This window comes from Netta rufina (assembly GCF_964035555.1).
Source record: "Netta rufina genome assembly, chromosome: 16".
Lineage (NCBI taxonomy): Eukaryota > Metazoa > Chordata > Aves > Anseriformes > Anatidae > Netta > Netta rufina.
The window spans coordinates 6,952,458-7,090,000 of NC_140140.1; the positions used below are offsets into that span (position 1 = coordinate 6,952,458).

A 137,543-nucleotide genomic window follows, 5' to 3' on the forward strand; every position below is an offset into this window, starting at 1 on the left:
GGAAAATGAGCAGTATGTTTTCTTTCATGCTGTGAAATTCCCTACCTTTTACAATGATAAAGAGGACTTCTGCAAGTTTGCAGATAATGTACAGTTTTGAGGGGTGGTTGATACACCAAACGGTGATGACCTGGATGACCTTCTTTACTTGACCCTGCTTGAGTAGGGAGGTTGGACTAGACAATCTTCAGAGGTTCTTTCCAACCTTGACCATTCTATGAGTCTGTGCAGTTCTGTTTTCCAACTGTAGAGTGGGCTGGTATTTGTTTTGGGCAGAAACAAGTAAATGAAGGCTAATAAAACTGAATTTAAATAGTGTCAGATATTATGCTCCTGATAAAGCAGCAAGGGACTTAAGTAGATTTGTATGCAGACTTACAGTGAGGTAAGTTCTAGACGTGCTGTCACTACAAAGACTTTTTAGATACTTCAACAAGAGATAGAATGCCACCATTTTGATGAGGAGAGTGTCTAAGCACTTAACATGCACACAGCCCTCTTCTCATTAAAGTCAGCTCTCTGCAGAGTGACCTTTAGTTGGAATCCCCTGTGTGAATAGTTGTGGCAATGAAAATTATGTTTTCACAAGCATTTAAGTGATACAGATAACTAAGTCCTTTTATTGTCAATAGGACTTTGAGTCATTTAATCACTTTTGAACATTGGGTACATCTTCTAAACTTGAATATTTTTGAAAACTCATGAAGAATGATCAGTCCTCCAAACTTTACTATGAAACTACTTAATGAATTTTATAACTAAGGTGTTGGACATTTTATTGACTTGTTCTGCACACATCAAATTTTCCAGCAATGGATTACAAAAAGTAAGTCCCCATTAGGATTTTTAGAATACAGAAAGGCTGGTATTTTAAATACTTATATGGCTAGATTTTAGCCCACCTATTTTTTTGTATGTTTTTATTTGAACATTTATTTGAAATGTGTGTTTTAACATGGCAAATGCATATTCCTTCCAACTCAAATGTTCCGATGATTTAACCATTTTGGTGTGGTACGTATAACCAGATAAACACTATTTGCTACTTACTTTCGGTAAGATGTCTTGAGATTCTGGCAAAGTACCCTGCTGTGAAGATTCACAGGCCCCTGATTCAATGTTATCAGATTTTCTTGGATTACATGGAGCAAAAAGTGGAGATAGTTCTACGCTAATCACTGTTCTACTCTCCTGTCTGGGGAAAGTGGGACAACTCCTGTCTCAGGGACATCTCAGCCATGCACACAAATCTGAAGATTTTTGCCGCTCTGAGATAGGTGTGGTTTGAAGATGCATGAAATGGAGATGTGCAGTTTGGAGATGCTGCAAAGCAGCCACAGAGCTGCCACCACCGTGTTTTCCTGTGTCTGATTGCCAATGCTCTTGGTCTGTGCCTTGCAAAAACAAACAGACAAACAAACAAAAAAAAAAAAACAACAACAGAGAAGGTCAATTCAACAATTCAGGCAGGGGGAAAGGCTCAGGCATTTTATTGACAGGGAAGCTCTTATTGTTGGCTGTGTCTTCACCACCTCACACAGACATTGCTTGTGTCACCTCCCATGTCAAGATGCCCTCAGGACATCCAGGGACCACTCTAGATCAAGGAGATGGGTGGCCCATATCCATGGGGCTGAAGAGGAGTGTATGTCTGTAACAGAGAGCTTAAGGTACCCCAAATTCACCCTTCTACCAGATAGGGCTCCTCCACCTTTTCCTGTCAGGAACATGTTCCTTCTCTTCTCCGTTCTTCTCTCTCCTGCCTTTGAGATTCAACTGAGTGTCACCAGCATTTTCCTGTGTGGCTCTGCCAGTGCTCACCTGCTGCTGCTGACATGGCAGTGCCAGGAGTTTAGCAAAGCAAAGCACACTGAGAGAAGCCTGTGCTAGAGGAGATGGGGCTGTCCCTTGTACCACAAGTATGTGGTGGTGAGTGTTAGCTCTAGTCTTCTGTGTCCCGCCTCCTCCCTTCATCAGCCTGGCTGGTGCATTACAGATGTCCATTAGGATTTGGTGGTCCAGATCAGATCAGAGGACAGCACGGGAGGACCCAGAAGGGGTACCAGGCTCCCTTCCTGCCCTATGCCTTTGCTGATTAGCAGACTGGCAGTGCTCTCACCTTTCCTGGCAGCACTGGGATAAGGAAGCCATGGTATCTGAGCTGCCTATTTTATTGGCCCTTTTCTGTAAACTCTACAAAAGAGTCTACAGCCAGTATCCATACACTCCAGGCAGCTGCCTGTTTTAACTGCTCTGAAGGTGCTCCATGTGGCCATCGGTTAGGAGTCTCCTGCCCATTCTGTGATGATGACTGTTAAAGCCACACAGGCTTTCAGGACTGAAGCCATCTCCAGGAGTTGACACTGACACTGTGACTTGCTGTGCAATAGAATAGAAAAGCAGTTGCTTCTTATGTGATGAGCAAGCAGGGCTTGGGATTGTGTTGAGCTGTGGCTGCATACTAAACCAGGTGTGCCTTCCTTCCACAGGGAACGATCTCTTCCTGGTCGCAGTCCATGAGCTGGGACATGCACTGGGTCTGGAACACTCCAATGATCCCAGCGCTATCATGGCTCCTTTCTACCAGTACATGGAAACACACAACTTCAAACTGCCCCAGGATGACCTCCAAGGAATTCAGAAAATCTATGGTGAGCAACACTATCCACTCATCTATTTACACTGAGCCTGAGTGTAACATGTAGTTTATAGATGCAAACAGGTATCACTCAAAATCTTTCCAGTCTGGATGGATTTCCTACTATGGCTTAATGAGACCTGTTTAAAACCCTTAATCCACAGACAAATATCAGATGGTTGTTCCAATGGCAGTATCTTTGCACAGGCCAGGATAACCATGATCTCACTGCTGCTCCATCCACTCTGTCTGTAGTATCAAGGACCAGAAAAAAGGGAAATTATGCAAACTGCTGTACCCAAGGGTTTTCTGTTAGGAACAGCCAGCACAAATAGAGGGGAAGAATTTGAAGAACATGAAATATCAAGGAAAGCAAAAAGTATTTATGCCACCATTTTTTTCTCCGTATACAGAAGGCAGGGAAAAGTAGTTTGGACCCACTTAGGGAACACTTCTTTCAGTCTCCTGCTGAAATAGAAGAACATTATTGTATAACATGCCACAAAGTTGTGGGTCAAGGAAATGAGAGAGAAAAGGAGATGGAGGGATTATGGGAAAAAGCCAAGGAGTTGGGGATGATATGGCACCATGTGATACAATCATGGATATCAGGGTATGAGGACAGGGATTTCAGGGCGGGTTGGCTGGAGTAAACGGGGAGCAGGGGGAGATGCAGTTTGGAGGAGCCACTGTTGAGGGCAGGCTGAGCTGGAAGATGCTCGCTGTGAGGCTATGAATCTGACGTAGTCCATGGTCGTTTGTGGACAGTGCTTTGTCAAACATGCCTGATTTCTTTCTTTGAGGAAAGTACAAGTTTATCCTTACATTTACCCTACGTAGCTATGCAATATTCACAGCTGCATAACATCTGAAGTAAAATACTGTCTCCCAGTACCATTAGATATTATATGAATTAGACATAGGAAAAAGAAAACAAACAAACAAACAAACAAAACCTGTTAGATGGTTGTCAGTGGGAAATCATCACAGAAAGCTGGTGTCTCTAAGGGATTGCTGCTGGGGTCAGCAGCAGACCCAATACTAGTCAGCCTTTACATGAATAATCTACCAATGAATTTTAAATTGCTGCTAATAGAATTTGTGCCAAGACCTTTAAGACTCTAAAGAAGTGCAGAGAGACTTCAGAGATCTAAACTGTATGTCAGTTGTTTTAGTCTGTTTTTTTTGCTTGTTTGTTTGTTTGTTTGTTTGTGACTGGAATGAGATTCATTTGTCCAAATGTAGACATATGGCTATGTCTCTGTCTGGACTAGTTTCCCTGACTCCTGCCTAGGCAGTGGGAAAAAACAAGCATTTGTATGAGTGCAGTTCATCCCCCCTGTAAGGCAGATAGATGTTCAAGTAAAATCCAACATTTAAAATAAGATGGCTTGAAGTACACTCAGGGGGAGCTGCCTTTTTCCATTAGTGCAACTGAAGATTTCTCTTCAGTGTTCATTAACAGGATGAAGTTGTATGGCAATTGTCAAGTGGTATAATTTAATTATGCATACTTACACACACTATGTACACAGATACTCTGGATGACAGAGACTCTGCATGGTTTTGAAATAAAGTGCTGGGGTAGTAGGCATTAAAGCTTCATTAAATATTATACCTAAGCTTTCATTTCTGAAAGCTGCTATAATGTCACTACGCTGTTTCTATTTTGAAATACTGATTTACTTCCTGTGAATTAGAAAGGGGGGAAAAAAACTTTATATCTGACAATGAAAGTGCAATCAAGAAAATATGACTGGTTTCTCTATTTTCAGATACCTTTTTGGAAAGGAAACAGATGAGGAATTGACAGCGATATTTCTTCCACATTTGTGGTTCAAGCCAATATCAGTATAGCTCAGGCAGGGCCCCAGTGCCCAGGGCTGGGCTGCAATGGGGGTCCTGAGCCCATGGTTGGGGTGGGCCTGGAGATCATGGATGAGGCTGGTCAAGGACATTAAGGCCTAGTAGTGTCCTTTGGGGGCTGACAGTTTGTGAGAGCACTGCGTGACCTCTTGTGCATGGCTGTAATAGAGCAAAGAGCTCAGCACTCTACTCCCCATGGCTTAACACCACCACTAGACTTCAAATGAGTTTTCACTTACCTAGTGACGTTAAACTTTAGCCAACAACTATGTTTAAGATTCTCCTTATGCAACATAATATGTTTAAAATTCAAACTCATGTTGAAAAAAGCAGTATGAATGAATTACTATCTAGTTCAAGTGGTAATCAGGAATGAGTTTGTTGACTATCATGAAATCATGAAAGGCTTATCTCTGAGGTCTGTGAACTGAAGTGCATTGGGGTTGGTGTTGCTAGTTGTAGAAATACCTATTCCTGTAGGGAGAAGGAGCAGCTTCTGCATTAAGATCTTTGCTTCTCCAGCAAGAGATTTCATCCCTTAGCACAGAGTTCTGGACTGGAAACTACAGATTAGTTTACGTCTAGGTCTTACTCTTATGGGTCACAAAGAAAAGATGGAAGATGCAGGTTTATGTTTCTCCCTGGAACAGGAGATATGAGAACAAATCCTTTCATCGGAGCGCCTTAGAACTGAGAGGGGCCTGCTGAAATATCTTTCTTTGTAGCTTTAGCAGGAACATTCAACTAATGTGCTTTATTTCCACAATGCCAATCTGCCTCATCTTGCCTTGGGGATGTCAAAAGCTTGTCTACCAAGCACCTATCCAAAAACCAAAATGTCCTGCTTTGACATTTGACAATGTGATGCTTTGACATTATCTACAGAGCAGCAGCATGTGCTCAATACATATTATGTAGGAGCATGCTATGCAAAAGTCATAAGTCAAAAGTCAATAAGACATAGAGCTAATGCCTTGCATGTAGCATCCTTTTTTTTTTAAAAAAAAGAAATTCAACTAAAATCTCGGATTTGTCATTCTACTGAATTTGCTAGAAAAAAAAGAACAAGGCTGTACTGAAATTTAAGTTCACTTTGTCTTCTTTTGACAATGATGCACTTCAAATGTGTTTTTATGTTGTATCTCTATTTTCTATCCATTAGAAAAGTATATGTCTGAGTCTCTCATATAATGATTTGTCGCATGATTAAGTTATTTTCTGATGGATTTATTTCAAAACTCACCTGGAAAAACAGCAGGTGATAGGAAATCTGATTTGTGCTTTTCTCTGGTTGGTATAAGGTCGATGTTTAAAATGTTATTTCCATTTATGAGCTAATGATGAAAGGGGTAGCAGCTCACCATGCGTAACAGAGTGGACTGTAAAACAAGTCAGCAGGATTTCCATCTTCTAACAGGTGCTTTTTGAAGCTTGCGCCTTGACAAAAAGAGGGAAATACCATGACTGTCCTTTGTATGTCTTTTTCAGAAGGATATCTCCCACTGTACTTTTGTGCCTGTGTTATGAGCATCATGGCCAGGAAGGAATTAAACTGGAAGTAATACTAGTATGTAGGTCCTTTGGATATTCAGTTAAATTGACTGCCTCTTTTACTTGTTCTAGTGTTGAAGTCAGGGCTGCATGCAGATACCATGCAGATGGAGAGATGAGGCATACTCAGCCATAGCATTGTCACATAACCTGATTCGATCATCTTTCAACGTTGTTTCTTCTGTTCTTCATGTCCTGCTTTAAGCACTGTTTTGCAGTGGGCTTTGAAGCAGGCTCTTATATTAGGAGTGACCCTCCTAACACCATGCCTGGGGTACAGAGAGGTCAACATGAGGTGCAGAAAAAACTCCTATCTATATGGATACTTGAGCTGGTAAACCAGGCCATTACTTTCAAGGGCTTTTTGAAGCCTAAGGTCACAAATGAAAGGTCTGCTGTCCTCTCAAAGACAGACCAAAGCATTAAGCCTGGAGACAACCTCAAGGATCTCAATGCTCCCAAGCCCTGCTGAGGACATTAGCCTCACACATCTTTTCCACAGCCCAAGAGAAGATCTTGTAGTCAGTGCATGTGCTGCATCCCATGAGGGCTGAAGTCTAGGGTGGTAGTGAAAACCCTGCCAATGGCTGTCCAAGGAACAGATTAATCACCACTGGACAGTGCCACCTCTGACATCCAGGTATAGATGATCAGCAGGTCCTGAGCAAGTAGCACCTTCTTCTGGTCCTTTTACTCCTGTGCAGCAAGCATAGGTTTCACAGCTTAACTCACCTTTTTCCCAATGGCTTCCCATAGAGCAATCCTAGATCTATACAACCTACATTTATGTGACAGGTGGCTTGTGATGAAACAGCAGAAAGACCTGTTGCAAAAGGCTCTAAGCTCCATGTGACAACACTGCATTCTGAGCGGGACCATCTGAGCAAGCTTTGCTGTCATGCAGGATCTAGAAACATTCGTATTAGGACCATTTTCTGATAATGGCCTCTGAAGGTGGTAAAAGTATGGAGTAACACTGAAGACCCCTATGTATAGAAGGTGATTTTAGTGATTGTGAGATAGAGAAGCATGTTGTGCGTGATGAATTTGCATGCTTATAGTGTATCTCCCCATGCCAAAAGATCAGTAATGACAGTCCTCTACAGCATTGTGATGGATGTTCGTCTCCTGAAGGACAAGTGCCAGAAGACAGAATTTGGAAGGGTAATTTTCACATGCAGAAATGAAGTACCTACTCTGAGAGATCCCAGCTCTTGAGGACAGAGTGATTCTCCCTGTGACTGCTCATTCCATCTAGAGCTTCTGCTTTGCAGGGGCGAAGAAGGTGAGTTTCTGTGCTTGGTGAGCAGGTGGATGAGCAGTGGCAGGGACAAAGGTGGTAAGGTCCAGGTGAGTTGGAAGCAGACTGCACGCTATCTTACAGGTGAGCCCAAGGTCACACAGTTCCCAAAATCCAAAGGCACTGCGAGCCCTGGAGTCCCAGCAGTGTGGGCTTCAGAAACATCAAGGGCCACACAGATGCCACTACTGAGATCACTGTTCTGTTTGTACTAAGGTATCAGTCCTCAAGACAGTAGTACAGAGGTTTCCAAAAATGTTCATCTTAGTATTCCTTTCAAAACCTGTTACCATCTCTCCACTTCATTGGCAAACTGACAATACTATTTTCTTTCAAAGCAAAGAAGATGAACAGGTTTTTTTCACTGTGTCATAAAAGAACTAAGGCATGCAGCTGATCAGATAGTAGTATTATCTCTCCCTGTGTTATCTGTATTGGAAGACTGACTGGTAATGGTACAAATAATAGTGCTGCTTTTATTTTCTCCTTTTTTTTTTTTTTTTGGATGGTATAATTAATCCTGTGTCCTTGCACTCTTGCACTCTGCTGAGTGCAGAGAATAGAGACAAACTGTATCCTCATTCCCAGTGACCCTCCATCCTGTGTACTTATGCAGCATCAGCAGCTAGAAAAGCAATTGAAATGAGCATCTCTTTGAGGACTTAGGGGTTTCCTATACCACCATCAGCCTTTCTACAGCCTCACTTGTGTTCTTCCAGCATCCCCGAAATAACACAAAATGCTACAGGATGCTCCCAGATCTGGGACTTTTAGATCCATGCTCCACAGAGGGCAGGAGAAGGACAACATTCGTCAATAAGAGAACTGAAAAGATCTGCCATGATTACACATCTCTGGCATGCTACAGAAATACCAGATTCTCTCTCTCTGTTGCTTCCCTTCATGTTCAGCTTTCCTTCCTTCTAGCAACTCTGTAGGACCCAGAACAAAACATCGGATTCCACCTCTGGTGCATCCACTGAGTCTCACCTGCTATACACCAGATCTCCATTCCCATTCTTACAAAATGCAGGCAGGGAGTAACCACCTGGTCCCCTGTGGTATCCCTGAGGCCCACATGACCCATGAAGGTCTCAGCCATGATGCAGGGACTCACCTGCAACCATGCTGGCCCTGGAGCTGTACACCTTGGGCTTGAGAGAAGGGAGCTGGCCCACACTGACTAGCTGTCCCCTGGAAAAGCGGGGAGCCCCACCCTTCTTAGGCACTTTCTGAGCTAAAGGAGGAGCACTGCTTTATGGTATGGCTGGGCAGGAAAAACTTCTTTCATCCTACAGATTTTTTGGAGTACAAAAAAGTGCTTTGTTTTGAAGTGGAGTGAATGTCAGGCTTCTTAATGTTTGTTTTTTTTCCAGAGGGAAACTGGGCTGCAGGCACCACATCTGGAGCATCTTGCAGAGCCCTAAACTCTCATCCTTCTTCTGCCTAAGGTCAGCCCAGGAATTTTGGACCCACTTTTATTGACCCCAAAGCAGAGAACTCAAATGCAAGGTGAATCACCTTGTTACAGAGCCCAGGAAAGCATTTCTTTTTGTTTAGAGCAAGGATTTCAGCCATGGACTCCTGGAGTCCTTCCTGAGTGTTGAGCTGTTGTGGGTGGACCACCTCTCCTCCCTGAGATAGCTCATTGGCAACTAGCTCGTTTAATATGAGCAGGAACCTCTCTCTGTGGGGTCTGCAGAGCATCCCAGTGTGTTTCTGTCACTCTCCCATGCTCCTTTGGATTATACATTTTGATTTTCATCTGAAAAGCCTTTCCTTTGTACCTGCATAGATGGCAAAGTCCTGCAAAAACATGTACCTCACTGTTTTACAACCCTAAGTTCCCTGTATTTTATTCAAAAGCCTAACTTCCTGGCTGTAGTCCTGTTGGTAGTCTTATTCCTGGAGTGAATATTAAGAGAATAAAGAAACACCTTTGTTTGCAGGTGGATTTTTCTCTCCCCTGACCTGCAACAGAGGATGTCCTCTGCACTGGCAGGCTTGGAGAGCCGCTTGGCTCATGCAGAGCTGGCCCTGATGGATGCCAAGCCGTGCAGGATGCCTCCAGGCGGGTGTTGTGCAGTTGAGGGAACACTCTGTCAATAGCCGGGAGGACAGTACAATTATATTTTGTCCTCAACTATCGACACAGTGGCTCCTAAATGCCTCCTCTCTCTGTGTTATCTTCACAGGTCACCTTGGTATTCAGATGGTCTGCGACAGAGGAAGCATGAAGGGAGGAGGCTAAGTGCCAGTGGCGGAAGTCACACTCCGAAGGTGATCTGCTGTGACCCAAAAGCTTTCTGACATTTTTTTTTGCCTTGGTTGTAATAGAGAGGAAGAAAGTCTTCTTCTCCACACAGTGTCTGTAAAGTCCCAGCAAGGTGCCTCCCTATGGAGCAGAGTTTCTGGCTCCAGGGGGTTTCTTGCCTGCTTCTTATGTGGGAATGGCTGTAGGGTCAGCCCCAGGGGAGGGTTCGGCCCCGGTGCTGGAATCACACACAATAACTAGGTGCAGACCCAATGACAGGGTTCAGGCTCAATAGCAGACCCAAGCAACAGCCTGTCACTTAATTTTCTCTCAATGAGATTTGCTCTGACTGATTCTCTGAAGTTGTTTGGAAATGTAGTGATAGAGGCTGTGATTTGTGTGCAATACTGCCTAGTTAGTCATATCAGTGGGTGTAATTAGGTGGGTGTAATCAGTTTCCATAATAAATACCAGGGTGCCAGCATCTGTTACGTAACTCTTTGTTCATGGTCATCTCTGCTGCTCATAAAGCTGTTATATCCTGCCCTTAGCCATCTATTTTGAAAGCAGGTTACAGTCATGACACTAATTTAATAGCAATGATTGGCAAACTATATAGGGTCTGTTCATTCTGCTTTTGTGCCAGGTTGGGCTCCAAAAGTGGCTCATATCTTACAAGAGAGCATCTTTCTTCAGCAATGGGCAGGCTGTGCTACTGCTTTCCATCCCCCTAACTGTAGACCAAATTTCAGTGGCATCTCAGGATTAATGAAAGCCTTTAAGAGTTGCAGGGGCTATTTTAACTTTCTTCTTCACTACAGAAGACTGTGACTTTGGGGACATAAGCCTTAAGAGAGTTGAATGTGACTGCTGTTGTGCAGCATGGGTAGGGTAGCTGTAGGCTGGTGTACGAGTGGTCCTTGCTTGTGAATCTGAGCCCTTGGTGTAACAGAAAAAGCACCCCATGTAAACCTTCATCCCCATGGGAAGGCCCTCAAGCCATCCTTTTGCACAGCAACATTCTGTACTCCAGAGACCTGCCTTTAAAGCATCTAAGTAGGGCATCACACTTGTCTTATCCCTTGCTTAGGGAGAAGAGAACCAAAGCCCAGGGATGCCACCCCTGGGCCTGGCACCTTGAAGTTAGGTGTGGCAACAGTCAGTGCTGACATCTGTGTATTTGATTGTGGATCAAGGCCAAGCACCTGCTCCGAAAACCAAACTACAAGAATGGCCTCTCACGTTCCTTGGGAAAGATGAACAAATTCAAGTTCTCCAAACCCCAGCTGTAAATGAAAGGCAGTACTTTTAATTCCTGGGGTACCTTTTGGCTGGAACAGTTTTACTAAAGATTGCAGTGAGCTTTTCATTTCCGGCTTTCCCTCTTTTTAATATTAAATATGTTTAAAACTAGCATGGTTTGAACAGGAATGAAGTATGGATACATGCTACACAGCAGACAACACAAGATGGTTTCTTAGTCTTGCCTGGTGCTGCAAATCTGTGAAACAAGAAAGGGATTGTTTTTACCAGCTGCAGTCACAAATACAGCTACCGGGTGTTCAGCAGCAGGTATACCCTGCAAATCTTTGCGACTGCTGAAGCTGGAGTCCACAGCTTCTCTGCTCACAGCACATCCCCTTGTCCCCTCTCATTGTGCACATTGCTATTTCATTCTTACACAGCTCTCTTTACCCTGGGAAATGAAGCAGTTTTATTTCCTCTGTCACTTACACTGTTGGTCTTTTTCATAGCGGTATAGAAAGCATTTGGGCTGGAAGGGTTCTCCTATGTCTGTAGTTGGAACTTCCACCTGTAGCAGACTTGCCAACACTACTTGGCCCCATTCATGGCTTTCTCTAGTGAGCCCTGAAAGCCTCCAGGCTGGAGAGTCCACAAACATCTTGGGACAATTTTTCCCAGTGCTGCTCCACCATCCTGTCTTGCTGCCTTTCTGCCCGTCCCAGTACCTATCGCTAGTCCATATGATGAACCAGAATAGCCCATTCCCAAATTGCCTGAATTTGCAGAGTTGCCTGTACTCCTATAGTTTTAACCCATTTCATTAATGCTCTGTTTTGTTATGGTTTTGATTCTTTCCATGACAATTCAGCTGTTCTAACAATTTAGAGATACTCATCTAAAAAAGACTGTTTTGTTTTGCGTTTTTTTTTTTTTTAATTATCTCTGTAAAAAGGATTTACATGCCAGAAACAAAAAAAACAAAAAACAACAACAACAAAAAAAAAACAAACTCTAATTCATTGAATCTTGAATACCTCCAATGATTGATGAAACATTAAATTATAGCATATGATTACAAAACTATAGTCTGTATTCTGCACAATATATCAGCTTATGTCTTTTTGACCGGTCAGACACATTTAACATTAGTGTCTTTAGATACTATTCCTGTCTCAGCCTTTTTTGCTTTGAAAGAGAGTTTTAAAATATTTTCATCTCCTTATCTTATTACAGTCATCTCTATAAGACTGTATTCTTGCTCTCTTCTCTCAAAGTGTAGATTTTTTGGCTTATTATTTCTGGAAATCCAAAATGGCTGTTGGTTTCAGCATTTCTGTCCATTTGCTGTGTCTGAGAAGCAGAACAGCCCTGACTTGGCATTCACTCCCTTTCTCGCTAGGGGTCTTTCCATCAAACAGTTTGAATACAGCACACACATACATAACACAGCGACTTCTTGGGTCCCTCCCAGACAGTTCCCTCTGGCAGCAGGTGTTCCTCTCTGCATTGCAGACTGCTGCCCATCTCACCCTGTTTAAAGGCAACAGTAGTCCTTGGAGCCCTCCCTACAGTCATGTGGGTTTACTTCTAACTGCTTCTTAAAATACAGGGATCTTTCCAGGTGTAGACTTTGTGCTGAAACAGTTGGTGGTCCTTCACAAACTACCAAATAGGTGTCTTATGAAGATGCTCCACCATATCAATTAAACTGGCAACCAAAGAAGCTTTTCTGATCCATAAATGGCAACAGAAATGCATCTTTGATTTGGTCAGCACGTTAGCCTCTTGCAGAGCGGGGAACAAATAACTACACCTCGGTTGCACTGCTGTAGCAACATGCTGCAATCTCGTTTAGAAAGGTGAACTTTTCAGTAGTCTGCTAGCACAGGAATCCAAATGAGATTTTGCAACATATTCGGGTAGACAAAACAGGTCTCCAGTTTCTTGGCCCATTTAATTTGTCAAAGCAAGAGCTGAGGACCATGTTCCCATGTCACAGCTGAACAAACCAGAACTCTGGCCTTCAGTGTATAGGATCAGCCTGGGACCTTTCCACATTCCCATCCCTTCCTCTGGCATCATGTCCCACTGTACCAACTCAGTCCTACTTCCATGAGCTTTCCAGCCTAAATCAGAAGTGCCAGCTAGTGTGTAGCTCATTGCAGGAGTTGCTTTTGCACATACTTCCCATGACAATATGTTACCTATGGCTATATTAGCAAACAACATCTATGGCTGTTAGCAAGAATAATACTAGCACATCTGTAGATGCAGCAGTTATTTAGGGATGGTGTTATAGAGTGCTGAGGACTTGACACTTACTCTGACAGCATCTGGGGGAATGGGGTTACTGCAGATTATCTCTAGTCTTTCCCTGTGATGCCCATTTGCAGCTGCAGTATCCTAGATGTGCTCCTGAAATGCATTTTTCAAACTTAGCTTCATCCAAAAATAGTTTAATGTGTTTTGATGTGAACCAAGGCACAGATATTGAAAATAATTGAGAAATTCTCTTCAAAAGCACACACCTGAGCTCACTGGAAACACTAGTGTAGATGCACCCATACTGACATATCCAACAAGAGGGGGACGCTAATCCTGTTGGCTCCTATGACAGGCAGTACCTGGAAATATTTACTGCATACCAGTAGGGGAAGAAAATCACAGATCATCAGTAATAGCAGTATCACAGTTTGGGAACTTGATTTAAGAGAAATTTATGGCCTGCTAAGATACAGGGCACTAACCAGCTAAGATTGGAGGAGAATGAGAAATACAAGGTAACAGAGTAGTATTTTTATTCATTTAATGTAGGCAAATTATCTGACAGCTTTCCAAGAATAATTTTACACTGTGAATCCTCATCTAAAGCGTTTCCATGAACAATATTCAATGTCTTTTATCATAGTTCTGGAGTAAATAAAAACAATTGTTATTAAAAATTAAAGATGGCACAAAATACAACATGGTAAGGACAAGTCATCATATAGAAATACTGTTATCCATTTGCAACACTTTGCAAAACAGCTGTAAGACAAGTTTCAAGATCTCAAAACCAAAAGACATTGTAGGAACAGGTGGAATTGGGCCATTTAGCTGATTAAGGGAACTTTAAAGTTCATCCTTATCAAGATCTATAAACACTTAAATGTTGAGAGACTAGAGATAGAAAAGGAAAAAAAAAAAAAAAAACAAAAAAAAACAAACAAACAAACAAACAAAAAAAAAACAACAAAAAAAAACGAATCTAAACCTGCACAAATTCAGACAGTAAGTCAGACAGATTTCAGAAATGACAGGGGCTTAATGACTGGAACAATTTGTGCATTACATATTTTATGTAATGTCTTGAAGTTTGTGAAGTTTGAAGACTTGAAGCCCAAACGAGATGTCTCTTCCTGGAAAATATCCTGTATCTGCACAAAAAACACTAGATTTGTCACAGGATTAGCAGCTGGAGGTTTCTGGCCTAATTATACAGGAAGTTGGACTATACTATCGGAGTGGCACTTTCTGAACATAACATCCATGAAACCTATGGACATAATTCTTGTTAGAATCTCAATAACAGTTAAATGTGATGACTTTCTCTGATGACTTCTTTGTCACTATCTGTAATGATTTTCACTGACCCTGTCACCCTTCTAGGCCATGTTAAGCACTTGATCATTATAGGAACCTTTTGAAAATGTAACATTTAAGATCTAAGTTGATATGTGAGCTTGGACACCCAACTATCATTTTAGGCATCATAGTTCAGAATGTTCATCTGCAAAACTGTTCTGATCCCACAGGTGCGTAGCCTCCATGAGTATCTATATCCTTACTAGTAGATGCCTTCTCTGGGTTTGAGCAAGACAATCATACACAACAGGATAGCTCTTCTTGCAGTGGCCTGTGAGGACAAGCTTCACCCAGTAATACAGCTGATGTGAAGCACGTCAGTGCTTGAACCCCTAAGACAGTGAGACTGATAGCAGTCAGCCCCTGTTCTGCCTGGTGATGAAAGTTTTTTTCCTGCAATCTCTTTACATAGCTGCTTAAAAATCACTTTTCAGAAAGAGATGGAAACCATGATCTATAAACAATCAAATCAAATCCTATTTAATTACATCAAATGTAAAACTTGCCAAATCTCTTGCTTCTTGTAGCCTTTTGTTTATTTTCATGCTAACTTGGGGCTGTCTCTGAGAAACAACAAGAAATCTTACCATGATTTTCTTAATTAGGTATGGACCAGATTTTATCACTGTTAATGAAATTTTCCTGTGGGACAGTCATTTCAAAAGCAGACCTTTGCTCCAAGTCTCAGCTGCTTATATTTATTATAGTTCTTTACATTCTTGCAGCCCTGTAAGATCCCCAGAATAATCTGGGTAAGGATCGAAGGGAAGAGCTGTGCTTGTAGGGGGGAGGGCATCATCTGAATGATGGAATGAGAGCAAAGGCCCTTATCACAGTTGTTTGTTGGAGTTCCTATGGTGTTCTGAAGAGGAAGATTAGTGACTAATCTGCAATAAAGTAATTGCCTTCTAATTTCTAAATTCCTCTGCAGTTTCCCTTAGTTTGCAGCAGTATCTTCAATATAACTTTGTTCTGGTTGTTGTTGTTGTTATGGACTAATAAACATTTCTGTTCAATGGCTATTACCTTTAATCTCATTTGGGAATGTGATTGGTATGCATCCTCCTTTTATCTACAGCCTCCTTGGAAAGACCTACACAAACACACTGTCTCTTCTTCAGTTCGTATCCCTTGTTTGTTCTGGGACCTCTTTCATGTGTGTATACATTTTGTTCTGCTTCCCATTTCTAGGGAATGATCTCTTCTGTGTACATAGTTCATAAAGAATATATACATTCCTCACAACACACTTCATCCAGCCTGTTGCCTTTTAAAACCTGAGGAAAGTACAGAAAATCCAAAATTGCCCACTTCACTAAACATTTTTCTTTTCAATTCTAGGTCCTCCTGTTGAGCCCTTGGAGCCAACCAGGCCTTTACCGACTCTTCCTGTTCGCAGAATTCACTCCACTTCGGAAAGGAAACACGAGAGACAGCCACGACCTCCTAGTCCTCCTCTAGGTGACAGGCCATCTCCTCCTGGCATGAAACCCAACATCTGCGATGGCAACTTTAACACTGTGGCTCTCTTTAGAGGAGAAATGTTTGTTTTCAAGGTACTAAAAATTCTTGCTTATCTCATGGATGGTTTTCTTTAGTTTCATTACTGGAAAAGATGAATAAAAGTATAAGGTAGTTACCGTTACATTTGAAGTGTCTCTAAAGGTAGCTCTGTTCCTCTGAGGCTGCTAAATGAGTAATGTTAGAGGGAACTGTAAGCAGACTGGCTTTGTAATATTTTGAAACAGTGCCTAATGGGATTTACAGACTAAACAGAATTTTGGTGTCTGTGCACCAAAAAGTGAACTCATCAGTCTCACATCAGTGCCTGGTAAAATTATGGAGAAGATGGTCTTTGAAGTTATTGAAGTGCACCTGGGGGACAATGCATTCATTGGTCCCAGCCAACATTGGTTCACGAGGGGTAGGTCCTGTTTAACAAATTTGATTTCCTTTTATGATAAGATCACCCATCTAGTCGATCAAGAGAAACCAGCTGATGTGATCCTTTTGGATTTCAGTAAAGCTTTTGATGCAGTTTCCTATAGGATCCTACTGGACAGAATGTCCAGCATACAGCTAAACAAAAACATCATACAATGGGTGAGCAATTGTCTTACGGAAGAGCTCAAAGGGTTACGCTAAATGGGTCCACATCTGGCTGGCGGATGGTCACCAGTGGGTTCCCCCAAGGTTCCAGTTTAGGGCCAGTCCTCTTCTATGTTTTTATAAACGATTTGGACGTAGGACTAGAAGGTGTTTTGAGCAAATTTGCCAATGACACTAAACTTGGAGGAGTTGTGGACTTGGATGAGGGTGGAAAGGCCTTGCAGAGAGATCTGGACAGACTGGAGAGCTGGGCAATCGCCAACCACATGAAGTTTAATAAGAGCAAGTGCCGGCTCCTGCACCTGGGAAGGGGCAACCCTGGCTACATGTGCAGACTGGGCAATGAGGTGCTGGGGAGCAGCCCCACAGAGAGGGATCTGGGGGTTGTGGTTGACATCAAGTTGAATTTGAGCCATGTACGTTAGATCACCTTGCATCTGAAAAACCATGGTCCTACTCCCAAAATACCCAAGGCTTTCACTCTGCCCACTGGGTATGAATGTGGAGTGGGAAATATGGAAGGTTATTAAATGTACAGAACACATCAGCCACAGAAAATGTCTGAATTGAAAATTGTTGAAGGTATTTGGAGAAGTATCAGAGACTCTGTCCTCCTCTTACTCTTCCCTGAGCATCCACTATGTCTTTAACTAATGATCTTATATCTAAAGGGATATTTAATAACTCCTTCGGGCCTATGGATGTTGTGTGTTTCACACAGTCACCATATGTGGTGGTATACATAGTGGTATACACTGTATGGCTGTCCTAAGGTCAGATAGTTGAGCACCAGCTCTCCTGGGAGGTCATATAACTGTAAACTTGCTTCCCCCTGCTTCTTTTTCTTCTCCTTCTGTCCACCGTTTTTCACAGTACCAATAATCATCTTGTTACCCTTTTGGCTGCCATCTTCCCCATGAAGTGCTTCCCTCACTGGGATTGGTGTTGGGCAGCATTGGAGCTCTCATCCAGACCAGGACTTCTTCCTTTAATGGCTACAGGCTTAGGCATGGATTAGTAGTGCTTGATGCCAGACTGCAAGATGAAAGTACTCAGTCTGAAGAGCTTTCTGATTTTCTCAGGATCGCTGGTTCTGGCGTCTGCGCAACAACCGGGTGCAGGAAGGATATCCCATGCAAATTGAGCAGTTCTGGAAAGGTCTTCCTGCAAAGATTGATGCAGCCTACGAGAGGTCTGATGGAAAGTTTGTTTTCTTCAAAGGTACAGTATATTTCAGTATGAGCCTGCTACACCTGCCTCACATCACACAATTAAAGCATTAAGATGATGAAAATGGGTTCACTGAATCCCTGTCCTTTTCCAAGGGGGCACTTCCAGCAACTAAAGTTTCCTGTTCCACTGACCAGCTTAACAGCTTTGATTTCAAATCAAAGAGTCAGAAAAGATGTGTCATTGCACAGCAGAACCAGCGCCTCTCCTTGCTCATTTGCCAAGTGCAAACTGCTGCAGAACAGTGCAAATCACTGGTGCTGCGCAGCCTCCTGAGGCTTTACTGCTGGCCTATATACCATCATGTTCAGGGACAGATCTGCTCTCCTGGGTCAAAGTCTGCTACAAAGGGAGTTCAGTGAGTCAGTCAGTTGCAACTTGGGTTGAAAGTTCAGCTACAGGACCTCCTGCAGTCTTGAAAAAAATCTCTATCCCTGTGTAGAAGTGCTTGGTTGACTATTTGCCATGCAGCTGAGTCACAGAGGGCTCATCTTCTCTGCCCTAGAGGCACTAGCAAAGGTAGTTGCTGTGACAACACCCCTAAAACATTTTAGTCCAGTAAGCAATGTGGGCTGTACAAGAATAAATGGAACAGGGAGGCTGTTAGCACAGACCTGTCTTTTTCTTACATATTTTTGCTAGATTTTTACTAATGGTTGTTAGTCCTTCTAACAACTGAGCCATACATAAAAGTTCTCCTTTGATTTTCACCTTCCAATGTGATAGCCAAGCCTTAACATATTCCTTAGTGTGGGTTGGCCTTGCCAGTACAATCTCTGTATAAAGCTAATATAGTTCAGTAGGTATTGGCTTCCATGTAATTCCAGGTAATGAGAAACAGTTCCTGTTCCTCAGGGAGTGTGAGGCTCCTGCCTGTCTCCTTGAACATGTTGTGGCATCATCTTGGAGCTTCTCCAGATACAGGGCAACCCCAAACCACACTTCTAGACAATTATGAAGGTTTTGACACCTTGATCAGAAGAGTCTGGGGAAATATTAGGAAGAATGTAGTCAGTATCCTTGAAGAAGACCTTTAATTGTGGCCACTGCCCATTAATCAAAGGCTTCCATTAAACATCTGTAACAAGAGGTTGTTCATAATGAGATCAGTGAGGCATCAATATGGCTAGTTGACTTAAAGCATGTTGGTGGCTTTTATGGAAGGTACATGGCACTTGATTTATAGTCCCGGTCCTTGTTCTAGTCTAAGAGGGGCACACTACTGTTTCCTACATATTGTTTCCTGTCAGTGCAATGTGAGCTTCTGTGTCATGATCTGCTCACATCTTTTCGAGGTGCTGGAAAAATGTGTTATGGGTGTTTTCTCTGAAGAGTCCATATGGCCATCTCTATGTGAGGCCCATATCATCTCCTTGCGCTGTGACAGTTTCTGAGCATGATCAAATTGTAAGCAAGGAAGAGTAGTTGGAAATCATCACCATGCCCCCATACAGATGCAAAGTACATGTGGTCTTCTAATATACTGCATGCGGCTTCAGTCCCTCAGCTCAGTAAAATGTATTAAAACTAGAGAAGGCTCTAAGAAAGGCAATGGAAATTAGCAAAAAGTATGGACTGGCCTTCTACAAGGAACAATTAAATATCCTAGAACTCCTCAGCCTCAATGAGAGCTGACGAAGACAGGATGTGAGAGAAGCCTTTCAAATCAAGACTGGCCTAGAGTATGTGAATGGGAAAGCATTGTTTAACATTTCCAAAACAAGAGCTAGAGTGTCAAATAAAATCAAGAGGCTACAGGTTTAAAATGCCAAGGAGGAACTTTTCACATAATACATTTAAGCCCAGAAGTCACCACCATGCTGTGGTTCAGTGTAGGTGTTTTGCATTTGTATCACTTTAACTACTAATTAGGCATACTCATATGTTGCTTGTATCCCTGTTCGTCTCCAGGAGATAAATACTGGGTTTTTAAAGAAGTGACAGCAGAGCCTGGATACCCACACAGTTTGGTGGAGCTGGGTAACTGTCTGCCCCGGGAAGGCATTGACACGGCTTTGCGCTGGGAGCCTGTAGGCAAAACCTACTTCTTCAAAGGAGACAGGTATTGGAGATACAACGAGGACAAGAGAGCAACGGACCCAGGATACCCAAAGCCCATCACTGTGTGGAGAGGAATCCCTCAGGCGCCACAGGGAGCTTTTATCAGCAAAGAAGGCTGTATGTATCTGTAATCATTATACAAGTTAGACCAATAGTATCTTACCAAGCTTAGGAGTTGCGTTGTTGGGTTTGGGGTGTTTTAAATTTTTCCACTGAGGTAGGACTCACATCTCAGGCTGCCCAAGGCCACAGTGACACCTGCAAGCACAGGCAGTCTACAATTCTTCCTGCCCCTCATCCCAGCCCAGGTACCTCCAAGCCACTAAACCACATTACTCTAATACTAGCCATTTGGGATGGGAAAAGGACTTTTTCTGGTTTTGCTTCCACAAGAGTCCCTAACCAAGCATTCCCAGGCTGTGACTGTGGGGATGCCATACCTTATTGTTTTTTTTCTCCTGTTCTCTTAGCTGTAGCTAGCTCAGTTGCTCTCTTCCTATTACAGGCTCCAACCTTCTGGATGTACTTTGAAGTTAGACATACCCTGAGCATGGGTTTGGACCTCTAGAGGCTCCTTCTAGAGCATTTCTTTCTCTGACTTGAAGATTTCTTTCTTTTCCGCCAACTAGGGAAGAACTAACAGAAGGGGTTTGTCCATTGAGCCCTTGTTTAACTTGAGGGCTGTGGTGTGGGACAAGGGCTCTGGGGTTGGGCTTTCCAATACATCTGGAATACTGCAGTGACAGCCAGCTAAGCAGGAGGCTAGATAAAGGAGAGTCACTTTCACTGGTGTTCCTTTCCCTTTCCTTTTCCCCCCCAAAAAAAATAATCACTTAAGAGTGATTAAAAAAGGAAGCTTGGAGTCCTCTGTAGAGATGAAGGATACTTCAGACAACATGTAGCATAAACCATCTGCCTGTTACTAGCAGCAGGACAAGACCGTTTCTTAACGAAGTCCAAATCTTTCAGATTCTGTCATCAAAAGGACTTATTTTATTCAGTATTTGCTTTCTCAGGTGGGGTAAAGAGAAACACCTGTGTATCCATCCAAATACTATCACACCAAGACAAACACTGTCAATATTCAGACTGTTAACAGCTTGGTAATGATGAGTAAATATTACAGATGCTTTAGTAAAAAACAAATCACTGCAGAACACTTACGTTAAAATTTAGGTGGAGAGAAGTGAGCTCAGTATTTTTGTTATTCACAGCTTAAATCCTGCCATCAGCTTGTCTTGGCCAAGGGGAATGGTGTTCTGTGAGCAACATTGCCCCCACAAGCCAAACAAGAAGTTAGGGCTTCTCAAATCATAGAATCGTAGAAAAAATCAGGATTGTTTGGGTTGAAAGTGGTCCTTAAGGATCATTTAGTTCCAACCCCCTGCCATGGGCAGGGACCCCTCCCACCAGCCCACGCTGCACAAAGCCCCATCCAGCCTGGCCTTGGGCACTGCCAGGGGTGGAGCATCCACAGCTTCTCTGGGCAGCCTGGGCTAGGGTCTCGCTATCCTTAAAGAATTCCTTCCTTACATCTAATCTAAATCTACCCTCTTGTAGTTTAAAGCCATTACCCCGTCTCCTTACTACAGCCCCTGACAGAGCCCTTCCCCAGCTTTCCTGTAGGCCCCCTTAAGGTATCAGAAGGCCACTGTAAGGTCTCCCCAGAACCATCTCTCCCCCAGGCTGAACAACCCCAACTCTTTCAGCCTGTCTCCATAGGACAGGTGCTCCAGCCCTCTGATGATCCTCACAGCCCTCCTCTGGACGCACTCCAACAGGTCCACATCCTCTTTATGTGGTGGGAACCAGAGCTGAACACAGCACTCCACATGGGGTCTTGCAAGAGCAGAGCTGAGGTGGGCAATCCCCTCCTTTGCCCTACTGGCCCCACTTCTTTTGATGCAGCCCAGGATATGGTTGGCTTTCTGGGATGCAAGCACACATGTTGAGCATCCCATCAACCAACACCCCCAGGTTCCTCTCCTCGGAGCTGCTCTCAATTCATTCTTCACCCAGGCTGCATTTGTGCTTGGGATTGCCCCATCCCAGGTGCAGGACCTTGCACTTGGCCTTGTTGAGCCTCATAAGATTTGCACAGGCCCACATCTCAAGCCTTTCCAGGTCCATCTGGATGGTATCCCTTCTCTGTTTCTGCTTTTAATCAAGCTCTAAAAATGTCATCTTACTTCCATGGCTTTAGAATGCCCTAGATGAATGCACTATTGACCTAGACAGCTACCACCCTCCAGCCTTTCAGGCTCTCTGTACACCCTCACATGTGCACAATTTAAGCTGTTGGAAATGGTGTGATGAGAAATATTCTCTGTTTTGTCTCCTAGTTTATACCTACTTCTACAAAGGGAAGGAGTATTGGAAGTTTGATAACCAGAGGCTGAGTGTGGAGCCAGGCTATCCCCGGTCAATCCTCAAAGACTGGATGGGCTGTAATCAGAAGGATGTTGAAAGAAGCAAAGACAGGCGCCTCCCTCACGATGATGTGGATATTATGGTGACAATAAACGATGTGCCTAGCACTGTAAATGCAATTGCAGTTGTGATCCCTTGCATTTTGTCTCTGTGTATCCTTGTCTTGGTGTACACAATCTTCCAGTTTAAAAACAAAGAGGTGCAGCAAAACGTTGTGTATTACAAAAGACCTGTCCAGGAATGGGTATGACACAGTCAGCTGCACATTTCAACTCATTGATCTGATGAGGATATGGACAAAAAAAATAAAAGCATTAAAAAAGCCTACCAAACAAAACTACTTCAGTGACTTACAAGTTTTGGACATCCTGGGACCGAAAGAAGCAGAAAAACTGGAAAAAATGCAGGCAACCTTGCAATGTGGAGCCTCATTCCTTCTAACTGCCTCAGTCGTGTCAGTCTTGGCGTGCCATTCTCCACAGGCTCACTGCAAACATCAGAGACTTGAGACTTCAAGACAGATTTTCTTCAGACGTTTCAACTGACCTGGGAAACTTCCTTCAGTTCCCTGCATCAGTGCTCCCTGTTAAACCCAGCATTCTCCAGTGTAGCTAAACCACCTCTGAACAGAACCATTTTTTTTAATAGCTGTCTCATAAATGAATTAAGATCATGGAATCTATGAACAGGAACAATTCAGTACTGTAAGAAGACATTCTGATGCTGAGCCATTCTAAAAGATCTTCTTTGTTTATTACAAAAAAACAGGGAATTACCTGGAAACAATTTTCCAATACCTGCTGGTCAGATGTTTTGTACATTCATAACTAATCGATGCTGCCACTCAGCACAGTGCATGAGGAACCATTAAGTACTCCGAGAGGTAAACGAGTGCAGAGCAGAAGCTCAAGAAGCACCAAAACAGACACCGTAATGTTACTTGGTGATATCAAGTCCTAGATTGGGACAATCTAAAGACAAAAAGTAATTGAGTCTTAAAAAAAAAGGGGGGGGAGGGGGGAAGAGAATACGCTTTTGTTTTGGGAGCCATTAATGAAATATTTAGATGTCATATGATGCTGTTTTAAGCTCCCATCAGCCAGAAACAATGAACCAATAATTACCAGTATAACAAAAAATGTACAGACGTAGACTGCACTCTGCCCCTGTAAAGATGCTGGGAAAAGATGAATTGTTGTTATGTGGCATGTGTAACTAGACTGTAGAATTTGTATGTTGGGTTTCAGGAAAATGGAAATGTTTTTTTTTTTGGAGTGAGATCGTCAGTATATTTTGCTGAAATAGTCAAGATACAGTAAGGATTAGGCCTGTTTATAAAACTAAAACCAATCCCTGTAGATGTTACAAACATCGTATGCCTTTGAAATTTGTTGTTTGTTTGTTTTTGCTCACTTCTTCACGTGCAAGAATTTGGCGAGGACCAAAGGAAGCATGCTACACAGTAGAATGAGTTCATCACTAGCCACATTTGACAGAGCCATAAAAATCAGGTAAACACTAAATAAAAACCTGAACTTTCAGTTAGTAACTTTTAATGACTCTCTTCCCACAACAGTAGCTTCTGCTTATCCCTGTTACAATTGTAAATGGTTTAGGATTTTGTGTCCTAACCACAAACTTAGTCCATTTTCTTATTGATGCCGATACTTCTACCATGTTAACTAGAAGAAGAGTCTCCTGCAATGCAATCTAATGGTGAAGTCCTGCCCAGTACAAAAGTGCCATTCATGTAAGCATATGAACTGCTTTGCACGCTCACTATAGGGAATAGGTGATTAGTGTAAGCCCTCTGCCTATAACTGAATTTTATTCAGTGCAATAGAAGTTCAATGCACAGAATGTCCAACTAGTATAGAAAAATACAGCTCCATGTCAGCTATGGAAAAAAAATCCAAGGATTTTTATTTTCTTGACAAACATGCTATAAATATTTGTAATTACAATGATGAGGAATGAAGCAGCAGAAAGATTGTTAGCATTCTGAATTTCTAACTAGGATTCAACTATTGCTATGATGAAGCCAGATAGACAAATAGATACTTCTTAGTGAAGCCCACTAGGACTGCATAACATGTGGTCTCAAACTGTATTTTGTCTTTCATAATTAATTTCCATAGCCACGCTGTTTATTGTGTTTAAAAAGTATTACAAACATATTATGAAATAAGTGAGAAGCTAGTAGATGCAAAACTGAATTTTAGTGAAAAAATGTGGTTATGTCTCATGATGGATGAAGGAGTGCAAAGGACCAAATGAAATCAGAGCAATTAATTAGACACTCCCCCCTACATGCTACTCTGTATGTTGCTATGTGTACTATATATGTGGTAGAATGCACACTATGAATGCCACAGCCACATGGCACATCAAACTCATCTGTACGCTGCCATCTCTTCTGGGACTGTGACAGCCCAAACCTTTGAGCAACTACCAACAGCCATCATTAAAAAAAAAACAAAACCAACAACCAAGAGAAATGTCTGTTTTTGGGGTATGAGGGAGGGGTGTTTTTTTTTTTTTTCCTAGTGCCCAGCTGTAGATATTTTTCTTCAAAATCTTATACTTAGTGCCAAGTTGTACAAGCAGCATGCGCATGATGCTGGTCTGAAGCAAGCTCAGCTGTTTCCTCAGACAGCTACATATTGCCCTGTAAAATCAGGCACCCTGCTGCAATAAGGTAAGCCTTCTGCCCTATAGTGCCAAAGTCCAGTGTTCCATGAAGAACTGATGCTATAAAGAACTGGAGAAATAGTTTGGTGCCTTTTATCACCACCTCGTAACTGGCTGCTGATGCACACTGAACTGCTTGTTCAGTGCACCTCTGGGTGCAGGTAAATGTTATAAATTTGACTGTGATTTCCAGGGGCATAAGATGTTTCTGTAAGCATTTTAGTTGCTGAGAAACAGCCCTCAACAGCTACAAGCGTTGGCACTTGGGGGGGCTGAGGCAGGTAGATGAGCAGTTGGCCCATTTACTCTGCAAGTACAACCCAGTTCACTCCGTTGTCATCTCACTTTTAGTTAGATTAACACCTGCACAATCCTGGAGTGACCTGGATCCAGACACAAATGTTAATATTCACATAGGGAACAGTTCCTTATATTCCCATGTCTGAGCTTTTTGCTGAGATCCTGTCCAATGCAAAACAAGCACATCACCTGAGTACTGACTCAGCACGCCTTCCATCAGCACCTCCAGGGACAGGTGGCCACATTCCAGTTTTTGTCTGGACACACAGAACCAGGACACATTGCCACCACAGGGGAGCAGGGAACATCAGTGCTTACTCAACTGATACACACTGCCCTGCAGTATGTGCCATCTGTACAGAAGACAGTCCTGGCATGCTTACCTTGAGCGCAGCAGTTTCAGCTCCTCCAAGGTGCAGCCCATTTTTTGCATTCTTTTTTTCCTCCACATTTTGACTGGGAATAATTTGATCACCAGTAAAGTACATTCATTTTTCCAGATAAATATGCAGGGAAATACAATCAGCAATTAATCACTAGTCATACAATCGCTACAGTCTTAACAGAGGTGGACCTCCACTCTAAGAGGGATCAGCTTCTGCCTTGTAATTGGTCATTACACCTCAACACAAGCTCCCATCACCACATCAGGTAGTCCTCATCCCTATTAGTCAGAATGAATCATTTTGAGTAAACTTTGCTCCACTAATCCACTGCCTGTCCTAAACAGGACACAACAAGCTGAACATCATGGCTTCCAGCTGAGCTCCCTATAAAAATGCAGTGAAAAATTCAGCCTTTTGCTCTATTTCCCCCCCATCCTGTAACATACGAAAGAGCCTCCCTCTCATTCCATAGGATTATCCAGGGTCTTTAAAAGCCTTTGGCACAATACCTTGCAAATACCTTTTGGAAGTTCAGATAGATTACAAAGAAACTTCATATTTAAATAACTCCATAGGCTTTGTTGGACTTGCCATTAAAGCACCAGGTTTACGCTCTCTCATGCTATCATGTATCTACATTTCTACTACTTTCACTCTTCACTGGTTTCTGATAGTTTTCTTTGTACACAGGTCCACCTTACTAGTTCAGAAATCCCACAAACCCTTTGTTTAGAAGTGATAACATGTTTGCCACCTTCCAGTTCCCAGGTTTCAATGCAATACTCATAGGAGGTCATACATCACAGTTAGTAATACCTTATTCTTCTGTCTGTCTCTCACTCTTTGGCATATTTCTATCACCAACATTGTCCTAGTATCTTTCTTATTCAAGGATTTGGATTTCACAGAAACTGGATTAATGTATCTTATATATAAGCAATTTTTAACACGTGTCAAGTTCATTAATACAAACTAGGATTTCTGCATAATGACCGTAATTAAAAGTAGAGACAAAAAATGCAGTTTTACTCATTTCACGCTTGATGAATATACGCTAACACCCACAGCGATGGTCAGACTACCATTTATTCCTTATCAGAGCCCTGTGAGGTGACCAAAGAAAAACAGTGTCTAACTCTAAATACTGAGACTTGCTAAGAGGAAGAAACCTGAAATGAGTGACAAAAAAGGTTGTCCACTGCATTAAAGGGGCCACAGACACCAGAAATTGTTAGCCAAATTATATGAAGAGCTGTAACCTGCTTATAGGCTTCCCCAGTGGCAGAGAACAGGTGAGCTGTCTGGAAATGGCAGCCCCTGCCTGTCACTGTTCTAGACAAGCTAGATAACAGGGCTTGCTATTACCAGAGACAATCCTATGGCAATCCTCACTTAAAACTCTGAGGAACAACCTTTAATCAACCCAAAACTTATAAATTGTTCCCCAAACATCCAGACAGTCCAACATATGCGGAGGTTTATTTAATATTCTACAGAGCCTGAACCACCAGGGCCAAAAAAAGAGTTCTGCCCTAACTGCCTTCAGGACTTAACTCCTCAAGAGAATCCAGCTGAGAATAATACAGCTACACGGAAGCAAGCAGGCAGCTTCCATATACCCTTTGGATAGGAAGTAGAGACATTTGTATGCGTTCAGCATACCTGTACGAAGCAAGCACAAGAAAAGCAACTGAAATGAGAGGTCAAGGAGCAACAGCTCTGTTTAGAAGTAAATTACTATCTTCTACCTGAAAGCAGCATTTATGTCACTGTCACTGCTAGACAAAGGCAGAACTCTTCATTAGCAAGCTCCCGAACCCAAAACATATTACTGAATGCAGTAACTGTTTACAACTGCGTTACTTAACCTTTGTCACCAAGGTAACTCAAGATGACATTCTTCAACCCTTTTTGATGTGCTGACTTTTAAGAGCTTTCCAGTGTAGGTGGCCAACTCCCGTACAGCACATTTAAGCCTACTGGCAACTCTATGTTTTTCCAGGCTCTTTTGCAGATGCCTCTGAAGTAGCATATATGTCACCAGACATCTGCAGACAACAGATCAAATACCACTGCTTTGGAAGCAGTTACACTTGGCTGTTAAGTCCCTGTATTGACTTCTTGGAGAAACTCCATTTCTAATCTGAGCTAATCACTTCAGAATCACCAGCCCTATGAGAATAGCTGCAAGTCAGGTCACAAGAACAGGTGATGCTGTCCGAATTATTTTTTGGCAAGTAAACTACTATATTTTTGGTATACAAAATGCAAAGGGCTCTTAAGTTCACTTACAGCAGAAATATTACTGTTTAGCAAGACTGTGAAAAGAGAAGGCAGTGCCATATACGTGCTTAAACAGTCTGCTGCGCAGCAGAACTCTGATCTGCTATTTAAGGCAAAACAATCTCTAGTGATCAATATCCAAAAGGCAAAAGTAAATGTGGGCTAAATTGAGGACCTCGGTCAGCATCACAAAGAAAGCACAACTGAAGAAAAACTGGAGAACATTAGCAAAGGGTTAGAAAGCATTCCATATTTGCAACTTATATATGTTATTTGTCACGTTTTGCAACAATACTTAGTTTACAAAACACTACATTTTTTTTTGTAGCCTCTTCCTGGTGCTGGGCCTGCAGAAACAACAGAAGATCTAGATGTCTGTAATCCAAACTGCTGCTTGACACTTCACTCCTTAGGAGCTTCCTGAACCAACACTGCTCATGTCAAGCTAAAAAGACAAAACAGAAATGAGATTTAGAAAATGAGTGCCACAGTGCAGAAGACATTTCCAAACACCAGTATAGTCAGTTGTCAACCTCCAGCTACAAAGGACCAGTAGCAAATTTCCCTTCATAGAACATATGAGTTTGTGAAAAGAGTGAAGGAGACCTGGTGACTGCTAACAGCTAGCTCTAAGAACACATTTGTCAAGTTGGCAAAGGCAAGAAAATCAGTCTTGTCTAAGCAGTTATTAAAAGCTTAGCACAGGTTTAATTATGGTTTTACGCTGTGCTCAGAAGCACAAGGCCTTTACATAGGAACTGTGAAGGTAAGAATAACTCTTTCAAACAGTTCTTCATTGGAAGGAATTAAGGAATTCCTTATTCTTTCTCTATGCCATAAACCATTCCCATACATTTTTATGAGAACTGAGAAACTCTGTAAGTAAATTACAGTGGCCTAAGCAGCTCAAAAGCACACCTCTAGCATTACTGCAATGATAAGAGTTACAATCAATTGAAAGTCCAAATGAAGTTCGCACTGGACATTCACCTATAGCCATGCCTAACCCTGTAAAAGTTTTTGTATATATCAACAAGTGAGGAAGGTCCTCTATCACTACCAGTCCAGGCAGAAAAAAAAAGATAACCTGCATTCCACTTGGACAAAACCTTTGACATAAAGGCTTAAAAAAAAAAAAAAAAAAAAAAAGCCAAGATGTTAAAATGCCAGTAACTTCGCTTGAGTTTTAAAACAAGATTTGTTTTCCATTAATAAATAAATAAGTAAAAAAAATCATAGGTGTCATAAACTTAGTACTGGCATTTAGAACAAAAGTATCTGAAAGTTGAAGTGGCTACTTTTATGTTTCCTCAGAAAAAAAAATCTTGCAATTCTAAATGCAACAAGAACTGTTATGCAGTCATGATTCATGACTAAGAATGCTTATCAACCACATAAACCAAACCTTTCTGCAACAAGGTAATTCTCGTCAGTAACCCAATAAAAGCAAAGAGGAAGCAAAGAGAGAAATCAACTTTGAGAAACAGCTAGTGTTATAGCTTCCTTATCGTAAGATCTTGACTGTTTTCATTATGATTATAGATGAAGCTGTATCCTCCTTACCTGTCAATCAAGGAATCTCTCATATTGGTAGCAATGGTACTTGGCTGAGCTTCGTTCAACCTGAAGATACTCTCAATGACGGAGAGCTCTGTGCTAGTTGTGTCCAGTCCACAGAAGGCACACCAGTCATTTACAACCATTCCTGCTGCAATGACCTCACTGCCACGATTCACTGTTCCAGCCTAGGGAAGAAAAAATAAAAATAAAATAATCAGCAGTAGTTTGCAGAGCACACTGACATCACCACATTTTGTTACATTTCCTTATTACTAGGTCTTAAGTAGAGGGCCTCAACTCACACCCCTGAAAAGATTAAAGCTTCTGGCATCAACAAAGATTTTACTTAAACACTTAAAAGTCAACAGATAGCCTGCATTAGCTGGAAAGAACATTTTGTGACATTCAGTTTAAAATAACAAATCTAGCAAACAAGCATAAAGGCATAGCAATCTTGAAATTAACAAATCCAACTGAGCCAGCACAGGATTTTATTACTAGATTTTTTTGAAATGTGCCTTTAGCCAAACCAGACTATTTCGTATTCCATATGAATGAATCAGCAAATCTTGCATAACCTCAGCAGAGCAATGTTTCAGAAGCAAACTAAAGCCTCTATGCAGCTTATTCAAACTCAGAAAAGGTGGAGAAAACATCTCAGAAGACTGGCCTCCTTCAGGACTTCGCCTCATCTCCCTTTTGGAACAGCCCTGCAGTGAAAACAGTACCTAGGAGACCATGAGACTGCAGAAACTTTAAAACCATAAAATAGAAATGGAACGGAGCAGCAAGAAAAAACACAAATGCCTTACCACAAGTGGAACCTGAAGCAATGAAGACAGTTCATCCTGATCATCAATTGATGTTTTGGGGTGCACAATTCCTCCTTGGTTACTAAAAACACAGTAACTTCCTACCAGGACCTGATCTGCTACAGTCTGCCTGAATACTTCAACCTTTAGTACATCTGCCAAGATCTCTTCAGTCTCCTGCAAACAGAGAAAGAGAACAAAATCCTCAGCAAAATGGTATTCTAGAATTTGAAGTCAAGCTATTCTTGCAAAGAACTAGCTGGGATCCTTTCACCACGCATTGCAATCAAATCATCATAAAATACTCTCACTCTTCTTGATCAACCTCTGTACTCCAGAGGTGTTTCCACTTACTTGTGCACACTTGAGCTGGAAGCAAGGCTCCTATAACTAAACACACCACCACTGAGAAATGCTCTTCCTCCCCTTTTTCTCAAAGATGTTGGCAGTACACGAACTGTGTCAACACCTGTTGTGTAGGTATTCCCCTGTGAATCAGTCCTTTTTTGTCCCAGACCTGAGTACTGTCTTAACCTTCTGCATAACTCTAAGAACTTCCTTCCCTTCCAGATAAAGCTCAGCAGGTTTTCATTGTAACTGGTTTTGATTTCTCCCTTTCTGGAGAAATCTGACCATACTTTTTACACTTAAAACATAGTATGCTGCAAAGACTATTGCCTGCGAAGGCTTTTACCTTGACCTCTTTTTTGTCTTTGCACTCCTTACACCATTTCCGTCACCTTTAGCATAAACTGAAAGAAAACATCAGGACCTTCAGTAGCTGTAGCCACACAACTCACCTCTCTAGTGCTATTGAAGTATCAGCTCTCAAACATAAATTGGCAGTAACTTCATGTCCCCTGCCCTTGTTTTTAACTTTCATACAGGAGCTTCCATTTTTCTTTTACCTCACTGTAAACACACACACTGCATCATCTATGATCTCTTCCAACTCTATTAGAAATTTCAATGTGATCAGCAGCATTTTGTAACTACTGCTACAGTCCTGATCAAATTTGTTATGCTCTTTGTTACACACATAGATGCTCTTTTTTCGGTCCATTTTATATACACATAGCAAACTGCACTTGACAATTAACTTCCACATCCCACGGCTTCCCACCATTAACTACAGTATGCCAAACAAGAGCACACACTGAATTTACAGCAGGCTCCACATTAACAAATAAGGAAAATTATAGGAGAAGACGAAAATCAACTGAAACAGAGTCAAAAGTCTCAAATTCAGTTCTGTGATTTCTCTCCCAAAAAGAAAGGAAATGTGAGGCAGCACAGCTTCCTACATGATATTAGCTTAACTGTTAGCATAACTCTTCTGAAATTCATGCTACTTATAGTATGCCTCAATAGCTACAAACTCCAATTGCAGCTTCAGAATAATTTCAGATGCAACCATAAGGAACGTAAAAGCGTAACAGCCGTATACCCTGTCAAGATCTGGATGAACAAGAGCTACGTAGTCATTGCAGGTAGTGACGTTGCCTAGTGCTGAGAGACGCTCTTCTACTCGCTGAATTCGTACAGAATCTGGAAGGCTATTGCGGATATGTTGAAGCTCTTGGTCTGTTGTACTGCTTGGGACCAACAGCCCGTGCCTGTTCCCTAAAATGACCAAAAAAAGGAAAGTAATACATAAAAAAGAAAAACAATTCCACATTACAGTAATTTTAAAAGCAACTATTTCCATTGTGCTTATTACTTTACTGCAGTTCAGAAAAAGGCTGGAACTGCCCCGCCCCATCTGTTCATTTCAAGCCCACAAATCAGCCCAAACAAAATAACATGGCACCACAGGTGAGGGAAAGCCATGATGAAGCACAAACTTAAAGAATGTAAATGGGTAAATGACACTACTTTTATTCACTATTCTTTTTTAACAGAACTGAAGGAAACACAAGGTTCTCAATGAAACACTATGTTATGAAATTTCCCCCAGTAGATGCTGGTTGTCCTCACAAAGCCTACGAATTCCACTTGATTTTGTTACTCTCCTTTAGCAAATTGGTAACATAGGACAAATATATTTTTATTTTTTCAGGAACAAAAAGAAAGCACAAAGCATGCTCTTCTGAATAGTACACCACTAGCTGGAGACAAGTGAAAGAATTTTCTTTGACCTTCACATCTGTAATGCCTCCCTTGCCCTCACCCCTCCAGTCCTGGCCCTGAACCATTAACCTTCAGAAAAAAAATGGAATGGCTTCTCCCAGTTTACCAGAAAGCAGATTTATGTGCATCAATAACCTGTCTTCAGGCCTTGAGAAGAAGATGCTTTTTATTACCCTGGCTGTCTTTTTTTGTTTGTTTGTTTGCTTTTTAGCAAAGGAGGAAATCCTTCACTGTAAGGGTGGTGAGGCACCGGCACAATCTGCCCAGAGGAGCTGTGGGTGCCCCACCCGTGAAGGTGCTCAAGGCCAGGCTGGATGGGGCCGTGGCCAGCCTCACCTAGTGGGTGGCATCCCTGCGTGTGGCAGGGGGGGGGTTGAAACTCGGTGATCTTTAAGGTCCCTTCCAACCCGAGCCATTCTATGATTTTTAACCGGGTGAGCTTCATTTCCTACAGCTTTGCTGTAATCCCGGATGAGGGGAGCCACGCGTCGGCCTCCCCAGCCCTGCCCGCCCACCTGCGGGCCCCGAGGCCGGGTGCCCCCCGCCACCTACCCACACACATCCTGCCGATGATGCGGCAGCCGGCGATGGAGGCGTGCACCACCGGGATGGTCCCGAACAGCTCCCCCTCGAACACGCTGCAAGGAGAAGGAGCCGTTAGGGGTCAGCCGCGGGGGGGTCCCGCCGGGCCGAGCCGAGCCGAGCCGAGTCGAGCCGGGCCCTCGCGGCTCCCTCACCTGTAGAAGTTCTCGGAGCCGCCGATCGCCACCAGGCAGTAGGCGTTGGTGAGCTTGGCGAAGCAGCCCAGCTCGTTGTTGTTCTCGAAGCTGGCGCGGACGGCCATGGCAGCGGCCCCTCGCCGAACGCACGCGGGCTCCGCCGCTCCTGACCCCGGCGGAAGGCAGCGGGCGGGGCGGCCCCGGCAGCGCCCCGCGGAACAGCGCCGCCCGCCCGCCGGGAGGAGCGGGCGCTCTGCCGGCCCCTCCCCGCCCTGTCGCCATTTTCCGGGGCTGTGGCACAGCGCCTCAGGGCTCCGCAGCCAGCTCAGGGCTCCGGCATTGCGCTGGGGGAGTTGCACAGCGCCGCGGGCCTGGCCCTCGCAGGCCACCGTGTACACAAAGATGGCACCGTGGGTCCAGGCACGCCGCTGTGGGCTCAGACACAGCGTTGGCATCCGCGTAGTTGGATGCTGCACCGTCCCTGTGCCTGGACCTGTCACCTCATGCCATCACCATCTGTGATGGACCTGTGCCTGGACCTGTCTCCTCATGCCATCGCCATCTGTGTTCTCAGACACGCTGCTGTGTGCTGGCACCGCCTGCGTGCCCAGGCGCACCACCACGTGTCATCGCTATCCCCGGACACAGACATATGCTGTGGACTCAAATGTGCCACTGTGTGCCATCACTGTCTGCGTGCCTGGACGTACCACCATGGTCTGGACCATCACCGTGGGCCAACACTGCCCATGTGCTGGAAAAAAACATGTCCAGATGCCACCGATGTGCGGGCATAGCTTCCCCATCCAGGCATGACTGAATACCACCTTTGTTCTGCCACCACCAGTGTCCCAACAGCCCAATGAGCAGACATGTCACCTGTGTGCAAGCATACACCCAGCGATCCAGACACCATCCATGTGCCTGGGCATGCCACCCATGTCCAGGCACAACCCATGTCAGCTGCAATCTGTGTTCAGATACAATCTGTGTGCAAATACTGCCCGTGTGCTGGCATCGCCCATGTGCAGACACCACCTACCTGCCATCACCACACATTCGCAGGTGTCACCCATGTCCCCAGACATGCCACCCACGTGCAGCTACCATCCGTATCTTCCTGGCATGGCACAGATCAGCACTGCTGGGGCCTGGCCCCAGGACAGGGTCGCAAGAGGCCCTGGCCAAGCTCAAGATGCTCACCACCTTAGGAGGGACCCAACACAGCTCTTTCCAGTAGAACAGTGCCTTTATTTTTTAACATCACCCTGCATTTGACCATTTCATTTTCAGCAAATGGCTACAGGGAGAGGAATTGCTCCATACAAAGAGAACCTGGGTTCATCCTGAAAACCTCAGTAGCCAAACAGTTTCCAGTTATAGCAGTGGTTTTTCTGTAAGTTTGGGGGGAAATAGTTCTTTTCCAAATGAGTAAAAAGTATATAGAAGTGTGCGTTCTGTTTATGTCATTTTTTTCTCCCTTGCTATCAACTCGTAATTGAAGAATTGAATTGTACTTGCTAATCTCATCTTAATCAGTCATTTATGTATATTAGAAATTGTAGCACAACACAAACACCTTTTGATAGGAACAGGACTAATTTGCCACCTGTACTTTGATTTCAAGCCCCAGATATGTTGATTGGTAGGGAAAAGCAACCACTTGAAAATAAGACCAAAGGACACACCAAGGCCCAGGAGAACCAGGTCAGAGTTCAAACCGACTGTGTATGTGTTTAGATTTTAACTTGTTGTATTTGGTGATCAGATCCAGCTTACTGTGCCCAAGAGTCATTCTTTTCTCAGCCCCGTATGCGCTGCTCTTTTCCGTCAACATGTCCTCAGTAAGTTTATCATAGGAAGGAACTGCAGGCTTTTTTGTGCGTTTGAGCTGGTTGTATGGTAATAACAGGTCCAATTTTCCTTGTCCAAGATTCTGTCTTTTTTCTGTCCCATAAAAGTTATCATTTTCTACTGTTGGTTCCCTGGAGGTAGCAGCAGCTTCCTTCTGCTTTATGCCTGTCCCAGTGCAATTGGCATCCTCTGAAGGGAACTGTGGTGTCTGCTCCTGTGTCACCGGGGAGCAGTGGCCGCTGTTTGTTTTGTCATCCCCTTGATAATTAGGTTTGTTGGAGCTGAGGACAGGGGATGGCTCCGGCTGCAAAAATGTCCTTGCTGTCATGAGATTTGATTTATGATACAAGGTGGACTTATTTGAAGGACTGTTAGGTGAGTCTGGTGGTTCCCCTTGCTGCACAGGGCAAGTGGACTTCAGAGATGTGTCTTCCTTCCCCTTCTTATCACCAGAATCAAGGCTCACATCATGCTTCTCCTGGTGAGCACTGCAGCTGGGGTTTTTCATAAAGGGAGACATTTTTATGCTTCTGATGCTTACATTGGAGAGGCTGCTGGAGGCACTCAGGGTTTCAGCATCGTTCTGGATGGGCTTCAAAAAGGATTCAGTACCTTTTGAGGTGTTCTGACACACGGGATCCAACACAGAGAAGCTGGTCACTGCTTTGGACTCTGCATACAAGTACCGAAATTCCTTGTCAAATTCTGCAACTATTTGACCACGGAAGTGGGTCACCAGGCTGGTGTGGACTTGGCTGCAAAGCCAGGTGAAACTACAAAAAAGGAAGAAAAAAAATCACGTGTAACTTTTGTTCACAGAGTACTGAGACAGCTGGCATTGATTTTTACATGAGTGATTTATCACTACCCAATTTATGTTATTAAATTAACACTTCCTCTGAAGTATGTAAATTGAGATTACTTGTAGTAATGGCTGTACTCATTACATATTTGTTTTTTTAATGGTCATTTAATTTTGGCTCGGTGATATAATGACCTGTATGAAAATACAAACAACAGACAAGAATTACACTGTACAGTCAGTGTAGAAACCATTAATACAGTAACACCAGGTTTTCTTAGCCTTATGAAAAGCGCAGAACAGCAAATGGTTCCCGTGCTAAAAAGCACAGCACTGTGTTTCAGGCCTTTTCTTCTCCAGCTTCTTACTGCCAGCACTCTGCCCACAGACAAGGAAGCATCATTTCCAACTCCCATTCGAGTGTTGGAGAGTACTAGCCTTACATCTGTCAGCAGGTTTGTCAGTCTGCCCAGGGGCACTGCAGCATGCATGGTTTGTCTGAAGACGGAGAAGCTATGGGTCATTGCAAGTGCAAGTGGCTTCCACAGAATATTCCAAACTGGAAGGGACCCACAAAGATCATTGAGTCCAACTTCTGGCTCCACACATGACCACCCAAAAATCAAACCACGTGTCTAAGAGCTTGACCAAACACTTGAACTCAGTATTGAAAGGCTCTTTCTGTCCAACTTGTATGGCAGATCTCCTAGCACAGCATTTGGCCAGTACAGGACACTGCAACATCACCTTTCATAGAGGACAGGGAGAGTGTTTTGGGGGGATATCAACACATGCCTGGACTTCTCCTCTCATCCCTTGTATTGGCAGGTCCTTTGTTCTCCATAAGAGCTGCAGCATGGTGGACTCAAGGGCACTACACAGACATGCAGTAGGGTGAGGAATGGAGATTTCAGGCACTATCTTGAGGTGCAGAAGATGTTTCTAGAGCTCCACATGGATACCACAGGACAGGAAGCGCAATGATGTTTTCCATAAGTATTGGTGCGAGATTCCCCAGAATCTTTCTGTATGCACTATGTTTTGGGACCTCATCAACGTTAATGTCACAAGATGGGTATTTGGGAACTCAGAACAGGAAAAGCATCTTTTGGCTTAGTCCTGAGCAGTACACAGTTGTTATGGTTCATAATGTTATTTTGAAAAAAAGTAGTATAGCTACATTCAGCACACACACTCCCCGAAGAGTATGAAGGTTATTCAAAAATACTATACTGGAGGATGAAAGCAAATGCCTACACTTTACAGGAAGAGGGAAGGGAAGAGAAGGGGAGGGAAGAGGAAAAAGAAAATATCTGGGATGGTTAAATTACAGAAGAGAAGCTATTAAAAGCAGAAAAGGCATCCTTCAAAAAGGTTGGGTCACACACTGCAAAAGCTGTAAGAAATAATACTCATCTCTCTGTGGGGCTAATGCATGGCCCATGCGCAATAGGCATGTTCAGAGAATTCCTTTGGATTGGTGTTTAACTGTGAAGGGGCTTGGAATGATCCCTGCCCTGAACACACCTTTATACAGAATATGAGAAGATCAGTCTCATATTGAAACCTTTGTAGAAGAGATTAGAAAATGTATCATCAAAGCAGAGAGTAACAAATTGGCAGGACTTCTTAACATTAGTTCAAGATTGTCAAAGGAATGCAAGGATGAAGTATCTTAACAACTTGGTGATCAGGTGCTGGAACGTCTGCCCAGGGAGGTGGTGGAGTCACTGTCCCTCACGGTGTTCAAGAAGCACCTGAACAGTTGCTACGAAATATGATTTAGTAGCTTAGTGGGTAGTATTGGTGATAGGAGCATGGTTGGACTAGATGATCTTGTAGGTCCTTTCCAACCTTGTGTTTCTATGATTCTACGAACTAACCGGGATGTATAATCTCTCACTTGAAAGTGTCTTCTTTATCAGAAGGATGGAAGGTTGCTAAGGAGATAGAATTCTTTTTAATGTTCCAGACCAATAAGCCTTGTGACTGCACAGCACTAATTAGCAGAAACTCTTCTAAAGAATACAATTAATGGCCATATAGGTAAATATGATATAATAGGAAAGGTGGCTTTTGCAAAGGAAAGTCATCTCTCACAAAGCTGTACAAGTTCTTTAAAGAAATCTGAGAGCCCAGACAGTGGAGATTTCATGTATCCCATGTCTACATCCGGGGGGGGGGGAGGGGGGGGGGTGATAATTACCCCAAGGGGATGATAATTGCCCCAGGGAAGGGGTTAATTACCCCAGGGAGGGGGTTAATTGCCCCAGGTGGGGATAAAACTACCCCATTTGGAGTCGAGTACTCAGCAGTCTATCAGCTCCTGCCTATGTGCTCTGACCACAGGCCATGAGGATGGTTCAGGACAGCCACAGGATGCTCACTCAAACACTTGTGTTCACTTGGACTCCTCAGAACCTCAAGTCTACTTAAGGGGCTGAGCACCCACTTCTCTGGAGGGGCAGGCTTGCATCTCTCTCACTGTGAGCATCATCCCATGAATATGGAGAGGTCCCAGCCAGCTCTCTTGCTGAATAAAGCCTGACATCCCTGTTCATCTAGCCTGGAACTGCTATTGCCAGCAGAGCTGGAAACAGAGCTGGACAAGAGGCCATGTCTGCCCACCTTGCTCTAGCTAGGAGGTTTCATGTCTCATAGTCTCACATGGTCCAGCAAGAATATCACAACAGATAACCATCGGGGACTCTGGCCTCACCTTAGCAGCAGGCAAACAGCAGGTCTTGCTTAGGTTTTCCTTCCATCTGTGGACCCAGTGGCTTCCACCTTCTGCTTCTGTCTTTTCAAGCACCCTTTGGCCCAGGTTCTGCCTCCCTTGATACACCCAGCTTTCTGCTCTCAACCATGTGAACTTGGCTTTCCCCCACAGAGAGCAACCTCAGATCCAGCAATGAGCTCCCCTGGCCTTATGACTGTCCCCACCACTGGTGCCTCCTGTGGCTCTTCCCCCAGTCCAGCTGGGGTGCTGCAATTTCCCATGCTGTCCCAGTGGGACCCTGCCCAGTCCACGTCACAACAGGACCTAGAAGGAGGCATCCAAGTACCCAAGACACGATGTAGCAGCTCTGGATTTGTGCTGAGCACAGCTCTCCTCCTAGCCATGATGCAGGTTTCCATGGCAAGATGACATGGCCTTGTCAGCCATGGATGTACCACCATGACAGCTTCCTCCCAGCCCTGTGCCAAAAAACACGCTCTTCAGGCTGTGGTGGGATGTGAGCTGAGCTCTAGTGTCTCCATATGAAACAGGAACACTGGGAATATGACAGCCATTGACAATACCTGGCCAGACACTGCCCTGCTGCCCAAAGCCATCCTCCTAGAGACGACTGCATGCCAAGGACACGTGGAGGAAATAGCTAGGGAATGATCATTCCTGGTCTCTTCTGGTATAAAAATGAGGCACTGAATGAAGTTAATGGGTTACATATTCAGTACAGGCAAGAAGAGGCATTTCCCCATGCAACACAATACACGGGCTAGCTCAGGAGCTCTTTGCTGCAGAGCACTGTGGATGGTAAAAGTTCATGTGGGTTCAAAAAACATAGGATTGTCCTTCCATTTTTTCCATAAGGGACTGTTGCATACAGAGATGCCATCTCCAGTTTCCTATCACTCTGGGGCACAAATTGCAGGAGTCTGTGTAAGGCTCTCTGTAGGATAGGCCCTTCCCTTCCCTTCCCTTCCCTTCCCTTCCCTTCCCTTCCCTTCCCTTCCCTTCCCTTCCCTTCCCTTCCCTTCCCTTCCCTTCCCTTCCCTTCCCTTCCCTTCCCTTCCCTTCCCTTCCCTTCCCTTCCCTTCCCTTCCCTTCCCTTCCCTTCCCTTCCCTTCCCTTCCCTTCCCTTCCCTTCCCTTCCCTTCTTTCCCGTCTGACGCCCATGCAGCTGCTCCTTTGGCCAGGAGGTGGAGGTGCAGCACCAGCTCTCAGGCTGGAGTCCTGCGGCCACGCCGGCCTGGCCTGGGCCGAGCAGTGACAGGAGCACCCCCAGGTACTGGGGACTAGGTCTCAGTGTGCCCCTCTGGAAAAGGGGGGGGCGGCAGTTCATGGCTGCATTGTGCAGGTGGCTTGCAGTTCCTCACACTCAGCTCCTCTGCTTCAGCTGTCTCCAGCTGATGACATGCCAGTTTGCAGCAGATTTTTTTCTCCTCAGTAATTTCTGTTACTCATTTTTATTGTTTTATTGTTTGACTCTGGCTGTCAGGGCATTCTGATCTTTCTGCATTCCAAAGCAAACCTTTGTGTATCATTTTACTCGTTAAATGCAGATATTACACAGAATGCAGTACTAGACTGTTAATTTCATGTTACATTTTCTTTCTAATATCTGAGGAGATAATCTGATTTTATTGTTTAAGCTCTTTAAGCTTGCTTCCAGTGCATTTGTAGTAATTTCCATTCCTCTTTTTTCATCTTCTTTTTCATTACAAACAGTGCAATGCATTCAGTTAATTTGGGCATGCCATCTCAGTTATCACTTATTTCTTACTCATCCTTACAGCATTATGCCTTGTCTCTTCCTTCTGGATTCAGTTTTTATTTATACACCTGAGAATTCCTCCTCTTTGTTGTGCTCTGCAAAGTGTTATATAACTTATTGTTTGGCAGTGCTCACTTTATTGCTATACATTTCATCCAGGGGTTTCTTGGCTGATACAGTGGTCTTTCCTTTCCTTGTATGTTCGCTTCCTGCTTCATTATGATTTCTTTCTTAAGGTAACTGTACATTGGGTTAGATCTGGAACTCCCTCTTAGAAGCTCCTTTTTGTTGCGTGGGGCACGGACACCTGAAAGTATGTGTTTTCTTCTGAAGAAATCCAAAGCTTTCTCCAGCTTCCCTCCCTCCCTCACCCCAGTTTTACCTGTCCTTTCCCAAACACTTTTGTACTTAGTTTCTTCCTTTGTGCTGAAGCCAGATGTAGAGTGTTTGTGACCATCTCTTAGCTTTCTCCCCTCATTTTTCAGTTTCATTTGTCAAGTCAGCTTCAACACCAAAAACTGAGTTCCTTTCAGTACAATGCAGCAAACAATGAGCTCCTTCCTTTCTATGTCAGTGGCAGGATGTATATCCGTACTTTGACTGCCTCCCTTTTTGAGCTGAGTTGCTCTAAGGCAACTCAGACACACAAAAAATGCCTTTCAGGCTGGCAATAACACACCTTTTTTTTCTGCTCCTAGTCTGGCAAACATTTACTCAAGTTTTCCAATTCAAGATCCTGTTTAGCTCTAGTCCCATTTGCCCTTAGGCTCCTCTCTCATCTGCATTAGTAAATGTCTTCATATCCTTCCCTCTGTTATTTTTATATGCTCAAGGAAACATATTAATTCTTCTGGTGCTCAGAATAATACTAAGTAACTAGATTTTCTAAACTAAAGAAACAGATAGATGTTGTGGAATACCTGAGCTGAAATGATGGCTAACACAGGAGGCATCTCAGACACTTACTGGGTAGAAGAAAATCAAGGAACAATTGCAAGGGCAGAAACTATACAGAAAGAATAAATAAGGGATATGTTGCTGGGACAATAGCACAACACATTAAAGAAAAATAAGTCAATGTAAATGATATATCATCAAATGAAATATATTCCTGTTGGATTAAAATTCCAATCCCAAATATGGAAACCATAATACCGGGACTTGCCTGTGAACTTTCTGAGCAGAGTGCTGATGGTAAATATGGCATGCTAAGGAGCTATGAAGGCAGAAAGCAGAGGAATAAAGAGACACTCAGTTATATCCATGTTGAATAGGGGCCATGACTAGGAGAGTTGCAGAAAAGGCATTTTGCACACTGTAAATGACTGCTTTGGGGAAGAAACTAACCAGAAAACCAAAAAAAGGAGAAATAACATTTCAGTTCAGAAAGTTCCTTTGGAAAGGCCAGTCGGCAAAAATAACGATGATGCACAAGTATCAAATATTCCTTCAGGAGCAAAATAATCCACAACAGTAACATTCAATTTATAAGAGAAAGTGAGGGATGCTATTAAAAAGAAATTCAAAAGAGTAACTGAAAAGGTTAAATGCTTGAGGCAGCACAGATTGTTTGAAGATGCTATATTAGAGGCTCAGAGCAAACATACCTAACAAAATAAAGACATTTAAAAACATCCCAAAAGTCACCATAGTTAAAAGGCACAGTAAAGGAAAATATTAAAATAAAGAGCCTTCAAAAAGTGGAAGTCAGCAATTTTCCAATTATTAACCAATGAATACCCTATAATTTAAAATTGAACATGGTAGCAGAGGAATGGAAATTAGTAAATGTGAACCTTTTAAAGAGCTCCTGGAAAATACAAACCAGCCACTCTTATTTCCATACTGAACAAACTGGTAGAAGCAAATAGAGAGTAAAATGATTAGATGCATAAAGAACTTTACTCATAATGCTGAAGACTCAGCATATTTTTGTGGAAGGAAGCCATGCCTCAAAAGCCTGTTGCAGTTCTTTGAAGGAGGCAGCAAGCACACAGATGCATACAAACTGCTTGATGTAAGATGCTTGGATTTACAAAGAGATTTTGACAGAGTCTTTCACCAAGGACTCAGCTTAAGTGATGAGTATAAAAGAAAGTCTTCCCAACGAGTAACAGTTGATTATAGATGGGGAAAAATGCTAGCAATAGTTTTAATTTACCCACTGGAATCCCACAGATTTTGTGCTGAGATATGTGCAGTTCAACACATTCAGAAAAGTTCTGAAAAGTAGTGGAAAAAGTCATGACAGGGCTCATAGGAAACAAAATTGTCCTGAGTGGTCAAAGGAAAACTGGATAATAAGAAACTATGAGAGTATTTTATGGTACGGGGTGAATAAGTGACAAAATGATAGACAAAATCCAGCATCAATAAATGCAAACTGTTGTAAAAATCCTGATGATCTCTGAATATTTACTAGTTCTTAGATATTAACACTTAGGAAGGAGGTCAGAGTTCCCTTGAACAATTCAAAACAAGAATCATTTCAGTATTTAGCACTAGTCAAAAGAGCAAACAGCAGACTAGGAACTGCCAGAATGGAGACAAAGGAAAAGACAGAAGTCACGCTTACACCACTACATGTATGCTGAAGGATATAGTGAGTGGGGATATGTTGACCACTTCGTGCAGTTCTAATTAATTCATATCATGAGAGATAGACATTATGGCTAAAGGTCTGGAAGTTCTGCATGAGAAATGACTGAACAACTGAGGATACTTCAGTTGAGAAGAGCTTGTATTTGATTGGACTAGATGATCTTTCAAGGTGCCTTCCAATCCCTAATATTCTGTGATTCTGAGAAGAGATGATTCACATGAGGGATTATAATGGAGGAGGATGAAATCATGGAAGCAGTCAAGAAAATAAATAGGAAACTGTGATTTACTGTTCCCAGGTTATGGAAATTTGGGGGCATCAAATATAATTGTACAGCAGCAGGCTTAATGTAAATAAATTGGATCACTTCTTCACACAAATCATAAATTAAACTGCATAACCCATTGCCAGAAGGTATCGTGGAAGCCAAAGACAGAACAACCAAGGTGGGAAAAATTCTCCTATGGGAAACCAAACGCAAAGAAACACACAACATACAACCCCAGAGGTCCTGAAACCTCTGATTCTTACACACAAGGCTGCTGAACTATGTAAGAATGCTCTTACCCACTTCTCTGTATCATCCCAAGATACAGGCATATATGGATCTTTGGCTTTACTTGGTAATTATACTCTTCTTTTGAATCTAGCTTTCCCAACTGCAGGGAGACTAACCTAAATATCTGCTATACTACATATAGTACCAGGCTGCAGTATACCTGACTTTCTCCTGTGGAAATTTTTCTGTTCACTGTTAAACAAATTCCACAGAGAGAAACTGGTTCCTGTAGTCCAGAACATCACATGGATAGTGGGACAGCAGAGAACCAGATACGAGGCCCCTATTCAACTGAATTATTATCTTCCAGAACTTGAGAAATTACAGCTACGGATATCTAGAGAGAGCAAGCATATCACAGACCCAAATCCCTGCTCCAAAACAGCAGAGGGAAGAATTGACACAGAGAACTGAATGTGTGTTTCGAGCAGTAACCTGACTCAGGGCTATTCCTGACCCTCTGATCTGAACGTGATGGTGATCATACAATGTTAAGTGAGATTACAAAAACTGCAAAATTAGGAGAGGTAGTAATAGTGAAAGAATTCTTCATCCAGTCATATACAGAGAAGGTTAGTGCTTCACTGGAATAAGCAGTGGAGAAAAACTTTTTGGAAGCAATAAATTATTACTTTCCAGAATTAACTAGTCTAAATTTTTTGACCCACAAGAAAAGGTGCTATTCAGGATGTGGTCTGGAATGATGCATGAGACTCAGTTCAAGAGGCAGCAGTGGAAGAGCCATTTTGTAATAATGCTCACAACCAAATTTTAACCCTGTAGTGGGAGAGAGCATCTAAATAAATGTGGCACATGGATATTCAATGTCAGGAAAGGTAAATATTTAAACTGTCCAATGTGCAATAGCAGAAAAAATCAATCAATCAATCAATGCTAGTCACTGTCAGCAAGGCTACAAAGCAGAAAGCATCATTTTGACAGTCTGTAACACCTTGGTGCCCTGCCTTGGGGGCTGCATACAGTTGAGGTGTCTGCATCTCAAGAAGGGCATAGTGATATTTGAGAGGATGCAGAGAAAGACTACTAAAATTACCAAGAGATTGTGCATCTGCTTTAAGAGGAGAGACTGAAAAGGCCAAAGTCTTCGATTTGGACAGGAAAAGGGGTGGGGAAGGGGCTAAGATGAAGGCTTGGAAAGCTGTGAACACAGTGACTTCGGTGAAGGTAGGACATAAATTCTACCTATGTACAGCACTAGAACTAGGGGTACTCATGAAATTAGTACGAGATTGTTTTAAAATAGACAATGAGTTTGGACACATTCATGTACAGTACATTCAAAACTGATAGGGAAGGGAAGAAGTAGAGAAGTACTCTCTTAACATCCCTAATTGTTTGTTCTGTGGGAGGACAAGGGAAATGCCCTACAGATAGCAGTTTGGGCTGCTCTCCCTAAAAAGCATCTTCTACTACTGGAGACAAAATCTAGGCTAGGTGGAGCATCATCTGATCTGGTAGGGCATTTTTTACATTTTCAAGAATTTCAGTGATACTTGTAGACAGATGTGTCCAGGAAGCATCGGTGTTGGCAGGCAGGCAGTTAATGCTATCTGAATGTTGAACAGCAAAGTAAAGGCAAGAGGATGGGGTGGAAGGTAAACCACTAAATTGAAAAAGGATGTTTATAAGGGTGAAATGAAGAGGAACAGCAGTGCATCTTTATCGTGCAGAAAAGAAACTTGGAGTTACTCAGTTATTTGGAAACGCGTGTTTTTGCAGTGTCACCAATCTTTGTATTGGTAGTCACTGTTTTTTCTCACCTGTATGTACCAGCTAGAACTTGGTCGCAATCTATCAGGATAAACTTCTCCAGAACCTGGCCTGCAAATTTCTTGCCTGCTTTGCTGTAATATGTGTCTCCACTCAGACATCTTATGCGCATGTTCTGAAACCAAAGAAAGTAGAGATGGTAAGGGGATGTGTGTTGGACAAAACTGAAATATTTCCCTATGCATCAATGATTAGACAGTCTCAAGCAGAAGCTCTGGTTCTAGAGGTAGAATGCAGCAAGGCATAGCACTATTTTCTCTATTTTCTGACTTCTACATATGAAGTATTTTGGAATAATGCCTGTTTATATAGAATAAAAATTCCAGCAAATATTAAAAAGCTGCACTCAGGTACAAATGCTGTTTCAAAAAAAAAAAAAAAAAAAAAGAATTCTATGATCCTACAGATCATCTCTGAAGTATGCAAGACTATAGAGTTTCTTCCAGGTTATTGCTAATATTTTTAATCAAATTAAATATGTTCTTCTGTTTTTATACAGTGACAGGCTTCCTAAAGCCAAAGTATTGCTCAATATAAAAGACTTACAGAACAGTATGCCTACATTTTAAGAACGACCTTTTACCAGTATTTTTTCAAATGGTATTAAGTTTCTGCTGCTGTACTCAGGTGAAACCAACCTGATCCTCACCTCTTTTAAAGACTGCAAAGAACTTCTCTGATCCAACTTCAGCCTGTAGAACTGATTGCCCTGTTCAAAATAGGAAACAAGGCTCCCAGTGTCCAACAGGAGTCTCTTTCATAAGGTGAAATTTTTGCCCATAGTAAAAGTTATTTGCACCTCAGCTGGGGCAAGCAGAAGAGGAGAACAGTCACTGGAAACAGTTACTGGGCTGGTCTATATAATACAGTGCCAACAAAACATCTCAAGCGTAAAGAAAGATTTCCAAGGCTGCACCTACAGGGGCCTGCCAGATCATCCCTTCTGCCCTTCCATGCCAGCTCGTGGCCACCTGTAGTGGCCTTGGCACACCAGGAGCTGTCACAAACTGTCCCCACCTGCATTTGAACAGGTCAATTCCTTCATGGGCAGCTCATCCCTGCTTGGCATCAGTACCCCAAAAGGTGAAGACCCGTGGCAGCAGAGGTAGGTATGGGTGGCACAAATTGATGGGGCTGTTTTGCCCCTCCACAGAGGTGGGTACCATTCTCCACCATGCTGTGGATTTCAGTCTGGCCAAACACGGCAGTTTTTAACAGCCACTGCCAGGATGAAACAAAAGACACAAATAGTTTTCATTTGCCTGCAGACATTCTTCGCAGGTCACAGATTCGTGTCCTTTCCCTGTTGCTCCCCAGGAGCTGCTCATGAAAACAGCTGTGCTCCCTTCTCCTTCCCTCTTCCCTGGCAGGATGACCATGAATGGGCTCATGGGGCTGCCTGTATGCAGCCAGGGACTGGCTTGCCCAGTGTCTGGCCTCACGTGTAGCTCACAGCACAGAAGTTGTGCCTCGGGGATGAGGAGCTAGAGGCAACCACCCTGCGGGAGGCCCAGCTCAGCACTGCTCCTGCCAGCCTTCCTCTTCCATCAGAGCCCCTGGAGGCAGGAGGTTGGCTTCACAGAAACATCTTCTGGGGAGCTCAGTGCAGCAGGTCAGGAAAGTCTTGACTCATACATCATAGTGAGGAAGTCTCACCACCCATGCAATGTCCACCATTGCCTTCAGGGTTCCTCTACGCAGGTGTCCATCTAACCCAACACTATCTCTTGCTGCAGGCCATGGCAGCTCTGGCAATCATTTATGACACTTTCTCCTAATATCGCTGAAGCCTCTGTTTTCTGCTAAGGGAAATTCTTGAGCCTCTTGTGGCTTGTCTCAGTGGGCACCCCACCTGGCCCTATTCTCTTCTCATATTTGTTGAGTCTTCTCTTGAGCTCATGGAAAATTTTAGCAGGGACAGAGCTGAAGTTTCATAGTCTTTGCACTTTGCACTTGGCTCTCATTCATTATCTTGCAACCCAGAACATGTTCTGATTTGTCACCCATTAGAAGGGATGAAATCTTTCCCCATGAAGACAGTTAAGCATTAGAACAAGTTAACTGGGCAGATTGTGCTGTCTCCATGCCTGGAAATTTTCAAGACCAGACCTCCCAGGTGACTCTGCTTTGAGCAGGAGGTTGGACCTAATGACTTCCTGAGGTTTCTTCCAACATGGATTATTCCATGATACTATGAAAAGCCACAACAAATTGCTGAAATAGAGAAAGATACACTGGATGCTTGGGGAGGTGTTCACCTAATCCTGTTGCCATTCAACACAGGTATTTTTTTCTTCCAATGCTAAAATTCTAGTAATAGTAATTCTCAATGGAAAGAGCCCACCCTTCCCCTGTGGAAGTTAAAACCACTCCAAGTAAGGGTTATCGTGTACATTTATTTTCATAGCATATCTTTACTCCCTCTCTCCTTTCCAAGGCTGGGTGAGTTTCTGATACCTATCTCATTTTTTCCATCTTCTTCTTCTTCATGACAATCCAGGCCCTGAATTGTCCAGGCAAGATGAGAATACTGCAGTCTTGAAGGAAAGCCAGGACAATGTGTATCATTCTCACTCAGCTTAGTAGTCTTAAGTTTAATAGAAGGTCATTTGAAAAAAAAAAATCCAAAAATCTTCTGCTGTGACCACTGGCAATTCCTGATGAACTACTGCAGGATTTGTTGATGCTCAGCAGTAAGATATGACACAATTAAGCTCACAGAATGTTCTCAGAAGTAAGAAGCTACAGGAGAAATTGTCCCATAATCCTCATTAAACTCCATATCATCACCAATTTTTTACAAATGGAGATTTACCATCATATCCAGTCTCAACTCAGAACCAGGAATAAAATATGTACATTCATTGAAGTGACTATCAATCATGTATGTTAATGTACTGCTTAAGATGCAGAAGCCTAAGAGGGACTTGACATTGAAACCTGAGGATGAGTCACTGGATGAGTGAGGCAAGTGTTAATTAGCCATTAAAGCACAAGACGTCACATCAGGTCTAACAAAGAGACATAGACATTTCCATGGATGTAAACCAATGTTAATATTAAAAACAATGGCCATACTTTTGGATAAGAAGCAAACAAAATACATTTTGGAGAGGTTGAATTTATCTGGATCCACTAGGTGACTTCAATGATGCTGTTAAATGTTTATGAAACCAAACACACATGAAGCATATTTTCTCTAACACTTGCCATCTCAACAGGCAGGATGAAATGGGGTTGGCTTGTGATTAGCAAGAAAGGACAGTGCATCACCAACATGAGGAGAAAAGGATGCATGTCTAAATTAATCTTTGTGTAGACAGATTAAACATTATCAGAATTTCAGACATTTGCAACTGTATCTATTCTGAATGCTGTAAAATATTATTTTTGCATTTTCCCTATATGAGGGGAAAATTTATGAAATGGATGGCTGGAAGTCTATCAGCTTCATGATTCTAGGGAAGGCACACAATGCAGAGCATAGCCCCTAGGTGTTGGCCTTGCAGAACTAACAAATGATATCAAAAATCATCCTCCATTGGTAGGTGTTAACCAGAAAGATTATATGAGGGACAGCATGCCACTGGGGTAAATTTCTGAGTCTGGGAGTTCCCAAGAGAGCTTGTCTCACTGTCACATTAATTTTCAGTGTTTGCCTTGCTCGGGGTACCTCACAGCATTGATGATGGACACCCCAATGAGTGGGGAATCAGGCTCTTCACAAATCCTTCATGAACCCAGGTGCCAAACTGATTCACAAGCACAGAAGCAAATCCTACATTCACCAGTGCAGCAAAGCTTCCAGTAATGCATTGCATCTTACTGGCTTGACTTCACACCTCTTGAGTGTAAATCTGAAATGAGGACCACAAGTCATCAAGACATGGGACTAGAAGGGCTTTTCCACTCTAACCCCCATGTTTCCACAAAGATCTCAATTTACCAGACCTCAGTCCCTTAGCCTGGGGCAATGGGAAAACAGGTCCTAGAGATCAGTCGAAGAGAACAGAACAAAGAGTTCATGTTTTTTATCAATTCCAAGACTCAGTTGTTACATTCAAAGTGTGATTAAAAACTTACTGGAAAGCTGTCCTGAGTAAGAGACATTTTATTGCACATTTCCACAAAATGCTTCAAGTATTCTTCATCCAGGATCAGGTAAACGGGGACATGCCGTCTGCTTGAGGCCTCCAGTAGGTCACACAGTATTTCCATGTCTGTAAACAGATCCATCACAATTGCTATCACCTAGCCAGGAGAAGGGGGTGGGGGGACGGGAGAGAGGAGGGAAAAAAAAAAAAAAAAAAAAAAAAAAAGACGAGTATTGAAACTTCATGCCCAAGTGAATTGTACTTCAAACCATGAATTAAGTAGTCAAACTTCCAGACTTACAGAGTGTCAATGGCCATGAGTGGAGATAGCTTCTGGACCTTTGTATTTAATAGTCCTTACCCCACCATGGCAGATAAAATCACTCTTAATGACTCTGAAGACATTCCCTGTCCTGCTACCTCCTGCCTCATCCATCTGTCATTCACAGAAAGAAATAGCTGAAAGGGTAATGTGTGTGCAGAAGCTCTCAATGTCATTGGTGCAACAATTACATATTGCCTTAAGCAAATGCATCAGAAACATAGCATACAAACAGGAAGAACTGAGACTGACCAAAATCATGACTCAATTTAAAGAGTGATTCCATAGATGACTAGCACATTAATCTCAAGAAGTATAATTTCTTCATGAAGTACACACTGACAGGTAAGGGAGAAGGTATGTTGCTCAAGTATGTACATGTCCTTGATCACATCCTATGGGCAACTAGACAGAATCATAGAATAAAGAACCCTTCTGCTTCCCTGCTGGTGCCAGTCCTGCTAACACAGCCCAGGATGTAGTCAGCTTTCTTCGGCACAAGGCAAGGCACATTGGTGACCTCTTCCCAGGACCCCAGAGCTTTCTTCCAGAAAGCTGCTTTCTAGGCTGTTGTCCCCAGTGCGTCCTGCTGTATGCAGTTATTCCCTCTTACATGCAGGACTGTGCATTTGTCTTTCTTTTCTGGGGTTTCCATCAGCCAAATTCTCTAGACTGCTAGCATCCCTCTGAACAGAAACCCCACCTTCCAGCACATTAACTGCTCTTATTTTGGTATTGCTTGCAAGCCTCCTCAGGTTGCACTCTATCCCATCATTCAGATCATTAATAAAGAGGTTAAGCAGTACTGGCTCCAGTACTGACCCCCTCGGGCCATTAGCTAGGCTTTGGACCACCTGAGTGCAGTGATAAAACCAATTTTTTTTCACCTATCTTGTGGTCCAACTATCCAAACCACGTCTCACCAGTTTGGCTATAAGTAGACTATGAGACACCATGTCAAAGTCTTTGCTAAAGTTAAGGTACCCAGTGTCCACTGCTCCTCCCCCATCTACATGGCCTATCATTGACTCACAGAAGGGAATCAGGTTGGACAGGCACACTATGGCTTTCATATTCATATTTTATTCTTCATTTACCTGGATTTACTTTCCAGGAGGACTTGCTCCACACTTTTTTCCTAGGGAGTAGGGTGAGGCTAACAGACCTGTAATTCCCTGGACTTTCCTTCTTGCACTTTTTGAAGATGGATGTGATGTTTGCCCTTTTCCATTCATGAAACTTCCCCCAAATGCAATAACATTTCAGACGTGTTCAGAGAGTGGCCTTAATGATGACATCAACAGGCTGAAAGAATCTGTCTCATAAATAATGTGGAAAAAAACATACACATCATTATACCAGGGATTGCCCTCACTGGGTCAGAAAGATCAAGTGGATAGTCTTTTTACAGGCAATTGGCAGTTGCCCAGATCTCAGGCTTTTGTGACAAAGATGAATTATTAACTGTCCAGTCATTTTTTGGCAAAGAAACATAGCAGGGCAGATATTGTCTATGAAGACCTTGGAATGCACTACTGATTTGTTTTCATAGAAAATGAAAAATTTCTATTTCAACACAGAGAAAACTGACCAATTGGAGAGCTCTTCTGAATTTGACTTTCTGATAAGCAAATAGATATTTTAAAGCATGTTAGTAAGAGTCACCATAAAGAGACAGTTGAGAATTCTAAGGGTAGAAAGAAGGTATAACACTAAAATTAAACAAACAAACAGAACAGATTTTTTAAAAAGATTTGCAAGGGATGTGGTTTTAAAATTGAAAATAAAAAAAAAAAAAAGAGAGAGAGAGAGAGAATAAAGAATACAATGGCAACCCATCCAATGGATGAATGCATTCTTGAAAAAAGTAGAAGGAAACCACAGAAAGTAGAAGGTACATCTTTACAAGAACCTAGTACAAGTGAGTTATCCCAGAACTAGAAAATTCATATTACAGTATGACCTGCAACAAGGACAATGGATCAAGGGAAATCAACCATAAGTAGACTAAAATGTAACTGGAAAAGCTGTTCCACTCTTCCTCAGAGTGACATTGCCTGCAGACACCATCAAGAAGGCTATTATTTGGATCAGGAGGGGACTGCTGGGATCCATCCATTGGCCATCACTATAGGGTGATATCTTGGAGACAAAAGGATAGCACTTGCTGAGCTGAATGATTAGCACCAGGCCTGATGCACTTCACCCAAGAGTGCTTGCAGAGCTATCTCATGACTTAGACCAGTAACAGTCAACACTGAGAACACAGGGAAGTTGACATCACACTGAAGAAAGTAAAGTAGCGAAAGATATACAGACAGGCCAGCTTCATTTCAAAAGCTGAAAAAATACTGGAATTAGTGATCAATAACTTTAGTTTTGGTCCTTACCATACCTTAGCATTAAATAAGATAACTGTTACTTGTAAGTTGCATGCTTAAGGAGAATCTTGAGTTTCTCCACCTACTAGAGAATCAGAGAATGGCTGAGGTTGGAAGGGACCTCTGAAGATCATCTATTCCAACCACCCTGCCAGGCAGGATCACCTACAGCACATTGCACAGGATGGCATCCAGGCGAGGTTTGATTATCTCCAGAGAAGGAGACTCCACAACCTCTCTGGACAACCTGTCCCAGTGCTCCGTCACCCTCACAGTAAAGAAGTGCCCCCTCATACTCAGCCGGAACCTCCTGTGCTTTGGTTTGTGCCCATTACCTCTCGTTCTATCACTGGGCACAATTGAAAAGAGACTGGCTCCATGCTCTCAACACCCTCCCCTCAGATATTTATACACATTGATGAGGTCTCCCCTCAGTCTTCTCTTTTCCAGACTAAATAGGCCCTGTTCTCTCAGCCTGTCCTTGCACAACAGGTGTTCCAGTCCTCTGATCATAAGGATGCCCAAATATATACATCCCAAAAGCTCTGAGGTTTGGAGTGACTCTCCCATGGCCTTCTTTTCCCTGCTACTCAATGTTTGTGCCCTGCACTACACTTTGCACACAAAATCCACAACATAGCATATTCCTGATGCTAATCATACACCCTGGGAGAGTGGGAAGCCTGTTTCCAAACACTTCTTCTGCCCCTGTTAGAGCATGGCCATGAATACAGTTCTCAATAGCCCAAACCACCCTATGGAGCAGACCATATAGGCTGAGCGTCTCTCTGCTGCTTCTGCTCAGCTGCTCCTCTTTAAATAAAGAGTTATACGCAGAAGACAGCAGTGAAGCTGACTTTCATGTGTGCAGTGGTTCAAACTTTAAAACAGGAGCAGGCTGAATCATGTTCACAGCTTAGACAAAGAAAAGAGTTGAGGAGCTCTATTGCTGTCCTTGGATGTGAGGACATGCCCATGTCTCTGCCTTATAGACTCATAGAATGGTCAAGGTTGGAAGGAACCTCTGAGGATTGTCTAGTCCAACCTCCCTACTTAAGCAGGGTCAAGTAAAGATGGTTGTCCAGGACTGTATCCAGTTGGGTTTTGAGTTTCTTGTACTGTGAAGCCCAGAACAGGCAAACTGTTCCAGATCGTCTGCCACCCAGTAGCTCTCCTGTGTGTTTTCATGACCAAACGGCCTCTTTCCAAGCCCACACTCATGGTTCAGGTGCTGGTTGGAGGCAGCTGCCGTAGACAGAACAGGGCCTTGCTGGCCTCCCCATGCCCTCATGCCCAGTACTTTGTCAGACTGGTTCCTCTCAGCCCTGCTGTGTCCTTACAAGCCACTGGACCGTCTGCACCAGGACCACAGCAGAGGTGGGCAGCAATGCCAAAAGGTTGCTATCTGAGTTCTTGGGGATTTAACACTTTTGTGGATGGACAAGGTTTCTGGCTCTATCTGAATTGTCCCCAAAGACCATCTTGGTGACATACCTCACAATGGCTTTGGTCCTCTCTGTCTTGCAGGAGACCTCAGGCCCAGCCCACCACAGAAGGATTTGGGGGAGTACCTTCCTGGAGGGTGTGATCCCAGGCATCCACATGGGACACAAGACAACTGTCAGAAAATGACAGGTGCTTTCAACAAGCTCCTCAACACGCACTAAAAAACATTCCTACTGCCCAGGCCAAAATTATGTCTCCTCCACCCTCTCGCCCTGGCAGATATGGGCTTCAGAGCCTGACTCCAAAAAGTACTTTTCATGGCCTTTGTTGCTAATGTCTTTTAGAAGCCTTATGATGTTCTGGCAAACTATTCTCCCTTCCTGAAATCCCATCATCCAGCAGAGTCAGTCCTGAGAGCACCCTGAAGTTAGCAAGAAGCATTTTCAACTTTCCAAATCAAAATTACTGCTGGGTTGTCAGCATTAGGTACTACTGAGACCTACGCAAAAGAGCAGGACTTCACCCTGTCTTTCCACAGTAGCCTTCAGCCAAAGACCAAGGGTTACAAGACCAGGCAATTTAGCCAAATGACTTTCATAGGCCACTCATTCTTTAACGAGGAAGAACCAGGAAAAAAATCTATAGCCCAAACCTTGTGTAGAGCCCCAGGCAAGTCCCTCTGAGCCACACTTGCTTCTTGATAGCCCAGCTCATCTCAGACATAGTTCCTGGGGCAGGCTTCTCTCCGGAGACAATCTAAACATGCCTTGAAAAGTCAATATGATGGAGTCAAGAGAGACTGATGCTCCTTTGGCTCCAGACCCTCCAAGCTCAGGGGCACCACATGCGCCTGAAGGGCACAGAAGGCCACACCAGTTTGCATTTCCCTACCACTGCTCACAGGCTTTGGCAGAGCTTGGGGTTGTTGACTGCCCCAAACCAGTACAGCCAGTCTATAGTACTCACTGTAAGAGGGATATAGCTGAGCAGGTGCTATTACAGCTTTGTATGGCAGCATGGGGACACCGTGGTGCTCTGGGCTGGGGTGCAGCCAGCTGCCAAGCAGATCTGCATCTCCTGGCAGCGTTGTGGCAGGGCTCTGATGTAGCTGTGGGAGCAGGCACCCCAGGCAGTGGGACATCAGCTTGTGCAAGCTGGGTGGAGCCCCATGTGATAGTCAGACTCATGTTTTCTGACGTGGGTCTTCACTTGGCATCAGGAGGTAGAATGGGTGCTGGCTCTGTTCATGGCCTCCTCACATGCAGTCCCTTCACTGGAGGGATTTGGGTAGAGTTGTTCCTGGTGGCGCTGGTGTGCACCCACAGCTGATGTCAGGGGAGAAAGCTGGCAGCCCCTCACACACTGTGCATTGCAGTTGGGAGAGGGGAGGTTGTGCCCTACTACAGCCTCATGCAGTGGAGGAACAGGTACCTGCGGAGGGGCTGCTTGTACCAAGTGTGGGTGCCACAGGACAACTGTAAGGGCCACTCAGATTGATGTATCCTCCTGATAAACAAAACAGGCAGCTTAAATAATAACATCAGTTAAAACCCAAAGACAAGATATCTTGGGGGATGAAGACACTGGAAGTCTTCCCTTTGAAACATCCTAAGAATGTATTGTCACAAAAGTGAGGTCCAAACCCTCAAAGATAATTTCCAGCAGCTCTCTGCAGCAGTGGAAGTTAGGTACCTAAAAACCATCTCCAATTCACACTCCTGACAACTCATATCTCAAGTTTAAAAACATTTAAGTCACTCTGGGGTAATAATGGACCCTGCGTGTCCAGGGCCCAGCTCCTTGGCCTCAGTGGTTGTTAGCTGCAAAGCTGGAGCTGGCTCAGAACCTCCTTGTTCCTCACCAAGACACCGCAAAGACACAGCTGTCCTAAAGGCTCTAGAAAAGTCACACCTTGTCATTGTAGGGTTAAAGAAAGATGTTTCTGGATCTGCTTCTGGAAACTCACAATTCAACAATTACTGCAGTCATCACTTTGGGAATTACAGCATTTAACAGCACCCCACTGGGGTTGCCATCTGTCTGGTTTCTAACCAGCACAGCTGGTTTTACTGGTATTTGCCAATAGCAGTGTGGTTTTGGTTATTACTATAGTGTTGCCATTTGCAGCAATACATTGCTTCTCTGGGGGACCACCAAGGACCCTTCTACCATCACTTGCAAATGCAAACACACAGCCAGTGTCAGAGCTGTACAAGAGGGGCAAAAGAAGAAGTATGGACCCTACCCCTACAGTTGGATAGCTTGGAGCTCATCCAACAAAAGTATAATTATAATAGTATTATCAAGTGAAGGCTAAGGTGTGGCTGCACTGCAACTTCTTATGTCTGCAAAGGGAAAAGCTCAAATCTGAAAATACATCTTCAAAGACAGCTGGTTAAATACAGTAAAGTAGAAAAACAAACCACACCAGGAAAAGGTACCAATAAAACAAATGCCTATTTTGATAATTTGTCAGTACAAATACGCTGTTGCAAAATATGTCAGCTGATGTTGTTCACTATGACTGTACAGGAGAAAACAGCAAACAACATTTCAACACATGCATTCCGGTCTATAGGACCAATGAAAAGCATTCAGAGATCTCAGCATCTTTCCTACATCTCACTGGCACTGTTTCCCTCTTTTATGTTACCTGTAAGCACGTAGGAGAACAAACACTCTGAAGGAGGAATATGAGGAGAATTTATGTCTAGTGGAGAAAATATTTGCTAACTATTGCAAAATAGGAAGCTGCTCTCTGTGCAGTTGCTACTGGCACTTCAGGCAAAAGATGTTTCTTACCTTTGGTTGCCCTTTTGGTATTAGAAAACGTACAAATAACATCCTTTTGGATGGTTTGAAGGGCAAAATGACTAGTTTGCAGAGCAAAATGACTCAGTAACTACTTAAAGATGTGTAACTGGGGTTGTGGATGAGCTGGAACTGCTGTCAATCACAGAGTTAATCATGGGAAGCACTGGCCAGAGCTCCTAACACAGAAGCCAATAAAACACCAGTAGGGAACCAATAAGATGATTGAAAACTCATTATCACATTTCACACAAAAGTCAAAAACACTATGAGAAAATCCCCGGTTTGAAAATAAAGGGCTGAAGATCATCAGTGCTTTTTCAAGCCAAGCAAAAATAAAAAGCTCAAAAAGTACTCAGAGCACAATAAAGCACCTGATATCCAAGCAGCCTCTCTGCAGCAACAAGGAAGTTCCTCTGAACTGAAAAAGCAGCAGGATATTTTTCACATGGTTTAAAGGATCAAAATGTCATCAGAGATCTGGGGCGTGCTAAGAAACAAGGGGACATTTCTTGGTAGTCATTTACTTTGTGCATTCAGCCATGACTGTCTTAATCCCCACTGCTGGAGTGTCACAGGATTTATCAGATTATTTAAAATGTTATAAACTGGCTGCCTGCAAAGACAAACAAAGCTTTTTGTTTGTTACTTCCTGGAAAAAACTTCCCATATTTGCCTAAAAAGCCCAATAGAAATTCAGGTATTAAGCAACAGCTGCTTACGACTGAGCCAAAATGGCCTACTATTGGATAAAAATTGAAGACGTTCATTTTCTTCATGTCATGCCTAAATTTCAATTATATGTGGTTGTTCAACAATGTTACAAAGCTACACAGCAATGTGAGCTGCTGCATGGCCCCAGTTTCATCTACTGAGGACAACATAACTATGTTTGCTCAATTCTGTGGGTGGTGGTATAAGACAGCACTTTCCTTCAGTCTGCCTGGAAATGACTCGTGTTCTTGACAAAGCTAAAGTCCAATTCTACCAATTCTCTAGTTCCTACTTTATGTACTAGGCAGTGATGGATTTAAGGAGTGACTATTGAGTTAAATATAAAATGACTAGAGCAATAAGAGAAACTACCTACGAGCTGACCGATTAAAAGAGAAATATTTGCACTGAAAGTTAACTCAATATCACTACACTACTGGAACGAAATTGTATGAAAAAAATAAAAATAAAGGATGTGAAGGATGTGGAAAAATTGAAAAGAACCACGAAGAGGACAAAGCTAATAAAAGCTAAAAATGTGTCTGAGTTGCTCGTTTAGTACACAGTATAATGGCAAAGTAAAAAGAAGCAACAAGTGAGAAGCATAGGTCAGTGAGTATATCCAAGCCAGGATTATGCTTCATATACCAGTATGGTAGTTGTCCAGTTATGATTACATCCACGGGCTGGCAATCACCACTCAGCAGAGGCTGTGTGATGGGGCAAAGAGAGCTAATCTTACTCATCCTCAGAGAGACACAGACATCAAGTCTAGAAGACACAATGATGTATTCTGAACTATTTCAAACCACAGGCAGGGATTTTCAGTCCCACAAGTTTACTCAGGTCCTGTTCTCCCACAGCAACTCACCAGTGCCATCCTCTTGCTCTGCCTGACATGGTATCCAGGGGTCAAGGCCAGCCCTGGCCATGTAGACTCCCTAGTGCAGGGCAGAAGGGCCAGCAGGTGCATGACTGCTGCTTGAGGACAGCGAAGCTTTAACACTGTACACCCTGCCACTTGCTCCAGGCTTTGGTACCGTGCTCTGCATACCCACAAATACAGATGTGAATGCCTTAAAGCATATTGCCTGGATGACATGAAATCTGAGGTGGAAAGAAATTACAGGAAAGGAAAGAAGCAGAACAGTTACAGATGTGCTAGAGAAAGAGCAACCACATCATGCCAGACATCTAGACAGCAGCACCAGCTTGGAGCATGTGCTGTACAGCTGTAGGACCAGCCACCAGGACTTGGGGGCTGGAGCAGAAGACCCCGCTGGAGGGACACAGTTCTATACATACCGTCCGTGCCCGGCTGATCAGAGACCGGAACAAATCCTTAATGCTGTTAGCTTTGTTTCTTTGGAAAATCACAGTGGCTTGAGTCTGGCCAGACACTGTGAGGAGTGGGATTCCTGGCCACCCCAGCTCCAGCTCAGGAGGGTGCACATCAGACATGAGTGGGAAGTAGGTGCCAGATGTTAGTTCGGAGCAGAGGGAGGACCTGTCTCCAGTATCTGCATCACCGGGGTCACCCTCTTTGTCTTTGATTGTATCGAGTTCTGGATAGCTTAGGTTTCTCTGGTGGCTCATATATTCCATGTCCAGGGTGGAAAGGAAAGGCAGCTCCCGTTCCTCAGTGATGGCACTCAGGTAGCCACGTTCCCCCTGCTCAAGAAAGGCGTCAACGGCAAGCCTGGCTGTTTCACTGTGCTGGAGCACCAGGGGGGTGGGCTCCCTCCACCACGGCTTCTTCAGCTGCTCCAGGCGGTTCCTTAGTGGCCCAGACATCCCTTGCTGGCTCCCATAGCTGCGGTGGAACTGGGGTCTCACCTCTACTGCCAGGTAGTTGAACATGACCAGAGCTATTGTTGCTAAGAAGAGCCTCTCCAGCCGTGTCAGTCCTCCGGCTGATTCCAGGTATTTTCTGTCCCTTTCCTGCACTCCTGTGTTCCTCCCAACAGGTTCCTTCAGGACTCAGCATGAGCTCCACTCCTCTGGTTGGAAGTGAATCACGAGGTACAGCCTCCCACCCTATGGGAGGAGCAGGCTCTCAGCTCCCTCTCGCAGCTCCGCCAACTGCACACTTGGTAACTGGGACTTAGAGTATCCCTTTTGCAAGGGGAGGAAGATCATCTCTTCAAGCTGCTCCTTCCCTTTCCCTGTAACTGATTCATGCACTGCCCTCCCTTTCTCTCCTGACAGGTCCCCACCCTTGGCCAAGCATGCTCTAACCTGTTTTGTCTCTCATTGTGCTCTCAGTGGAAATGCAGATGTTGAAACTTGTTCCTGCTTGAATTTTGTTCCAAATCAAACATGCTTCTCAGTGGCAGCTATAATGAAATACATATATCCCAAGTGGGTAACGAGACTTGGCCAAGTAACTAATTAATCCTTGAAACATAGCTCCTGTTTAGCATTTCCTGGGAGCCTGGGCTCTGCTACACTGGCATCCAGCAGGGAATCCAAACCACCATCTTTTTGTTATCACAGGACCATGGTATTTGTCTGAAACTCAGCAGGAATCTTAGCACGGTTCACATCATTAGATACCACAAGAGCAATAGCTCATATGGTCTTTTAGCATCTCCCTGTAAATTCCTCACGGAAGGGACAGTGCAAATCAAGTCTGAGTCTGGTGCAGTGTGAACAAAGATACTGTCCACATGCCACGTAGTTGGGGAGTTGTTAATTCCAGTTTTCCCAGAAGTATCATTAAGTTACTTTTGGAAAATAACAATACAGACAAACATTAATATGGGATTTAAAACACTGTGTTAAAAATGCACCCAGACCACAGAAAAATCGTCCACAGGAGGAGCACAGAAGTCCCCAGACTACAAGCCAGACCTCCCCCACCTCACTCATCCCACTTACCCTGGAGATACTGAACTCCACAGAGGCTAACCAGAGAATGATGTTAAAGCACAGGATGAAGAACTGGCTACATAGCTGATCTCATCAGTTTGTCTTTTATCTGCAAGTCACAAAAACCCAGTAGATTAAACTAATCCAGGCTAAATTAAGTCATCAAAACACTAAATGTCTACTCTCAAATAATCAGCAGGCTACAGTCAATGGAGATAGACAGCTGTGCCTAAGTGTGAACCAGCACATTAAGACACTGGGTTCTAAGTCATCTGGGATGAATCACGTCCCAAAGGACTATCACTCCCTATCGACTGCAGCTAGAGTGAGATGACTAGTTTGGATGAGCTGTCTGGTCCTTAGACTGCTGAAATCAGAACAAACTCTTACTGGGACTGCACAAACTGCAAGAACAGAAGAAAAAAACACATTTGATTAGAAAATTTGAGTTGCCTGTCAAGAGCTGTGCTGCAATGTAGCCAGCAGCAAGCAGGAGCAGAGTTTGCCGCTGCAGATAATGGATCTAGGACAAAATTGTAACAAAGCTGCTGAAAGGAAGTTTATAGGTGTGAATAAGCGTTAGAGCAGTTTAAAGAATGATATTAACTTAAAATGGTGAGGTGAATAGTTAAATTAAATGTAAAGAAATTTAGGGGGAAAAGGAAGGAAGTAAAGAAGGAAAGAAGGAAGTAAAACATTTGATGGTTCTTCTCAAGGTGCTCTGTCAGGGTGATAACATTGCCCTAGTGATAACATAAAAAAGGGCAAAATCACCCTTATTTTTGCCTTTCTAAAGAGCTAAAATGAGCATAAACTTTTGAAAGAATCAGAGAATGGCTGAGGTTGGAAGGGACCTCTGAAGATCATCTATTCCAACCACCCTGCCAGGCAGGATCACTTACAGCACATTGCGCAGGATAGCATCCAGGTGGGGTTTGAATATCTCCACAGCCTCACTGGGCAACCTGCCCCAGTGCTCTGTCACCCTCCCAGTAAAGAAGTGCCCCCTCATATTCAGCTGGAACCTCCTGTGCTTTGGTTTGTGCCCATTGCCTCTCGTTCTGTCGCTGGGCACAACTGAAAAGAGACTCCATCCTCTCAACACCCTCTCCTCTGATATTTATATACATTAAAAGGTCATCAGGTGTGTGTTTTCTGCTAGATAAGCAACTGCTTCTGGTTCTAGAAGGAGATTTCCACTGTCTCCAGCTAGTGTTTGGTTGCGACCTGCTCTCCCTCCAGTAATTTCTCATGGACATCAGCACATGAAAGCAACTATGGTGTAAATCTCTCCATCCAAGCTTGTCAGCTTGGGCTTCTTCAGTGTTGGTCAGTGGAAAGAGGCAAAGCTTTCCTGGGAGTCAGCTCACGCTGCAGCAGACATCTGAAGCAGGTAAGATGAAATGTACCATGAAGGTATTTCTCTGCTGAAGAGGAGAGCTCAGGTTGTCCAGGTAAGTGACAGAGGTTTACCATGCAGACATCTAAAATTAGATGAGATATATCCTGTTCCTGTCTGGGAAACAGGTGTCTATAATTGGTACTCCTCAGTCTGATCAGCCAACACAGGATGTGGGAATCACATCAGATAATTTCTGCCAGCTAAAAGGATCTTATCTGGAAGTGTTGTCTACACACTTTCTGCAATCAGAAAGGGGAAAACTCCCCTCTGGCTAAACATGCATACTGATTCCCACTTCCAAGTGAATGTCTCTAGACAGCTGTACCTGGGCTCAGTCAGGATCCGAGCACTAGGCAATACCTCATGCTCTACTACAGATGTTCTTGGAGCTCACCAAACATAAACACCTTGCCAGGACTTTCCATAAAATGTACCTGCCACTTCCTCTTCAAGCACAAGTGGAAGGGAGCCTGCCTCCTCACTCCCTAATAGCACAGGTCTTGGAGACCATGCACCCAGGAACATAGGAAGTCCAACATCCTTCTTTCACCTCTGTTTCAGCACTGAAATTCACACCCTCCACCACAAAACATCATGGTGTTCAAACACACTTATCTATAGGCATTTCTGGAAATTCATAAAACCCAGAAATGTTCCACTGAGGAGGATTCAGTGGCCAGATATATTACAGCTAGATGGGAAAAGCCTGAGTTTTGGTCACTGCTGCTCTGTGCTGAAAACAGCAAAAAGCACATTCAGATGTCTTTTCCTTTTCTCCTTCCAAAGGAAATACATAGAAATGGAATTGGGCACTGTAATGTCAGTGGGCCTAGTTATCAGCAGGAAGAGGATATGAAGGTAAGGATGTGAGACAATGACCAAATCCACACAGGATGCCCCACTTTGACAGGATGTGGAGCAGCCCAGGATACAGGCAGGTGGGATGAGGTATGAATATGAGCCCAGCTCACTCCTTTTGCCAGTGACGTAACCATTAATGAAAGCTTTGCATTTGCAAGACTCCTTGCTTCCTAAATATGCATGGAGGTGGCTCTTACCTCCTTGAAGAGCTGCAGTAGCATGCCAACACCAACAGGATCCAGCCTCAGCAACATGTTGCAGGGTCCTCTTACATGAAACACCTGCACAAGAACAGGGCTGTAGATATTTCTGTTTACACCAGTCCATCCCAGGTCCCTCAGGCAGGTCTGCTGCCACATCCCCTAAAGATGCTGGGTGCAGCCACTGAAATGCACTAGAAAACATGGGATTGTGCCTATGTGAGCTCCTGCTCTGCATTCCCAGTGGAAAGATGAGGCCCAAACTTTTCTTCTGCCCCACAAATGAGCAGAGCAAGCTGCTGAGCAGGTTTAATGACTGTAAGCAAAACAAGTACTCCCTCAACATGTTCAGCAACTTCAAGAACCTATGTAGGATGTGCAGGATGGTTAAATACACCTGAAGAAGGGAAGCAGGAAAGAAAATCTCACCAGAGGAGCCTGGGAAGGATTGTCATGCAACTGGCCCAACACAACACAGAAGGTCCACCAGCACCAGTGGGCAAAACTCCTTTGCAGGCACAGAAGAGAGGTGGACACTTCACAAGCACAGCACAATTGTCTAAAGCAGTAGAGCCTAGCACTCTCGTGTTGAGCGTCAGGGTCTTTCCCATGTCCTTGCCAATTTTCTCAGGCTCCTGTGCAAGCTTGTGACCTCTCCTCAGCCTCTCGGACCTTCATGAAAAGACAGACAGTGCTGAAGCCAGGCTGTGCAGATGCAATATGCCCAAAGGTGGAGATATTGCTCCCCAAGGCATGCTGCAGTGGTAGTACTGTCATCCAGGCTGCTAGAAGAGGTGTTAAGTCTGCCCTTAGATCACCAAAGGCCCAATCAAGCCTGACGCAGCACTGCTGTGTCAGCTGAGAAACAGACACAGAAGTTTTGATTGAAGTTCAATGTATGAGAGACTATACGAGAGATGAAACAAAGAGCGGCAAACGTGAAGAGGCAGATGGGGAGGGCAGAATCCTATACATTTGTGGCACAACTGTACTAAGCAGAAGAGTTAGAAACACACTCGGTAATTTCTAGGTATTATTATAAACATTTACCACTTCCAACATTGTTATTTTCACCTTCCTGGAAGAAGCCACACACAGTTCAGTTTCAGAGCTCAAGATGGGTGATGAATTGCTCAGCATACCTGTGCAGTGGATCAGGAAACTTCTCCACTCACAGCAGTACTTCAGCACATCTCTGGGATGTACAGAACCTGTTACACGCTCAGGATTAAACTTGTCCTGGAGAACGCTACAAGTAAACTGCACCAGGTCTACGCTGATAAGAATTTCTGAATGAAGACCTCCTTTGTAAGGCTCAAAGTATCAAAGAATATGGGTGTGGGTCACCAGGGTAAGTCTGTACTGGTATGGCTCCTGCTGCTTCTCAAAGTGGTGTCATGCAGAGGTGCATACCTCAGGGACCACGCTTGCAGAACTAGTCACCATCCTCTCCCAGCTGATGGTTCTCCTCCCATGGCTATTCTTCATCTACTCTACATTCATCCAATATAAAGCTCGAGTGGAAAAATTTGCTCTTTGTCTCCAGTTTCTGCTTACCTTATTTGCCAAACCAAAGGCAGTATAAATGAGACAGGTCAGTGGTTAAGTCCCGCTGCTATGTCAGGAGCCACAGTTCTGCCCTGAGGGTTTGGTGTGGCAGGAACATGACTAAAAACTACACTTTGTGGAAGGTGAGGACAGGTCTCAGAAATCTGGGAAGTGGTAACTACATTTCAACAGGGCTGAGACACCTGGACATCATCAAGGATGTTTGTGCTCTTAGTGTATTTAACTTTAACTGTATTGAGAAGCAAGAGAAAACTATTAGACAGGAATACAACAAAGGGGTGTGAACACAGAGACACAGGTAATGACATGAGCTGCAGAAAAACATGTAACCACAAAAAAAAAAAATTAGGCATCCAATGGTATCAGATGATTGCTCTGCACCCCAAAATGTCTCCAAATATTACTCTGGAGTAAGGGACTTCCCAAGTTTGACCCTGCAGGCAAAAACATGAACTTACATTACTACTGGTGCACAGGAGCAGAGAGGGAAAGGAGGACACCAAGGGTTGGCCTTCATTTTCTGCTTGCAGTAACAAGGAAGCCACAATAACCTAGCTGAAATGAGTGCTTCTGAGAGTTTGCGTCTCAGGATTTTTAGCCACAGCTGGGAGAGCAATTCCTTTGAAATAACCAGCAACATCCGAATTCTGTATATGATTCAGGATATCACAGGTTGGATGATAAAATGCTCAACATAGCTCCTTTCAGAGGAAGTGGATTTCCACATATATAAACCTAAACCTCAGTAAGTGTCCCCATGCTGAAGCAAAAAAGAATTGTCCATAAGCAAAATACCATTGATGATTCCCTTTGCAAAACCCGGAAAACTGGAAAAGATGGCCTTTGCAATATTTTTTTAAAAGAACTGTGTTTTGCTGCACTTGGAGCAGTTGTGTACACAGGAATCACTTAACTGCTACCCACTGCTCCTGTAATGCTTGCAAGGTGCAGATTTTGCTACTGGAAATGTACACTCTCTCAAGGACTCTCAAGTCTGGTTGTAAAGATGTCATAAGATGTAGGCAATGGCATATTTCTAGCCTACTGGCATGCATCAAGAGTAAGAGGAGTCATTTTACATCCAAATGCTGTCTCCAGATCATTAATGTCTGGGAAGGAAAGTCCTGTGTAGTCTTCCATGTATTTTTCCTCTCTAACAAAGATCACTCGTTTCATACATTTTCTATCTTCTAGGTCTGTAACAATCTTCTAATGTCTTAATGTGCCCCACATGGTTCTGTCCAAAACACACTGTGACTGCTGGCTCAGCTCTGTAACAGAGGGGTGGTTGAAGGTATTTTCTGGAGCAAGCAAAGAACCATGATCATAGGTCTTTCTATTCTCATATTAATAAGCACAAAAACAGATGCCAACAACCACAGTCTGGCACCATATTTCTGAAGCCTCCTGCCCATAAACTTAGGAAAGCTTTAGTTTTGACCATTTGGCTGTTCATTACCCATGCTCCTAATGGCACTGCCATCCACAGACTAGCAGTCCCACGACTACTACTGATTTGCTGGCTCTGTAGCATCAGTGCCACAGACACTGCACAATCTCTGACCTGTGTGCAGCACCATGTCCTTTGGGTTGGGTGGTGTACACCCAGTCCTGTGTTCCCATGGCATGAATAACATGAGTCCAGGTTTAAATTACATAGCAGGAAAGGGGTTAAAGTTTAAATGACTGTTTTGTATATGAATTAATGTATGTAGCTTTGAGCCAAAATATCTACCATTAATTTTTCCACCTATTTCAGGAGCAGTAAGATACACAAAGTAAAGTTTATTTTGGTACTTGGTATACTTCACTCCCATTAAAAATAAATTAATCAGCAAATTCCTACACAGCTCAGCCTTCTTTTATGTAAATACAACCCAGCTGTAATGAATTACAAGGTGTTATTATCTCACATACACTGTATAATACTTCACACATAAGAGGTTTCTCTGCTTAGCTCAGCTTTCAACAAAAGCATCTTAAATAAACTGCAAGCAAGTTGTTTGGTCTGTAATGTTTTCACAGAGAAGGGATACACCTCACACATAGAGGGTTTCTTTACATGACTCATTTTATAACAAGTTAAACTGAGGAAGTTCGGCTTGGAAAAAAAATAACAAAATGCCTTTTTTGTATAGAGAAGGTTCCTTAAGTGAAGGCTAAAAAAAATGCAGACCAGTGTTTGAGAGCCTATTTTCAACATCCCACTGCTCTTCACACAGAGGAGGGATGTCAACTATTCAACAAAACGTACAATACGAAGAATACAATGTCATAAAGAACAGTCACAGCCAGGCACAGTCACTCTTTCAGCAGAAATAACATTTCATCAACTAAGAATCATCCTCCTCCACTTTTGCTTAATAGTGTTATTAGGAATACACCCTAATATCATAGGGCTTATTCTTATCAAAGTCACGTATGGCCCAGAAAACACATACACATCATTTTTACCCAGACTGGCATTTATTACAGACTACAATTTTAGACATGAGAGAAATGAAAACTGTTTTTGTCACTGACCTGGAAATAGCCTGGTGAACCATCCACCTACGCAGTACACCTCAGCCTCTGCTGATTTAATCAGTGGAGCTATTGCTCCCGTAATTACTGTGTTGGGGTAATTTGCTTGCACAGCCATATAAACTTTTAATTGGGGTTGACAGCTCTTGTTGAAAAACCCTGGACCACTGCATTGGGAGTGGAGGGCAGCACAGTACTATCCCATTAAGAGCCATGGACAGAAACATAGATGCTATTTTCATGAAGAAATTCTTATACCACAGCTCTCAAAAGAATATGGAAATATCAGCATGGCAGAGCTCCTCTGAAATACCAAGTGCTCTGAGGTAGCTTTTAGCAACAGCCCAGCCATGTTTCAGACTTTTTTTCCTCATTAAGATGGCTAGAGTTAGAGGATTACTGGGGACCATGCATTATTCTTTGCACCTCCTATTCCTGTGCAAAGAGTTCCTAAAAAGGATTTTCATGGAAAATCCTTCAGAACCTGATAAAGCAATTCTTAACTCTATCAAAGCAAAAATGGACCATGCCATCTTGATATCAGGCTTTTAGAATATATTAACATCTAATATGCAAAGCTCAGATTTGTATTAACAACCATTCAGTAAGCAAAGGAACACCGTACAGTCTGTATGTAGCAGCTCTCTAAATGAGGCAAAGGACAGAAATGGCTTCTGGAGATAATTATAAGTCATGGTAAAACATCTGTTTTCCCAAAGATGGAAGGCAGGTCTTGCAATTTGTCTGCAAGGACCAGGCAGTGCCATAAAAAGAACACAGGTTCCCAAACCAACTAGCTTTATTCACAGGTGAATATTCAGAAGAGTAAGGCTGTCCAATTTGCTATTCAGCTACCACAGATAAGATATCTATTTAAATACGCTCTTTTTCAACAGCAGTTTTCACTTCCTGACCTCACAGCCTCTGCCTAGTTCAATTTCAGGCATGTTTCCCAAGCTGGTTTGAGAGATGCTCTCAGAGTCCTTCGTCATTGTAAACAGGGGAAAGGGGCTTGAGGATGCTGCGGGCGTTGTCCTCCACAAGAGGCCTCCAGCTCACCTCACCCGTCAACAGCAGGTCCTCCCCGCTCAGTGCATCCAGGTGCTGCACCTGCAAGAGACAGGGTGTTAGTGCAAGGCATCCTGACACTCATTAAAGGCCCTCAAGAGCTACGCAAACACGCTACTTTCTGGTATACTTTGCCATTTGTGAGAGGTACACTGAAAAAGATTTATGACTGCTTAAGCATTACAGGCAGGCTAGGAGATAAGTATCTGCAGATCAACTGGAGTTAACTGCGCAAGGTTGTCTAATTCCTTAGCTAATGCTTCCTCTGAAAGTTTGGCAACAGGACAAAGATGCAAAATAACATGATTCATTTCATCTTCCAAGCAGTTAATTCAAATGACACACTGCTAGTACCATTATCTGCAAGGAGTGCTCTCATAAAAGTGGTTTCACATAGACCAGGGCTTTTCACTGTAGGAAAAAACCTGACCAGCAGGGAACTTTCGAGATTTACAAAAACGCACAGGCTGATGAAGGAGATGAACAGGGAATGAACTCACATTCTTACACTACAAGAAATAATTGGCATCAAATGAAATTTCAAGGTGCAACGCAAACAAAACATTTAAGCAAAGTACTATTGTCACATAACATAGCGTTAACACATTGTAAATGCCATGCTTGCTGCCATAAGACACTGCAAGCACTGGGGTGAGGGAAAGAAACTAAAAAGCCCATCAAGAGGCATTAAAAATTAGAAACACCACCTCTGGCTCAGGAAGCCTGAGCATAGATTGCTAAGAATCAACCAGGGAAGTAGCACACACACTTGCCCTGTTGTTACATTCTTCTCTGCGCATCCAATAATAGCCACTGTTAAAGACAGGATCAGCAAGAACACATGTGAAAGACATCTTACATAAGGGATTTCCAATGTTTACTAGCAATAAAAGATAATCTGAGAAGGAATTTCTCAACAGAGGAAATACATCCACGGCAACAAGGATCAGACTGAAGAGCCACCTAAGCACAACATCCTGTTTCTGACAGTCCATAGCAGATTCTCCAGCAGGAGTTGAATACAATGCATGAATGCAATGTTATTTTCCTTATTTTCCCTCCCTCACAAAATTTGTTAGTACAGAGATTTTGAGCTTCAGGTTGTTGCTCTGCATTTATTAACCCTAGACAAATTTCTCTTCAATAAGACTTGCCAGTGACATTAAAACCCATGTACAATTTCGGCATCCCGAGCAATCTGTGGCAACCTGCATTCAGCCTTTTCTTGCTCTATTGGGCTTATGTAGCAAGGTTTTGATAGTGTGGGGGGCTGCATGGGCAGTCCCTGTGAGAAGAGCCCAGGAGCTACCTCATATTAGAAAAGAGCCAACTCCAGCCAGGGGACCCAAAAGGGCCCACTGGTGGCTAAAGTGAGCAATGCTGTTTACACCCCCAGAGAGCACAATGATGAAGGGAGAAAACAAAACAAAACAAAACAAACAAACAAAAAACAACCCTGCTGCACAGCAGCAGCTGTGAGAAAGGTGTGAGGAAACGTAGAGAGAACCCGTAGCCACCAAGACCAGTGCAGAAGGAGGGCAGGAGGCGCTCCAGGTATGGAGCTGAAGCTCACCTGTGGAGAGACCCATGGTAGAGCAGGCTGTCCCCCCGCAGCCGATGGGTATGACAGCAGAGCAAATCTCCATGCTGCAGCCCACGGAGGAGCCCCATGCAGGAGCAGGGGATCTGGGGTGAGCTGCTGCCTGAGGGGGACCCACGCTGGAGCAGTTTGCTCCTGACACATGGACCCCATGGTACGGAGCCATGTGGGAGCAGTTCTTGAAGAGCTGCTGCCTGTGGGAAGCCCATGCAGGATCAATTTGGGAAGGACGGCATCCCGTGGGACAGATCCCATGCTGGAGCAGGGGCGGGGAGTGACCATGAAGGAGCATTGGAGACCAAGCATTAGGGACTGACCACAGCCTCCATTCCCCATTCCCCTGTGCCATTCAGGGGAGGTGGTAAAAGGGGGTGAATGGGAGAGAGGTGTTTTTATAGTTTGCTTTTAGTACTCACTGCTCTAGTCTGTTAGTTGCAGGCAATAAATTACATTAAGTTCCCTACTTTGAGTCTGTTTTTACCCTTTATGAAAATTGGCAAGTGGTCTCCCTGTCCTTATCTCAACCTGTGAACTTTTCTTCTATCATATTTTCTCCCCCTGTTCTTTTGAGGAAGGAGAGTGAGAGTGCAGCATGGCAGAGTTTAGGTATGTGTTGGCGTGAAACCATCACACCCATTCACCTTCCATACACCTTCCAGATTTCAAAAATCTATTCTTTCACCCTATTTTTCAGGCAAGTGATTATAGTGATTATGTGTTTTGTTCAGTCCCTTAAGTTCAGTATCAGAAGATAACATGGGCCCAGAAAAAAGGAATACAGGTTTGCTTTCAATCCTCTGTGAATTTCTCTGTATTTATTTTTCATCAAACCACAATGAATATCAGTCAGTTTTTATGGTTTTACTTTTTCTCTAAAAAATAATCAACATTAAAAAAGTGATATTGATAAGGAGAAATGAGCTACATATTATGCAAGCAAAAATAAACATTCAATATACAAACCAAGAGAATGAAGAGAATTCACGTTATGAGCTGTAGCATACCTGTTTGCGCACATACTCTACGAGTAACTCCAGATGCCGAGGGTCCTCGCAGTTCCTGTTAAAAAGGTTTCTCCAAAGAGCTGCTGCCAGAACGTGATCATCAGACAGAATTCCCTAAAGTATAGAGGTGGGTTAAAAATTACTTGCCAACTGACAATATTAGATGCCTCAAAGCCCACAGCAACATATAAAAAGGCATCAACATCACTCCTTTTACAGAACGGAGAACAGGCCTGGCCTTAAATTAAGTAACTTGCAGAGCAGTCTGTAACAAATATTCTGGCAAATTAATCTGGAAAAAAAGCTAGGTTAGGATATTCCTAAATGCAGGAGCTAATCACTGCATTTCTGTTATGAAAACTTTACCACAAAGATTTTGGCTTTACAAAGAAGACAACACCACCTTACAAAATTTTGTGAAGACCACGACAATTGGAGGACGTATAATTCTCCAATTACGTACTGGAGGAAAAGGATGCATAATATGATGTCACAGAGAAGTAACGAGGACTTTGCTATTTTGCTTTGCTTTTATGTTTTTCATACTAAATGAGAAAAAGAGAACTCTTCATCAAGAACTATCTAGATATTCCATTAAATCTAATATTAAATTTGGCTTATAGGAGAATCACATCCATTAACACCTTTTCTATAAATTCTCTCCAACTTTTGTTGTCTTTTTAGATTACATGGTGTTCTCATCATAGTAGATAGTATCATAATTCCTGCCTCTGCTGACAACATTTGCCAAAGGAAAGAGTGGATAAGAGGTCAATATTTGTCGTTAATTTAATTAGACATCTTGTTTCCAAAAAGACTGTCAACAAAAAGAGAAAAAAAAAAAAAACAGACACAGACACATCGTGGCAACACTTAAAACTAGATTAAAGACTCACATTCATAACACTGTCCAAAACTCTGAAGTTTAAATTTAAGAGACATTAATAATGTATTAATAATGCAAAATAACCACATGAATGCAAATACCACCCCGTGAATAAGAGCATATGAAGAACAATATCCACTGAAGGGAAAAAAATAACTACTAAAAGAGCTGATGCAATTGGATTTTCTCCTTGGAAATCCCACAGATGCTTATGCACAGTGATACTGTTGCCTCCCTATATTGATCAGATACTTCCTATAAATACTTCCACATTTACACGCTCTTTATAAATGCTCTATTTACTCTCGAAGGATAGCTGAATACAATGGGACTCAAAGGAAGAAAATTATTTATTGACAGCAGGGACATTGAAACAGAACAAAGAATATTCCTTCTTCTATGTCCAATGGTTTAAATCAGTATGTCAGGTGCTTTCTTTTTTCTTAAAAAGGCATAAGATTATCACCAAGAAGTCTGCTTACAGTGTAACATTTCTCCAACAATACATATAGCAAATGCTTTACCCATCTGCAATATTCTGTGTTCAGTGACTTAGTTGGGTCTATTTGTTCTTGCACATTTCTCTGAAAACATCCTTCTTACCTCATCATATCCAAATAGAGCTGCATAGAAATTTTCTACCATACTTCTCAAATCTTCCTTTAGAACAACAGAATTAATCTGAAAAATAAAGCAGAAAACCTTCTGTAGGGGATCTAAAGAGGTGATGAAAAAATTATTATCAGTGGGAAAAGAAGAAAAAGCGCCTTGACCAATGTAAGTTAGAATTTGTCTGTAAGAAATGATATTCCTATAGTTAAAGATTTTAGAACAACGTGTAACGCAGCTCAGTTAAGTCTGTACACAAAAGAAAGACAAAGTCAAGGTTATGGCTATAAAGTCAAGGAATGGCAGAAAAATCCTCAGCCACCAGTGCTGACACAGAGCTACATGAACAGAGGAAAAGATACAACTGGGTGAAGAGTGAAGGCAAGGCTGTTCTCTTTCAGTAGCACTACAGAATAAGATAATGAAGACTCCTCTGCATTTTAACTATTAAGCTGCATTGTCTGCATTGTCCTTTTTTTTTTTTTTTTTTTTTTCTTTTTCTAAAGCATGGGCCTCAGAGCTGGGCATCCTGTCACAGTAGAAATACCATAATACTAAAGATAGCATCCCTACCACTTCTTACTATTACTTCTCAATATTGACTTGTACATTTGGGAATCACATGAATTCTGTTCTTACAGCATCTCAGTAGAAACTCAGATGCACTAGTTATTCACTATGACTGAATTTCTTTCAGTTTGTGATGACACAGGTACTTCCCCTCATGCTGTGTGACTCAGTCTAAGTTCCACACTGACTTTTAACTAAATTTAACAATTGCTTAAATATTTGCTGGTTATAGCCTAAGCCACTCATTGGCTTGCAGAACTAACCCCTACATGAGATTAAGACAGAACAAAAGGAGATCAGTAGAGAGAAGGTTGAAATAACTCTGTGCACCTCCCTCAGGCAAACCATCTACTTCTTTTGCCTGTATTTTTTTATTTCTATCAACAGAGTGGTTTAATAAGCAGTTCTTTTCCTGAGGGTTGAGCTATGCTTCCATTGGTTTTTGTTTGTTTGCTTGTTCTTGTTTTAAACAGACCTCACAAGCAAAGATAATTATCTTAATACCTGCATACTAGCAGAATACTCATCTATGAGACTGCATCTTGGAGGCAGGTTTTATAAAAAACTGTCAACAGGAATACAGGGTAGTCAATTCTACAATGGACTGAGCATTACTGCTTTTTGATGTACAGCTTATCACAAGGCTAAAGAAAAGCTGTGAAAACTTTGCATATTTAGTATCTTAATACTTATGAAAATATGAGCCATGTCCTAAATTCTTAGCATCCTTAAGGGTACTCAACTTGGTGCTTATGCAACAGCTTTTCTATCGAAATGTGAATTAGTTTTTGCCACACTAGCAAATCTCCAGTTAAATATTCTTCCATTAAACCACTATCTTTTTTCATCAGTCGATTTTTATAGAAATGCATATAGGGCAAACACAAGGAAAATTCCTTTTATGTCAGTTACTCATATTTTCCCATTAATTTAAGCTATTAAAATTCATGCAGATATTTTATAGGCTATCAAGATTTGGTGACTGGTTATTATTGAATGTTTAAAAAAAAGAACTAACCATAAGAAATCAGAGGGTTAAATGATGACTGCAACTTCTGTAATGACTTAATTAAATTTTTATTGAGTACATAAACTATGATGTCATTTCTACCCAACCATGCTCAAACTTTCTGTGTATGTCAGAGATCGTGGTTTTTCTCAATAGAACATACTTCTAAATAAGCTGCACTTCTACAGCTCTAATAAGGGGGAGCAGGTCTCATGTAACACACTCAATAAATTATCCTTCCATTTTTAAACAAACAAATTCCATGAGTTATTATATATTTGCCACGCACTTTTTATGACATAATAAAAATGTTACCTCAAGGATTACTTAACACATACTACAAATGTTACAGCAGGCAACTGCAAGGGGCAAAGAAAACAAATAGTCCCATTACAGAGACAAGTCCTGGACTATACTTCCCCAGGGAAGCAGCCCTCTATACTAAAAACAAAGAGCAACAGCTTTAAGTTAGCAAGAAACAGATTGATGAAGGAGATAACCAAGTTAAACAAACATGGCAATAAATACATCTTAAAAGACAAACAGTTTAAAATATAAAATGTGACTTTGGGGATGAAGCAGTATCTTAGCAATAAAATTATGTTTAAAGGAATACTGCAGCTTCTGAAGAATACAACAGCAGAGGTTAAGTACAAACACTGTAGGAAAAAAAAAAAACACACCTTTATAAAGTATGAAAAATGAGAAAATCTAAATCACGGTTTGTTGGAAATGCTTCCTCTTTTCAAACTTCTACATATTCTTACCACTACCAAGTTTCATGATCTGGCTGGTCATGATTCTGCTGACTCTTCCACAGTTCATTATTAAGAACAAAAAATGCTAGACAACTCCAAGCGAGTAATTGCTAATAACAAGAAAAAAAATCCGTAACATCTGGAGCTCTTCTAGGGACTTCAGCCCTTTGCCTTCTTTGCAACAATCCATTGTAGAACTGTCACCAGAATAAATGAATGTACCATCATCTAAATTAACATACAGAACTACCTTAGTTCATATATATTTTATATATATGTGTATATATGTATTTTTTGTACATCTTTCTACTACATTGAAACTTTTCATTAAAGCACTCTGTGATCCCACATTCCGCCTGCCAAACTACAGCGTGCACACTGCATTTTCGTTACTATATTGCAATGAGAAATCTTATCTTCAGCCTCAAGTTCAATATGCATCATTTAACAGCCAGATGCTGAGTATTACTGCTACATCAGGCAGTTTACTATATCAAATCCCAGTTAAGGGTTCGTATTCTAACAAAATTTCTAGGAAAGTAAGAGCAGACTGTTTCATTGTGTACACTATACGTGTATGGAACTATCATACATATAGGTGTACAGTTAAAAAGAAAGGTGCTTTAGGATAAGCCTATACTAATCTCTGGTTGGATGGAGAATCTTCTTTCATAATCAATCTCCTCTCCATCCCTCCCTACCAGCTTTGGTTTACACTGCAGAGAAGTCTGTCTCAAAGAGCACTAGCTGGAAAATGTGCTGGGATGTGCTCTGCCTGCTAAGAGATATCCAGGTCATAGGATCAGCCCAACACCAGCACCACATAAGGATTCAGCCCATGCATCAGGGATGCTGGATCATTAACTGCTTCCCTCAACATGCATGTTCCTGCTAGGCCACAGTACACACTAGTGTGGGCATAGCTGCCATCTCCACAGGCTATGCTACTTGAAAGCATTTTAACAGGAGTATCTTTCTGTTATGGTTTTTGCTCGCATGTATTGTGACATTAAGCTACTTTAACACATTAATCCAACCATAAAGTCAGAAGGGACACTTCCAACTCACCTTGTGCAAGCACTAGTCATTGAATTTCATGCAGCAATTACTCTCTTTAGGCCATAAGTTATGGTTGAACTAGATTTTTTTATGAAGAGATTTCAGCCAGAAGAAATGATTAGATCATAGAACCTGACCCTCTGCATATCACAGGCCATTACATTTCACTGAGTTCCCTCTGTACTAAGCTCAGTAAGTTGTGTTTGGCTAAAGTGTATCACACTCACAGCTGAACATGTGTATCTCATTTCATATTTGAATTTTCTGGCTTTAGCTTCCACCTCCTCATTCTCATTATACCATTCCTTCTAGAATAAAATGTTTCTCCTGTAGAATGTATTTGCTCTTTTGTGTGTACACAGTAAATGTGTCACCACAGTCCTCTTTTCAAACTAAGACAAGGTTGTTAAGGTAATGTTTACACTAGGTACACTGATGTACTGCATCATCAGAGCACTCCCAGAGTAGTCACACTTGTAGTAGCAAAGTAGTGTTTTATGCTGATACAGTAAAATCAGTCCATCTCTTGCGCAAAACTAGTCACACAGCTCTGAGTATCCTTCTGTTGTTATGAAGGAGTCTACTCTGAGGACTTCTGTGAATTCTGTGATTCTATGACTTCTGTTAGCCATGCTGCCACAAACATGAATCACTTCTGTTTACACTTCTGATTACTAGAGCAGTCAGTGTCGGCAGGAGTTCCTGAAGGACATAAAGACTAATCATTCACAATTATTTTTTTGTCAATCCTCAAACATTCAGACTTTTTTTTCCCCCAGACCTTCTCCAAATCTGCATTTGGAAAGAATGACTTATTGTATGTGTTTACATTAGTTATAAATATTATAACCACATACAGTTATATATGGGCTTTTAAGTTTTTGTTGACCTTTTAATAAATGCACATGGCATAAAATGGAAAAGACTGCATACAACCCTTTTACTTCTTCTAATAACATAACTATTACTTGTAGGACAGCAATTTTGAAAGGGACTGAGACTGCAGCTAAGATCAAGAAGATTAAACTAATAAAACAGATTAAAAATACCTCCATAGCAAGGGGACGAAAACGCTAGCTCCTTCAGGCAATCTCGCATAGTTGTGAAATGACAAAGATATTACAGAAAGTATTTTTCCAATCTTTTTTTTTTTTTTTTTTGAGTCTTTTATTAACCATCCTGTTTCTTTGTCTTCAAACAAGGTCAAGCATATTGGCTTGTAATTAGCTGCAGCTGTGATTCCCCATACACTTTAAAATAGTAACTTTTTAAAATAATCTAATTTTCTAATTAAGAGACATTAATTTTGTAATGTACCACAGAAGATAATTAACTCAGAGAACAGTCTTTAAAGCCACCTTAAATGTTCGACATCGTATTAACCTAAAAAAAAAGCTAAATTTATTTAGATTGTATCACAACCAGTTCCTGCCAAAACCTTCAATCTATAAAAACATGTTAATGGAAAAAGACTTTTGCATGCTCTGTTACCTTCATAACAACTGTACAATCATCAATAACACACCTTAGAGCATATCTGTTTTTTAAGCAGACATAGAAAAGCAAGTTATACTACATTATCTACAGATTTCAGGAAAACCTGATGGCCACCCCTACTAGACAGCCAGTATTAAGAAAATGAGGTATGTTTCTATACTGCAGTCTATTAATTTGGAAACTTTGCCATGGTAACAAGTGAAAATGCAGAGTAGGTCACAATACAATCCTAATTATATTAAATATATGGCGGCTTGTTCTGAATTCTTCTTTTCTCTGTAGTATGTGGCTGGCAGAGCTCATTGACAACCTTTCAAGAGAAAGATCATGGAAGAGAGGTCAAATTGCTGTGCTCTCTGTCTAGTTGGGCTGATTCTGTAAGGGTGAGCAGCTGTAGAGAGTTTTTGCTGTAACGCTTCTTTAAAAGACCTACTTGCTAAAAGCCTAAAACCGATCATTAAAATGTTTCTGAATGAACCAGAAGCAAGAATTCTGTCTGAGAAACTGAAAGGAAGCTAAACAAAGAAGCTTCAAAGAGGCACTTGGAGAAGACAGTAGTAAAGCTAAGTAAATTTTTAGGGTAGATATTCAACATGAGCAGGTAACAGAGAACCTGCAAAAGTTGGTCTCATTACTGAGACAAACTTGAATAACTATGAGGAAGTCACACACAATCCTTAGTAGGAAAAAAAATGTAGTGGATCAGACCAAGGATCCACCCAACACACAACAGCAGTCAGATACAGCAAGAGAAGTAAAGAGTGCAAGGTTATCTGTGCTTCCTCAAAGCATTCTCCCAATCACTTTCAGCTCAGGGCATTTCTCAGCCCTTGAGATCTGTTTATATACTAACCTTCAGAAGGTGTTTATTTCAAGCAACTTATCCAGTGAACTCTCTGCATCTACAAGATGTTTCAGCAAAAAGTTCCCTTGTCTACTAACCGTGAGGAGAACCACTGTCTCCTGCTTGTTTCTCTTTAAATTAACACCTACTAGCTTCATCTGATGGCCAAGATGTTTCACTGGATGAGGCAGTGAATAAACAAAGCTCTGTCACCACCTCACTACCACCCAGCATTCTGAGTCCCTCGTATTCCATGTGGTATGATCTGCCCATAGAAAAAGATTTAAAACAACTTGACAAAAATATGGAGCAACAAAATCCCTGTGCTCCTCAAGTTCTAAACTACATGAAAAATATTAGGTAGCTTTTAATATGATTGCAGAGCCACAAAAGGTAGAGTCAATTGTGAGAAGTATTTTAGGAGACCCAAGGAAGTACAGACTGATAAATCCTGACTTCCATTAGTACGAAGTAGTAAAAAAACCACAATAATAAATTTATTAACAATCACAGATAATTATGAATAAATTTCAGCACTGATAAATGTACTAATAGTAGATGTTAAGAAAAAGTAATAATTTATAGAAAAAAAATTACAGAACAATGTACCCTTGCTTAACAGCCACAATTCAAGAAATTAGAGTTTTTAATGGAGCTATCTCAAAAATTTCACCTCAACATTCAATAGTGGAGAAAGACGAATAAGTTTCATAAATTATTATGAACATAATACAGTATTATGAATGTAGTACAAGAGGAACCTCTTCCACCACAAATCCATAGCGTGCCCATACATAAAACGCTGCACATAATACTTTTTCATCTCAGAAAATATATAAAAAAATAAAAAACACAAAATACCAAGAGGATTAGACACATGAGAGGACACATTAGTAGTATTCATGAATGAATGAGAAAGAAGATGGAGAAGGTAAAACCATGAGTGGTATAGAGCAGGTAAACAAGGAATTACTCCTCTCATGAAACCAGATGTAGAAAGAAGCTGATGAAATGTCCAACCAATACATAAAAAATAAACAGGAGTATTTTCTCATGTAGAGAAAAAAATCTCATTAATTTGTAGAAGTCATTGTCACAGTACATTAATACACAAAAAATATGAAAGGGGTCAAAAAAGGACTACATGTTCATAGATGACTGCTCTGCTAGTAGACACTAAATATGACAGTCCTTATGCAACTTTCATATTACACATCAGTGAATGCTGAGAGGACATACCAGAAGTCATGCTACACATTTGTTCTCTTTCTCATACTTTTTCCCAAATATCTCTGGTCATTGTTAGAAATTGTATACTGGATCTTCACCTGACATTAGAAGATGACTACTTAACATGTTCCATTTCATTCATTTTTTGCTGATATTTGCAGAGAGATTGGCATCTCTGTCTATATATCTGTTCCTGTCCTAACTTGCAGCAAGACAGCCACAGACCATTAGATGATCCTGGATTCCAATCATCAGGTTGCTGACCTCATAGAAATTCATCTGAAATAAGCTAGTGTGATTAGAAAAACAAAAGCTATCTTTAGCATAGCTTTTAGTAATCTTACTGGAAGAGGCTACATTTTATGCACAAATACAAGAATGATCTTGTTCATACCAAATAGCATGTTTTCCTTAATTATTTTCTTCCCCAGGGGAAAATACTCTTTCTCCAAGAAGTTTCCAAGTTTCTGTTGAGTTGGAACAAGTATGTCCCCCAAAGCAGTTGCCATCTCCTCTCCAAGAAAACCCTCCACACACAAAAAAGAGTTCATTTTATTTCATTTCAAAATTGAGGAATAATTGCTAGATTCCATGCAATTAGTAAACCTAATCCTTGATGCTAACACCTAGTACTGTACAGCCTTTATCCAGTGACTGAGGTCAGGACAAATGCAAACACTCACTCTCACTATCTAACTTTGAAATTCATTTCTGTAGTGTCCAGCAGCCTGGCTTATTTGTGTTTGCCCCATCAGACTTCACAGTATTTCCTATCACAGCCCTGCTCATACATGGCCTGCCTGGCATTCTCCCATCAGTTCTACATTCGAATAAAATTGAAATTTGAAGTCACAATACTCTCACCTTCTACCAATATTCTGCACCTTCTGGTTTCAATCATAAGCTGAGAAAAACCCAATTTCCCCAAGCACTCCTCCTCCCCAGGGCTTCAAACACACGCATGCCACAGAATAGTTAACAGTTAAATATTTTCTTGCCAATATTTTAAGAGTGCAGAAGGTTCCAAATTGCTGGTAAAATAAACAATGCCAGACTGTGAAAACTCCTGCCTGCCATATACTCTGATGTTAACAAGAGTTTCTTTATTACTGTAACCTTTCAGAAGCGAACAAAAATTATTTCTGTACCCTAGTTCTGCCCTCAAGTAAAAGGCAAAGGAGAAAAGTGAACCATGAAAAAGCCGCATGGTAAGATAACTGTGAGTTTTCCCAATTCTGTATTTCATTCAGACTTGATGCTGCCATGGATAAATAAACTTTCAGAAGATCCTAAAAGAGCAATCAAGGATTTTAAAAAGGCAAAAATTTCCTTTTGCAGTTTCCTAAATAACAGAGATGAAACCTAGATATGCAGTATCTTCTCCCCTGCAAGTACAGAATTAAACAGGAAACACAAAAGGGGAAAATTAGGATACTCTCAGACTTTATTTTCAATCTTCTTGTACACAGCTCTGTCCTCTTGGGCTATCACCACAAACTTCCATCAACTAAATGTGTCTCTATAATTTCCTCAGCTTCAAAAACCAAAGTCTTCATTTAACAGCTACAAATAGAAGAAAACGTTAGTACCTTCAGCATGAACTAGACAAGTGAATATATAGTTCAGGTGATATTCCCAGAACAACTGGTCATTCACAGGAATGCTGCTTTCTGTTACCCTCCACATACATTTGGAGTTATGACATCTATGCCCAAGCCATACAAAAATGAACTCAGATCAGTGTTGCTCATTTTCCATACACCAAGACCTTAGTGACACAGTCTTCCATCCACATTACTCCTTACCATGAGCTGAATCTCCCTTTTTATGTTCAGTCATTCTCATGACCACAAGGCCATGTGATTAATTTGAAAATCAATATGATGCTAGCAACATAGATCTCTTTCTAAGATCAGATATGCTGGTGTTTTGGTTAAATTGTTTTAACCTTTTGCATTATTTCCTACCCTTTGAATATGGAGACAAAAACATTCAAGTTCTAACAGAAATGTAACAATAATTATCTAGTTAATACCAACAGAGAAAGAGTAAGTGCTATGCGTGATCTGAAACAGAAGAAGATAAAACAACTGAGGACAGACAAGGGAATAGAAAGAATTGAATCTACTGAGATTCCCAAAACAGCATGGAAAACAGAAAAGTTTGCTTAGATGTGTACAAAAAAATTGCTTATATTAAAGGAATAAAAGCAAAGGAAAAAACATGAAAGACAGCACTGCAATTATTGAATGCATTGTATTTGCACCATTTATTTTACTGTGGGAGTTGTTAGCAAAAGCAGTCAAAAATAAGGACTTCATAGAACTGGCAGTTTTATGAACAGATAAAACAGGCTGGAGAAGTCAGAAAATGAAGTAACAAAATAAACTGAGCTCTAAGAAAAACATAAACATTTGCAATCCACTTACCTAGCCAGACTACTAGGCACTGCAGTAGGTACATTATAAACATGAAGACATTGCTTCTGCAGCAGAATTTAAGACTGTACTTTGAAGAGTTGTACAACTGAAGTGGCACAGAGCTGCATTCAGGAGAAGAGAGTGTACCCTCAATAAGATTGAGGACAAAACCAAGTTAGGTGGAACTGTGAATCTGCATGAGGGTAGGAGGGCTCTGCAGAGGGATCTGGGCAGGCTGGGTTGATGGGCCAAGGTCAACTGCATGACATTCAACAGGACCAAGTGCCAGGCCCTGAACCTGGGGCACAACAACCCCAGGCAGCAGTGCAGGCCTGGGGAAGAGTGGCTGGAAAGCTGCCTAGCAGAAAGAGACCTGGGGGTGCTGGTCAATAGCCAGCTGCACAGGAGCCAGTAGTGTGCCTAAGTGGCCAAGAAGGCCAAGGGCCTTCTGGCCTGCATCAGAAATAGTGTGGCCAGCAGGACCAGGCAGATGTCAGTCTCTTTTCTCAGGTGACAAGGGATAGAACACAAGGAAATGGTCTCTAATTGCACCAGGGGAGATTTAGATTGGATACTAGGAAGAACTTCTTCACAGAGGTGGTGGTGAAGCATTGAACTGCCTGCTCATGGAAGTGGTAGAGTCCCTGTCCCTGGATGTATTTAGGAGGTGTGTGGATGTGGCAGTGAGGGACATGCTTTAGTGATGGGACTTGGTAGGTCAGGTTGATGGTAGTACTTGGTGATCTTAAAGGTCTTTCCCAATCAAGATAATTTGTTGATTCTAAGACTACCAGCCATCTTCCTCCGTAAACCACTAGAGGCAATTGAAACACAAAAACTAGGGGAGATGGTCTGGAGATTTAACACCATAGTGAGTGACAAGCAGACAAATATGATCATAGCAGTAGTCTTCAGAAGACACATGAATCAAGTCTAGGTCAGAGAAAGAAAAAGATGAGGCACAAGGACAGAAACGGCGGAAAATGCTGAAGATGGCAAATATGCAACTAGTATTTAGCATGGGAAAGCATGTGTTCAGATAAAAAAAAAGGAACTAAAAGAAAGATCTGGGATTGAAAGAATCAAAGTCATGAAGATGCTTCAACTTTCAAGAGTAGGTTTAGCAGAGAAGACAGATCATGAGGTTTATTTGTGGACCTTTGCAATATGAGGCTGCTAGAAGAGTATGACAAACAGAGTCAGCACATGCCTGTGTAAGCAGTGAAGCAGCATGGCAGGAACGGAGAGCAGGCGCAGCTGGCACCATGACTGTAACAGGATTATGATCATCAAAGAAAACAAGAGAATGGAGAGAGGTGGTGGTGCCAGTCTGACATACAGAAAGGAATTCTGCAAGGAAACAAAGAATTAACAGGTAAAAGGAACGGGTAGAGAAATAGACTAATTCTCTAAAAGATAGTTAGGAAGGGAGAAGTATGAGACATACTGACACAGCAATTGTGAAAGCAGGTGAAAAACCTAAAAAGGGAGAAAAGATACAAGCTCAAGTGAATTCAGGCATCAGGGCAATGCAAAAGTTATCAAGAACAATGAGAGGAAGGAAAAACAAAAACCATGCAGAATGGGTGAGGTAAGTTAAGACCTTAAGTAATTACCTACATACTACAAGTAAATGCCAAAATGAGGCATATCAGGAAACAATAATATGGCCAATGCATTATTACAAAAAGTCATCAATGCAGAAGTAAACTAACAAAACCAAAGAGTCAAGCAAAAAAGGCAATGAAAATAGCAGCACCCTGTTCTTATAACAGGAGAGAGTGGTATAGGCTCATCACCACAATTGCACAAATATTGTGGAAGGATGACAAAGATCCTATTAGAGTCGTTGTACTGGCTGACACAGAGACAACAGTCTTGCAGTTCCTTCCGCACAGCGCCCCTTCTTCCACATACACAGCACCATACCAGTTACTAGGAGGAAAATTAACTCTATCCTAGCTGAAACCAGGACATCCTGTAAACAGAGTAGTCTGCAAAGCTGCACACACATTTTCCCTCAGACACAAATGAAGAAAACATAGTTGCTTCAAAATAAAGACAAGAGAAGAGATCCCAAAACCACTTTATCTGTGCCTTGTGGAGACAAGGCCAGAATTTGTGCCAAATGTAGGACTTCAACCACTATTTGTTTGGACAGAATTAGCATTTGGAAACATTCAATGGAAGCTGAATATGTACAGAAAACGACTGGCATGATGTACTCCCATAAAGTCATCAAGCTGCTATGTTTCATAAGAGTTACCATGTTTCTTTTGGGGTCAAATGCTCATGCTCAGTTAATACTACCTGACATGGCATTATTCACAGATAGACGTGCCATGATAGGGTGGCCTAACAGCATCTGCAGAAGAACCAGAGCAGGATTTTCAGCCCTTTCATGTCAGCCCCTCTGCAGCATCCCTGCACCACACTGGAACCCTAACTAATGCTTATGTTATTGTCTTTTCATACAGACATGTACCACAAACATAAAGAAAGCTTAAGTTATACAGATTTTGAAGAGGAAACAAAAGATACCAGTGACATTCGACTGGCAGTGAAAAGCACAAGCAACAATATGATCAAAGTACATGGGGAACCTCTCAATGGTTTGATTTAGAAGAGACATTGGTCTGGGTATTTTTAGTAGAAAGGGAGATTAAAAGTGTATATATATTTTCACTGCAACAGCTTGGTGTTAATAAAGAATTACATCCACATGAGATGCCTGTCTTCGAAGAGACTCCAAAGACTTAGCCAAGCTGATCAGTTGATCTCCGTTGTGGAATTTTGGGACAAACTCCAAAAGAATAGAAAGCTGATAACAGTTTCCTAAACACCTAGCATAACACATTATTCCACCCTGTATTGACCACAGGCAAAGCATAAGATACAGTAAGTGATACACAGAGCAATGACAGGAACCAGGAACACTGAAAACCTAACTGCTAACAGTTCTGCTGAGCCTGGAAATTGAGACAGGTTCACTACCGATCACTTCCCTGTTTCTGCTGTCATCTCTACACTGTGAAAATAAAGATAGTGCAGTTGTGGTGAGAAGCAATTCCATTGCTCAACATTTGAATTCTGGGAATTACATTATGTTCTGGAGAATTTGAGGAACATGAGGCAGCAGTTAACATCTACAACCACAGCACAGTAAAATCAATTTTGGCAAGTGAGTCACACAGGTATATGCGGGGAATAATGAAAAGTATTTCTAGAAAAGTCACACGGCAGCTTCCAGTGTAGTTTTTGCAGGCACCAGAGGAAGGCACAAAACAGATGACAAACACTACCTTAGGGCAACAGAAGCAAATACATCTGGGAAATTTGATTTATTTACTTTTTTTAATACCAGACTTTACAGCAAACTGTGGGCAGGTCAACTGCAAAGAACCCAAGCATATATTATACCTTGATTTCAGTATCAGGTATCCCTGGCAAATCTAGAACTACAATAAAAAGTGAACACGAGAAAGACCCCATTAAGCTCTCATCACCATGCTTACTATTTGTTCCAGACCTCATCATGGTCCAGGTATTTTCAAGGTATTATTACACACACATGCATCTGCCTGCACACTTAAGTTAATAAGATTTCCATAATCACATAATACTAAATTTACTCTGAAAGCAGTACCTGCTGCTCTTTTGCATTTATGAAGTGAGGACTACTGGAAACTCACTAAGAACTTTGGAGCTCTTTGAGAAAGGACCAAGAGTTGATGCTTCTATTCCTTTTTTTTTGCTTGTATTTCTGTTTCTATTATGTGCAGATAGACTTCATACAATAAGAATTGGATTCTAATTTTGAATATGGTGTACATTCTTGGTGACATTCAGAAGGTGAATTTAGGCAAATCAATCAAAATCCACATCCTACTGATGAAGGAAAAGCAATACTTCAACCACATACAAAGCCTCAAAGAACAAGACAAAGCTAACTTTAAAACCAGTTTCTTAATTTCCATCATATTGAACTTGACCTTAAACATGCATTTCTGACTTACCTATTAAACCTTCAACGACACTAGCCAATAAATTGGCATTTTCTGGCCACTATATTCAAGACATCAGAGTACCTCTTGGTGGAAAATATCTCCAAAAGGTTGTTGTTTTTTTAAAAAAAATATCTACTCTGCTGCATAGATGATAATCATTCTGAAATTTTATTCATGCACACTCAGCATGCAATAAATAAAATATGTTTCATTATCCCCTCTGAATCACACAGCTCCTAGCATATGGTGTGACCCCATCATGCTTTCCTACTCAAAATATAGTATTGATAGCTATATGTAAATTTTTTTACTAAAAGCTTTATAGGCTGTTAGCTATCTTGCTAAAACAGCAACTATAATCCCATTTTCTACAGGACTTGTTTTCTGTCTATTATGTTAATCTCAAAACCCTACTCTCATACTGCTAGAGAAACAGACACTACACTTGTGATTTCAAAAACAGTTCAACCACCCAAAGTGAATATTTTTAATTCACTGTGTATGACCATAAGTAACACGTTTCCTTTATGCCCAGGAACACATGTATCCTTGGCACAAAGGATCTTCGGGTCCACAGTATTTTATGTTCTAAACACAAGTGTGTTATACATACATGGCTTCTCTACCTAGAGAATCAGTATTGTGCTTAAGTTTCTACATGTGGATTAGTTTCTTAATAGAGAGAAGAGCCATCATTGTCTTAAATGGGATTGAAGAACTGTCAATAACTGTATAATCCATGATTCTAACCCTGACAAACAGGGGATGGAGAACCCCTGTAACAAAGAAAATCAAGTGAACACTGGCATTATTGGACCCACAAGTGGTGCACAGAACTGATGCAACTTGGCTTTCATGCTCTGAGGAAAAGATCATGGTTTTTTGTTTGTTTGTTTGTTTGTTTTTTAATTAGCAAACACTGAGGAAGTAGAAGTGCCTATGTGATATTGCTTTGATTTTAAAGAACTGTATTGGACCTAATCTCACACGGCTTTTGCATCCACAGCCCAGTTAATCTTCAGATTAGATTAACTACCTGTGGATAATTCAAACATCATTTTTAATGATGTTCTTAATACACTAAATTTAATTAAAACATGTCATACAAAGCTTGCTATCCTATTGAACAAAAAAGCACAAAAATGTATACGGCGATTTTGAATCTCAATACTTTGAGAAGTTGTTTTTTTTTTCTTAAAATAATCATCAATATCTTAACATTTTCCTCCTTAAAATGTCATAGTGAAGTTGCACATTTTAAAATGTACAGACCATTTGAAACTAAAATCTTTCCTCTTTGGCCTTAGATTTTTATTTTAACTTTTTCGACTGTACTAAAAGCTCTCTTCTTTCTTCTATCTCAGAGTTTTTCTGAAAAAAGATTACTACCTTCTCTACATCTTTTGCTTCAGTATACTTTCCTCATCTCAACTACCGCATCTGCTATGCTGCCAGAATACTACATACGCTTTCCTTCTGCCCCAGATCTCCCCTGTTCTCCCATGATAACGTAGTTTCTGTTCTGTGCATCCCAAATTGACTCCATGACTTTCCACGAGATTTTAAAGACCAGCCTGAAAGGGACCCCCCTGATTCTTTAAGTGTAGTAGCTTCTCACTGTAGGTCAATCAACTGCAGTAGTTCAATTCACACAAAGACTGCATTCAATCTTGAAAATTTTATCAATTTTACACTATGTCCTCTCATCTCTGAAAGCCATTCTAGAACCTTACTGGTCTGACTCTGACTGTGATTTCTGAGTCCTTAGGTAAGCGTCAGACTTAATTCTCCACAAAAATAACAACTTTAATTGAACTGTATCAAGTTTAGGAAAGTCCAATAATGTAGGATGTAAACCTAAATTCTGGCTCTGCTTTTCTTTTTTTTTTTTTTTTTTTTTTTTTTTTGCTAGTGTACAGCAAATGGCATTTTAATCTTCTAAAGTCTTTTAATTGTACGAAGAGTATTAAGCCAAAATTGTGTTCAAATTTACAGAGCTAAATTCTGCTCTCAGCTACATTGATGTGAACCATGTTATTGATTCTGATGGTGTTACTTAAGATGTACACCAATGTAACTGAGAACAAATTATGGTCACTGTATATAAACAGCTCTAGCTAAAAGTATAACAAAGACTGTATTGTGCTATGAGCAGCAGAGCCAATAAATGAATTCAAAAGACACCTAGATGTGTTCCTGGAAAAAAAAGGGGGGCAGGGGAGCAGGGGTCTGAGTGGTCTGGTGGGAAAACAGGAAAGTGGGATTAAGATAAATTAAAACATGTTTGGGCATGCTGGGCTTGACAGCCCCTCCTATTCTCATCTCTTTTGCAGCTTTTAGAACACATACAGTTTAAAAATGAATTGTTCTTCTGCAATGAAAAAAACTTATTTCAGAAGCACAATGCTACCACAACACACAAGATTATCACTGCTAAAATGAGCTTACAACAATATACTTGCATTTGAGTGAAGAGTTATGCCCCTTTCCAAAGCTGCATGCAATCTGCATCCAGAAGTAGTAGGGGGGGTTGCCTTTTATTGTGTTTGTTGTTCTTGTTTTTGTTTTAAGAATCACATCTCTATTGTCAGATTACCATCTGAAATTCCATTCCAGGGAACTCCAGCATCCACAAATCCTTCTGATCAGGTCTGTGGCTTCATCTAAGCATATTAAAATACATTCAAACTTGCAACAACTGCTTTTATACACACCCAGTTAGTGAAACAATAAGTTCAGTAAGGTTAATATTCAGGTTGCTGAAGAACTCTGATTGGAAGACAAATAGCAGCAATTTCTAGTAAATTTCTGATTGAATTACCCTTATAAAACGATAAAGCAGCTGCCAGTTTGGACAGTATAAGTCTATTCACTGCAAGCCACAAGGTGGAGATCTCTGGCAAAGCAGGATCGAAAGAAGTCTTTTACCCAGCCTAACGTTACTATTAACACTTTGAGCCATTGCATCAAGCCAATTTTTCTGTTTGTTTTTAAAGTTTGATAGAAATGTCACTAGTGGAAAAATTAAGTAAAGAGCACTGGTTAGCCACAGAACTGGACACACCTGGCTGCAAATCCACCAAAAGAAACTGACTTCATTAGTACAAGGGACAGCAGAGTAAAATTTATATCTGAAATATGCCTGCACCAGTAGAATTTGCTGAGGCCACAGGCTCTCTGTGTGTTTTTACAGCTGTGTCAAGTTTTGGTTTCTGACTCTTGCCGACATTCAGGAGTGCTGAAGGAGCTCAGGCTAACAGGTCCCAAAACTTTGTAGCTGAGATTTAGATTTCAGCAATTTTAACAACCAGTTTTTGAAATAATACAAACTCCATTTGGAGTTGGAGCTGATGTAAATTAGCAGTTAAAATGCCTTGCATTCTATCACTTTCAGCTCCAATGAACTTATATACTTAAGAGCAGACGGAGTATTTCAATAAACTATCCATATCAATTCAGGAATATAATATCAATTTTCTGTATCAAATGTTGTAATTCTTGCTAGATATGAAAACAAGGTGAAGAACTGCAGCTTTGTCTGTCACCAAGTTAATCTAACTGCATCCAACCTGCAAATTTCATACAGGTCCTCTGTCACTTGTACCACAATACAGGAATGTACCAATTGGGGGTTAATATTGACCACTGATACCCTGTATGACAGAAAATCAGGGTATAGAATTTCCATTGCTCCTTTAGGGAGCTCTGCAGTTGATATCTTAGTGCCATAAAATAATTCAGGAAAAGTTTCTTTTCATTTGACTTACTTCTGAGAAAGTCTAAGATTATGAAATCTGAAAGCACCAGCAGTGAAACATTAAAGTCATAATCTTTTCCCTTTATCTACTATTCTTCTCTTGACATATTTAACTATCTTCTTTTGAAGGTTCAATATATACTGACTGCAGGACTAAACTGCTTTAAAATAAAGAGCTTTTATACATATTTCTCAACTGGCTCACAGATTCTTTGTCAGATTGTAAGAGAGAAGGTAAAGAATTACCTCAACTTCTTTTAAGATGAAAGGCTAGAAATACATACATCAAGATTAATAATTAGAACCTAACATCCAGTGTAAGTGTCCTTTATTTATCACTTACCACTCCTAAAGCTGAGATGTGAGAAGTTCAGTGAGCGTACATGAATGTGAAGCGGAAAAAAAGTGAGGAAGGATGAGAAAGCATGGGTGAAAGGAGAATTACCTGTGCAGAGGGATGGGCAAAATGGGACAGTAGGCTAAGATCACTAGCACAGAGGGGAAAAAAAAAGTGAGGATAAGGAGAAAGGGAACAGCTAACCTCTACAAACATCAATGCATAAACTGTTTTTATGCAACAGACAATAAATACTACCAGAAGAGTAAAGACTATTAAATACTAAAAATAAAAACTTGACAAACTAATGACTGAAAGATAAGGAATAATTAAAGGATGAAAGAAAAAACTCTGAACAATTATGAAAGCTATGTTCCTTCACAAATAGGATGGGGCAGAGCACTGTCCTGATTTCCAAGTCTACAAACTAGTACAGCTCACTAGGCTTTCTTAGTGCCTATTCTAGTTAGTTGTTACCTCAAGAGTCCACCTTCTCTCACTTCTCTCATTAAAATCTATGGACTTCTGTGCAGCTAAATTGTACTAAATATACACACAGATGTAGCTGTTTGTGGGATCAAGCCTTTAAATGTGTACATGCTTTCTTTAAGCATCAGCTATTGCTACATAAAAGCTATGTTAAGAGTAGGTTACAGCCAAAAGCATATCTTGATAATGTAAAACATATTGTAGGCATCTTATTATTGCAGTATAAGCATATTTATTATTACATTGCATGATCATCATTACAAAGATTGTGAAATTTTAATTCAAGGACAAACTGAAAAGATGCCTAGCTTGCCAAAGCAAGGAATGAATGGCATTTAAACAACATATGATCTCTTTATAGTTGCATCATACAGCAAACATACAATTAAAAAAGCATATATTAACATCTGAGGCTCCAGATTAGATAAAAACATATACGGAAGCTTTCAATTTTCATCATCTGAGGGGAATTTTGAGAGCAGATGAATAACTCAGTTTGCAGAAATGGAAGCCCTGTGCTTCCCTTCACAAAGAAAGGACAATAAGCCCTATCTTTTTTTTTTTTTTTTTTTTTTCTTCTCAGAGACTACTTAAAAGCATCGATACAGCTCTAACTTACACTATGCCTCGCTTTTGCATTCAACATACTTGTAAGGGTAGCAAACAGCTTTGCTTCTCTTTGCTGTTTGCTGCTGCTTCAAATCACAGAATCACACAGAATCACAGAATTGTAGGGGTTGGTAGGGACCTCAAGGTATCATTGGGTCCAAGCCCCAAATCCTGTAAGGAAAACTAAATGATGACATTTGAGTTTAGTTCATATAAATAAAAACAGCATCATCAAAAAGGAACAGAGAAATAGCTTTCTGTCCAAAAGCAGTATTCTCTCTGTGCCCTGATGGAGTTCAAAGAACCCTGAAGAGATGAGAGGAGGAAGGGGGGGGCAGCTGAGGAGGGGCAATGTGGTTCTGTTTGTTGTTAAAGAGGAGCAACCTTAAATTTACACCTAGGACAAGGCTCTGAACCGTCTCCAGTTTATAAAGAAACATGAAACAGCTGCTATGACATGGAAGACATGGGAAAAGGCCAAAAATGTATAAGCTATTTCATTCAGTCTTTTTCTCTGGTGCTTTTCTTAGACAAGACTATGATAAACAGGAAGTCAAGGCTGAAAGCACAGGACAATGAAAAACTGAAAACATAATACTTGAGAAATACAATCAAATACAGAGAGTTTAGAATAGTTTGTTAATAATTTACAGTGTTTGAAATAAGTAGAGATTTTAGAACAGCTACTTAATAATGTGAGATGTTTGCTATCTGGCCTTCAAAACTTTTTCGTAATGGCATTCAGATCCTCTTTTCAGTGAAATGCTCATGCCCAATCTGCACGCCACAAAATCAACAGTCTGAAACCTGTTATGTCATTATTTACATCATTCTCTGTCTCCTAGAATGAAAAAACACTGGAAGATGTCAAGAACAAACTCTACCTTATACTAGCTATCATCTGATTTGCCCAGGCTCACTCACACTATGGCAGCTGACCACGACATTAGAGATTCCTATATTGGAGGTTTTGTCTTGCCCATTAATGTAGCAAAAAATCCAAGATGCGTAAATTTAGACCTGTCTTAAAAAGCAACCTGCAACATAGTAAAGATAAGAAGTTCCCAACAAATAGAAAAAAATTGCCAATAAATAACCCAAATCAACACTTTCCAAGACCATATGCAAAATGAAAGATCATCAGAAAGAAACTTCTTGAATTACTGTTGGGGGTCTCATACCAAATCCTAACTCACTGGTTAAGTTGCTTGTTCGTCACAAAGAGGTACACTCCTGTCTCTCCCTTGGGTATTTGGCTGAGAACTAAACTTGACAATATGACATTATTGCTATATGAAAACTGTCACTTCTTGAATAGTTTATTTTCATCACAGACAAACCTGTATTTATTTATTTAACCGTACTTTACTTCTTTTTCCACAGCACAGATCTTTCCTAGTCCTGTTCTCTCACTAGAAGCACCATGAAGATAGGCATCCTCAACACCCTCAGGTCTACTGTCACCACTGTCAAATTGGAGTTGAGTTGTCCTTTGTTGGACAACATAGGTGTCCTATGTCCACTGCTTGTGTGTTGTCCTATGTCCACTGCTTCTGCAGTGCCTTGTCTGAAGACCATCACTGACACAAGGATGAAGAAAAGCATTTTAAGGCCAGAAATGACCATTACAACTAGCATAACTTTACTCGTGGCACAGGCAAAAAGACTCAACCCTGTTCTTCCTTCAAACTTAGAAATCAACTATCATTAGAACTACACTTAGAATGTTTCTTTTGTGTTGAAGACTACATACACCAAGAATCCAGAATGAAAAGTAAACTAATGACTATTTAATAGTCATGTGCAGTTAACAAAAACCTTGTTCTTTAGCCTTCCTTTTACTCAGCATCCTGGATACAGAGAAAACTCAAAGCTCTTCTGGAATGACTTATAGCTGCAACTTAAGTTTGACATCAGGTTTCTCCCTACCCCAGCTGCTTAATTCCTGTCCACAAACGCTCATCCTATTACAGCAGCATCCCTGTTTCTGCAATCAGGTAGCAAACTACGTGGAAAATTAATTATTTACAGACAAATCAGTATCTTCATCCAGGCCATGATATGGTTTCAAAAATAAAGTCACGGGCTCGGTACAATAGACAGTGCAGCTGCAGGAACAAGTGACCAAGATTAAGGCTATGTGTACCAGCTTAAGGTAATAAAGAACTACATACGTGGCTATAAATTTATTCTTAAAAATTATTTCAAGTCATGTGAAGTTACAAAAGCATTGGAAGAGATGAATCATCAAAAAAATCAAGATTATCAACACCAAAGATAACTTACCCCCATCACCTTACCACGCTGTTGAACATCCTCCCACATGCAATGAACTATATAGCGACACATGTATTTTCCGGCACGACCCTCTTGCTTCATTCGTACCAAACACATCCTGCAAGAACATAAACATCATATTATTCATAGCTTTCATTTCTTCTTCAAATTTAAAGAATAAATTAAATCTATTTCAGCTTATTTAAGATTCTCCTTAGAGTACGTGCTTTTGTGATCAGGAACAAAGGTTTGTTTTTTTAAATATCCTAAATTTGTCTATTCTGTTCTCAAGAGCTGTATCTGTTGGATTTCGGCCAATTCAGCTATGGGAGAGTGACAGCAAACTCTACTTTGGCTGACAGTACTGTAATCTAGTTAAACAGTACTGCAACCTAAATTCCATAGCCTTAAGAACATATCACTCTTTGGAGTAGGAACAAATATCTTGTCTAATCCTAGGCTAGAAGCCAGCTGTTAATTCGGCCTGGTATACTAAAATGCTGGAAGAGTCTGTCCTAGACAAGTTGCAAAAGCTTAAGCAAGTTACAGACATCACCCAAACTCACTTTAGCATTGTCCTAAATTATTCCAACTACAGGGATCTTAGGATACACATCCAACCACTTGGTAAAACCCCTAAACGCAGTACATGCTAGAAGAAATCACAAGTTTGTGTGTTGTAGGATCTTATTTTGAGAGTCATCACACAGCACTTGTGGGGCAACCATGTGATCAGGCCCAGTCAGCATGGGTTTATGAAAGGCAGATCCTGCTCGACAAACCTGATCTCCTTCTGTGACAAAGTGATGCACTTAGTGGATGAAGGAAAGGCTGTGGACGTGGTCTACCTTGACTTCAGTAAGGCTTTTGACACTGTTTCCCACAGCATTCTCCTCAAGAAACTGGCTGCTCTTGCCTTGGACTTGCGTACGCTTCGTTGGGTTAAAAACTGGCTGGATAGCCATGCCCAAAGAGTTGTGGTGAATGGAGTCAAATCCAGCTGGAGGCCGGTCACTAGTTGCATTCCCCAGGGCTTGGTACTGGGGCTGGTCCTCTTTAACATCTTTATCGATGATATGGATGAGGGGGATAAAGTGCACCCTCGGTAAGTTTGCAGACAACACCAAGTTAGGTGCATGTGTTGATCTGCTTGAGGGTAGGAAGGCTCTGCAGGAGGATCTGGATAGGCTGGACCCATGGGCTGAGGTCAACTGTATGAAGTTCAACAAGGCCAAGAAGGCTTGTATAAGAAGCAGTGTGGCCAGCAGAGCTAGGGAAGTGATTGTCCCCCTGTACTCAGCTCTGGTGAGGCCACACCTCGAGTACTGTGTTCAGTTTTGGGCCCCTCACTACAGGAAGGACATCAAGGTGCTCAAGTGAGTCCAGAGAAGGACAGCAAAGCTGGTGAGGGGTCTGGAGAACAAGTCTGATGAGGAGCAGCTGAGGGAGCTGGGGTTGTTTAGCCTGGAGGAGTCTCAGTGTCAACCTTATCACACTCTACAGGTACCTTAAAGGAAGCTGTATTGAGGTGGGGGTTGGTCTATTCTCCCATGTGCCTGGTGAGAAGATGAGGGGGAAGGAGCTAAAGTTGCACCAGGGGAGGTTTAGGTTGGATATTAGGAAGAACTTCTTTACCGAAAGGGTTGTTAGGCACTCGAAGGGGCTGCCCAGGGAAGTGGTGGAGTCACCATCCCTGGAGGTCTTTAAAAGACGTTTAGACGTAGAGCTTAGTGCTATGGTTTAGTGGAGGACTTGTTAGTGTTAGGTCAGAGGTTGGACTAGGTGATCTTGGGGGTCTCTTCCAACCTAGATGATTCTGCAATCTTACTATGAATACCAGGTTGGGTTGTTTTATTTTTCTTTTTTTTTAATTTATAACAAGTTTTAAAGCCATTTGAAATTAATTGCTGCTATTCAGTTTAAAAAATAAACCACCACCACCACAAATGCATTTCCTTTTATTTCCTCCTACATTTGTAAACAGCATGAACTGAAATACAGGCTATTGCCTCACTAACCTAAGAGACAAGTCCCATCATCAGCCCCACGTTCTCCACTTTACCAGTCAGCTTGGCTCCTGTTTTTCAGATTAGAAGAGCCTGTTTGGGTTGACTAAGTTACTGTGGATGCAGTGAAGCTCAAACATTGAAACTAAAATAAGTCACAGCTTTGCACAGAGACATGCTACAGCTTAGGAACTGCTCACATAAAAGCTTTTTCTCACAACTTTATAAAAGGAACAGAGCAGCACTACTGCAGGCCTCTTTGAAGCAGCCACGTATTACCAATAGTGAATGTACCACAAGAGGTAAAGAAGAGGTTAAGAGGTAAAAAATGATTTATGCATCTGTTCATTCCTTCAGTGGAGATAAGATCTGGGCTTCCCTTCAGACATTAGAAGTATTTGGTGCTCCGTGAATGCCAGCTTAGAGAAAATCATAAACATTTGGAATTTGTCTGTTGGGCTGACCTGTAAAAGGGCAGGTGCCAATCTTTATGATGGATTCTATGTGATGTGCTGATTAGTAAATAAAACTTTGTTTTAACCTGCAAAGATAGAAAAATTTATTGCCAGAGATGAGTCACAGAGTCAAAGAAAACTGAAGGCACCAAAACCTACATTGCTTCTCTACTCTTTTTTTTTTCCCTAAATAGAACCATACATGTAAGTCCCATACAAGGGTCATTCAACTGATGCACCAACAATAAAAGTATAGCCTTTGGGCCAGAATCTGATTCCTAGATGGAGGCTTTTGAAAATGACAGCAACCATTAGAGGCTCCATGGATCTGGCTCCAACATAACACAATCCTAACATAATGAGGTCAGAAGGCCAGAGAGAGGAACTGAGGCATGTCACATAGACATGTGATCATAAGGTGGAGTGACCGTAGTGAGTTTACATGGCAAGGTTTTGGTAGCAGGGGGCTATAGGAGTGCCTTCTGTGAGAAGAATCTAGATGCTGCCCCATGCTAGATAAGGGTCCCACCGCTGACCAGAGCCAAGCCAATAAGTGATGTTGTTTGTGCCTCTGTGAGAACATATTTAAGAAAGAAGAGAAAAAAACACAACACTGCTACACAGCAGCTGGGAGAGAGAGAGGAGGCACCAAGGTCATGAAGAAGAAGGGGGAGAGGTGCTCCAGGCGCCAGAGCAGAAGTCCCCTGCGGCCTGTGGTGAGGACCATGGTGAAGCAGGCTGTCCCCCTGCAGCCCATGGAGTACCACGGTGGAGCAGGTGGACCTGCACTGGTGGAGGCTGCGGCCTGTGGTGGACCCCCACTGGAGCAGATTCCAGGTCAGAGCTGAAGCCCATGGAGAGGGGACCACGCAGGAGCAGGTGACCTGGCAGGTGCTGCTGCCCATGGGGGACCCCGGTTGGAGCAGTGTGCTCCTGATGGTTGGACCCCGTGGTATGGACCCATATCTGGAGCAGTTCTGGAAGAGCTGCTGCCTGTGGGAAGCCCACGCTGGATCAGTTCGGGAAGGATGTTATCCTGTGGGAAGGGACCACACAGCACAGGGGAAGAGAGTGACCAAAAAGGAGCAGTGGCGACAAAGTGCTGTAGACTGACCACAACCCCCATTCCCTCGCCCCACTTGGGGCAAGGAGGTGGAAGAGAGCAGATGGTGGGAAGGCGTTTTTGGTTTCTTTCCTTTGTTCCTCAGTTCTCTAGCTTGTTAGTAATGGGCAATAAATCTTACTATCTCCCTACTCTGAGCCTGTTTTGCCTATCACAATAATTGTTGAGCAAACTCCCCATCCTTATCGCAACCCTTGAGCCCTTGCATTGTATTTTCTCCCCCTTTTCCTTTGAGGAGGGGGAGTGAGAGAGCAGCCATGGTAGAATTTGGGTGCACACCCGAGTAAAACCACCACAATGACAGAGGACCTGGGTAGAGGGTGGGTAGAAAAGGGAACAGGCAACAGTCAGTGAAGGGAACACTGGGATGAGTGGCAATTCCCATTCCAGGAAACAGAGCCATGTAAGAATTCCCAAGGTTTATATTGTGGCAGTGACAACCCCATTTCAGTCTAATAGCACCACTGTCCCAGCAACTAAATGCAATTAAGATGGTAGTAAAAAGTGAATCTGTCAGCATCTTGCCCTCAGAAAAATGGCAAAGCTTTCTGCTAAACCAATGGTCCAGACATCAGGACAGCTGTCTATCTTGCCACAAGTCAAACACACAGCAAGCTTAAAACTTCTTTCTTACTTCCACCAGTTTCAAGACCTTTGTTCCTCTTGTGTATTTATATAATTGACTTGTATGAAAATGTTAATTAGTTATTGTATCCAAAATTTTTTGCTCACTCGTAAGTCAACGAGTTAAAGACTAAGTTTAGAAGTCTAACTCTGGGTTAAGAAAAATATTTTTATGCTTCTCTCACTCAATACACAAGCACAGCAAAAGAAAAAAAAGGAAAAAAAAAAGTGGCTTGGCAAGAATCCCCACAGGCATAAACACTGGTTCCCATCTAGTCTGCCTTAGCAATGGCAAACCAAGAGGAGAGTAGTTCACAGACTAGCAGTTAACAACTGGTCACTGATGAGCAGGAATGGAGTAGTGTTCTGAGTTAAAACTGGCTACCCTTGAAGCCTAAAAGGTTTCTCTGTGTTTGGATGCATAGTGCTGTCATAGAGCTGTTCTGCAGCACCACGAGTGAGATCATGGAAATCTGCAGTTTATTTGAAAATTTGGTAGTGTGTTACTACACCTGCTGTCTGAGGTTTAAAAAAGACACACACTCTTTAAAGACTATAAACATTCTAACTGGATCAACACAGTGTGAAACATTTTATCGTTTCACTACTGAATCTGTTCTGCAGTTTACTCAAATACTGACTCATCTTCGTCAAAGCACGAAAGCAGGATTATTCCAAACTGTCTTTAGAAATCTATCTACCTAACATTTGCTGGATAATTTATGCATGCAGAGAGGTTATGTTAGAAGAAAAATATATGAAAGGATGCCTGAAAAGGAAGAGGAGAACCTTCACCTCTATCTATCTTAGGCAAGAAGTAGCAGTTTCCCACAAGAGCCTCAGCTGTGAGTGTTTCCATCGGTATTCCCGTAATGTCCACTGACTAGCTTATACACCAGAAGCAGCAATTGTCATCACCCCATTCAACTGCTGTAATGTGGCTCAGTACTACGCAATCAAGGTGATAATATGCTTCCACGGATAAAGCCCACTCAGAGCTTCATACTATCCCCTGCATAGCCAGTCATTCTGGCTTCCTCAGTTGTTCCTGAACAACAATTTCTAGGGTTGTGTTACACTAGATCAGAGAAATTACTCTGGCTTAACAACAGAAGTATAAACAAGAATTTTGGAAAGCTATTGCTTTACTCTGTTTAACCCAGATCATTCATGAACGGTCAGCAACTTGGATACTGGAGAAGGAAGTTCCTGAGTAGACTTCAGCTATATGTCATGATATACTTTATTACCAATGGTAGCTTAGAATAATGGTAAGAAGCAGAATTCTGAATTCTTGCTCATTATTCTTTAGAATGTTTGCATGTTATCCTTTGCTTCAGCCTATCAAGTTCACTAACTACTGTATTTACAACCATGTATATTTTTTTGATAGGACACAAGCTAACAGATCTGAGCCTGGCTGCGTAGCCATCTTCCCTCCTCGTGCCTCTGCTTAGGTCAATTAGCCCATTCCCTCAAGGTAAGACAGGAATGCCTCAACTAAATGTCTAAGACAGTCCAGATAAACTTGTTCTTAAAATGTCTTTATTTAAGACTCTCTTGGTGCAATTTTAAGCCCCTTGCTTCCTGTTCTCCTAGGATGAACCATAGACAGATTACTCCCTTTCTTCTGAAGCAGCAAATCTCAAAGTAGTACAGTAACCTCACTCCTTTCTATGCAAATCTGATAATTATTTCTCTGCAAGAACAGTTTTCTACAAACTTGATGGTTCTTCTCCTTTGGACTCTCTCAAACTGCTCAACACTTTAACAAGTGCAGTTTTCCTTATGGGACGCAATACTCAGATGAAGTCTTGCAACAGACTTCGGAGTCTGTTGTCAAATGAAGCAGAGATTTAGTTTCTTCAATGTTGTGTAGTACCTTGCTGTCAACATGTTGACCATACCTTAAGCATAAAAGAACTTCAATGTCCCTCATTAGCTGTCTCCTTAGCACCACAGGCTCAAATTCTTGGCTTTCTCTTATGTAGCAGTGATCTTAAAAAGTTCTCTATCCAGTATTCCTTTTCTATCACAGTTCCCTACCATAGTTGCCTTATTTATTTTTACACCTGTCAGTCATGAGAGAAGATTATACATCTTGACCATGATGCTGGCACAAGGTACATTTTCCTATCAATGCAAAATCAAGATGTGAAAAAGAGAGTTCTTTGCAGATTCATGTTACTCCTCTTTGTTTTCCCCCAGGTATTTACAAATGGTTTGATTTTGAAATTTATTGCAGTAGTTTTCCGAATATCAAAACACGATTGCCTTATTGATTCAATTATTAATGTCCCTTTCACAGGAAACTGTAAGAAATAAACTGCAAGTCTCAACGGTAATCCATTAAATGATTCCACTGATTTCATTAACTGATTCAATGGTTCTGCTAATTTACTCGTTGCTTGGTGAAATGAGCTGCCCCATCTTTCAATATACTGAGGAGACAGGAAATTAAAAAGAGGGAAGGGGAAAAAAAGGAGGCAAGGAAATAAGGGGCCTGTGCGTAAGGCAACTATTTTAGTACAAACTTCCTTTCAGCCTTTGGATAGCTGAGTGCAAGTCTATGTACTTCAGTAATTTTTGTTAAGTGCCAGGTCTTTCATGAAACTGTACTCCCTTGTGCATCCCTCTGACCTTTATGAGTAGGTAATATTAGATGAAGAACAGATTTTTTTTGGCTATTTTCACAAATGAGAAAAGGTGCCAAAACACTTAACGTGTAAGGTGTTAAATATTTTTACATAAAGCCAAGCTGGCATTCACCAACCTGTGTGCACATTTCAGAGGTGCAAGAATAAATGCCAGCGCTATAATTTGTTAAATGCTTCTGACAAGCAGCAACTTTAACCACCACAAATTCTCACAATTTAAAACACTTCTACATAAATTTAAACTTTTCCTAAAACACCCAAATAAGATTTTTCCACACAGGCTAGGCAAGGCTTTTTGAAAACTCATGGCACAGATCATTCCACTACCTAGGAATTCAGAGATTTAAACAATGTTAGCTTCTCCACGGGTCTTTTTGCTCTTTAGTAGAAAACTACCAAAATTCAGTATTTAGTAAATTGAATATAAACATTGTTATCAATAACCATATATCCTACTTCCCCCTCCGCCCCCCATAAGGTACTTATCATTCTATTTCCTAAGAATAGTTATATTACTATTTAAGTTCCACTTACCAGACATGAAGCTGTGCTACAAGGAACCAGGAATTCAAAGTATCAGGCATTTGGCACCCTTGATGGAAACAAAGCTAAATATTAATATGAATTTCATCTTTTTTTTTTCCCCATCTAACAGAAATTCACTCCACCAAAAGCCAAATACATTTTAGTAATTTAATTTCTAGCTCTACATAGTCAATACATATTGGAAGCAAACATCATTTACTGTCAAACATGTGCTTAAAATTTAGAACATGCAGTCATGGGACACTGCAGATTCCAAAAGATTTCATATGCGTAGAACTCAGATAAAATTTATATTAGAAAAAAAAATCCATAACGGAGAATTAAGAAGAAAAATACGTGGCTTCTAAAGTCCCAAAGCAGTAGAGAATAACAAGGCAGTAACAATGGATGCTTTGCTCAGTTCTTACACTCATCCTTTATCAAGTGCTGTTGCCTCCTACTGGAGGCAGGACACCATGCTGGCTCTAACTCAGCTGTCAGGACTTGCTACATGGCTGCAGAACCCACTCCACTCTGGGGTATACCTTGCTTCTAGCCATATTAGGAGTATTAAAAACAACCAACCATAGAAACAACTTCTTCTATACTTAGTTCTTCTACAATAGCCACTGGGCTATAGAGGTTTCCATAGGCACGTTCACACCGAATTTGTACCATGTCATGAGGCTGTGGGGCTGGAAATTTAGTCTATAGGCCACAACATACTCCTCTTCCTCATGTTTGAAAAGCATGGACCTATGGGCTATGTGCACATTAAGTCCTCCAGCTCCTCTCAATCTTAAAGCTTCCTTGTGGGAAGCTATTTCTACATCTGTCTCCTGAAGAAGTTTTTAAACAGCAGTAGAGAATCCCTCATGAGAAGGAATCATCACAGCTGCCTTCGCCTACCAAGCACTTCATCTTGTCTTCTGAACTATTCAAATCTAGTTTTAAGAAGGCCAGAGTATTCAAAAACAGACTCTCCTGTCAGATATGCCCCAAGGAAGCCAGCCTTATCTTTTTCTGTACTGGAATGTATTCTTTCCCAACTCCTATACTTCCTGGCTCCCAAGTACCACCAAGGAGGCTCACCTGGATTATGAAGCAATATTTTTACAGCCTCTTTCTTTTTACATACCAACCATGGTCAGGCATCCTCCACAACAAACAATCACTATTGCTCCCTCCTCAAAGAGATAACTCCACCAGGGCATAGGAGGTGCCAGTCTTCAGCATCAAATGCCCATGTATCACCCACACCACCTCTAAGAGGGTAAAAAGACACTAACAGTCTATGTTTGGAGATTAAACAGAGGTTTTCCTCACCCATCTAACTTTCTGGCTGTCTCATTCCTATTAGGAATAGTTCAAGAGCCTAAAAATGACTACTTTGACATAAAGACTTGCTAAGGCATCTCTAATCAGAGAGAAAGTACACAGCACTTGCATTAATCAAACCATTTCATTAAATGAAGGTTCCACAGGTAAGACACAGAGTGAAACATTCCATTCAAAAGAGAGAGGTTCCTGAAATCAATTCCCACATACCAGTCTCCTACCACAAAAATTAACAATTCATTGGAAAGCAAAGCTCACAACTCCACTACCGGAAATACTGAGAGTTTGTAAACACCTGTTCAATAACCAGGAGGGAAGAATTTTTTCCTCTAGCTTTCCAAGTGTTGCACTTCTATTTCCATAATTCATTTTTTTTTTAACTTCAATATTAAGACTGACTGTATCCTAAACTTGAAGGAGAGATGGTTTCTTTGAAGCAACAAGCTTCCCCTTAGTTATCAGCTTTTTTGAAAGAAGGTACTTATAAAATTTGGGGTTTTGAAAGACCTCATTCCAGGAAACTAACGTGGCAGAAATATGCATCCTATAATTCAAGAGAAAATTATTCCCTTCAGAATATAGTTAGATGCAGAAAAAAAAATATTACAAAGCGTAATTACCTACGATATTACTGTGATAGTATCAGCTAGGGAATAAATCTATTCTGCCTACAGAATACCTCCTGTTCACACCTGTGCACATAAGAGACATGAATGCCCATGATTATGAGGACGTACCTCTTTCTCCAGTCATATTCTGCACTTAAAATTCATCAAGTAGGGGAAGCAAACTTGAATGTAGAATTTTTCATGATAGATCACCTTTGCAACTATCACAATTTTAGGAAGAACACAATTGGATAGCATCCCCACACCCTGAAAAAAAAAAAATAGGTGCACTACATCAGCGTTCCACTCAGAGCATGACTGAGACAGCAGCAGGTGCCAATAGGATGCCTGATGGGCTTCGGAAGCCAGAAGAATCCAAAGCACTGTAGGTAAACTCCATCTCTTTTGTGCTTCTTGATAGACCCTACTAAGAACTACCTGAAATAGGGACAGCTCTTCGTTACTGCAGCTGCATAACAACAGGGCAATTAACACTATTAACAGATGAAGATAAATTCAAGGTAACCCTACACTCCATGCTCAAACTCCAACTCAGCTCTCAGTATCACCTACCTGATATTAACAGCTCTTCTGGTCTTTCAAATATAAGGGTAAGCATGAAGTGTTCTCCTCACAAACAGGAGCTTCCTATATTTTGTTAGAACTACCCAAACTCTACAAGCTTTACGCACAGAAGGTTTTGCACCAGTAATCTTACTTCCCTCTACTACTTCTCTGTTCTCCTTTATACAAAGGACAGAAAAAATCCTAAAACAGCCTCACTTTCCATATAAGCAACACAGTGTAGCAGATATTTGGGATGTCAGCCCAAAAGCAGAGTTCCCAAAATTTTGCTTTATAATCATCCATGGACAAAGAGAGAGCAGAATGGCACACACACCAAAGTTAACTTAAGTATAATACTGGAGACCCTCAGTTAGAACACCTCCTTTCTATGCTACAGAAGCTTCATGTACCTCGTATCCATAGTGTTTTAGGAACTGCTGTTCCACAGCATAATGCAGAGAAGGGCAGCAGACAGTGCTCACAGTGCATGAGAGAAACTCTCAGAAAAATGCACAAGGTATCAGCGGAAATGCACCAAGACAGCAAGATAGCCTGTAAGACGTGCATTTTATGTCATTGTTCTAGTCCTCAACACTACAATATCCAGCCAACCCAAGTCACCTGTCAGAGAACCACCTCACAAAATCCACATACCAGTATGAGTTCCACAAGGTCATATCACAGTTATTATTCTAGCCATGAGGTAACCACATCACAAAAGCAGGTCCAGAAACACTGAAGACAACTCTGTGACAAACCAGTTCTGATCACACGGGGTTAATCAGCCCATAAATGGTTTTACACATGCATGGGCGTACTGTTTTCAGGGCCAGCTCAGTAGGTTAACAGCTTTCACAAACTACAGAGAAAAAGCTAATAAGATCTCCAGAGACCTGAGCTGACTGTTCATTTCACTTGGATATCTCAGCACCATGCAACTACAGCCAGAAGTGCTGGGGGCAGCAAAACATAATCACACCGCTAGGTCTGCATGCAGTCAGCTTTGGTGCAGGCAGACCTGATCTGAGTCTCACGCAGCAGCATTACCATTCATAGGGGTCTTGAGCAGTGCAGTTCATTGTGTGGGTGTGTAGCACCCACATCAGCATGGTCTCAGGCACACCTGTGTTTGCTACATCACCAAGAGACAGAGCTAAGAGACTACCGTAGTTGCTTCCTGTTCCTACTAGTCTCCCAGACTGCTCTTTTGAGAATAAGTCGTAGTTCTGGCTTAGGTGTTGCTCCCTTTACTTGAAAAAGGACCAACTCGAAAAGGAAAAACCTGTTCCTGACTGATATAGTTTGATTAAAACAGGACGACTTGAACTAAGTTGGGTATCTTGTATGCCATGTTCCCACCTCTGAACCACATACTCCTCACCACCTATTTTATGCCACAGCCTCTGGCCATCAGTCCCTTCCATACGTCACTAATTCACTAACACAGCAAAACAGGAAGGCAGCAAAAAAGCAGGCTAGTTTCTTTCAATGACATAAACATTTCATCAGAGGACATGGTAATTGAACAGACTAGACACAGGCAAAAAGCCCATGCAGAGAAGAGGAAGGAAGATGGAGAAGTGAGCCTTTTCCTTTTGGCCACCCTTTCAACTCATCTGCCTGTGGAACTACGTGTACAACCTAAAGCTCTTCATTGGTTAAAAATAAACAATCAAACAAACAAAGTAAAAGGTTCCTGTCCACCCCATCCAGTCTATCTTTTAGGGGAATTAATTTTTAAACACAGATCACATGCCTATTAGGTTCTAGAGCCAATTCCCCAAACAGCTGCAGGAGATAGAAGTAACAGAAACATCTGTCTATATTAGAACAATGGGTTCTTTGGAACAACCACCATAGACACCAACATCACAGGCATACTTACACCAACAGGTACATCATACAGTCAGCGTCAACAAAACTACTTCCTTACATTAGAAAGGTCTCCTATGAATGCAAGCAGAGATTTCCCTGTGTATAAATTTAGAACTTGACTGGCTACAACTTGTACTGTAGAGCAAAAAGACAATAGGAACAACTATGACATTCTGGAGAAAAAGGAGGGAAAGACCACCTGCTGTTTGTGATATGCTTGAAGAGAGGAGGAGCTCCGGGAATTTTTCTCTTTAAAATGGTAAGACAGTACCAAGAATACAAAAATAATACAAAAATAATAATTGAAGTCATTTTGCCCAGTACTGAGCCAGAAGAATCTGTAGCAAACAAAAAACACAGTATCTCTTTCCTAGACAGGTTCTGAAAATCCTTCAATCTAGGGCAACATTTATAAATCTTTTTCAATTAATCTGTTAAACAGAGATAGTGAAACAACTGCTAAAAATTGCAAAACTTATGTCTGAGAGGTACATATGGCAAGACTATTTAGCTGAGAAAGACTGAGAGAACACACAGCTGGGGAGATGTGCGTGTGCAGAAAAGATGAGGTTCTAATTTTTTTCATCATCAGTGATGAATCCTACTACTTACGGAGTTCTCCCTACAACCACTGAAACCACATCACAGTTTTGGAAAACCTTTGAAAGCCATTGGAAAATCTTGCAGCAGCAATACCATGTGCCAAACCACCCTCAGAAAGTTCTGCACTAGATTAAAACACAAAGATGCACCTTCAGCTGATCTCTTGAAGAAGCAGCAGCAGCTCCCACCTATGCCTTGTACAACCATAATCACACTGTCATGAGAAAAAATTCATATAAGAATAATTATTTGAAATTTACTTAAGTGATTCATACAGCTCCCCATTCACCAATCTGTATTTGATACTAACAAAAGCAGCAACAGATTTTTTCACTGATAGCTAAAAAAAAAAAAAACAAACACAAAACTGTGCAACAAGGAAAATTCATCACAATTCCAGCTAAAATTCGTATATACTTAAAGGAGAGACTTACGTGTCTTGGTTCTAGTCACACCAACTAGTCAGGAGATGTGTCCTGGCTTAACCAGATACAAGGAAGAGAGACAAGTAGAACCCTGAAATCTAACTGATCCTGTATCATTAAAAGAAGCTGTGCATCAGTGGAGGGGGATGGTTCTCTCATGCCTGTATCCTGATTACACTGGACTTTCTCACTAGTCATGGGACTGGGTAAGACAGAGACCATCAGACCATGGTAAAAAAGAAAGAGACATTTGGATTCTTAGCTTATCCCACCCTTCGTAATAGAAATGGCAATGTCCTTCCAATTCCAGGATATTCTGGTTTTACCAATCCCACCATGTTCTTATTCTCCATTGCAGGGGACAAAATGTAACAATTCCAGAAGCCAGAGCATGCCATTGAACCTTTGCAGCTTCAGAGCTTAAAGTAATAACGTAGCATAGTCAGCTTCCAGTTGGCTGTGCACTGTTAGCATATGGCAAGTCTTACTGTTGTCTTATTTATAGATATACATGTAAACCTATCTAATTATTTTTCATCATAAGTTCTCTCACCAGGGTTACACTCCAAATTCTAGTATCTTCAAATACACAACTTACTGTTAAAGAATTCCTCATAGTCAGTTTTCTCCACACAGCATGTGTACATGCGCAAAGCTGCTACCTTAATTTTCTAAAGAAAAAGAAAAGACAATACTTGATTACATGATGAATACAATCATTCATCATAAGAACACTACTGTTTTTGTTAAATACATATGCTGTATTCTTCTGAAAAGACTTCTTTTGAGACTCACTATCAGCTGAGATTTTCAAGAGCACAATAAATTATTATTTCCCAGGAATTACACAACTGTAATTCATCTTGCCTCGAGGCAAAAAATGGCTAAGTGGCTGCCTGAATACCCTTCCAAATCTAGTTTAGTATAAAACTAGCATTGCAGAAAAATAAATGAAATAGCTTCCCTACAGAAGCTCAAAAGATCCCAACACACAACGCCTAGATTCATCCAATATTTTTACCTGTTGATGTATACATTAGTGTTCTGTATGTTTTATTTTTTAAGTAGTGATATACCAGATGTACTAAAAATATCTTGTTTTTCCCCACAAAAATGAGATTTGGCCAACAAAGCTTCAAAAGCAAAAAAGCAATCCTGTGTGATGAATGATGTGAGGTATATTTCAGGTGCTTCAGAACTTTAAATTTTGTTCATGGCTTGCCATTCCACCACAAAAAAAAAATCAGTGCATCATTGATAACTAAGACAGACACGCTGAAGCTTCAAAAAGCACAATAACAGACAAAGTTGTGAAAGAGAATAACTGACAGCTATTCCTGTCTACCAACATCATGGGAGGAGAAAATTAAAAAAACTTTAAAATTCCAAAGCCTACTCCCATACATGTCTAAGCCAGGGATCAGCATTGGTTCTTTTGTTTATTTGTTTTGTTTTCTTTTCTTTTCATTGGTAACTACTAGGGATTGTCTTGGTGATCAATATATTATAGATGAGCACTCAATGCCTATCAAATGGCACTTCAAACTGCTGAAGTACTATTTATTTTGGCTCCTCCAGCCAAAAGAAAGATAGGAAAGTTACACTTGATCTGCTGTGGAAACACAGAGGCCATTAATTTTTTACTCAGTAATCACAAGGTTCTGTCAAAAACAAAGGATTAGAAGCTTTCTCAACAATTGATTATACGTCTAAAATTCTTGCAGTGAAGTAATTTACACCATTTACCAGAGTTCTGAAGGTTTCAATTTTAAAAGAAACACTGCCTGGCCTGGGAGTAGAGATCTCCCCTGTGAAAGTCACTGCTCCAGACTAAGCGTTATTAGACATTAAAAACATACTGTAAAGAACAGTTCCTGCAATCCAGCCCTTAAATAAGACAAGAAACACAGGAGAAACTGGTGAAATTTAATCATGAAAGTTTTGGTGTGTAGAAGAGGTAAGGGGGAAGGGAGAAGAAAGAAAAAAACAGAAATATTAAGAAAACGTCCCTAAGATCTCATAGAGAGCACTGGCAAGGCCAAAAATGAACTCAGGTCTCCTGAGCCCTAACCACAAAATAACTCTCTCCAAACCCAAGCTCCCTAGCCAAAAGCAGGCACTAAAGAGTAGCAATTAAGGAGAGCTCTGAATCAACACTTGCAGCTAACAAGAATCTTTATTACAACAATATGTACACAAACACATGGGACAGAAACTACCCTCTCATGATGTTTATCAGTATATGATATAAGCAACTGGTTTTCAAGCAAAATACCTCACCCCCATAACTGCCAGTTATCTTTTCTTTATATTTTCTTTCTGAGGGGCAAGATGCAATAAGCAACAGTTTCAGATCAGTCTCACAGGAAGTCCACTCTGCCTTGCAGATATTCAAAGCACCTTATAAGTTTTTAACATCTGCACAGTTGGGCTCAGCCCTTCCCAGTCATGTCACCTTTTCCTGTGACCCGGTTCACAGCAAAATTCAGAATTGCATCTGTCTTTTTCCATTGTGCAGAAGGAACTGGAGGTCTCCTACAGAACTGCTCTCATTTAGTCACTGTTAACAACTGCTTTATAAAAGGACTATTTTACAAACACCGAAGAGAAGGACCTATTTGTGACTCCGCCTTAGGCAGCTACTACTGAAACAGCAGTAACATCTCACTACTGTCCATTTCAGAGACCCTCCTGTCACAGAAACACAGAACAAGGGAAGATGCAAAGAAGGCCAATGAAAATCAAGACATGAAACTTGTTTCAATAACAGAAACAAGTTTGACTAGGTCTCTTCAGTTCAGCAAAAAGTTCAGCTAATATAGCATATATAAGATTATAAAGTCACAAGTGAAAGGGAAAAGGTGAACATACATGCCAAGGAAAGAATAATCACTTTTTTTTTTTTTTTAAATGACAAAATCAAAAAACATCAATAGAAAACAACTGTACCTCTTTCCACAGCAGATACTTAAGCTATGGAACTCCTTGATATAGAATGCTGTAGATGTTACAAGCTTACAAGAGCTCAAAGTGTAACTGCACAGATTTATGAAATAAAAATTCATCTACAGAAAAATGCCAACTCTTGTTCAAGAAATCCTGAAACAGGCAATTGCTGTAAATTGGGAAGTACATGAGAAAAGTATCATTATATGCTTTTACTGTAATTAAATTCTGTCTAGATAACTGGTACTGGTCATTAACAGAGACAAGATGCTGGTCTGTGCAGATGTTGGACTGACTTTTAAGATAGTAAGGTGGTTATTGTGTTCTTTGGTGCACAAACGAAGAGGAAAATAGGCTATCTGAAGAAATTCAAGAAGGCTTAAAGACTCTACAAAGCTAATGCAATGTTCCTACTTAGGTCAAAGATGACAACACAGACCAAAGCAGGTTCCAGCTTATATTACTATATCCCCCACGTTATAAAGTGATGACATACTTGGATAATAATTAGAATTGTTCCATATAAATATTGTTCCTATTGCAAGAAAAAAAACAGTTGTGAGTTTTTCTGCTTTTGTTTGTTTGTCTTTGCTTTTTAAGAAAGCTGAAAGTATTAACCAAGATACTAAATAAATGCTTTACCCATCTGCTATACTTCAGAGGTCCTGTGAAACCCATTGCTTCTATTATCCTTGTGAAAGGACCCACTTTCTCTTCTGTCTGCAAGGTATCTTTTGCAGAAAGATGCTGTAAAACAGAAAGATTACCATATACATCAGTCTCAGCAGTTGGATCTGACTATTTTAGTTTGACAAGCTAGAAGTTTAACGGAGAACTTCAGATTTTCTGTTTACTTTCTCTGCTCAACAAAACAAATACATATTTAGGTTTTATCTGCAAAACAGTATATACTGTCTTTCCTTCTTGACATTCTTCTGTATATAAATGCAAGCATTACGTGTCTGTTCCAATAAGAGCATCCCACTGGAAGCTCAGGCTCAGACTGTACAGAGGTCTGATTTCTGAAAGATTGCTCTTATTCGAAATTACCATATTCTTTCTGGATGACTGTCCTTTACTCAGACAGATAAAATAAGCAAACAAATCACAAACACAGAGTAAATAACAAATAGTAAATTGACAGTAAATGAATAGTAAACAGATAGTAAACAGTTGGCCCTTTCACATCCTGTCTTACTCTCACAGTCATATTGCATTCTAGAGTAATTATGTATGATAAAAAGCAATCCGCTCCATCATAAAATTAATGAAGGCACATGAAGCCAGTGAAAAGCTTACTGAAATCTTACTAGATAGCTCCTCCGAATTCTTATTCCCGTTGCGGTTTTTCTCAATTTTACTTGTGGAAAATCTACATCAGAGGAGTAATTTATTCTTCAAGGATTTGCAGTGTTTGCAAACATGAAGATAAATGTTTTCCTCCAGATTAACTATACAGCATTAGGCTGGTAAGAAATCTTTGTGACATTCTGGCTAAAACTTCCTAGCAGTACTATATCAGCCAACAGGAATTATCATTTGTACTCCAGCAAATAATTTCTAATCAATGAAGGATGCAGTATAAATATTTATGTTATAAATAAATTACTTTTAACCATTCTAACCAAGATCTACTGCAAATGTATCTTGTACATATATTTGAGGAATGCAGCTGAGAGCCATTATCATCTGAGAAACTTCCATGACCAAGGAAATGTTAAATTGCTTTAACTCACTGGAATTTCACTCTAAGCACTTCCTCCTAAGATGTGAACATACTAAGAAAAGAATTTTCTTAGCAGGGAAGCAATTTAGCCACATAAGAACTTCCATGCATGGCTAGACTACTCAGAGAAGTACCCCATCTCCAATAAGGACCATCTGCAGATGCTTAGAAGAGACGCTTAGAAGAGCAGAGAAATAGTCACATACACTGCAGGTTCCTGTGGTATATTTGCCCAGCTTTTAATGCTCACTCCTGTTCTAGAAAACATATGCACATGTTTATTCTTGGCAGCTACAAATTCAGCACTCCAAAACAGTTTTTAAAACCATCTAACCTCCATAATACATAGAATTGTGGTACATGACTTTCACAGCTTTGTTACGTAAAATCAATTCCCTTGAGCCTCTTTTAAACCCAACTTTGGGATTTCATTGGAAGCTTTCAATTTAACTACAAGAAGCCGCAAACAGCCATGTCCTATGCCCTTTCTCAGTACCTTTTACGAATTTTACAGACCAGTATTATGTATAGGTCCATCAGTTATCAGACCGTGATTTAGATGAGTCCTAAAATAGCCTCTTCTCATATAGAAGGCTTTTCAGATTTCTCATTATTCTTTTTGTATTCTCTATAGCTTTCCTAGCACAACTATTTTTTGAAACGGCATGAATGATACACAAATATTTAAATACTGACACATATCCAGCACTAGTTGCTATACTTCAATAAAAATTAACTACAAAGCTACAAAAAATTTAGCTTAGAGCCATAATCAACTCCCACGTATATCCAGAGAGTACACACTATCATTAGCATTTGAGATAAAATGATTTGCACTCGTGCAATCCACGGATGGCTATTAATGTCTTGACCTCCATCACGCTTAGTATTCAGGTAACTAAAAAGAAACATGCTCAATGCCATTTTACTATCAGTCACCTAGTTAGACAGCATCACACTGTCCAGGACCTCAGACCCTTTAAACCTAATGGCTATTAAACCTGTTCACCAAGTCCACTGCTATCATGCAAAACAACAGCATCTGCAACACATGATGGATGCAGCGAGTTCATGAATGTGTACATGAAAATTTAATCCAAGCTTTAGTACTCTGTTCTTCAAGATTATCCCACACAATACTCTTCTCTACACTAAAAATGACATCTAACCTTATGTTGTAAGATGACTTCATAAGCCCCCTCCAGCCAGTCAATGATAGGATGCATTAAATACAGAACTTTATTCTTACTAATCACTGTCACACTGAACTCACTACATCAACTTCCACCTTCTCCAGTTGAATTAAAATGCTATTAAACTCTTAGTGAATCTAGGCAGACTAATTTTACTACACACCTCTTGTCTATAAATGCATTACGAAGTTCCCCCCCACTATGGACTTTTCATTATGCAGAGGAAGTTAAGTTAAAAGCCAAAATTATTTTGATTCAATTGTTAGCTCATCACCAAAAAAGAAATGAAAAAATGACTGGAAAATGGCTTTTTACTGTGGAACATCATGATTCTTACTTCATTCAGATGTCTGACTGGACTACCTCAGTAAACACAGAGGAGATTTAAGCAGTGAATGCTTGGTTCAATGTATGGACAGAGACATGCAGTTCACCTTGCCAATGCCATGACTGCAGCCAAATGCAATTAAAGTCATATAAATGTATATAAAATCAAACACAAGAGATAAAAGTTTTTGAAGTCTCATTCAAATTAAAGTTAGCTCATCAAAACACTGAAAGGCACATAAGCCTCAGGCTGACTTTCTTGCTCAATACCTGAAATTCAGTGCTCAAAACAGAATCACAGAATATTAGGGATTGGAAGGGACCACAAAAAGGGACCAACCCCCCTGCTGGAGCAGGAACACCTAGGTCAGGTCACACAGGAATGTATCCAGGTGGGTTTTGAAAGTCTCCAGAGAAGGAGACTCCACAACCCCCCTGGGCAGCCTGTTCCAGTACTCTGTCACCCTCACCACAAAGAATTTTCTTCTCATATTTAAGCAGAACCGCCTATGTTCCATCTTACACCCGTTGCCCCTTGTCCTATCATTGGGTGTCACCAAGAAGAGCCCGGCTCTGTCCTCCTGACACTCATCCTTTACATATTTATAAACGTTAATAAGGTACATCTGTACAAATAAGGTACAATAATATACATCCTGTTAATTTTGACACAAAATACAAAAAAAAAAAAGAAAGAAATAATTGATGTTCCCTGTCAACTTTCCTTTTCCCTCTGTTCTCTCATTTTTCTTGCTTATATTCCATTTTGCCATTCTTTTCATACTGAAATAACAAGAGCAGGATCGAGACATTTATTAAATGAGAGACATTGACTCTCTTAGATTAAGTGCTAAACTAATAATTCATGCTCTGGAAAACTTCTATTCTAAGACAAAAGAAAATAAATGTAAGAGATGTGGACACCACAAATTAACAAAACAGGACGGAAGAACAGGAAAAGGTACGACAATAACTAGTCATTATTAGTAGACTGCATGACAAATGTCAGTGTTAAGCAGACAGCAAAACCATTGTTACACACTATCCCCAAGATAAGGAATCTGGAAACATCTTGTCACTTCTAATATGTATGGACAACATCGGACAACATCTGTTCTTCCTTCTTTGAAGGTAAGAAGGGAACATCTGCCACCAACCCCCACCCCAATAACTACTCTTCCCAACTTTGCTTCTTTCCTCATTGGGCTCATTTCCCAAAAAAAGCAAATGTGATTTGACTCTCCTATACTAGCAGTTCATTTTCTGGAAAGCAACAGAGTTTCTTTTCAATTTATTGGATTCATTGTTAATGCTGTACTAAAATATTTTACGTAAAAGATGAATCATCTCCTACATGCTTTCAAAAGCATTTCATTACCTGTATTTGTACAATTCCTAGAACAATGTGCCCTGACAATAAAAACATAAAACTCTTCTAACCTTATTTGTATTGTAAAATGTTCTATTTAGCTGTTTAATGGTTCCATTGGCTTGAATAAATCCACCACAGGCTTCAGAAAGTTGGAACCGGCCAGTCTTGTGTCTCTAGTAAAAATGACGAAACAAAAAAAGAAAAAGAAAAATTGAAGAGACCATTGATTAGTAAATACTTAACTTTACACCAATTACCCTCACTTTGCTTCCAAGCCAATTTGGTATAATCCTGAAGAAAAAAAAAGCACAAATTTATATCATAACTGCTACAAATAAAATGGCTGCTCATGCTTAATGCTCCACTTCACGAATTTACTAGTTTTCTGAAAATGTACTAATGGAATGGACCGGCAGAACGCTCCACTCTCAAAAACCACAGCTTAACTGCTTTGACTCACAAACTACTTCTAATTACACTTTTTGCCTCTTAAAAAAAATAATTATTTTTCCTGGCCTTGCAGAGAAACAGAGCTTATGGCATTTTTAATCTACAACTTTATAGTCCGTTGAACTGCCTTTATGGCCAAGACTTGAGCAAAACAAATTACAGGGTAATAGTCGTCACTGTAACCTCTACATTGCACGTGATTTGCATTACACAGCTACTGCATAATAACAAAACATCGTACAGGAGCGAGTGGAATCTCTAAGAAGCGCCACACTGGAAAGCATATCTATCATACATCTACAGCTTGCCCAAGCCAGTAGCAAACTATTTATGAATAAATTCAGACAAAGCAAATATGCTGTTTTGTTCAGTGTAGCCGTTCCCAGAAGCCTCTAAATCCTAACATGTGGCTCAGAGTCAAGTCTAACTTTATCAATCAACTTCACAACTGCTAATTTCTCTCACTACTCTCAACGCTATACGTTACTTTATGTGGGCTGGTGCTTTATTAGTGTCACAAAAGCACAAGTGATTTTTCCAGGACTGGAAGGTCTTATCAGAGGATAGACATCAAAGCCAAAGAGCTTAGAAATTTCTAATTCTGTAAGTCCTGGCTCTACAAGCTGTAATATACAGGAAAAGAGAAAAGAGGATTAATCTCCTCTGGCTACCTTGCACACGTGAAGGAAACACCCAGAGACATACCCTATTTCTGTTCTGATAACCTGCATCTATTCCCATTTGTGTTTTGTATTGCATTCCTATATATGCATTTTAACCTCTATAATTGGCTGCTATTAAGCAATCCTCTTGTTGATTTACTATAGACACAATCTGATACTAGGTATGCTTGTTTAAAACTGGAAGTAAAATTGCAAAGCAATTTTGAAATAATATTCCTCAATGTTGTTCTGTGCTAGGTAAACATACCATCTATACTAGAAAGTCCAAGGCTACTGTACAGCAGAGAAATGTTCTATAACATAAAATGCTGGCAATTATCTGCAAATGTGACTTGTTTGTAATTAGCTGCTTTGAAAAAATGACACCTACGTTTGGATTTCTGTATTCTGAATCAAGACAACTGTGTGATAAAGACTGGGACCTCACTCCTTCAGCAGCAGAAAGCTTTTAAGTTGCCTCGATATTTCAGCAATACACAGTGAAGACACCACTTCTGGAAGCCTCTTTACTGAAAAAGTATTCCAGATTCAAATTCATCCCAGTGTTTACACACTTTAATATACTGTGACATCCTACCTGGAAAATACTATGGAGCATCCTTCTACACTGGCCTTGGACCACGGCTGTCTGTAATAGTCCACTGCATACTGCTATCCATTGAGTTACTCCAGTCCGGCAGCTCTGGAACAGAAAGAGTAGCAATGAAGAAGAGGATCCTAATAGAAAGACAGTATAACTGTCATCCTGCTTCCACAGATTTACTCATTTGTACAACAACCCTCAGATTAAGCTCCAAACTTGCATTTGACAGAAATCTAAATTCTGATTGCAAAAAATAAAAAATAAATCTTGCCTTACAGTAAAGTAATGCAACCTGAGTTTGATAAGAGAAACAGATTAATCAAAGGAAGTGGTGGGCTGTCTACATTTCAGCTGAGTAACAGAAAACAATTATTGAGGCAATCCAGTGCTCTGATACAAACAGTTTAACTAACACTAAAAGCCGGAAAGAAAATTCACTTTTTTTTTTTAATTGATAAAGAATGACTAAAAGACTCCAATGTGTCTAACAGATTTTTTGAGGCTTATTCTTGGTAATAAGAAAACACACATAGATTGCAATAGATCTTTAAGTTCGCAGGCAGCATAAGCACCTCCTGCAGCTAGCTGTCTTGTCAGGATTCAGATAAAAACAAATACCCACGGGTCATCTAAATCCTCCTGGCAACCTTTCAAAAAACCTTAGGTAACACACAAACATTCATCAGGAACTCTTCTTAAGTAAAAGACAATTGTATCGTAACAGCACTATTAACTGAAATGTTCAGACAATAATCATGACTATAACATACGCCGTGAGAACCCAAGGAGGCTTGAAGATCAAAGGAAAACAAAACAGTCCCTTCCCATTTTTAATACATGGAAGAGATGTTTAAAGTATGAAGACTTACTTTCATTTGATTAGTAAACTATTAAATCCTAATGCAAATGCAGATACTAGGAAACACCATGGATCAGTAATGCTATGATAGTACAAAGCTTGAGGTGAAGCGTGTTGCTTGCTGTTAGAACTCCCCAGCCTCCCAGCTGCATCCTCCCATTCTTACTAATGCTCCAATGCTTCTCCCAAAATCACAAAATGAGGCTCTTCAGATCACAAAAATTGCAGCCAACTAAATCTCTCATCCCAAGAGAAATTCTTCTGGCTAGGCTGAAGAACTGAACCAACTTTGCCATACGAATGCCAGAAGTAGCTGGGAGAAGAGCCAGGGTTAGGGAGGCCTGGGAGATGTGTCCTGCCCCCTCTGTGCACACAGCCTGGCATTGCCAGTAGCACCCTGGGGCACAGCTCCTCAGACAGCTGAACCCCCGGTGACTCACTGCTCCTCTAGCGCTCAGCTCCCCTTCCCCCTGGCTTCCCCCTCCACTTTTGCTCATGACTGCCTCTTCAACTCATCACAGCAGGAAACTAACTTTATATTCCACCAGTTCTGCTGCTTTGGCATTCAGAGCATAGGGGTCAAGAAAAACACTGGGGCACAGAGAGGTAGGCAACAGCATAGCGATGTGAGTAAGGTCGGAGTGCAGCAATGGCAGAAGGAAGGCAGGAACTCACGCTCACTGCGCTTCAGTTGCTCTCAGGCAAGTTTGCTCTCAGCTGCTTTCAGATGGACAGATGAAAGGGCAGGGCTCATCATGCCTGCGAAACCACACCCTGAGACATCGGTTCTAAAACTTAGGTGGATTAATTGCGCAAGCTCTCTGATTAAGGGCTTTCCATTTTCCTCAAGCACTGGTCTCCAGCTAGCAGCGTTGGCCATGCCCGTATCTGCACTGGGGCAGGGAATCAGATCCTGGCACCAACCTCTAGATGCAAAGCTGAAATCTGGTAACCTGCTGCTGAGATTTCAAAAGCCAATAGACCAAAAATGTACACATGGATGGGAAACGAAGGAGCTGATTAGTAACCCGCTCTCATTAACAGGAACCCAATCTCCTCCACCTGACACGGAAATTGGAACCTTTATAACACCTCTAAACTGAGACAGGGATCTCCAGAAAGGGAAACCCTCAGAGGAAAAAAATAATAATAAATCCTCAAATATAAAGCCCAAGCCCAGAACGCGAAAACCCTGCAGGGCTCCTATGGAAGCACAAACCCAGAGGAAGCCTCCCCATCCCGAGCCAGCCCCCTCCTCGCCCCGGGCGAGCGCTGTGAGGTCGGAGCACGGCAGAGGGGCCGCAGGGGCCGCTCAGCCCCCTCAGAGCGCCGCCATGCCGCGGGGAGGGGCGGGCCGGAGGGCGGCGGGTGAGGGGGGGGGTGGCGGTGCCTCCCGCCGCCGTTGCCACTCACCACGGCCCGCACCAGCGCCGCCATGGCCCCTCGCGCCGCTTCCGGCAGGGAAGCCCCGTCCCTTCCGCCCTCCGGCCGGAGAGGAGGAGGAGGAAAGGGTGGAGAGGGAGGAAGGCGGGGGGGGGGGATGTGCTGGGTGTCTTCCCGCAGAACATGGCGGAGCACCACCACCCCCACACGCGCGGTGCCTGCCCCCAGCGCGCCTCCCGCGCTGCTCCTGCTGGCACCGTCCCGGTGGGACAGAACCAGCCGCCTTGTTGCGCCGGGGTAGTCCCCGTCTGCATCACATCCACATCACCTCGCAAATGTTAGTGCTAGTCCAAGGCTGGTGCAGATGTGAGCAAGAGCAGCTGGGGAAGAGGGGGGCTGCGCTTCTCAGCAGCAGTGCTGGCTTAAAGGGCTTGGGGAGCTATAACGTTCTGCTCCCCTCTTTCCCGGCATATTTATTGGGATGTCAGCTTCTCAAGAGGGCAGTAGCAGCTGCTTTAATGGCTCTGAAACTCCACAGTAGTCCTTGGAATTCTTTCCTGTGTTCTTAAATGTCAGCTCTCCCAGGGCCAATGGAGACACCTGCCTGGGCTTCCTTTCCACGGGCATCCCAGATCCCTGCACATGCAGGCAGTTTTTCTGAGGTGTTCTGACTCACTGCAGCTATAGGTTGAAATACGTCTGACTAAACTGTATCTGACTGTGTTTAGTGAACAAGTTGTTCTGATGCAGTGCCAGATGTTGAACAATGCAGGGGACTGCAGATCCCAGGGATGTGCACCATTTCATTTGTTTCTTCTGCCTGTTGTCAGTTCTAGCGAGGAAGGTCAGAGCTAGCTCTGCTTCCATTTGCTTAGCTGTCCTCTGTGTATTAGACTCAAAGCAATGCTGATTGCCATTCATAACAGCAGCTTTTGTGTGTGTGAGAAGGTGAAAGAGGAGAATGCGCATCCATTTCTGAAGCCTCCTCTTTGCCATTAGTGAGCTAGAGTCACTGAAAGTGATGAAGCTCCAGGATTCCTACACCATGCAATTACAGAATCACAGAATTGTCTAGGTTAGAAGAGACTTCAAGATCATCAATTCCAACCTCTAACCTAACACTAACAAGTCCTCCACTAAACCATATCGCTAAGTTCAACATCTAAATATCTTTTAAAGACCTCCAGGGATGGTGACTCCACCACTTCCCTGGGCAGCCCATTCCAATGCCTCACAACCCTCTTAGTAAAGAAGTTCTTCCTAATATCCAACCTAAAACACCCCTGGAGCAACTTTAGCCCATTCCTCCTTGTCCTGTCACCAAGCATGTGGGAGAAAAGACCGACCCCCACCTCACTACAGCCTCCTTTAATGTACTTATAAAGAACAATAAGGTCGCCCCTGAGCCTCCTTTTCTCCAGGCTGAACAAACCCAGCTCCCTCAGCCGCTCCTCGTAGGACTTGTTCTCCAGACCCCTCACCAGCTTCGTCGCCCTTCTCTGGACTCACTCGAGCACCTCAATGTCCTTCTTGTAGCGAGGGGCCCAAAACTGAACATAGTACTCGAGGTGTGGCCTCACCAGAGCCGAGTACAGGGGGACAATCACTTCCCTAGACCTACTGGCCACACTGCTTCTTATGCAATCCAGGATGCCGTTGGCCTTCTTGGCCACCTGAGCACACTGCTGGCTCATATTCAGCTGACTATCCACCAATGCTCCCTGGTCCTTCTCTGCCAGGCAGCGTTCCAACCACTCATTTCCCAGCCTGTAGCTCTGCTTGGGGTTGTTGTGTCCTAAGTGCAGGACCCGGCACTTGGCCTTGTTGAACTTCATACAGTTGGCCTCAGCCCATCGGTCCAGCCTATCCAGATCCTTCTGCAGAGCCTTCGTACCCTCGAGCAGATCGACACATGCACCTAACTTGGTGTCATCTGTGAACTTACTGAGGGTGCACTTGATCTCCTCATTCAGATCATTGATAAAGATATTAAAGAGGACCAGCCTCAGTACCAAGCCCTGAGGAACGCCACTAGTGACCGGCCTCCAGCTGGATTTGATTCCATTCACCACGACTCTTTGGGCCTGGCTATCCAGCCAGTTTTTAACCCAACGAAGTGTACGCAAGTCCAAGGCAAGAGCAGCCAGTTTCTTGAGGAGAATGCTGTGGGAAACAGTGTCAAAAGCCTTGCTGAAGTCAAGGTAGACCACATCCACAGCCTTTCATTTTTTTTATTATACAGAGAAAAGACTTGCCATCAGTGGCAGAGGAGTCTCAGTGTGCAGCAGTCTGTCCACAGCAGTGGACAATTTCCAACTAGGAGCTGCGTGTCCGAGAAATACACTGAGTATGACAGTTTTTGATAGCAGCCTAGGTTTGGATCAGTCTTAACTAATATCACATAGGAGGATTTTGACACATTTCAATAGCAGAAAATTATTGTCTTAACCTAAAGTTCCTCTGCTGTTCTCTTTCATTCAGGAATTTGTAGCACTAATTCCCTTTCATGGCAATATAGCAGAACACAGCTATCTCAAGCACAGAACAGCACACCAGACTGGCTCTGAAGGGACTGTGGAGACAGAACAGTTGCTGGATCTGAATTTTAAATTCAGTTTTACAGGGATTTCCTCGGTCAAAGCACTGGCAATTTACTCCTCTTTATGTACAGAATCCTTGTTGTCCCCAAGTTCCTACCATTCAGCTCTGCTTGGTGGGCAGCTCCATGACCACATGAGTCTTACCTCAGTCATAATGAGTCTTCAGTCTGGAGCTGCTCCTGGGCGAGCATTTTCAAACAGCACCAAGAAGTCCCAGTGGCAGAACAGTGAAGTTCCCATTTCACTGCTGGTGTTCTTTCATTCAGTGCTGCTGACAGTGCCCCCTACATGTGCTGGCAACCAGGTGACTGAAGAGGAAAGAAGACTCAGTTTGGGGGCAGGCAGAGGCATCCTCCAAATAGCTGGTATTTGTCATTTTCAAAGCTTGACCAAGAAGAGGTGTGGGACTGTTCAGTACTAAAGGCAGAGGAGGAGGATGGAGAGACTATTCTCTGCTGCTCTTTGGAACACTGGGGGTGACAAAAGCCTGGTGACCACAGGAATGGTTGCTTCTTTACTCCAGTGATTGGGACCATGCTATGCAGTCCTACATGCAGCGCCCATTCAGATAGATGCAGTGATAATCCACGTGTGTCAAGACAGAGCTGGTAAAGGCCTCTCCTTGCTCCTGCATGTCTGGTTTGATGGGGCTGGTGGATGAAATAAGGATACAGTTTAATATAACTAAGCACCTAAAGTTACTTGTAGCTGAAAGGAAAGGTTCTGCTTCTGGCTGAGCTAGCACTAGCATTCATCTAATGAATGCTGAGCCAATGAGGAGTTAGACCACCAGAAAAATGTCTTTTTTTGTTGTTTTTAGTAGGATTAATTTTCTGTGAAATTAGCTACCTGAACCACCTCTCCACGGGATCAGAGGAATGCCAGGAATGCATAGCTGGGGACAGGCTGAGGAGAGCAGACAGGCTGTTTTGGCAGTAGCCAGCTAATCGGTCAGCTTAGCTGTGTTGTCAAACCATGTGAAACCTCCATCCTGACTGCTGCTGCTGTCAGTAGTTTGTCTGAGAAGGTGCCACTAGTGATTCTGTTCCTGCAGGTAATAGAGGGAACAAGGGGAGAAGCTGTAGTGGTCACCCTGAAGCCTGTTCCCCCAACACAGGGAAACCCTGCTTCCCCAGGAGGCCATTTGGAGAGGCCAGGATGCTTGAACTGCTCTTGATGAGGTCCATTTCACAGCAGGTTCCAGGCAGGCCTGGGAAGCCATCCCAGACCCTTTAGGGATTGTGCTAGCCCAGATACAGAGAGAAACTAACAACTAACAGCCCCTGTATTGTTGGTTGTTTTAGTTTTGGTTTGAGTTTAACTTTGGTTCTGCAGAAGCATAAGCTTTTCTAGAGCACATGACATCTAGGTCAAGGCTGTTGTGGTGGTTAGCAGGGCTTCATTTGTACAAGGTGACTGTTGCAATGAAGAGGACAGGGGATATAATTCTAGCCTGATTGTTAAAGTCTCAGCCCAGGAAGCATCAAAACACAAAGGGCAGCAGTAAAGTTTATTCAGAGTTGAAAAAGCTCAGGGAGGAAAATTTCCACATCTACTTGTTATCCAGGTACATGAAGATGAGATAAGCATCTGATCCATTGGTTACTTAGAGGGGAGACAACCAGGAACTGTGATCTTTGCAGCACAGAATCAGGAGAGAGCTGGCAGCATCGGCTGTGAATTACAAGCACAGAGGAAGTTCTTTGGTGTTGAGATATTACACCAAAGTTGAGTCGATTTAAAAAGCTAAACCCTTTGAAAGAACTCACAGATCCAAGTTGTGCCTAGCATTTCTTTTTAATAATTTTGATTTGATTTAACCTGTGAAAGCCACTGTAGGAATTTTTATCTTTTTATCTGTTTTGATCCAGTCTCAGGTCGCCTTCTACTGACTTCAATGTTTGTCAGGACTGCAGCTCCATTTAATTACAGGCAGTCTATTTGCAGAGTTTGTAAGAAAAGAAGAGTAGCAAGGGGAGAATGGTTGACTATTATCAACTGGGTGACTTGGACACCTGTTATTAAAATTTATCAGAACAGAAACTGACTTTCTGATACAGTGAACTGCTAAATAGTCATAAAATGCCACAAGAAAGACTGGAAGACTAGCAGAGGTCTCTAGCATAATCTGATGTTTTCACACTGACGGGCAGCTGAACTCAAATGGGCAAAACAGACTCAGCATAAGGGAGATTAATGTACTTTGATTGCTAACTGCTAACAGAGCAGAGCAGTGAGAACTCAACACAAATACCTTCCCCACTTCCCCCCTCTCCCCCCCTCCACCCTTCTACTCTATTCTATCTCCTCCCCCCAGGTAGTGCAAGAGAATGGGGAATGGGGCTGCGGTCAGTCCATAACACTTCGTCTCCAGTACTCCTTCATGGTCACTCTCTGTCCCAGCTCCAAAGTGGGGTCCCTCCCACGGGATGCCACCCTTCCCAAACTGATCCTGCATGGGTTTCCCACAGGCAGCAGCTCTTCAAGAACTGCTCCAAGTATGGCTCTGTACCACGGGGTCCATGTGTCAGGAGCAAACTGCTCCAGCATGGGTCCCCCACAGGCAGGAGCTCCCACCAGCTCCCCTGCTCCTGCATGGGCTCCTCTCCATGGGCTGCAGCATGGAGATCTGCTCCACCATGGTACCCATGGGCTGCAGGGGTACAGCCTGCTCTACCAGGGGCCTCTCCACAGGCCACAGAGGAACTTCTGCTCTGTGCCTGGAGCACCTCCTGCCCTCCTGCTCCGACCCTGGTGGCTGGCTGCAGGACTGGTTCTTTCTGCATTTCCTTGCTCCTCTCTCCCAGCTGCTGTTGTGCAGCAGTTTTTTCCTTTCTTCAATCTCCTCTCTAGAGATGCAGCAGCATCATTCTCTTTGGCTAGTGGTGGGGCCCTGTTGGAGCTGGATGGAGTTGGTTCTTTTCTAATATGGGGCAGCTCCTGGGTTCTACTCACAGAGGCCACCTCTGCAGCCCCCATTGCTACCAGAAACCTACCATGTAAGCCCAATACACACAGTTGTGATGACTGACGTTGATGTGAAAAATTCATAGAATCGCAGAATCAGAGAATGGTTTGGGTTGGAAGGGACCTTAAAGATCAGCCAGTTCCAACCCCCCTGCCATGGGTAGGGGCACTTCCCACTAAATCAGGTTGCTCAAATTTAATTCAGATTAAAATCTTCAAAGCTTGAAGATGGGTAGCATTGCACAGAAGTACCATGGCCTGGGGTGCTGGCTGTTCTCTATGAGAAGAGCAGGACAAGGGCTCTGGTTTTTTTGCCCAGTAATTCAATCCCAGACTCAGAACGTTGCCTTGTCTAAACTGGGTATTTAACTACCCTGAAAACTTCAATTTTGAGAAACCTTCTAATATGAAGAAGTGTCCCAGACCAGCAATGATGCTTAGATGATTTATTAGTTTTAAAATGTGTGCTCTAAGGGTATGCTAGGCCATGGTAGAGTCTGAGACTTCGATTCTGTATTGTTATGTTATTCCTTGGTTGGCATAATTAAGTACAAACTTTTGCAAATCCCATAGGTTTGTAGCTAAAAAGATCACCTGAAGCATCCTCCATGTCCAAGGCTGTACTAAATTTAGATCCTCTGGTGCACATTTCTCTTACCTGCACTTAAAAATTTTAATGAGGGGATTTCCAATTTCCACATGAAGCTCATTCCAGTCTCTCACTGTGAAAGTTTCATCATACTTACTAAAAAGATGCACAGTGTGAGCCCTGTTCTCCCTTTAATGTCAAGTTCCTTAAGGTATTAGGTCAGAGCAGAGTTTGGCTAATATTTTAAGAAATTGACCTCAAGGTATTTGCTGTGAGAAGCTCTGTAGAGTTGTTAAGAAGGCTTCTTAATGCAGCTCTGCAAGTTTATTTTTTATACAACATTTACAAACTACTTGGGTTTTCTTCACTCTGCTAGTGGATATGCACATATTTCCTCAGAAAATGACACAGGGTTTGTTTCAGTTTGGTTTTAAATAGCTTGTTATAGTGCCATCAGAAATAAGAAGTACAAGCAGGTATGTGAAGGCCATACTGTGAAAAACACAAAACAGTTTATGGTGACCCAGTGATCCAGGTCCTGTGTGGCCTCTGTATCATAGTCTGCCTTGCAGAATGCTTATGTCTTTCAGAGTGAGCAATACAGTGCTGAAAAGGCAAAGGGGCTGCACTTGGGAATTTAGTACAGTGAGCACTGCCTGACCTGCTAAGCTGGAATCTCCAGACTAAATCTTTCCTGAAATTTCCACTTTTTGGACTTCAGAGACAGCCACCTCAATGACCTCCTTCGCTATTTTTCACTTGCTATCTTTCCTCCTCTCCAGCAGTTACTGCAGTCAGCCAGCCTTTCTGTATGTAACACAACAGGAAATAACCTTTATCTATTTTTTTCTGAGTATTTTTGTTCATTTTCAATAGACCCCACAGACTCTCCGTACATTGCACAGAGGTCTTTGGGCTACTGAGATCTTGAGTTTAGGTATGTATTTAACCTCTTCCAAGCAGGTTCAGTGGTCAGTACTAGTTTTGTTTGTTCTTTGACTTAATGAATGAGAAATGATATATAGCTTTTAAACAAACACATTTAAAAATATTTTGATGTTCCTGTCCTCCTAATTTCCTGTTAGCATCAGATTTTATTTCAAATGTTAGCATAGAACATGATTTTTTTTTCTTTTCACTGATCATTTTTATGTAGTTGTATATTTTTATCTTTTGAAAAGTAACTACACTTGTAAATCAACCTTTTTGAAACAGTCCAAATATATGAAATTCCAAGACAACTTCTATTTTTCTCCTCTTGATCACAGGAAGAATCAAAATTAACATAAAGCAATTGTTAGCCCAACATTCCTGAGGAGAGCTCCCTGTTTCCAAAACACAAACATACTCTGCACTAGGGCAAAAGTACAGATCTCAACTTCAGTCTTTTTTCTGCTCGGTCTGGAGTTCCTGTCTAAGTGCAGAATTTAAAATTATATTGATTTTCCTTCTTAACAGCCTGCTCCTGCTTCCACAGGAGAAAAGTCAAAGGAAATCTCACGAATGTATAGGAAAACAGAATCTCTCTCTGTTATCTGGGACAAGTGCGGCTGGGATACTCCAGATAACAAGAGTGAAAATAGTCTCCATGGGTATTCCAGGACACCCTGGAGATCATGATAAAGAAAAACCCAATTTCAAAAACTCTGTTCAGGTCCAGCAGGTCTTATTAACTCTGGTTCAGTGCCAATGCTGCAAGACTGCCAGCTGGCCCCTCAGCTATTTGACTGTCTTTGCAGCATACTTTCCCAGTGCTCCAGGTTCTGAAAGGGCCTTGTATGTACCAACGAGCCAGTGCAGGTCTGGCACTGCATCCTGTCTAATGCACCCTTTTAGGACTTGGAGTACAAATCAGTGATAACAGGCCTTTGGAGCCCTGGCATATGTGGACTGACTTCTTCCAGAGCTCACTTGGATGTCTTTGCACTGCTCTTCCAGAACTCCCAGTCCCAGAAATGAAGTGAGGGGCCACCTGACTCAGCATGGGGAAAACCAGGTTCCACTGGATTTCTAGCTGAGGCTCTGTGCTGAAGGAAAAGGGCATTTGTAGGGTTGAACTGTTAATTTATAATGGATTTGTCATACTTTGCTTTCACACAATTTTTCACCATTGCATGCATAGTATATCTGGACATTTTGAGACTGAATTCAGCTTTGGGATGACATTACAAGTTGATAGAGGAATTTAAATGGAAGCTAATTGTGTTATTAACAAAGTAAAGATGCTTAGTCCTCTCTGTAAGACTGAATCAGTTTGTGGGGTCGGTATGAATACATTTACTACTGCTGCTTCTCAAGCTATATAAAAAAAGCATATAAAAAGAAGAGAAATTTTCAGTAAAAGTATAATCCCAACAATGTATTATGGATATTGCAAGGTTTAGCAAGTATGGACATCAATTGCCTGATCTGGAATTCCTTGGCCACAGGTGCATCGTGGTCCTTGCTCTGGTCTCCAAGAGGGAACTACCCCTCTCCTGTGCAAGCGCTGCAGTAGTAAAAGCAGACCTGGAGCAGAACAGGCTCCTCACTGGGGCACTCACTGGGTTTGGTGAAGCCTAGCAAGCAGCATCTGAACTCCATGACTGAACTGTTCAGGGGAAGCAGAAGTCAGACCTGATTACTTTTTCCAAGCGTATATATCCTAGTGGCTGCTGCTACTGTTAAACATGATAAACTCCTATTTGTTCACTTTAACTTGCCATCAGTAGTCACTGTTTGCTGGGGCAAGCCCAGGATGTTTCCCTCCCCACCTGTCAAGCTTGAAGTGTGCTTTGGCACCCTGCCATTGTGGAGTCTCAACGTCTTGAGCAGACAGCTTCAGAAACAAGACATCCCAGTACTTAAGCCACCTCTACTTCATGAACTTTTCTTCCCATCTGTATGCTTTCTGAAGAAGAAAATGTTTGCTGGTCAGAGAGGTTTTCCACATGCGCCTCCTTCAGCTTTCCATTACTGCTAAGAGGTTATATGGGGTGCAGTGCCATACACTGTACTGTACTATATGCAGAGGTGTTCAGACTTAATTTATTCCCTTCTCCTGGATAAAGATTATTGCAGCTGTGTGTTTTGGAAAACTATCAATGAAGGGAGTTCAGCTCATACAACACACTTTCAATAGGGTACTGTACTCTATATTTCCAGGTTCTGTTTTAATTACACTTGCATATTACCTTGGAGGAAGCTGAAATCTGGAAAATGTTTTCTCATATACCATGTCTTAAACCTCCTTGACCTTCTGTTTTATACCGAGTACATTTATGCTTGTGATTAAAACCATATAATATGGGGTAAGGCTTGGCTATCCAGGATAATCTATCAGAGGCATGCTGTCAGTCCCTACTAGCAACGGCTGAACAATTTTCACCAAGAAATGTCCCCACCATCCCTCAACCCACCACCTTCCAGCAGTAATTCCCTCTTTCTTCTTCCCTCCCTTCACATGGCTCCCAACAAAAGCTGCAGGAGCTGGCCACGGTCTGTGAATAGGGCACAAGGTGGTCTTCCCCTGTGGTAGCAAGTGGTCCTGCTGCTCCAGAGTCCCAGAGGGACCACGCAATGGGATGACTCCCATGGTGTCAATGTATTTATTACCTGTATCTCAATAGAGACAAGTGGGAGTCCTTGTTATGCCTCCCATCACTCCTGCTGGGCTGGGTAGCTGAGCGATGTTAGTGTTGTCTACACTGGAAGCCACATTGCAAAAAAGAGCCTGATGTCCAGAGCTGAAGTCTCCTTGAGACAGCTGGCATTGTCCAGGGTGAGTGGGGCACCGGTGGGCCTCCGGGTGTAAGCGGCTGCAAGCAAGTGATAGAAGCACCCTATGGAATAGCAGTGAGAGGTGTGAGCCTCCTTCAGGTCTCAGAAAATGCACACCTCCTAGAGCTGGCAGGACAACAAAACCTGTATGAATCAGTCTTGTGATCCATTACGGGTATGTCTATCATCTTGTGATTCAATTTGTAAAATGGAAAGATTTTCATCTGAAAGCAGTGATTATGGAGAGCAGTGTAGGTTATAATAGAAGGCTGAGAATGAGCTCCTAATGTGGTACCAAAGAAGAGAGGGAAAGCCAAACCCTGGATGATAATGAAGGTCAAAATCCAGTAAAACTACAGTTCGTGTTGTCTCTGTGTCATTGATTAGACAGTTAATGTTAACCAAATGTGAAATGAGAGATCTGGTGCAAAAAGTATTTGGAAAAATGGAAAAAGTCTAACCAAAACCAACCAACCAACCAAATAAATAAAAGCAGGAGAAAGAATCTGGCAAAGAAAGGGCACAGCAAAAACATAACCAAGGTGATGAACATGTATGTCTTCCATCGAGGAGAGGAGAGGAGAGGAGAGGAGAGGAGAGGAGAGGAGAGGAGAGGAGAGGAGAGGAGAGGAGAGGAGAGGAGAGGAGAGGAGAGGAGAGGAGAGGAGAGGAGAGGAGAGGAGAGGAGAGGAGAGGAGAGGAGAGGAGAGGAGAGGAGAGGAGAGGAGAGGAGAGGAGAGGAGAGGAGAGATCATCAGAGTCTGCATATGAAGAACAATGCCCATAGGAATAAGTTTTTAGTATAGCAGGCAAATAAGCCAATTCACTGATTCAAAGTGAAAACTGGACAGTAGGTAGAAATAAGCTGCTTATTTAAAAAATGAAGTGCTAATATTCACAGTATTAGCTTAGAGCTGACTGTGGTGAGCTTTTTAATACTTCTGGTCTTTAGATCAGTTCTGGATCTCTCTTTCCATATATGTAATACCCAGCTATTTTGTAACATCATTTAATTCCAATGAATTTTAAAAATAGACTTCCTTTTAAAAACAAATTGGTGGGAAAAAGAGACCACATCAGAAAGCCATGCTTCTCTAACAGGACAGTGGCCAAGGTGCCATAAGTCCTATGCAATGGATTAAGCCAGGAGGCTGTACTGTACTAGTCCACTGGAAATTTGGGGCTTCATACAGAACATAAGAATGGTTTTGTTAAGTGAACCCATGGCTCCATCTAGCCTGTGTTCAATGGGTGACAGCAGATCGCTAAAGAAGATAACAAGGACAGGAGAAATGTGCAGTGAGGTTTTCCTGGCACAGCTTCTCAGCTACCAGTGGCTCAGAAAGTCGCAGGTCCCTGTGTCTACCAGCTTTTCATGGAGTTTTCTTACATGAAATTAATTCTGTCAGTTTATTTATTTATTTATTTAACATATGTAGATACGTAACATAGAAACCAGCATATAGTCAGGAGTTGTGCAGCTGGGCATGCTGTAGGAATCAGTATCTCTGTTTCAACCCTGTCCAAAACTTGTTTCATTTGGTGCACCATGGTTCTTGTTTGGGAGCAAACACTCCTTGTTCACATTCTTAGCCCTCATCACTTTTCTTTCTTGCCCCAGTCACCTCTTGCTGAAGAGCTCCAGTCTATCTAATTACTCCTCATACAGAAGCTGTTTCATACCTCCAATCTTTCTCATTGCCTTCTTCCAGCTCTACTATATCACAGTGTTCAAGAGCCGTGTATATCCCTAGAGTGCCTACATATTGTTTTCTCATTTGTTCTCTATTTTTCTCCCAGTCATTGCTAAAGTTGCATTTGCCACCTTGATGTCTGTAAAAACTGAGCTGATATTCTCAAAGATGCAGAGTCCCTAGGTTAAAGTTTTACCTTGGGTGTGCAGCTCATCCAACTAAATGATCTTAATTGTTCTTCCTGCCTATGAATTAAACTACAACCCTTCAATCATATTGCAAGATTCAGTCGGTATCAACAGACCCATAATTTGCTTATAATTGCTAGGTCAAAACAGTGACCCTTTATAGTACTGAATTAAATTCCTTTTCTCCAGAGCCTCCCAAACCTCTGGAATTTCCCCAGAATTCCAAGATTTATTAAAAATCAGTAAGCTTATTGGGGCAGGTTAAATGTTCTAAAACTCAGACAGCGCCAGCACATGCTCCTCATCACTTTCTTATCTTACTGGCATGGGGAATATTTCATTACTGTTGCGAGAAGTGAATTATTTCATATGGCATTTCTCTCTTACCAATGTATTACAATGGTTTGAGAAAGATAGCTTAACTGTATTTACATTTTGAAATAAATAGCAGGTCTTTTTTCCTAGCACTCCAAAGAATCAACCTATTTTTAAAGTTTGTATACCTCAGAAAATCTCCAGCTAGTCACTTACATTTTCTGGAATTCACGGATCTGATTATAATCACAAAATAATCCCTAGGGGGAAAAAAAAATGAAAATGAAGTGATAGAATCATAGAATCACAGAATGATTTGGGTTGGAGGGGACCTTAAAGATCTTCTAACTCCAACACCCCTGCCATAGGCAAGGATGCCACCCCCTAGATCACGTTGGCCAAGGCCCCATTCAGCCTGGCCACCCAACACCTCCAGGGATGGGGCATCCACAGGTTCTCTCAGCAACCTGTTCCAGTGCCTCACTACCCTCAGAGTGAAGAATTTCTTCCTTACATCTTATCTAAACCTACCCTCTTTTAATTTAAGGCCTCTTCCCCTTGTCCTATCACTACACTCCCTGACAAGAGTCCTTCCCCAGGTTTACTGTAGGCCCCCTAGAGGTATTGGAAGGTCACTGTAATGTCTCCCCAAAGCCTTCTCTTCTCCAGGCTGAACAACTCCCAACACCCTCAGACGGTCTTCATATAAGAGGTGCTCCAACCCTCTGATCATCCTCGTGGCCTCCTCCAGTCTTGTTCTAATACTTCCATGTCTTTCTTGTGCCGGGGACCCCAGCTGAGCAGAGCAATCAATGAACTTGTCCCATTTCTTTAATATTTTTGCATACATTTGAGCCTCATCTTCCATGACCAACTCACCCCAAGGAAGTTCAAGTTCCAGTAAGGATAACGTGAAGTGAAAATCCATGGACTGTAGCTACTAGATGTCCAAGCAAACACCTCAGCCTTGACCAAGCTTGGACACCAGGCTGTGGTTCGAGGATCTGTAAAAACACTGTGGCCACGTATCATCACTGACAGCTTCTTGCAAATACATTCTTGCACAGGCATAGTAGTTTGGATGCATGCCCAGAGCCCAAATATGGGGCACTAGTGACCTTTCTTTCTCCCCTCTTTCCCTCCCTGCACTCAGTATTTCTTGCCTGTTAGACTCTTCCAGCAGCTGTTCTCATATTGTACCTAAAATATTCATCTTCCTACAGCACAGCCGTTTACCTAAGGACCCAGCAGCTAAAGGACCCAGTTGAATGTGGAAGCATTTAGCCCAAGTCCTTCCTCTGTGTTACTGGCATCACAGGCTTGGTCAGCTCACCTATTCCCTGAAGGGTGAGCTCTCTGCAAGGCTTGCAGGTGCAGACATCTACCTCAGCCCTCCTGGGGATGCTGTTTGGCTTCCCCTTGTCGGGCATGAGTGGGAATTTCCCAAGTGGAGTCCAAATGCAGCCGCACAATGAGGGATGTGGAGTCCCCCCCACCTTGTGCCTCCCAGCAGCCACAAGCACAGCAGGAAAGGGGACAGGTCCTGGCCTGCAGGTGCCAGGCCTTGGAGAGGAGAAGTGAGCGTAGGGGGTGCTGGGCCTGGGTGCCTCTCAACAGCTCCCAGCTTGGATGCTTCCGTTCCCTCCTCTGGAACCAGTGTCTCCCCTTGGACTCTCAGGAAAGCCACTTGCTTTAGTGCTCTGAATAAGATGAAGCCAAGGGCTGTTGTGAAAAACACACAAAGGCCGAAGTTAAGACATTTGAGGTAACCATCCAGAGCTGCACGCTCAGTCTTTTTAACCTTAAAGCTGCACATGGCTTAGAGAAGACAGCCTGCCTGCCTGCAGCCCATCAGTGAGACTCATGATCCATGTGAAAAACCTCATAAATGAAAGTGCCTCATCATTCACACTCGGGTTTCTCGACTCTGTTACTTTGGACCTCCCCCAGCAGCACACATGGCCACAGTCGGTACTCATGCTAAAGCTACCGATGCTTCTGGCTGCACAGGGCCACTGGCAGAAGCCATTTGACTTTGCTGGGTTTCAGCAGCTTCCTCCCGCTTTAAGTCTTCAGCAGCTTCTGGACCAAATCTCTGAGCAAAGTCCTGAAAGCCAGTGGCAAGTGGAAAGAAGAAAGAATTACTCACACTAAGCCCTCAGGGGAAAAATAAAATAAAATAAAATAAAATAAAATAAAATAAAATAAAATAAAATAAAATAAAATAAAATAAAATAAAATAAAATAAAATAAAATAAAATAAAATAAAATTTTGTTTCACTGTTTGGCTTGTGGACCTTCCTATTTCCACCAGCAGCACTGCAACCCAGCTCTTGTTCCATTTGGGTATGCATTCACTCCATGATCCTGTATTCAGTCCATCTTTATTTTCCATCTATCAGCCAGTCCTCAGCTACTCTAGTCATTCACCACTCTGCAAGTGCTGCCTTCCCCCAAAAGCCAGTTCTCCCCAACTCCTTCCTCACAAGCCACATTCCCTTGGGTGTTTCTTTGGAGCACCTCCTGTGGCATGCAATTCTCCCCACACAGCCATTAGCCTTTTCTCTCCTCTCTCTGGGCTCCTGTAATCTGATCACTAACAATATGAGCTAAGGACTTCTTTACCATCTAAAATTTATGAGTCTTATTGCACCTTCACAGAAAAGATTGTTCCTATGAAGATACAGACTCCCTTGTCTAATCCTGTGGAGGACCCAAGTTGTGTTTCTCTTTCAGTATTTCTGGAGAATGATCAATGTTTTGAAGCCATTTGCACAAGCAAAAATGAAATGTGGCTGATTTTATCAATTTCAAAAATAGTTGTTCCTAACTTTATTCCAATAATAAGTGGCATCATGTCAAAAACAAGCAGACACTTTCTGAATATACTGAAGCATAACACTCATTGTAATGGCATTTCTCTGGCACTACAATGGGCAGAGTCTGCTCAGCACTGATTCCTGAATGGCAAAGCCTGGCACAAGATATTATAGTGAGCAGACTCCTAGAGAAAACAAGCAAAAAAAAGACATTTCGTGTCCCCTAGCAGAGAGTCAGCCAATTGATTACCACTAACAGAGTCATTTCTCTTGACAGCTGTGCCCTTCAAAATGATACCAGGGAAAACAGAATCCAGCTGCATTACTTCAGCTAACCTAATCATTGCAGAAAATTGAAACTAATTCTGCAGGGGGAAAAAAAAAAAAAAAAAAGCAAAATAAGGACATCAGAAAACTTGAGATGACAATAAATGGATTATTCTGAGCAGTCAGCAAAGTATATTTATTGCACTGTATTTATTGTTTTTCAAAAAATGTTGAGATTTCCTTCTTTATTAAATTTGTTGAGAAGCAATGAAAGCTTGTGCAATTTTATTTTTAAATATCACTTTACTACCCAACAGCAATAGTAAATTCATAAAATAACACATGATTGTCCAGGACTATGAAGTAAAAAAAAATTGTTTGCTTTGTACATTCTTATTAGTCTTGGCTAAGATGTTATAAAAGCAGTATCTTTTAACACCTTTTATTATACAAGGGTCAAGGGGTTTTTATGTTTCTTAAAGAAAGCTTCAAATAGCCCACATAGCGGGTTACTGCATCTTTCATATGGCTGCTGTATAAACAAGCACATTTTACACAGGAAATGACATAACCATGTAAAAGTGTACATGGAGTTTAGGCACATATTCAAACACTAATGGGAATGCATTGTTTTAAATGGCATACTTTTATGTTTACCTATTCAGCTTAGTACCCATATTTTAGCCAAATACAACAAAAATTATCCACACATACCTGTCTTATAGTGTACTGTTTATTTGAAATTTGGACCTTCACAAAGACTCTCATGGGACAGATAATGACCCTAAAAAGTAAATATAAATGAGGCATTCTCAGTGAGAGAGTGAAACCTGCCATCATAAAGGTGGAAAGCTGAACTTTTAACCTGTATTACTTTACAGATCAGGTTTCTGTGCATTTCTACCATACAGTTGCTAACACCAACTCACCCATGGGAAGAAAACCGTAACAACAATTTAGGGTGTCTATCTTTGCACATTGTATAATGACCATGCTAAAGAAAGCAGGACCAAACTTGTGCAATTCCAAGTTCCTCTGTTTCTTTCCAGTTTCTTTGCTGTGTGTCTGTCCCAGGCAGTGCCCAGTCCCTGGATGTCTGCTTTCAGAGAGCCATGAGGTCTGAACAAGTCCAGCTGGGTTGTACTTCTAGGCTTGTCTGTGATAATGAAAACGTGTAATAGCCACCTTCACATGGCTTGTGAAGTTTCAATACAAGTTTCTGGTCTCACTCCAGATAACTCAGATTATTCCCATGTGAAAACTTGACAAGATTTGAAATGGTTTGTGAACAGAAAATGAATATATACATGGAATTCAGATTATACATATATATATATATATGTATAGATACATAAAGGACAGCTCACTGTAGGTGCCTCTTTACGTTGCTGTTGAAATTTCATGTGATTTAAGAATAACAGAAACTTCTTTGAGAAGAGCAGTGAAACAGTTCGGTCCTTTCAACACTGTATATTTATGTAATTATAATCATTCAGTGTTTTATGATTAATTACAGAGACAGAAGTCTGTACCAGATGATCCCAGTGGCTCAAACAATACAGTGATAAAGCACTGATAGGCTAGCGTATGATTATACCATGGTGAAAGTTAGTAGACCACTCCAGAATAAAATAGCATCAAACCAGAATTCCTGGAGTTATCAAACATTTTCAGTACTGTAAATGCAAAAGGATACTCTGGGTATCACAACAAACAGCATTATATGCCAATACTCAATTTAAGAGATAAAAGTGAAAATAACTGTCTTCATCCTGCTGTCTACCAAGCCCACTGTTACAAACTCCTCACTTTGAGCTGGACCAAACTTGACAGGACTTCCCCTTCTGGAGGTCACCTGAGCTAACAGCTGAGCAAGGTGGATGTTGGGTCACCACCTGGTCCAAACACTCAGGTTGAAATTACTTCTGTCTGGAGCAAACCCAAAATCTGGCAATTTTGATGTGGTAATAATCCTTTCTAATTATAGTATTTAATTTTCTGTAGTTTCAAATTCGTTTAAAATGGTATTAAAAATCAATTAGTTTTTGTTTGGTTGGTTGGTTTGTCCTTTCAAAATATAACTACTGCTTACCAGAATTTTGGTTTTTGAATCAGTACCAAAGGACACTTTTTTAGGCCTTTACACATTTGTGTTTGTTTTAATTATTCTTTGGTTCGTACTGTTTGCTTTGGGATAATTGTAAAATCTTAGTTTTTTGTTTTGTTTTGTTTTCCATTTAGATGCTGACACACTCAACTTCATTACCACGTATCTGAATCTTTCTCTTGTTCTATTAATGTATTGAGAAATTCATATAAAGGCAGGGAACAAGTGATACTAAGTGATAAGTAGGTTTCTAAAATGCTTTATCATGGCCAGCCTCACCAGGATCATCAGGTTGACCAACAACTCTGCAGCCTGAAATGTCAAGCAATTTTCCTCCTCAGATTTCCGAACTATTGTGTGTCATGAATAACACAAATGCTACCTTCCTTCAAAGGAAGCTGCATCTCATGAATCCAGCTGGAACTGAAGCAAAGTGCCTTTTAGAAAGGTGGTGCTTAGCTACAATTCCAAGTGTTAACTTGTCTCTTAGGTTTGCTTCAAGTAAATTTACATAGGCAGTATTTGCTATTTTAAACCGATTGCCCTGAGCCAGGAAGGGATGCACCTGTGCTGTTAATAGACTGAATAGCACAGCTGTGTCCATCATATGCGGGAACAGGGCTTTCACTAGGAACTTGCAAACAGACACCCGCATGGGGAGCAGTACTCTCACACCAAGGAGGAAGAAGACAACCCTTTCTCATGGTCATCTAACCAACCTCTCCAGAAGGCAGCTGTGCTCAGTGCTAGAGAAAGGAGCCTGAAAAGCTGCAGGCTAGTTACCCAGGAAACAGGCAGCAGAAAGAAGAGAAATGCTTGAGTAGAATAGGCAAAAAAAGAGTATGAAACACCCTCTTGATTCAGGACTGGGCAAGAGAAAGTTTTCTCTTCTACTGTGACAATGGTAAAACATGTCAAGATAAGCTTGTAGTAAAGCTTATGATTAAAACTCCTGGTTTTGCAATTCATACGATAACTTGAAAGCTAGTAGATTGGCAGTCAGGGCTGGGCCAGAAGCCGTTGTCCTGGTCTGAGATTCAGCTGGGAGAAGAAGACCAGGACCTGGGAAGCGTTCACCCCGGGAGCCCTAGGGACAGCCATGAGCCACAAACCAGATATGTATGACAGAATTTCTCATGCACATGTTACTGAGCAGCTTCAAGCACTCATCATTTGAAATGCATATTACCTTGATGTTTAGTCATTCTCCCTCCAGCATTCTGACCCACCTCATGGTGTGTTATTGAATAGCCTGGGCTGAGTAATATCCAGTCCTGCAGGCAGAAATCACCGTGCTAAACTACTGCAAAGAGATTGCACATACGAATGCTTCCCGCAGCGCTTTTTTTCTGTATCACCCTGCTGTAGGCTGTGGCACATGACTGGCCTGTATGCCCAGGGGAGCATACCTGGTTCCACATGTCTGGAACCAGGTATTTTGAGCTGGTTACAGGCTCAGAAGCCTAGAGAGAGCAGGAGGAAGGGCAGAACTTTTTGCTACTATTTCTCTATGGCTATTGACTGGGTGCTTAGGACAGTTTGCTGCTAGTGTGAGTTAGACATTGTTCAGTCTGGGGTCAATGCAGGATGACCTCAGGGGCCATATTCACCTCCCTGCCACTGCCAATGCCAGTGATGATGTGCAGGGCAGACTTCAATCATTTCTGATGGTTCTCATGACCTGTCTGATCCTTCTACGGTCAAATGTCTGGCATCTGATTTTGTAGATGGAAACATATAAAGAATAATCCCATAATAAATTTATAATCCAGGTCTAGAATAGATATAGGAGATATGCAAACACAGTCATTGGAGGGTTGAATAAAAGGATAACAGAGCTCTTTTGCAATCAACTGCATGATGCATTCTTGCACGAGATACATCAAGTGATAGCGTCATTCCACACTAGATCAAAACATGACACATTTTCAGGTTGTTCTTCCCATGTTTCCACAGTCTCTTTCCGCAGCAGCAGTTAGAGGCAACCAAAATACGTGAACATGTTACGCACACCACTAGTATTCTGCTGTACTGAAAAATCCCTTTCACTTGCATTTATTGTATAAAAACATTAAAACAAATTCTTAACAGCATTATAATTATGCAGAGTTGGACAGCTGGACAAAATATAGCACTGTGTCAATAATTTATTACATCTTATGCCATAATTGAACACTTTTACTATGAGCATTTGAGAACAACGTGGGCCTTATACAGAGTAATATATCTTGCTACATAATAATGGAAAGGTGGATACTTAAGAAAGATATGTAGCTTGGAGGAAAACTTACATGGAAACAAACACCTCTTGCTTCACCTATCTCCATGTACAACTTAAATCTAGATCAGCATATTATATTTAATTATTTCATTTTATATATGCATGGTTTCAAGAGCTAATCAGAAAGAAATCATATTACAGCATAACTATTTACACCAAGATGGGAGCATGCCAGAACGCCAACCTTCTCTTTTAGATATCAGTACTTTTTTCTTACGTTTCTTAATGGATAATGCACATGGGACGTAAATTCAGCATCTAGAACATTGTTCAAAAGAGCAAACATCATATCCACAGCTCACTGATACCATCTTTACACACTGCCTCCAGGGTAAAAGCAGGTGATATAGAGGCACAAAGGTCTCATCTTCTCTGACACAAACTTTAGTAAGAACCAGTCCTGTGTTGCCAAAACAAGTCTTTATATTGGGCGGCATGATAGCATCCAAATATTCTAAAATACGCCCATGGAGGAGAGATATACAGAATCACTGGATTTGTTGCTACATCTTTGTAAACATATGTACCCTAGAGGTAAGAAATTAAGTTAGCCTTGTTTGAGCAGAGGTTACATTTGGTGTGTCATATAACCTTTGGTGTGTCATATAACCTGTGTCATAACGTATTCACTTGAGCAACTGTTCTGCTACCTACAGCCACACGACTCCACTACCATGTCCTCATACTGCTTGTAGACCACATTGTTTGCAGAGTCAATGAAAAGAATGCTGATAGGACTCAGCCTGGTTGGGACACAGCAAGTTGGGGGCGTTGATTCAGGGTCCATTGAGTTCATTAAAGTTTGGATAACTGCGTGATTGGTGGGCTCCAGATGGGATCGAAGGGGGAATTCACAAAGACCTTCGCAGTGATACGCTTCGTATTCTAGGGGGGCTATTATCCAGTCATCCCAGCCCATATCCTTAAAATTCACATGGAGAGCTTTTCTGCTACACCTTGCCTTCGGATTCTTACTGGGCCTCTTCCCCTGACGTGTTGCTAAAGGAGCTCTTCTCTTCCGCCTCTGATTGAATAAGTATTCATAAACGGTTTTATCATCTTGGCCAGATCTAGCTTTGATTTCATTGAAAAATAAGTCTCTTTTTTTG

General features: G+C 41.8%; 4 protein-coding genes and 1 long non-coding RNA gene across 5 annotated transcripts in view; 1 reads left to right on the top strand and 4 right to left on the bottom strand.

The window, feature by feature from the left end:
• The first annotated feature begins 13,678 nt into the window (after positions 1-13,678).
• LOC311215551 lies at positions 13,679-24,955 on the top strand. The gene is made up of 2 exons (XR_014618908.1): positions 13,679-17,808; positions 19,729-24,955. It is a non-coding gene; the product is annotated as an uncharacterized lncRNA (long non-coding RNA).
• On the bottom strand, positions 24,207-33,371 carry EIF6 (eukaryotic translation initiation factor 6). Its single transcript, XM_084296775.1, has 6 exons — positions 33,208-33,371; positions 33,023-33,108; positions 31,788-31,963; positions 30,341-30,517; positions 29,532-29,713; positions 24,207-28,413 (listed from the first exon to the last, which is right to left on the bottom strand). The coding sequence occupies exons 1-6, from the start codon at positions 33,312-33,314 to the stop codon at positions 28,404-28,406; spliced, it is 738 nt and encodes a 245-aa protein (XP_084152901.1). The 5' UTR covers positions 33,315-33,371; the 3' UTR covers positions 24,207-28,403.
• Positions 33,372-34,897: 1,526 nt separating this feature from the next.
• On the bottom strand, positions 34,898-59,035 carry FAM83C (family with sequence similarity 83 member C; the record flags this gene model as incomplete). The annotated part of the gene is made up of 4 exons (XM_084296818.1): positions 58,370-59,035; positions 49,380-49,547; positions 45,287-45,411; positions 34,898-35,816 (listed from the first exon to the last, which is right to left on the bottom strand). The coding sequence occupies exons 1-4, from the start codon at positions 58,922-58,924 to the stop codon at positions 34,898-34,900; spliced, it is 1,767 nt and encodes a 588-aa protein (XP_084152944.1). The 5' UTR covers positions 58,925-59,035.
• A 6,797-nt stretch (positions 59,036-65,832) lies between these two features.
• UQCC1 (ubiquinol-cytochrome c reductase complex assembly factor 1) lies at positions 65,833-116,918 on the bottom strand. Its single transcript, XM_084296887.1, has 10 exons — positions 116,879-116,918; positions 114,601-114,705; positions 112,959-113,063; positions 108,915-109,019; positions 105,925-105,997; positions 99,920-99,977; positions 92,530-92,638; positions 71,652-71,729; positions 70,163-70,276; positions 65,833-67,600 (listed from the first exon to the last, which is right to left on the bottom strand). Exons 1-10 carry the CDS (start codon positions 116,900-116,902, stop codon positions 67,466-67,468), a joined length of 906 nt encoding a protein of 301 aa, XP_084153013.1. The 5' UTR covers positions 116,903-116,918; the 3' UTR covers positions 65,833-67,465.
• Positions 116,919-137,080: 20,162 nt separating this feature from the next.
• GDF5 (growth differentiation factor 5) overlaps positions 137,081-137,543 on the bottom strand; it is a gene marked incomplete at both ends in the record, with an annotated part of 3,147 nt that continues 2,684 nt past the window's right edge. The window contains one exon of the mRNA XM_084296536.1: positions 137,081-137,543. This exon is cut by the window's right edge and continues 406 nt beyond it. Coding sequence (XP_084152662.1) covers positions 137,081-137,543 — 463 coding nt within the window.

Coding starts and splice junctions, on each gene's coding strand:
- EIF6 (XM_084296775.1), bottom strand. CDS start 33,314: ATGGCCGTCCGCGCCAGCTTCGAGAACAACAACGAGCTGGGCTGCTTC. Junction 31,964..33,022: donor CATCGGCAGGATGTGTGTGG/GTAGGTGGCGGG, acceptor TGGTCATTTTAG/GGAACAGGCACGGGCTGTTG. Junction 29,714..30,340: donor TGCTTCAGGTTCCACTTGTG/GTAAGGCATTTG, acceptor TTTCTTCCCTAG/GCTGGAACAGTGAATCGTGG.
- UQCC1 (XM_084296887.1), bottom strand. CDS start 116,902: ATGGCGGCGCTGGTGCGGGCCGTG. Junction 109,020..112,958: donor CATTTTACAATACAAATAAG/GTTAGAAGAGTT, acceptor TCTGTTTTACAG/CATCTTTCTGCAAAAGATAC. Junction 71,730..92,529: donor AGCGTGGTAAGGTGATGGGG/GTAAGTTATCTT, acceptor TTTATTTTTCAG/ATTAATTCTGTTGTTCTAAA.